At 38.2% G+C, this 144179-nt stretch overlaps 3 protein-coding genes and 1 long non-coding RNA gene across 25 annotated transcripts in view; 2 read left to right on the top strand and 2 right to left on the bottom strand.

Moving 5' to 3' along the window:
- LOC117410673 (syndecan-1-like) overlaps window positions 1-17034 on the bottom strand; it is a 22219-nt gene extending 5185 nt beyond the window's left edge. Inside the window, exon 1 of the mRNA XM_034017395.3 lies at window positions 16802-17034. Coding sequence (XP_033873286.1) covers window positions 16802-16867 — 66 coding nt within the window. The 5' untranslated portion in view covers window positions 16868-17034. The remainder of the gene's footprint in view (window positions 1-16801) is intronic.
- A 15323-nt stretch (window positions 17035-32357) lies between these two features.
- On the bottom strand, window positions 32358-80321 carry LOC117410574 (pumilio homolog 2). 20 transcript variants are annotated; one of them, XM_034017206.3, is made up of 24 exons: window positions 80054-80321; window positions 77391-77778; window positions 69952-70020; window positions 69123-69228; window positions 68554-68741; window positions 66079-66236; window positions 65333-65603; window positions 64943-65036; window positions 62219-62344; window positions 61656-61798; window positions 60877-61009; window positions 60198-60278; window positions 58274-58417; window positions 57176-57547; window positions 55988-56224; window positions 51178-51198; window positions 46563-46830; window positions 46074-46203; window positions 44887-45021; window positions 43361-43498; window positions 39474-39599; window positions 37025-37146; window positions 36375-36582; window positions 32358-35207 (listed from the first exon to the last, which is right to left on the bottom strand). In XM_034017206.3, exons 2-24 carry the CDS (start codon window positions 77763-77765, stop codon window positions 35076-35078), a joined length of 3777 nt encoding a protein of 1258 aa, XP_033873097.3. In that variant the 5' UTR covers window positions 77766-77778; window positions 80054-80321; the 3' UTR covers window positions 32358-35075. The 20 variants fall into 20 exon arrangements, with proteins under 20 accessions (XP_033873097.3, XP_033873103.3, XP_033873102.3 ...); XM_034017212.3 differs by having other exon boundaries at window positions 36390-36582; XM_034017211.3 differs by having other exon boundaries at window positions 44893-45021.
- An 11531-nt stretch (window positions 80322-91852) lies between these two features.
- LOC117410579 (rho-related GTP-binding protein RhoB-like) lies at window positions 91853-93861 on the top strand. The gene has a single exon (XM_034017237.3). The coding sequence runs from the start codon at window positions 92100-92102 to the stop codon at window positions 92688-92690; it is 591 nt and encodes a 196-aa protein (XP_033873128.1). The 5' UTR covers window positions 91853-92099; the 3' UTR covers window positions 92691-93861.
- Window positions 93862-107279: 13418 nt separating this feature from the next.
- Window positions 107280-126869, top strand: LOC117410580 (uncharacterized). 3 transcript variants are annotated; one of them, XR_004663530.2, is made up of 4 exons: window positions 107280-107477; window positions 124416-124533; window positions 124677-124827; window positions 125115-126869. It is a non-coding gene; the product is annotated as an uncharacterized LOC117410580 (long non-coding RNA). The 3 variants fall into 3 exon arrangements; XR_004545707.3 differs by having other exon boundaries at window positions 124416-124523; window positions 124677-126869; XR_004545706.3 differs by having other exon boundaries at window positions 124677-126869.
- The last annotated feature ends 17310 nt before the right edge of the window (window positions 126870-144179 follow it).

The following is a 144179-nucleotide window of genomic DNA, read 5'->3' as shown; positions in this document are numbered from 1 at the left end:
CTAAAATGTCAAATTATCCTGCAGTTTGGCTTTCTTTTGTATTCCGATTATTCCTTTTGCTTAAAATTATAGAAAAAGGAGAGAAAGCTGTTAAATGGGTTCTCCAATGCATACTGTATGTGGTCTACCACAAGTTAGTAGTGGGTTACTAATAGTTGCCTTGTGGTAGCCCACTGGTGGAAAATGAATTATTTGGAACATGAACTAGACAGACACTTGAGTATTATTTGACAATAAATTTAGTGAGCTATAAAACTACCAAAGTAGACCAAAAGTGAATTCCAATAAAAATAAATAAAACACATTTACAAATGACAAATGCAGAGGTGCAAGGTCAGAGCATCCAAATCAGTGCGATTTCATTTTTTTGTGGCAAATACATTTTCTTTATATTTGATAATTGATCATCATTTACCAGTATAAGTGGATTACAACAGCATTTAACTATGCTTGACTTTGGGAATACTTGATTAGCACTTAGAAGTAACCAAACTCAAATGTGGTCTTCCGACCCATCTATTAACAATGTTCAGCTACTGGCAGTGAACCAGTTAACCTAGAAGTTGCTTGAGGCAACAGATCAGTTATTTCATGCTGCTTCGCAATCACGTTCACAGACTCCACATGGCCCAGCTGCACTTCTTATTTAAGGTGTGGTTGAGAACAGGGACTATGGATAAAGCAAACAAATGTGTCAGAAATCAATTTGTCATACAGTGAAAGCACATGCAGGCTCATTCTGTATGTCGCAATCTCTACCTAAGCAAACAGCAATGCAGCTGCGCGCTCAACTTCTAGGTCCTTTAAAATGAGGTGTTTATTCTGCAAAGTTTTTCCATGGATCTGCAAGGCTAAGCTACCCTTGTTGTTTAAAGCTATGATGGTTAAAGATATGCATATTTGCTTTCTAAACTAATCTCTGTGGGATCTCTCAATTAGGGGAGCTTGAGTAACCAGTTGGTCTACGTAATGTGTTTATAATTAATGGCCCTGTCCTTTTCCAGTAGTGTATCAAACAGAATCAATTCGGGCTCAAGTCCACAGAACTTACATACCAACAGTTGGGGAGCAAAACCAAACATGTATACGTGTAAAAACGTCCCAGAAATTGTACTGCCACTAAGTGAATTGATTCCAGGCATTATTAACCCTTTGCGGTCCTATGTCGGACCAGGTCCGACATTACAATTTTTCCTTTCCGGTCCAATGTCTCTGTCCAACATCATCAAAAATACGTAAAGCATAGATCTCTAGTCGTTTTTTCTCCGGAAAAAGCCAAGAAAACCATTCAATGGCCGAGTGAGACCGATAGGAGCCGAGAGAAGCCGAAAAAAAAAGGGCCGGATCTGAGCAATACACATAGCCCCGGCACCACAGAGATAACACGGACATGAACAAACAAGATAGCTGCTTCTGCATCCAGCGCTCAAAGAATATCACAGACATTTGCAAAGCTTTTTAAGATGTTATAGTAATACAATAATGACTTATAAAAACGAGTGATCAGGAGATGATTTATCAGTATGCACGACTATGAAGAGGTATGTGAAAAATACAGCGAACAAGGGGTGGGGCGGGGCTGGAGATGCAGTACTGAGTGTCCTGTTGATATGCAGTGCCTTTTAAAACCTGTTTTACTGTGAAAAAAAAACACTTTTAAAACAGCACGTCTAAAATAAACAGTGCGTGTGAAAATAAAGATGGACCCGACGCGCCTGAGACGCGCTCAATAAATGGACCGCAAAAGGGCTAAAGGCAAATCTGTTTTACCAAATTTGAGTCCATGTTAAATCAAGTTCTACATGTTAAATCTAGAGCCAAAAACAACTGCATGTAAAGTGTTATTCGCTTTCTGCATGGGATGTCAGGATTTACCAAACAGTGCTCATTTTGTGTTTTTTTTGTTTGGCTGAATGTAAAAATGTAATTGTGACAGCCTTAATATACCCCGCCCCAGATTCCGATACACTCAGTAAGCTATAGAAGGTCATCATCAGGTTTCATCACAATTGGAATGGAGATATCCAGATACTCTAATTGTACACCCTCCTCCACTACATAATACAATCTTTTGTAAATATAGGTCTTCTTGTTCCTTTAAAAACACTAGTAAAATGTGGTCCCTAAACACACAGATGATTAATACAGTAACTGAGGCTTAAATAGGTGTCCAGTGCAGTGAAACATGCAGTACTGGCCTGTCTAAATCACCGTTTTGAACACATCATCGCCTATGAAGTTTACGCCAAAATGGGAATCACAGACAGTATTTCTGAGTATCGAGTGCCTTGTTTATTAAATGGAGTGAATCGTTATGGAGGGACTGTAATGCAGGTCATTTCAGAAGCTAGGCAAGATAGTTAGGAAAACAAAAAAAAACATGCAGTGTTCCCTTTATATACAGTTTATAAGGCAAAAGCAACACGTATGGGCTTCCACAAAAGGTCCAGATGGAATTTTACAATTTAAAACAAACAAATGCATAAATAGAGAGAACAATCTTCAGGCAGTTAAGGGTTTAGCTTGCATACAAAGGTATAATACAAGCATCGTAAAAGATCTGCTTAATAACCGACTTGTTGGCACAGCTAAACCAGTGATTAACTAATTTGCTTTAGATAAGTGACTGAATTATGTTCATTCTGTACTTCACACTTCATTCGTGGTGGGTGTGGTTTCCTATCAATATGCCCCAACAAGACCCCTTCAGTAGTGACACCAAGTTGCTGTGAGAAAACCCACATTCATCAGGAATGTAATCCTTTTAATATCAAATAGCATGCGCCATCACTTTCACTAACCTTCTATAATACCATGCAACCAATGGTAACCAAGCTTTCCTCTTCCAACAAGTGATCAATCCACCTAACTGAAAATGATACAGCAGCTGGATAGGACACTGGCCACATCACTCCTTACTGTTCTTCTGACAAAGACCATATTAGTACAGACATTAAATAATACAAGTTACCTTAACTAATGTATCTGTGTTCATGATTAGATTCACTTATATGGTTACACTACTCAAAAATCCAGGATTCATAGTAGCATATGCTAACTTCTACAATGGTTTTCAGAACATTAGTATTGTATTCAATGTTAGACAGTACACACTGTGTAAGGTTGTAAGAAATATTGTTATCTACAGTACAAGGTTTCTGATGACCTTTTGCAGGAAACAAAATAAAACAAACAATGCTATCTCCAACATGAATCACGCCATTGCAAATCCTTTTTTCAGGATAAAGTTATTAATTAAGCCTGAAATCAATTGTATATTGTGTAAAGAGTTTTACATTTCAAACTCCAACAAAACTCCAACTACTTTCATTTTTGAAATTATACTGTAAATTATTTGTGCTGTTAAGGGAATCTGTGAAATGATAAACATATTATTCAATCTAAATGTGTGCTTCATTTGTTTTATATTAAAGCCATGTTCAGGCCCGATGACTCTTTCACAGCAACATGTGACAATTCGACAGTAACTGACAGAAAACCAAGAGCAAAACTCAACACACAGGATTTTTCTGAAAAAAGGGAACACGGTCACTGATTTTACTGGATAAGGGCATCTGCTAAGAAATAAGTAATTTACACTTGACAGAACATATTTGATTGATTTCAAATCCATTTGAATGAATCTATGAAACGTACTTAGAAAGTGTTACTATTTAACAAACTGATACAGCTATTAATGATACATTGTTAAAGTAATAATAGGGTTAATAGAGAGCTTACAAGCGTTTGAAGTAATTTCAGCACACAACTAATTACATGAGGAGCGTAATTAAATTACTTTGTTATAACAGGGAGTAGTTTGAAATGATAGAGAAAAGCTTCCATGTTTGCAATTACTGGTGAGGAGTTTCAGTATATGTTCAAATGCATTTGTCAAAATAATCTATCAAATGCATTTGTATTTAAATGAAACTGAGGTGCACGCATTTGTAAGATTTAAGAATATTTGCATTTGAATGCAGATGTACTCAACCCTGCTCCACATCCAACATTACCAGGACCCATTACTGTAGGCACTGTACCGCACTGCTAGAATGCTACCGATTTCCTCTTTGGGTCGTCTTGTTTATAGTTTTGTTGCTCTTTCTCTCGCATTTGCTGTTGCAACATACATACAGAATTTGAGATTTTATACAAAGTCTTAGAACACAAAACACAAGCTGTAGAAAACAGGTTGTTTCAAGGTCCTCTCGTATTATATTGTTTCAAGGTCAAAATATTATTTTCTTAGCAAATGTCATCTACTCTTAGAATGGCAGGATATCAAAATGCAAAAACACCTTCAAATCATCACCTTTCTAGCACACTGGCAATGCAAGGATGTACACCCAACACGATTTAGTTTCATATTTTAACAACATGAATGCAGGCCAATGACGCTTTCATAAAACAATGGCTTTAAATAATACATTAAGATAATATTAAGAAAACAGGTACAGTATGACTTTTTGGTATGAACACATAGTAAGATATTCAAACCCAGATAGGTTCATTCCATATTTCATCTGTGCTAGGCTAGAGTTCTTTTTGCTATGGCAATTTCAAAGAGACAAGCCTTATAGCCTACCCTGTTCAGCAGTGTCTGATATCTAGGCACATAACTATTCCGTCGGCTGTATCACTGATGGTAACGTCCATACTTCGTTATTGCATTGGGTTTTAAGTTTCATGATGTTTCACAAAAAACAGACACCAGGGCCATTCAATCTGAAGGTCAACAGGACTTACATCTGAAAAGCATGTGTGGGGAAGACATGAATTCACCTTCACTATTGGCCTTGTGAGATTGCTTGTAGGTGGGTGTCCATGTTATTTAGTAACATGTTATCTGTCTGTAGTCATAACAGTGTAAGCAAGGATATAGGAACATCTTACCAACCAATCAATGAGGGGGTAAATAATGCCTCCTACCTAATCCTTTAAATCTGTCTGGACGATTTAGACATAAGCAGCTGAATTCTACATTACAATAAAACTGAAGAATATAGTTGTCGTCAGATCCTGTTATTGTTTAAGTTACAGATTAATTCTGAACATGTGAGAGAAAAAAAAGAAAAAAAAAAAAAATCATGAGTCATCTGCAGCACAGAGATACAAGATTATGACTTTTTGCTTCCAAAGATTCATCAACGTCAATTGTCATGTCAAGACCTGAAAATAACTAGTCATGTAGTTCTGACTAACCTCAACGCTTAGCAATGACACAACGAAGCCCCACCTCAGCCGAGGGGGTTAGTTACTGAATGATCATGGAATCGTTTATACAATTCCAGTGGCGGGTTATTAATATGGAGTTAATCTCAAGTTCTGTATTAGTACTGCATTAAAAAGAATAAAGTTGCACATTGAAAGACTTTAAGTAGACCTTGAAAATGGATGATTTAATATACAAAAAAAAGCAAAAAAAAAACACACCACCACACATACTGTAACTGCACGGAACAAGTAAACTTACAAAAAGACTACAGGCATCTAATGCTACAAGTGCACACATGTCCTCCATTTTACTGAAGTTTGTTAATCATAAGAAATAAATTCTGCTGTAGTGTTCTAAGCACAGGGTAACTGATCTGTACACAAAAAAATATATATATTCTTTTTTTTAAACAAAAAACAGGAAGATTAACTTATTTGACTGAATAATTATACCAATATGTACATATCCACCTGTGTGTTCATGGACCACTATTTAGATTATTGGACACTATGTACAGGTTCAAGTTCAATCCCAGCTCAGCCACTGACTCACTGTGTTGTGACCCTGAGCAGGAGCGCCCCCAGAAATCTTTCACATGGTACGCACAACTGAACCACATCAACATCAACATCCCTTCTCATGCCCATAATGACTCTGCATCACCATGCTGTAAAGTGTTTCAGCCAATTAGTCTGCATTTTTTCTTTCCTAGGTTTCACAGCACTATACTAATCACATTAGAAAACTGCAATCAAATTGCATCACCATTTCCCTTTCTAAAAACGAATAAAAAACACTGCCAAAAGAGCCAGGACTATAGTGACAGCCAAATAGTCCACAACAATAAAAGCTAGAAATAAACCTATTTGAAATACAGACTTAAAACTAGGGGAAAAACTAGCTCACAAATCTTATATGCTGGTTGCATTTCTAATCATTTTACTTCCACAATCACTACAACTAATCATTACTCATCCCCTAAGCACCTTGTTTTATGTTACACGTGACAAAACAAGCAGGCCTAGGGCGGCAAAATTCAGAGGGTGGCAAAATGGAGAGTTTTTTTCAAAGTCAGGATGACGTTAAAGATAACGTACGGTATGTAGTAATGTGGGTGAAAACGTATCAAAGATACAGCTTAGATGCTTCTGTTTTAAAAGGATCCTGCAAAATGGTTGAAAGTGGACTGTAAATTTAGACAACTGTTTGTGCAAAAAGAGCCGGAACAAGTGAAAACGTTTAAATGTTCCTAAAGATGGTAGCAACAGAAGATGCACTGCTACACATTACATGAGTGTATTGGCAAATGGAGAAGCAAGAGGCTTTGGCTGGTTTACTCAATGAGCAAAAATGCAGCATTTTGCTTTTGCTGCAAAATCTTCCTGTAATGCAAAATTTGCTCTTGCATCAGATGGTATGCAAGATTGGAAAAATGTGTATAAATTTTAAAACAAGCATGAAAAAAAGTCACCCGATCACCTGGAATCATTCCTAAAATGGAAAGAACTGGAGACAAGACTAAATACCAACACACCTATTGATGATGAAAAACAATGGATTACTAAAGCAGAAGCGCAGCACTGGCTAAATGTTTTGGAAAGGCTAATTGTCTTAATAAGAGTATTGGACACTCAAAACATAGCACTGTGTAGGAGTTCAGATCAACTGCTCAAATGGGGATGTTTAATGGTGTGATGAAAGAACATCTCAGAAGAATTACATCACGAGATCCATGACCATTACTTTGGTACAAATATGCAAAATTAGATCATCCAGTTATTGGCAACAAAGATTAAAAGAAATTGTACTGTCAATGCTCAAAATGCTACTCTGATTTTGGATTGCACACTTGACAAGTAAAAAATAAATAAATAAATAAATAAATAAATAAATAAATAAATCGAACAAATGATAGTTAGATTTGTGTCAGTGATCGAAACTTGAGGTAATGTGGCTGGACGTGTAAACATCCAAGAGCATTTTTTGGAATTTCTGGAATTAAATTCAAGTGGGGCCGGAATTAGTTACTTCTGCAGAAACTTGGAGTGCTGGGACTTGACATTGCAGATATGAGCAGGACAGGGCTATGACAACGGGGCCAACATGAAAGGTAAACAGCAAAGGTACACAGTACAAAAAAAGGATACGGAACTTGAATCCACAAGCTTTTTTTCTTCAGTACAATCCCATTCACTTAACTTTGTGCTAAATGATGCAGCCAGTTGTTGTGCTGTTGAGTTTTTCAGCCTGATTCAAAACATTTCTCAGCTTCCACACCTCATTGGGATGTTTTAAAAGAACACAAACGTCTTACAGTGAAACCACTCAGTGAAACGAGAATTGAAAGTTGAGTTGAAGCAGTGAAGGCGATCTGGTATCAGCTTGGGGAAGTGTACAATGCCCTGCTCTCAATTGCAGAGGATAGTACCCTCACTAGAAGCAGCTAACTTCAATCTAGCTCAAGAAATTGAGCAGCTGGAGACAACGAAAATGTATCTCCAGAATTATCAAACAGATAAGGGCTTTGGAGAGGCACTGACAAATGCTAAGGAGTTGGCAGAGGAACTTCATATTGAGCTACAAAGCTACAAATTCCATCTCGTCAGAAAAAGAAACACTTCCACTACGAGGCAGAAGATCAGCCTATCAACAACCCAAACAGAGATTCAAAGTTAACCTTTTTAACCAGGTACTGGACTGTACAAATCGGTCAAAGAATATTTTTCACAGCTTCAGGAACACAGCGGCATATTTAAAATTCTGTACAACATCCCCGAACTCGCTGAACTGAGAACAAACTATTTACTCCACCAGTGCTACGTTATTGCAATGTCTCTTACACACAGAGATTCAAATGACATTGACGAGCTAAAAGCTTGTCTATAAGAATGGACTTGGGATCCAAACCTAAGGATGTATTGGAATATATTTGCAAAAACAATATGCAGATTGCAGGAGCAGTGCTCTTGTAGGTACATGTGATAGGGGAGAGATCTGTGCTGACTCTGCTGGCGTGTTCACAGTGCTGCAGGAGGGGGGCGGCAGTCATCCAACAACTGCCTGTCAGTCATGGCCGTGACACGGGGAGGTGGGAGAGTGGGTGTGTGGACTTTCCCTCTCTCTGAATGGCTGGGAGGTGGGTCTTGGGGAGATTGTTGGCCCTATAAGATAATGCTCTGCTGTTTCCTCAGCTCTGCCTTTTTAGACGCGCTGGATGTGCGGAAAGTGCTGGTCGGGAGCGAGGATCAGCGGAGAGAAAGGAGCCTCCTGATTAGAGAGAAATAGGGAGAGCGGGGAACCTTTGGGCAGAACCCCAAGTATTGAATAGGCAAGCATAGCGAGCCGGGAGAGTAGGACGGAGATCCGGGTCGTGCGGGTAGCGGCGACCGGGATATCGTTGCCAAGGGCAGCACCTTTTTCTTTGTAGGTTTATTACTGTGTTATTTTCTCTTTTTCTTTTGCCTTTTGTTTTCATTGTTTTTGTTTGAAGCACCTGCGAGTGCTACTGCCCGATAACTGGTTTACCAGACTTCTGGTATTCTCCGTGGTTCTGTTTACCATCGCTGGTAAGCAGACCACGGACACACAGCGCCATCTGCGGGCTAAAGAAAACAAATACCTCCTCAAAACGAAAATAAAACTGGGCACCTGTGTGGTGACTCCAAATACACCTGTCTGTCTCTGAGTCAGTGAATTACCCACCACCCTTCCACAGTACATTTTTATAATTTCTAGTTACCGCTGTTCATAATACACTCATGATAAAGCTAGACTGTCTGAATCACATAGATAATTATCCTGGGACTAGTTCAGAATCACATGAATGGGAGAATTTTCTGCCACTGAAAAGGTACAATGTTTAATTCCTGCTTACCATCAACAGCTTGTTTTTCTACACAGATCTCTTCCACGGCTCTGTATTAGAATTCCAACGCTCAGTTTTTGTTTATAGTACAAACTTGGCAAGGTGGCGAGGACCATTATAGTACCCGCAGCAGGTGCTATAATGGCCAGTATTTGCCTGGGAATACGAGTCACATAATTGGCCTTGCGATACATTCCTTTACAAATCTGCACACGAATCGATCTTTTATTCCCTCTGCCCACATCTACCCCCAGATATTTTGAAAGTTGTTTGCAGACAGTATTCTGGCTATTGTTTGTGTTTAAAGGAATGATCTGCAGAAACAAGAGAGTACATTGAATCTCCTCCTCTGGCACCCAAGGAATGTGCTCTCATCAAGACTGGAATTATTCTATATTGATCCTGATGACAGAAGACAAGCCCTCTGTCATCACAGGTGAAGTTAGCTTGCTGGACCTCAAGCCATGCTCTGGGCAGTCTGGAAGGCAATTAAGCAACTTCCTGCAAAATTCTAACAACAGCCTCATAGGAACCGACAAGGAAATGGGAATCAGACAAAGAATGAGCTGCCTTCAGAGTAAATTTCATATACATGAGTATTTTTATCTCCTAATGGCATACAACACATTTCATTGTTAAGTCTTGGAGCACAAAAGTTAATAAAAAAAATATATATATATACACAGTACTGTGCAAAAGTTTTAGGCAGGTGTGAAAAAATGCTGTAAAGTAAGAATGCTTTCAAAAATAGACATGTTAATAGTTTATATTTATCAATTAACAAAATGCAAAGTGAATGAACAGAAGAAAAATCTAAATCAAATCAATATTTGGTGTGACCACCCTTTGCCTTCAAAACAGCATCAATTCTTCTAGGTATACTTGCACACAGTTTTTGAAGGAACTTGGCAGGTAGGTTGGCCCAAACATCTTGGAGAACTAACCACAGTTCTTCTGTGGATTTAGGCAGCCTCAGTTGCTTCTCTCTCTTCATGTAATTCCAGACAGACTCGATGTTGAGATCAGGGCTCTGTGGGGGCCATTCCATCACTTCCAGGACTCCTTGTTCTTCTTTACGCTGAAGATAGTTCTTAATGACTTTCGCTGTATGTTTGGGGTCGTTGTCATGCTGCAGAATAAATTTGGGGCCAATCAGATGCCTCCCTGATGGTATTGCATGATGGAGAAGTATCTGCCTGTACTTCTCAGCATTGAGGAGACCATTAATTCTGACCAAATCCCCAACTCCATTTGCAGAAATGCAGCCCCAAACTTGCAAGGAACCTCCACCATGCTTCACTGTTGCCTGCAGACACTCATTCGTGTACCGCTCTCCAGCCCTTCGGCGAACAAACTGCCTTCTGCTACAGCCAAATTTTGACTCATCAGTCCAGAGCACCTGCTGCCATTTTTCTGCACCCCAGTTCCTGTGTTTTCGTGCATAGTTGAGTCGCTTGGCCTTGTTTCCACGTCGGAGGTATGGCTTTTTGGCCGCAAGTCTTCCATGAAGGCCACTTCTGACCAGACTTCTCCGGACAGTAGATGGGTGTACCAGGGTCCCACTGTTTTCTGCCAATTCTGAGCTGACGGCACTGCTGGACATCTTCCGATTGCGAAGGGAAGTAAGCATGATGTGTCTTTCATCTGCTGCAGTAAGTTTCCTTGGCCGACCACTGCGTCTACGGTCCTCAATGTTGCCCGTTTCTTTGTGCTTCTTCAAAAGAGCTTGGACAGCACATCTGGAAACCCCTGTCTGCCTTGAAATTTCTGCCTGGGAGAGACCTTGCTGATGCAGTATAACTACCTTGTGTCTTGTTGCTGTGCTCAGTCTTGCCATGGTGTATGACTTTTGGTAAACTGTCTTCAGCAACCTCACCTTGTTAGCTGAGTTTGGCTGTTCCTCACCCAGTTTTATTCCTCCTACACAGCTGTTTCTGTTTCAGTTAATGATTATGTTTCAACCTACATTTTGAATTGATGATCATTAGCACCTGTTTGGTATAATTGTTTAATCATACACCTGACTATATGCCTACAAAATCCCTGACTTTGTGCAAGTGTACCTAGAAGAATTGACGTTGTTTTGAAGGCAAAGGGTGGTCACACCAAATATGGATTTGATTTAGATTCTTCTTCTGTTCACTCACTTTGCATTTAGTTAATAGATTATAAATATAATCTATTAACATGTCTATTTTTGAAAGCATACTTTACAGCATTTTTTCACACCTGCCTAAAACTTTTGCACAGTACTGTATATTATATATAAAATCAAGCAATAGCTATATGAATTTGTAAATAGTTTTTAAAGAAACGGGTTAGCAACAATCCAATCCTAATCTGCTCTAAATTTAAGCAATACATATTTTACTGGAGAAAAAAAAAAACAAAAAACAATAATCTATAACCGTGCCTGGCTTTATCTCTGTTCTACTTTTCAGTAAGCCAAGCTTATTTTATTAGGTCATTCCCTTTCTGTCCTCGGGCCAGCACCTGTTGAGACCTGATACAACCTACATCGAATTCGATTTTTGTTGGCATTTATTGCAAGGTGTGCGTGCGCACAAGTCATCTGGTGTTATGTCTAACAAATCTTAATTTGTGACATTTCTTAGCAACCTAAGCAAACACAATCAGGGAGAACCAGCTTACTTACATCATTAAGGTTTCTGTAAAATGTGGACAAACACCTGACAGTTGCTTGTTAAATACAGTATCATTTTTGCATCTGGGTCAGAAATGTCAGTTCAAAATCTGCCGTCAATAACCTGGATAATAATCCTCCTATACAAACAGCCAAACAAAATTAGGAACCCTGTTCCTGGGGACAACCATAAATAAATAAATTAATAAATATTATATATATATATATATATATATATATATATATATATATATATATATATATATATATATATATATATATATATATACACATACAGAGAGAGAGAGAGAGAGATAGATAGATAGATATATAGAGAGATTATATATATATATATATATATATATATATATATATAATCGTGGGACAGTTATTTTTTTTCCCTAGTGACATTACATCGGGACGCTATCCCCACTTGTTTGACTCAGAGATCCTGTGCAATAAGGGTGTTAAGAACTTGCCACTGCTAAGTTATCATGAAGCACCATTTAATTACATAGCTTTTTTTTTTTTTTTTTAAATGAATGTCTATGCCATTTCCATTTTTTCTTTCAAAAACACTTAAAAATGTACTTGAAGGGACCATTTGCATACAACAGAATTTGTCTACAAAATCAGTAATGTTTAAAATATAATTTTCAGAATATACATTGCCACAACTGTATGTTACAAAACTATATTTGGATTTCCGTTTTCATTCTTCTCAATACACTGAAGTTCTTAAATCACAGTCTGTTCTCCCAATATCTAGCACCCTTCCTTACCAAAACCATTTCAAATTACTGGTTATATTACCTCTCTCAAAATATAAAATCTCTAAAGATATTAACAAAATAGTGAATTCAGATGAATTTGTGGAATCGGAAGTCCCCACAAGTTGTTTGTTACATGGTGTGTTTAGAAATATTTCACTAAAATATTTCAGATATACATTGTTTAAATTTGACTCAACAGCTGTGATACTGTCCTGGCTTTCTGAAGCTAACTGAGAAAACTTCAAGCTTCAATTTCAGCTGGGGTTCATGATGACACAAACAACACAACTACAGTGCAGTAATCAATAGGTCCTAATTTGAAACAAGTGCACGTCAAATATTGTAATGGTATAAAATTAGCAAGAAAGAACCTAGTACAGGACTGAGAAGTCAAATGACTTCTCTAAAGTAGACATTTCCTGCATAGTCACTGACCAAGTACATCAAAGGAAGCACACTCAAGACTGTGATTAATACACACAGACCTTCTGATTCCTCAGAGTGGAGTGCGAGACAGATTACTAATGCAATTCTAATCCAAGTAAACAGAACAGTAATTAATGGGGTCCACTAAGTATGTTGTAGTTACTGTGATCATGAGATGTATTGTGTAAACTGCCATCATTTCCTATGTAGGTTTATGCTCTAGGGGTTTATCGCAACTACACACTGTCCATGTTCCTGTCTGGGTCACAAAAGCATGATGATTTAATATTAGTCATTCGAACAAATCAACTATCAGAGAGAAACCATCCTTTTTCTATGCAGGAACAACAGTCTGGTCCACTATGGTCTATGTTCAGTATTTTCATTAGCATTAAAAATGGTAATTTTTGTAATTGTAGGTTGCTAGTTACAGGTCCTTTGGGCGAAATCATCTCAGGTGTGTTTTTTTTAAAACTCATAGTAAAACCAAGAATGGATCAAACTGCTATGCAATCTATCACTGTTCTGTTTTTTCTCACATTTATTGACCCATGTATTAGCGTTAACACATACAATAAATACAGTAAAATGAGGTCCTGCAAAAAAAAAAAAGACTGGTTTATAACTTTTTGGGCGGTTTAGATTATTAAAATAGGTCACTCTAGACTAGAAGTGCCGACGTTGCCCAACCCTGGAATTATGAAGATGCAGCCAACAGTTGAAAGGTCACAGTCTCGCATTGCTTTTTAGAAGGAGGAACTCAAAGTGAGGTGTACATTACCATTCTATATTCCTGTAGCTGCTACGCAAACTTCCCCCTTACTACAAAGATAGAATTGCCTTGTTGTCTCAAACTGACAGTTTGTCTGAGAATTCTGAGAATTTAATTATCAAAGTTGAAAAATATAATGTTTTTTTATGATGCCAATAAATAAGACAATAAAAAGAAAGACGCATTAGTCGCATTATTTTGAATAATTTACATGTTAAACTAGATCACATATAAACATTCACTTAAATATCATTTTTTTAGTGTGTGGTGTACCCGACTTTGTTTTATTTTATTTCGCCTCCACAAAAGCAGACTACTTTCTTATCATGACTAGCTACAATTGTGTGTGTGTGTGTTTTTTTTTGTTTTTTTTTTATGTACTCGTGCTGTATTCGTGTCGTTTGCTTCTCCCCCGGTGTGCATAGCCCTTAAGTCTAGGTCAGTGGCGTAGCTGTCATCCATGTGCAAAAATCTTGATCCGTCACCAGCACACACACCTCCACACCTCACCCCCAAAACAAAACATAGTGGTCTAGGTTAAAGTTTTTCATCAATCCCAAGATTTTTCAGCAGGGGTCTCACTGGTATGAACACTTTGAGGTTGACATGTCTGAAAATACCAATTCAGCATATTCACCAGAAGTTTCACTAATAAGATAGATAATCATGCAGCAATGGTCAGAATATTTCACATGCAATTGATCTCTGATTTCAAGCAAGTGTTGCAGCAAAAAAATACATACCTTTTATTAAGCATTTTAATAGGCACTGCTTTTTGAAGCCATATTCTCATCTGTGTGTGTAATTTATATATTATATATATATAATATATATATATATATATATATATATATATATATATATATATATATATATATATATATATATATAAAAATAAAACTTTTAATCCTAACTTGTTGTATCTTATTTTATACTGTATTTTAGTAGTATAATTTGCACTCACTGTAAACTATACTGTATTTTTCATATTGTTTTGCATTGTGACCTGTAACACCTATAAGTCACCTTGGATAAAGGCGTCTGCCAAAAAAATAAATAAATATTGATTACATGCTTGGAAACGTAATAAAACATTAACTACGTGGCTTATCTACAAAATTGAATATAGCTTTATACTGCAGAGAATGTGCGAATAACAGCGTGTCTGAACAGGTTAGTTGTTATATTATACACCAAGATGCTATTATTTTAAAGATTTAACCAGACACCACAATGAAACAGGTATCCTGGCCAGTGTACTGAAGCTGTTTAAAATGAAGCCTTTGTGTAAACACACACACACACAGGGTAGGCACAGTAAACAGCCTGATCAGCCAAAACAAAAGACTTATACCACTTTATACACACAAAATACTAAACTAGACTAGACTATTTTAAACTGGGAAAAATTGGTGTCTGGAATGTCAACTATTAAACAACTTTCTAACTCCAGAAATCTGGAGAGGACAGTTGGTCAGATAGTTGTTTCTGTGGTTGATGCATTCTTACACACTTTGAAATGGGTTACAGCAGGGACGAAAAAAAGGCTCCCATTCCAAAGCAGTTTGATTTCCTTATTTTGCTATGGGCTTAAAAACACACACCTGAGCTTTTTACCTACACACTGTGGCTAATCAAGCTTGTATTAAAAATCTGCCTTGGATGATCTCCTCTGAAATAAGAGTCTTATTTCCAACCCTGAACTCAATATTATTGGGGAGGGAAGTTTGAGGCTAATCCTTCAGATTTCACATCATGTATCTCAAACACTGTTTGTTTGTCTTAGAGCTCTCCCATCTACCAAATACCTCTCACAGCCACACCGTGTGCCTTGTTTGAGACCCTAGAATTAATAGACTTAAGGTTAGAAGACTCTATAGCAAACATACTACTGCTACAGTGCAAAAAATACTGAGTGCTATTAGTAAGCCTTTTCCTTGTAATATAACAATGACTACAGTTCTCTCAAGACAGGTTTTAGTTTCACTGAAATCGTGCATGACAGATTACAAACTCAAGACCCTGTCGTTCTTTTAAATCTACCTCTGTCCCTCTTTCCTCCTAGTTTTTCACTATACTGCAAGTTCAACCACCTCATACCCCGTTGCTTGCTCACTGTCAGTATCCTCACACACTAACACGCTCTCTCTCTCTCTCTCTCTCTCTCTCTCTTTCTATATATATATATATATATATATATATATATATATATAGATATATAGATAGATAGTTCATTTAACACACAACTGCGATTCATAAATGAGGGCAGTCGTCATGAAAAGTGCTATGGAAATCAAGGAACTTATTTACTTATTTTTGTTAGTTTCCCAGTCTACTTGTGGCACAACTGGGCAGTTTCGCTGTTACCTATATTTAGCTATTTATTTATATAGAAAGCATTCCGATACTTTCTGCCAAACTCACATCACGATCAACACAGCTGCAGTCATGATAACGTTGTTATTTTCTTCTGTACTGTATATCGTCATGTAAATATAGGCTACCACCTGCGCTATCTTAAAGTAAAGAGCGGTAATGTCTATCAGGCGGCAGTGATGAAAGCAATATTTATTTGCTATAGCGACTGACATCATAATCATAATACACAATAAATACACAAAGCATGTATGTTTGTAAAAGGTGTTGTTTTGACATGCTCAAACTTTTGTCATTTTAAAACTCTCACGACTGTTTCCAATGCCTTAACGATTTAATTGTCTTGGTAAATTAAAAATGTTTAGATTTTTTTTCTTTTTTTTTTTTTTAGTGCTGTACTGTGCAGGTTTTATTTACGTTTACTCCATCTTTACTAAAAGGTTACTTTTATTTCTTAAACCTGCTGCGTATATATTCCACCACAGCGAGTATTTCAGTATTCAATCACACTACTAAATCCACTTTAACCCCTCTGTGATAAAGAACAAAAGTAAACGTGATTTTGCCCATTGTTGAAAACACGTGAGCTTCAAATCTGGTCTTTATTTTAAACTATTTTCTGGTTTACACGCAACCAAAAATATAGGCGCGCTATATATATATATATATATATATATATATATATATATCACAGTTCGGCAAAGACATAAAACAAGTCAAAACTCACCGAAAGAGCAAGAGAAATCCACAAGGCAATACAGTAAAATAGTATTGTGGTACGTGACATCCTCATTTTGCTTTCTTTGTTTAAGTTTTATTTTCTCGACGTGGAAATTTAATTTGTGTTCTTTTCTGAAACAGTAGCAACCAGACAGATACGTTTCCCCTTCTTACCAACCTAGTTAACAAGCTTCATGTGGAGACAGGGGCTATCTTGCCGTCACTAAAAATTACCTCAGTGGACTCCGCCTCTTTAAGGGTGCCCACACCCGATTGCCTAAAGTAAGTTTAAGATAAATATCCACCTAAGACTAAATATGGGTACATCCGCTTTAACTGGGAACTACTGAGAAACAGATTCGGAACTACTTAACATAACAGTAATATACCAAATATACTTAAATAAAACATTTTTGTTTTGTTTTTTAAACTTTTTTTTTTTTTCAGAGTAATCATACAATTTTAGCAAGCCATACATTAACTTAAAATACCAGTACGGGTGGGGTACAGATGTGTTTTTAGCCGCTACTAAGGATACTTGACATTCTATACATTTCTATTATCGGTGTGACTTACATTTTTGCTGCTTCATCAAAATTTGCTACCGGTGTAGTGATATTTTCAGGTACGCGCTAAAAATGTTTTTTTTTTTTCATCACAGAATCTTTTAAAAGGCAAGAAGTGAATGTCAGACCAGCAGCATCCTCGACAACAGGTTTAACTATTTACACCACTGTAATGGTCAGAGAATATTGGTCTGCTTTCTCTGGTCTTTTCAATGTGAAAAAATTCATATGTAAAGCAGTTTCACGTTGATTTCAGAAAGAATCATTTGCAATTTTATTCTGCAGAACATTTTTGATCTCTTAATGTCATCTGTATTATTGTGCAATGGGGGGTTCTGCTGTAATCTTCAAACCAGTCTTTGATCCTAGTAGGTGGATACTAAATCTTTAAACTCATTTAAAAATGTCCTTAGTAAAGGCACTATTGCTTGGAGTGTGGAAAGAGTTATGTGATTAAAGATCCATATCCTGGTGTTGGATGACAGTCCGTACACAGAGCTGCACTTACCTTTGTGCACCTGCCAGCCAGAGAGGAAAAGCAGCTGGGGTTGGTTTGCCTCTGAAGCCACATCAACTTGTACTGGTTAGACCAGCTGAGGGTACAGTGAAGCTGAACTCTCCTGGCAGCATCTATTGCTTTGGTAATAAGAGACTATTGGCTATCAAGCTGAGGTTGTTCATATTTGTTCACCTGAGTTGGTACATCATGGGTCGCAGCGGTGAGGTGACATCAAATTAGGCCTTAGGAAAATGTGCCTAAAAATTGAGCAGCCAAAACTAATAAACAAAATGCTAATCTCTAATAACTTAGATTAGTAATTATATCAGTAATGTAAATTCTCATTAAAATATGATATATGTGTACTGTAGGACTTTGGGCAATACCAAGTCCTACAAAGTTTTTACTTTAAATTCCTAAAACAGACTTTTCTGAAAAGAAAAAAAAAAAAAACTAATAGGTCCTACCAAACTTTTTGGCTGATGCACAACAACACTGGCAAAAGACATACCGGTAAGCCAACATATTTACTGCTGAAATAATAACTGAATACATAAATGTAACTTATGCCCCTATGGATATTGATGCACTACTTTGTTTTATTATATTATTATTATGATTTATGTGTATATAACGACGAGAAGCCAGTATTGGTATTTTATTATTCTACGGCAGGACATGCAAGGTGTCGTCCGTCATGTTAGTGTGTGGTATTGTTTTATTTTAGAATTACATCACGGGAATGCATGACTGATCAGCTGCTGACTATTTAATTAGCTGACAGTCACGGATCATTATTAAACCCGTGCAAAATGTGACCGAGGGATAATAATATAATTGTTAGCCAGTTAGTCTCCTGGTCACGACTATAAAGATCTGCAGTTTAGCTGCACATGAGGAGGGTGTTCGAGAGTGAAGAACGAGTGTGCAGTTAGCAGTTAGCAGGTAAAAAGATTCTAAAAAGAAATAGCAATTGCTACGCATGCTAGCTTATAAACCAGCACCATGCTTGTTATTATTTATTGTTCTTTTGTTTGGCCAACGCCCCGTTTGTTTTTGTGTTTTGTTCATCTTTTTACTTTTTGTTATTTAATAAAGTACTGAACGCTGTAGCGTTTCAGTTGAGCCCACCTTTACTTTTTTGTGGTCTCTGTTTCTGGTCGGACGTCACCCCTACATCCAGCCTGATCACAAACTTGTTTTATTAGGTTGAATGTGCAATCTCTACAGTTTACAGACAACTCTAAGGATTTTTAAACTCTTGCCTATGTATTGCCCTGGCCTTGTAGGGAGTGACTGGCTTTTCATAACTCAGAGTGCAGCTGTGAGCTTGAAGGGATGATAAAACCTTTGTTTCTGCTTAATAAGGTGTTTTGAGCCTATATACAAACCAATTAAAACTGGTTCTAAAACCATTTACTTTTGTTAAAAGTGACATGCCATAATGTTAGGCAAGTGTCACGGAATGCATAATAACACACTATACAGTTGGAACCCTGTGGCGAAGTGCCCCGCCCCTGTGTGCATTTGTGTGTTCTATGTTGTATGTATGCGTGCGTATGTTAATGTTGGTGTATAGATTGGTACACGGGATATAAACAGGTCTGTGTTTCACGTGTGTTTAAATTGTATATTTGTATTTAGGCACGGGATTGCACATCACGCACGTGCATTTAAAATATAATATGCGAGCACGGGGTTGCACAGAATTAATTCACGTGCTGGGATTCAAGTGAATAATTCATTAGTAATTGAATCCCAGCACAACAGTATATATAGATGCACATTTTCATTCAGTCGGGGTTGGGTGTTCGGAAGAGGAGAACGGGTGAGAGAGAGAGGAATAAGTAGTAGTGAAAGATCGTAAAGATAAGTGTTTGTTCTCACCGTGTTTGTTTGTCTCCGTGCACCGTTTGTTTAGTGTTAGTCCGTTTTGTCTGTCTCTTTATTTTGGCTATAGTGCCGTGTCCTGTTTTGTATTCCATTGTTCAAACCTTTTATTTGTTAATAAACGCTGAGTGCAGCCATTGCACTCAGCTCATCATCACCACCGTCTGTGTTTGAATTCCTTTCTGGTCTGACGCAACCCACTCTGGCCGTCTTTGTGACAAACCCGTAAGCTCTTTCTGATAAACTCTCATTTTGTGTGGGGCAGTGTACACATTGTTCCAGTTAATTGGCACAAGCTCTTAATGTTTCATCAGCCGTTTCTTTTCATTATGCAACCCATTACTTATGCTTCCCATTTAAATGGAGAAGGAAGTGAGAAATCATTGGAACTGTCTGTAAACATGTGTGATTTTCCTGTGTTTAATGTAAGTTCTGTATCAACGCAGGGTTAATGAACTCTTAAAATTAAGCTGTACATAGCTGGTGCACATAAGTAGTTTGCAATCACCAGTCTTGTCGTTCAATCTTGTGATGCAAGGGTATAGCGCTTTGCTGCCTGTGAGAATTGAGCAAAACTCATATTGTTCTTAAATGTAACTTCTTGTTATCTGGGTTTTTGCTGACATTGGTAAAGTGAAGAAGAAACTCAAATGTTACCTTTTAATGTGCTTTGTCTCGCACCATGCATCGTGCTAGGAAAATAAGACCAAATTTGGTCAAGGAAATTACACAAGCTAGCTGTATATCTGTGCTGTTCGACATCATTTCTTCGCTCAGCTCAGAAACATCTACACTGATGCAGGTTCAGAAAAAATTCAACATAACTGATGCCATGAAAGCTCAGCTAGGCTGAGAAGTAAATAACTTTTTCGAACTGAAAAAAGAAACAAGGACCAGCGGTCACATGTGGAGATTAGATAAAGGGGCATTCAGAACAGAAAATAGGAGGCACTTTTTACACAGAAAATCGTGGGAGTCTGGAACCAACTCCCCAGTAATGTTGTTGAAGCTGACACTCTGGGATCCTACAAGAAGCTGCTTGATGAGATTCTGGGATCAATAAGCTACTAACAAAGAAATGAGCAAGATGGGCCGAATGGCCTCCTCTCGTTTGTAAACTTTCTTATGTATCCAGTTAGCCTATAAATTGACCATGTCGAAAACAAATGGAAATCTGGACTGATAAGAAAGCAGTGTCTTATTAACACCTTTTCTATGGAAGTAACTAGTACCAATTCTACCTTAAAATGCGTTTCATACAGAAATAGTTGAAATGATAAAACAGAAAGTCTGGGGGTGCTCATAAATTAGTCACATACATATTTGCTGCTCTGGCAATGTTACCAGATCAGAGGTTTTCCCTCCAGATCTAGCCTTAAATGGCTATGCAGTTTGCAAAAAATAACTATATATATATATATATATATATATATATATATATATATATACATAACATGTACAATAAAAAAATGCTTACTTGTTCCATTACTTGAATGACAAATGTGTACTGTAATGATATATTTTAAGATGCAACATCTATGAGTAAGAACATTTCGAGTTTTTGTACAACCTAAATGGTGAAACGTCAAACAGCTTGCGCTCTTAGCAACAACAGTGTTGTCGCTCCTGTTCTATCAGATTAGTCAACCCAGCACTGGTATTGTTCAGACTTGAAGAGTATGTTAATTAAACATGGCTAGGCAAAGGTGGGCATGCAGCTACCAACACCAGCAAAAAGGCACGAAACTCTGATCCACAAGCAGATGAGAGCATGAAGCATATGTGAAAGCTACTTTAAATCAAGGTCAGTCTAAAAACAAAAATGCTATGCCTCTTCCTTCATGAAAAGATCCGGTTAGTTTTTATTTACAAATTAACCCGATTTAAGAGCTCTTGCATGAACCATAGTAATTATTAACTAGTTCTGTTTCATTAGATAATTTTTTCCATAGAATAAGTTAGAACTGGGGTAAATCCAGTTATACCTTGGTATCACAACATTCTTTATTCGTCCTACTTTTCAATTTTGTGAAACATCACTTCTCTTGTTTGTTTAGGTCTGCTCTACATCCGGTGACTCACTGATACTACACAGTCATACTGTCCAGACTCTGTATGATGAGACATCACAGCATTCCACATAGTGACCTCCTTTATCTCACATGGACTCCGACAATATTTTGTTAAGAGGTGGGCAGATTTCACTCTTCCAATTCATTCCATTGCAGGACATTGTTCTAACCGAGTTCTTCCTTATTTAATTGACTGATGAAGATCAATTCAATATTTAAGGACCAGGCTGAAAGGTTTTGCAATAGAATGGACTGGAAGAGCTACAGTTTGAAAAAAAAACAAAAACTTATACAACTATAAAATGCAATATTTTATTGTGTGATTTTTAATGTTAAATAACATAAAGGGTTGACTTGATCAACCCAGATCCCACTGAGATAATCCTCAACTGGATTTTTAGAGCATTTTACAGCACACGGAATCCCGCTGGATTGCATCCATCCCTAATTTTTTTTTTTTGGGGGGGGGGGGGGGGGTAATCGTGGAATAACAATCAATCAAGGGTGATTCCCCAGTGCTGTGACATGCTCTAAACATCTAGCTGTTGCAGGGAATAGGTTGATCAAATCAACCCCTTAGGTTTTACCTCAGAAATGATGATCAAATAAGTGACATTGTAATAAAATATGAATTTCCTGGATACTATTTTAAGCCTACGTGGTTAACCTGAGACCTTTATTTATTTAAAGGATTGTTATAACCCGTATTCTTCTTTCAGGGAATGTAGATAAAAATCACAATTACAGTATTGTAGATCCCTGTGACCTAATCTATGTATGTGCTGTAAGAATGATGGTTACAGTTAGACCACTGGATTACATCTAAATCAACACTAGAAGTTATTTGGTACCAGATAGTTTGTAGAAAAACAAACAGGAGAACCCCAGCCCAATAGAATATGCCCTATGATAATGTTGTTTAACAGGAGGTAAGAAAACAGATTTTAAAACTGTATTATACTTTTAAGATCATTATTTTTCTGGAGCTAAAGCACAGGAAACCCATTGTGTTAAGCAATTGGCCGATATATACCTCTGAATAAAAAGATTCTTAATTGCAAAGGAACATTTTATCTAATATTATGGGTTATTAATATAGATTACACTATGTAACACAATTTTTGTTCCTGGGTAGTAAGTGTTATTTCCTAATTGCTTATGCCTCAAAAGTATAGAAAATGGCTATTATTCCCCACAAACTTTGCTTTTGTGACCAGGACAGTGATATTTTGAAATGTACCTATTTCCAATGAGAAAACGGGCGAATTTGTGTCTTTTCGTTCACAGTCAGAAAAAAACAACATATGAATCCAAATTAACATGTATTTATACTAAAGTAATACAAAAATTACTACAAAAGATTTAGAAGTGAGTAGTTTTTCGAGATTTACGATTATACTGTAAATCACTTACACGATCTGATCTGATTCAAGCATTCAGAATTATTATTATTATGTATTTCTTAGCAGACACCCTTATCCAGGGCGACTTACAATTGTTACAAGATATCACATTATTTTTACATACAATTACCCATTATACAGTTGGGTTTTTACTGGAGCAATCTAGGTAAAGTACCTTGCTCAAGGGTACAGCAGCAGTGTCCCCTACCAGGGATTGAACCCACGACCCTCCGGTCAAGAGTCCAGAGCCCTAACCATTACTCCACACTGCTGCCCAGAATCCTAAAAGGTATAGACAGTGTCGACACAGGGGACTTTTTTGACCTGAAAAAAGAAACAAGGACCAGGGGTCACAAATGGAGATTAGATAAAGGGGCATTCAGAACAGAAAATAGGAGGCACTATTTTACACAGAGAATTGTGAGGGTCTGGAACCAACTCCCCAGTAATGTTGCTGAAGCTGACACCCTGGGATCATTCAAGAAGCTGCTTGATGAGATTCTGGGATCAATAAGCTACTAACAACCAAACGAGCAAGATGGGCTGAATGGCCTCATCTCGTTTGTAAACTTTCTTATGTTTTGTGTGATTAATAATAAAATCACATTCAGTGTGTTGATATTGTGCTTATTCAGACCTTGCAAGAAAATGAGGTTAATCATGTTGACAAGATGGAGAAAGTTTAGCTGCGTGACTTGTAAGCACAACATAACCATAACCATAACCAGTCGATTTGATAGGCTGTTTGGCTGTGTTCTGATTTTATACTGATTTCCATTACATGAGAGTAGGTGTTAAAACTTCATGCTGATATTGGACTCAGCTCCAGGACTAAACTAAAAAATATTTTAAACTAAAAGGACTGCCCAATCATAACTGGATATGTGCTTGGCTGTTTTTCTTTTTTTTTAAGTGTGTTTAGGCAGGCAGCGTAGCAAACTGCTTACATTGGTTGGGGCGGGGGTTCTACAGTGTCACAGGAGGGGGCTGATATATATTTTTTCTCCCACATCGTTGAATAATGAATTTTGGGGTGGGTTCCCCTAAAACCACCCCCTAGCTACGCCACTGCTCTTGCTGCCTGAAGAGGTTAGATTACTGTAATCTAACAATAACGGCTCATACAGTTAACATTGTATTGTTGGAATTATTTTCTTCATCCATGATATTTGTATATCTGCGTGCAAACGACTTTGTTTCGTGAATAGCTATCTAGGCGACATACAAGAAGGGCCTGGTTTGCAGATTGGACACTGGAGGATAGCACAGAGATAGAGATAGAGCAAGATGGAAAGTGGAAATCAAAGAGAGAAGATGCCGTTTCTTAGGCAGAAAAGGGACTAGATTTGCAGCAGTATTCAGCAATAAAATAGAATCTAGGAATCTGATATTATTGAATCGTTACTGTGTAATGTAATAAATATAGTTGTTGTGTAGAAATGAAATTACAAAGACAAAAATACCGCTACTGAGCCGTCTCACAGACGTGTAAAAAATCATTTAAAATACCCATTCACACAGCATGAAATTGCGCAATCTATGCTTGTGTAATACTGTCATAACCCTTTCACACAGCCAAAGGGATAATCTCAAACCTGTCAATCAACCTATCGTTTTCATGGCAACAGAAACAAAACAAACAAATAAATAAGCAGAATAGCGTGGGTAAGCTACTTAAAAAAAATGGTTTATTTCTTTTTAAATATATATATAATCACATTTCTTATCTTTTAATCAATGGCGCTTGAGAACTGTAGTGTACTGTAAACTTCCCTGTGCTCGCTTTGACCTCTCTATTATATGTACAGACCAGGTAAGTTTTATGAACCGTGGCCTCAGGGCCCTGACAACACGATACTACCGGACCACTGTTCAAAGGATCCCAATGAAACCCGAACCCAACTGTGATAGAAATACAATGAGTTTTGGTTGTAAATCTCCCTCCTGACCTGTGAGGGTGCTAAGCAGCAAAAGGGAAAAGCTTTGGATGGGCTGGCCTGACAGTTCTTTTCCTGGGACGGGAAGTCGGTCAGTCTGGAAGAAGGCGAGACTCTGTTGCAGGAATGTATTGACCCGGAAGGTAAACGATGTAGCAGATGCAGACAGTAAAGACAGCTGGAATCGTTTACCAAGGGGTCATGCGTAATGACATAAAGAGGCCGGAGAATCATAAATCTTTTCCTTCGCTTGGTTTCAGAGCAGATACGAAACTGGAAGGACCGAGAGAGTTCCCCTGTGAATTATTGTGAGCAGTATTCGTGAGTGTTTTGTTTGTTTTTGTCGCTGTTAGTAATTGTTTTTTCTTTTGTAAATTCACTAGACGGCTAACATGTCTCCGGAGCTGTCGCATTGGGCCAGCACTACCCGGAACAACACTGCACTACAGTCACTGTTTACATTGTTATCACCCACCACCAACACTACTCCACGCACCCGGACTGGTGTATTGGATTGTGTTGTGGGGCAGATAACGTGTACTATTATTTGGTTTGCAAAACCAGTTATTATTGTTTCCTGCCGTGCTCTATACATTGGTGTGTATTGCCGGGGAATTATTGTTTGGTCACCAGACCTGGATACAATTAAAAACTGTTCCAAACTGGATTATAACTCTCTGTGTTTAATTACTGCACTGCATCACCCCTGCACCTGCACGTACCACTTATCACTTTGTCACACCAACCCATAATATACACAACCACACACATTAAGTTCCACAATCATATATTTTATTAACACACAGTTTACAATGATAACACGATGCATAAGCAATAATGAGGATGGTTCAGTAACCCATATCAAACCTCCCCCACAAGAAAGTGTCAACACAAAACAGTCTACACAGTGCTCATACTATAATAAATATTGCAATGAGTTCCAGAGCGTATTCCACCTTATCTACCCAGCCCCATAATCAATACAATAATCAACCCAACAGTGAACCCAAAAAATATGTGATTGCCCTGAGACCCTTAACTCTAATCACTGGTCTCACAATATATTTATTTAACCTGGACCAGTAATACCGATACTATACTTTCAGTCCTATATCACCACTTGTATTCACTAATAAATCAGTCTCTGCAATATATAAAGCCAACAGCCTATTTCTTGCTGTTTGAACTTGACCTTGCTCTCTAGTACTGTAATTTACGCAGTATTATCATGGCCAGCGCTAAACGATCGTCAATTTAACAATGACAAAACTGTACCTTATTGGATAAATCTTAAAGGGAAGAAAGCAGTCAGAATTATGTTGTCAAAGAACTCAAGTTTAAAAAGCAGCAGTCGCTGAGGCAGTCGTCTAAGGCCCTGTCCACATTAGAGCAAAAAAATTCGACAATCGAGTTGAAAACCGATTTACCGGCACCCTAGCCCAAGTGTTAGAGTGTCCAGATTGCCATAATAAAACCGGGTTAGTTTAACCCAGCTGTTGTTGAAAAAAAAAACACTTCGCTGGATGACTGTATCCCAGAAACCACTGTAATGTATATACGTTGTTCTTTCTTTTTTCCCCCCTCGTAAATGTTGTTTATTTTCATTGAACACGGAAGCAGAACGGAGGAGCTACGAGAATCCCCTGCAGCCCTCCATGCCAGCCCAGAGGACCTCAGACCTTCCCTGGACCCCCAGCCGCCAGGGACGGGGACCCTCCTCTTCCAAGCCCCCATCAGTAGCAAAGACGACCACGCCAGTCCCTACCTCGCCTGCCCCAACCCCAGCTCCTATGGAGGACCCCACTGATGCCACGGTTACCGCAGTCTGGCACCAGAATTGTGAGGGGCTTTGCCCGGAACAACAGGCCTACCGCCATAGCTTCGCTACCAACCCTGAAGACCTTGGCCGGACACACATGTTCCAGCATTCCATCGACATGGGGGAGGCCCGGCCCATCAAGCTGCGGCCCCGCAGTCAATCACTGGCCTGCCAGGAGGCTACAGAGGTGGCGCTGAAGGAGATGCAGGAGGCCGGAATATTGAGCCCTCAGGCAGGCCCTGGACGTCCCCAGAGGTCATGGTTCCAAAGAAAGATAGCAAGTGGTGTTTCTGTGTCGACTACAAGCGCCTGAATAATGTCATGGAGAAGGACTCCTACCCCCTCCCCTGCATTGATGAGTCCCTGGATCTGGTGTCTGGGTTCTCCTCCCTTGACTTAAGGAGTGGCTACTGGCAGGTGGCCCTGTCCCCAGCTGCCCGAGCCAAGAATGCCTTCTCCACTGGCGGAGGGCTCTGGCAATTCACCGTGACTTTGCAATGACCCCCGCAATGTTCGAGCGGCTCACAGAGTGCCTGGTGTACTTGGACGACCTGCTGGTCCACGGGATGACCTTCTAGGTGGCCCTGGCCTCATTGCGAGAAGTGCTCCGATGAGTAACACAGGCAGGACAGGTCGCCCGCTGGATATAACAACTACAAACATTTAACTATTCCATACAACATTGGGCAGGGGAGAAACAGGCTAATGCGGACGCCCTGTCCCGCCGACCCGGTGCCCAGGAGGGCTGTGCACACTGTGACTGGAGGGAACAGAAGGCGGCCAAGCTATCCTCAGAAAGTACAGAGCAGTGCTGTGTGCTGGTGCCAGTGGTGAGGACAGAGTGGAGGAGGCTGACTCAGAGCTCTGTCCTGTGCTGCAGTGGCTGGAGAACCAGTGGAGACCACCCTGGGAAGAGGTAGCGAGACACTGTACTGCAGCAGTGTGGAGTAGTGGTTAGGGCTCTGGACTCTTGACCGGAGGGTTGTGGGTTCAATCCCCAGTGGGGGACACTGCTGTTGTACCCTTGAGCAAGGTACTTTACCTAGATTGCTCCAGTAAAAAACCCAACTGTATAAATGGGTAATTGTATGTAAAAATATCTTGTAACAATTGTAAGTCACCCTGGATAAGGGCGTCTGCTAAGAAATAAATAATAATAATAATAATAATAATAATAATAATAATAATAATAATACTGCCACACGGCAGCTGTGGTCGCAGTGGACGGGGCTGGGTTTGAAGGATGGTGTCCTCCAACGGCAATGGAAGGAGCCAGCAACAGAGGAGGTGAGATGGCAGGTGGTCGTCCTCCAAGCGTTGCGTCTGGAGATGCTCAAGGCCCACCATGAGACCCCAGGAACCAGCCACTTCGGGGTCACGAAGACGCTCCGGCGGCTCCAACGGTCATTCTACTGGGGGCCAAAGGACCCCCGGGCCGGTCGCATGCCCCCCTCCAGCAGTACCAGGTCGGCAGACCCATGGAGAGGGTCGCTGTGGATGTCTTTCCCCGCTCAGAGTAGGGGAACCGGTTCGTCGTGGTGGCCCTCGACTACTTCACCAAGTAGCCGGAGGCGTACACTCTCCCAGACAAGAGGCAGAGACGGTAACCGAAGCACTGCTGGAGGGGTTTTTCAGCTGGTTTGGGATCCCCCATGAGTTCCACTCAGACTAGGGCCGCAACTTCGAATCCTGGGTCTTTGCGGAGATGTTCCGGCACCTGGGGATCCGGAAGACTCGAACACCTCCCTCCACCCGCAGAGTGATGGATTGGTTGAGCATTTCAACCGCATGCTGACTGTGCAGCTGGCTGTGACCGCCACCAGCCACCAAAAAGACTGGGACACCCACTTGCCTCTTGTGTTGATGGCCTGCCGTTCAGCTGTGCAGGACTCCACTGCCTGCACTCCAGCTCTGCTCGTGCTGGGTCGTGAGCTCCGCACGCCAGCGGAGATGATCTTCGGCCGCCCCTCAGACACCCCCAGTGGACCCCACGGTCCTGAGTACGCCAAGAGGCTGCCGGCTTGAGGTAGCCCACTGCTTCGCCCAGGACCAATTGCAGGCCGCTGGTGTCAAGCAGAAGCGGAACTACGACCTCAGGGCTCGGGGTTGTCATTTCATAACCGGGGAGCTTGTTTGGGTCTTCAGCCCCAAGAGAAAGCGAGGCCGTTGCCCTAAGCTGGACAGCCACTGGCTCGGGCCCTGCCAGGTCCTGGAGTGATTGGGGAGGTAGTGTACCGTGTGCAGCTGCCACCTAGAGGGCGCAAGGTGGTCCTGCACTGGGACTAGCTGGATCCCTACCTGGGATGGGACCCAGCACAGACAGCCCCCAACAGTCCTCACCTTCTACCCGTTCCCATCCACTGTGGCTGACAGGGGACCGACACCTGTGAGGAGACCATGACCGAAATGACATTATCGGCTTCCGGGCCCTTCCCTCGGGGACGAGAGAGTAAAGGGGGTGACAGTGAGAAGAGACTGCAGCGGAAGCGAGAAACATAATAAAAAGGTTTATTATTTTGGTGGTGTGAGTTCCGGCCCCTAACAGGAATTCTGTTTATTATCAATAAACCTTAATCAAGGATTCCACACTGTCTCCCCGAGTCCTGCTTCATAAACCAGACAAAACGTTACAATATGATATTAGGTCAAACATTGCCAAAGTGAAAATAAAGAAAAACCCTAGAGCTTCCCAGTAGCTTGGGAGTTGGAAGTTATTCATGATATTTCCATACTGTCCCAGTTTAAGTACATCAATTCACAGGGTTTCTTTGCTAAAAGACCTGTTTCTGATATAGAAAAAGATTATTTTTGTATTTGTAATTTTATTTGAACATATTTAGGTTGGGGGTTCCCAGACTGCAACAACAAAATGTTGTATAACCGATAAAGAAATGTCTTCACCCTGTCTGACTGCAGTCTCAATATGCTCTTCCTGTGGTTTTCCCTGAATAACGCGTTTTTTGTTTTGTTTTACAGTAAGGTCTATGGGCAATGCCTTAAATTGATACAGCCTGTTGGTGGTAAAATGTAATGCCCAGAGACACTTGGATGGAAGCGTCCGTAACAAGCTGCTTCCGGGGCACTGATACGCACATTGTGTACTTGCGTCTGTCACCCAGGTCAACCCTGCTTTATCAAAAAAAGTGTGAAATCACGTATCCGACCCACATGACACGGATCCTGACCTGGATAGAGCGTGGGTTCCAGTGTGAAAGGGGCTTAAGGTTGTGGCCGCCATATACCCTGTTGAACTTCCTGCACACTATTCAACAGAAGTTCTATTATCATTTTCAGTCACATGGTTACACTTTTGCAAAACATGAACCTAAAATATCCATTACATACAGATTACATTTAATTCTCACAATTTTCTTTACCGCTTTTGTCCTAGGTGTGGTACTTTTGAGCACATTTCAGAAAACATGCCTGCACTTGCCCTTCGATCAAGAATGTCCATTAATTATGTTCGTTCAGGCATATTCCTGTGCATCCCATGCACGCACCACATGATTGTAATATGTTTATTTTATTGTCAAAACTATGATTTTAGAAAAGTCTTGTTATTCCTTTCCTCTGTAACTACAATAACCCTAGATTCTTGAGTATCTATGTCCATTTAATATGTTGTGACAGTTGGGATGTAACCCAGTTTGCTTCTAAACCCAAGGTATATCTTCAGCCAAACAGACTGAGAGGGACCCCTTACCAAATGGAATTGCAGCAGCATTTCAAATCAATTATTTAATATGAATGGGCACAAGGCAAGCTGCACTAGTCTGTGCCATTGGGAGAACAGTGATTCAATTTTCTTATTTGGATAAAATGATGGTATAACATTGGCGTGAACTAAAAAAACACAGTATACACCAGTATTATAAATTATAACCCAAATATGTTTGTCAAACGTTTCTGAAAAGGGAAAATGCTTGGTTTTGTTTCACACACTTAAACTTTAATGTGTATAAGTAATCCATTGTTAAAGGAGCAGGAAAAAAGTAGACTCATTTCAGTTCTGTCAAATAATTAAGTTTTTTAAATTAAGCTGACGGTGAGCATTTTGTAAGGCAGAGTTCAGTACTCCACTTTCTATATGCTCTAATTGTCGTTTTAAATATAACAGTGCCCTCTGTTGGTGTTAGAAAACATCCACTGAATTGCAGATAAATGCAACAGTACTATAACAAGTATAGTTCATTTTATTTCCAGAAGCAAAACACTTCCTTTTTAAGGCATCTAAATAGTAATGATTCTGAAAGTAAGAGTGATGTTGTGCCAAATAGTACATCTGATGAAAAAAGACTACACTTCTAAAATGTTTTTTTAAAACAATGGCAGTCCTCAAGTCAAACTGTAGACATTAAGCCGTCAATACAATGTCTGGCATTCTGTTAACAGCATCACATTCTGACCAAGACCCATACATTTCTTTTTGTTTTAAGGACATTGAGCTTTTATATCTGTGTTTGCAGCAGATGAAAGTGTAACTTTATGAAGATGTTGCTGTTAATTGTCAACGTGTGCACTGCAGGCTATGGGCCAGATTTACAAAGTTTTTGCCCGAGATGCACAATTTACCCAACCTTGATGTAGGTACTATTATAGCTCTTAAATGAACACTTAGTTGAAGGTATATAGTTTTGAAACATTAGCATAGGAGCAAAGTTTGCACCTTTCACAAAACCTTAAAAAAAAAAAAAAAAAAGGGCATCAATAGACCAAATAACCTCGAACACACTCTATATTTTATCATTTAAATTACTTTTAATATAGTTCTTTGGTTATCTGGTTAAGACACCTAACTGATCTATTTTTTTCACCCACCACTTCCATATTGCAAGGCGTGCATGTGCTTTTCTAATGTACACTTTAGTGTACATGAAGTACAGTTCATAGATCACTGTATAGACAATAAATAGCATTAAAGTAAGATTCACATTTGTATATACCAACACTTTATGACAGCATTAATTTTACAGATATCCTTAATACAGCTACCATGTCATCTATCAATGACAGATACCCTTGAAAAGTATTGTTATAAAGTTGTATCTATTTGGACCTGTACAAGTTTATCGATTCAGTGAGTACCCTCACTATTAAGTAGACTGTGGAGAAAGTGTCGGTAATCTTCATGGAGAGTATGTTTGTTTGGGAAGAAACTGATTGATTCCTTGATCTGGGATTAACGGTCAAAGTAATGAGGGTTTAGTATTTACTGAGAATTTGTTTGTTTGAAACAAAATTGTTTGTTTCATAACTTTCCTCCCTGAAACACTGCATGTAGTAAACTATGTTAGGTACCCACAGATGTGTGCAATTTTTGTCTTGTGATTAATATTGTGTGTACTTTTAAAGCAAAAGCCATAATAGGCATTGATCCTACAGAAAACACAAAGACCACGTTTATTTCATACAATGTTATTCACATATTTCTTTTTTTTCCTTTTGTTTATACAGCATATACAAATAATTGAATGACAATACTCCATCAGAACTGCCAAAGAGTCTGGTGGCAGACTTGATCAAACAGAAAAGACAAATAAACTGGTTCATAAACCATCTGTCTCTCAAAGGAAACATCAGCAGAAAGCTTAGTGGTTTTGTCACAATTTAACACAATTATTATCTCCCCCAACCCCCCCCCACCCCCCCCCCCCAAAAAAAAAAAAAAATTCCTGATCAGTACCACCATGACTCCTGTGCTGAAAACCAGAGTGCATTACTCACATAATGACCCCCCTTTAAGAGCAAATAGTTGCCATGGAAACTAGGGCTGTGCTGCTTCAGAAAACAAGAAACAATGCCGAGTACAAAATAGCCAAGAAATTGCAAAATACTGTATTTACTGCATATTGTGTTCTAGGAAGGGGAATACTAACAAAAAATAAAGTCAGAACTATGAAAACAATATCCCGTGTGCTACGGGAAGCTGCATGATCAGCCACACCTGCAGTATATCCAGGACGAAAGGGTTAAAGCTGAATGAGGTTCTAAAATTACATTTAAGGCAAAAGGATTAATAACTACATTTTTACTATTTTCAAAAAACTTTTTTTTTTTTTTTACATTCATAAACTAAATGAATATTATTTTTTTCTGCACAGCACTAATAAAACAACTTTTTACCTTGTCAAGGACATCATATCCAAGGGCTTACAGACCAAAAGACTGATCACATTCAAAAGTTTGCAAGTTTGTCATCTATACAAAAAAAAAAAGCTAACTACCAAAAGTCAGCGAAATACAAAACACTCTTACATCTCTCTCAGAAACTGAATATACAAAGAATGTTTTTAAAATATATCCAGGAGGCATAGATTACAAAGGATTGTTTAATTATACATATCTGGTCACAATTCTGCCTGCAAAAAACAACAAAACAATGCTGTCTGTAAATGTACATAAGGCCGCCTATAAATGTACATCAATGTGTTAGTGTTACAACCTCATATGTTCATATGAATATAACTGACTATCATACATACTTTCACTTGCAAGTTAGCAGACATTTCCAAAATACAGTTCTATTCTGTACAAAGATAAAATCCTGTCGCACAAGATGGAGAGTATTGGTTTCCGTGGTAATTAAATGCCTGTCTAGTCCTTTCAAATTCTAAGCGCAATGTACTGAAAGAAGTATACACTTTGTCAAAATGACCATATTGACAGTACATTTCAACAGCTACAGGTATAAACAAAAACTACTGTTTCTAACAATAGATAAAAAGAATGTCGTTTTGTATTTTTAAAGTCATATAAAGATAGAATTAAAAAAAGAAATCAATCTTGATCCAAAGAAATAAATGTACATTATACAACACTATATGCCAGGGCAAGGTGTAGGGTTGTGAATACACAAAAAAGCAAAGTTTTGGGGTTTTTTTGTTTTGTTTTTTTCCCAAAAGAGTAAAAGACATTACATTTACAGCATCAAGGTTTACAAATATACAACTGTACAACCAAAGTGTCACTACTGAGTTAGCAAGGCTTGTGATTAACATTGAAAAAAGATTTATTATTATAAAATTCAAACTGTAAACTAACATCCATATAGCTAACTAGACTTATACACTACGTATTTATATGAAGCAAAAAACAATATCTATTGGAGTATTCATGCATGCCTTATAATGAGTTATCAAGTTTACCCTTTGAAGGCCCCGTTAAATTATCAACTCTGCCCAACACTACAGTTCATGTTTTAAAGCCAAAAAATAAACCATCAACACCGTCACAAACTTTCTTACAAATCAATAAAGGAAGAAAGAGAAATCGTCAGCTATTTTTCACTACTAAACATACTGGAAAGTTGCTTTAAAAATAAAAATAACCTCCATACTTTTCAGACTTACTTTATGCATGGAAGTACCATCATGATCCATCCCCCCCCCCCCCCCTCCCTCCTCCTCCTCCACCACCCACCTCCACCTTGTGCAACGGTTAAATATATACAATGCTTCTATACATCACTGGATTTGTTTGAGGAAGAAATGCAGGGCAGTGGTCATCTCAAAACATTGAAGATTGAAATTTCATATTAAGCGATGGAAGTTACATTTTTAAAAACTTGCACTAAGTTTCATTAGTTTTGCTTTTTTTTTGTAAAAAGTTACAAAATGTGAACTACCAAAATACAACTTAACCTTTTCTTCTGTATACACAATTTCCATTTTCATTTTACCCACCGGTAATCTCTAAAGGTATTTGCAATAGAGATGCATATAAATTAAGTCCTTTTTTGTTGTGCTGTAATGCCGGCAGAGTTATCAAGTCACGTGCTGGTGTACTATACGAATACTACATTTATTTTTTCTTAAAAACTACCCACATTTTTACAGTTAATTTACAAGGTAAAAATTTACAAAATATGTGACAACTAGTTTGATACAATTACATCATATACACGCATTCTGTGCTTTACCCAGCATAGCAATCTGATAAATCGCTGGAAGTGTAGCTATATATACTGGAACATGACAAGCTTACAATAGGAAGTCAAAGCATTCTTAGGTTAAGTTGGCTTTTTGGTAATTCAACTTAATTTGTTGAAAGCATCAAACATCTGAAGGGGCTGTATCAATTTCTTGTGCATATCCTACATCAGTCCATTAGTTGGTCCTCCAATTGGCCCTAAGTCAGTGCTGTTTTTCATGTAATACTTCTCCAGTTTGGCCAAGATGTGTTTTCCATAGGTGTACTTGCGCAATGTTGCAATGTGAGGACGTATCTGAAAATAAGGGTCATGGTTAGTTTTTTCCCCATAATCAAATATTTTACCACAAATCAAAATAGCATGAGTATTACATCGGTACAAAAAGTGCTCTTGAATGAGAAAATCAGAACACGGTATATCAAATATAAAGCAAAATGAAAATTACATCTGTAACAGTGCCCTGCTAACCTACAATGTAAACTGTAAAAACTGCTGTAAATATTTCTTCAGCTACAACATAAATCAGTCCCAAGAAATTAAAAAAAAACTAAAAACATTTACAGCATAGCAAGAAATCAAGCATGAAAATACTTTCAATATTAATTATGAAAGAAAGGGTTTAACTGTTTATTCCCAAAAGATATTTAAAAACATGAATTGTTCATTGGTTTATTTGGGATGTCTGCAGCATTTAAAACCCTGCTTTGTAATTACTATTTTTAATGAATGACCAAGACCCTTTATTTATGGTGTTTATAATAACAAAAAAAAAACAACTAAAATTTGGGTGGAAATCGCATTTCAGAGTTTTACAAATACATATTGGGCGTAAAACCAGACAGAAAAGCAGCTAAAATGCTTCTAATCTGTGTTTATGCGAACTGATAGTTACCTTGATCTAGGTATACAGTATGTTAGACAGCAGCAACTCAGTATTTTCAGATACTTGAGTGGGTCAAATTCAGAATGAAAAAAAAAAAATGCAACCTACAGCTTAACAAGATTTTTTTTGGGTAAAATCAAAAAATGAAAAGGACCTTGTTAAGGTATTTTCCAGCACTTTATGAAATCTATGCCAGTGCCTAAAATTTGTGATAATATATTACATCCCTCAAAGTAAAACAATTGTAGGTGGTTCCCATAACAAAATTGTTTTAAAATGGTTTATTTTTAAATTAATTTGTAATGTTTCTCATCACATACACATGGAAATATAAAAAAAAAAAAAAAATGTGTTGTATTCAGAAAACACAATAAAATTGAAAACGTGCAGACTCAAATTGTATTTTAGACAACATACTGGTTGCCAAGAACATTGTAACATCTAAAAACTCTGATTTAGTTACAATGTTCTTGCTCCCAGCCAGTGGTTAATGAATGTTCAACCTGCAAATTAATAGTATATTGTATTATTCATTGTAAAAGAAAATAAAAAATAAAGAATAAATAAAAAGTACATACATAATTAATCCCTACCTTGTGCATGATTATCTTGCGCTGGGCCGGCTCTGCCATGTCAATCATTTTCTGCACTACGTAGTTGGCGTATTGGTCCTTCATCATGGTGTACAAGGCACTGTGGGGGCCATCGTTCTGACAGCAAACCTCGTCGATCAGCAGAGCCCTCTCTGAGCGGGACGAGTGGGTCACACACTTCTCCACCACATTGCTGACCAAAGAATTCCCAACCGTTAGGAGCAGTGAAAAAACAAAACTTCTAAATGAATTGCTTTTATTTATTTTATTTTTTTATTTTTGTACTCAGTTATTGGAATGCCAGTTTGGCATCTTTAGGATTTTCCAATCAGCAGGTAGGCAACAACCAACATTTCATTTTTTGCTATGTTAATTCACTGAATAAAAAAACAAAAAGATGGTGTTGCTATGATTTTTATATTCTAGATTCATAATTTCACTGACACCCCCCCTTACAAGGTAAAATTTACTGTAAGGCGATCAATATATCTGGCTAAATGTATTACAGTAGTTATGAACTGTACCTACATCATTTACATAAATAACATATATTTATTCAATAACACCTTACTAAGTATGCATAATGGAACAGAATACATACATTTAGGATGCAAGAAATAATTTTTTTTGTTTACCTGGCAAATTTGTGTTGGCTCAAGGCCAAAACTTTCCCTCTGATCTCAGCAACTATTTTACTTTTATCTTCAGGGCGCCCATGCTCAAGAACATGTTGAATGACATAATTGCCATATTGATCCTGTTGAGTACAAGAGCTTTATGAAAATCAACAAGTAGCAAAAAGAACATGCTATACCTCAATTGAAACTCTTATTTCACACAAAAAATGCATGCACACAAGATACATTAAAAAAACACAATCCTAAGACTAGGCATAAGAAATGGATAATTAACCCTTTGCGGTCCATTTATTAATCGCGCGTCAGGCACGCCAGGTCTAATTAATTTTCACACGCGCAGTTAATTTTAGACGCGCTGTTTAAAAGTTTTTTTTTTCACAGTCAAACGGGTTTAAATGGCCCTGCATATCAACAAAGCACTCACTAGGCATCTCCAGCCCCGCCCCACCCTTTCGTTTGCTATAGCGTTCACCTATGCAAGAAATAAATAATAATAATAATAATAATAATAATAATAATAATAGTCGTGCATACCGATCGATAATCTTCGGATCACTCGTTTTATCACCAAACTCCCCAATAATGCGATCCAAGTCATTATTTTATTACTATAACATCTCAAAAAAGCTCTGCAAATGTCCGTGTTTTCTGTGCGCTGATTCAGTCAGCCAACTTGTTTACTTCAGACCGCCCCCGTTATCTGATACCTGATACCATGTATGACTAATCATGAGATACGCCTTTTTTTTTTTCCCCCCCCGACTTGTCTCGGCTCCTGTCGCTCCCACTCGGCAATTGAATGGTTTTCTCGGCTTTTTCCGGAGAAAAAACGACTAGACACCCGTTTATTGCGTTGCTATAATGATGTCGGACCCAGTCCGACAAAGGACCTGTGAGGAATAATTGCAATGTCGGACCCAGTCCGACAATGGACCGCAAAGGGTTAAATTACTGTCCATTTAATTGATATTAACAGCAACAGAGCTAAATACCGCTATCATTTCAACCACTACCAGGGCAGCTGGCTCTTTGAGCTAAAATTTTATATATAAAGCAAATCCTGCAACACTTAAAATATACTTTACACAATCCAGTTTTAAAAACAAGGGTGTTTTAATACTGTATGTGATGCTCTTTACAGAAAACAGCAGATTAATAGTTCTACCTCTCAGCCAAGGATTAGATTCATTTAGAGAAAAGTTGGAGAACTAATCCTCCATATGTTTAGAGAATATACTTGTTCTGACCTCGTAAAGGGCATCACTTGACATTGTATAAAAAGGTTTGGATGTCGTCTCCAATGAATCTCTTTGATATTTCTAGATAAGATATAAGGTGTTTTTTTTAAAACAAATGTATTTGCCTCTTCATTAAAACACATGAACGTTCCGGCATTATATTTAGGCTTGCTACTATTTGATTTTTATTTTTTTTGCCAAATCGACGATTAATATCGACGTTTATTTTTGAAAGAATTTACCGTTTTTTTTTCGATCTTTATTTTTCAATTCAAGCCATTGAGAAACATCTAATTTAGAGAAACCCCTTATCATATTCAACATGCAACAAAACCATGGTTACCAACAATCTAATTGAAATAACGTTTGGTCACAGCGAAGCTACACCTAGTAAAGCTAAAGTTCCTACACCTTAACCCGCTAATTTCAAAGTAGGCGCTTTGAATGACAGGCGCTGTAGCTGGCAAATGAAAGTGCATAGTCGGTCTGATGATTTAAAGTCATTTAAACGAATGAGAGCATTCTAGCGCTGCTTCAGCCAAAGAAATCTGTCAGTACAGGATGAAATGACTGACGGTGAAACTACACTAGCCCACTAAGGAATCACTGATTTTACTGACAGCGACCCCTAGCCATTTAAAGTGGAACGGAGACGGGACAGACAGCAAGCATAAAAACTACACAGACGAGATGATTTCTTAAATTATTATTTTTGTAAGAAAAAAATAGCAAGTGGTTTTACCGACGTTTATCCTATATAAATTTATTTCAGTCAAACTCATATTTTTGGGGAATTCGACGTTTAACAAACTTTACCGATTACAAATCAAAGTAGCAAGCCTAATTATATTCCATAATAAATCAACATTATAGGGACAATACCAATATTTTTTTACAATTTTACAATACGTTTCCATAAGAGTTAAGCTAGGAAAGGAAAATCTTCAACATAAAGCTCCCTCCTAATGCTGAAGGAACAAATTCAGCAACTGTGTCGACATAGGAGGAATCTTTAGTTTGTACACAGGATACATGATGCTGTGCTAAATTATGCCCTACGGGACTTGAGAAAACATATTGTAAAAAGTTTCTGGTTTTATTTTAGTTGATTTATGACAGTGGTAACGGGTAGCCAATCTGGGAGACCTAAGTGGTAAGTGACCTGACACTTGCATTAGAGGGTTAGTCAGTGAGTGGTTTGGGCTCACCTGCACAAGCTGCTCAGTGTGATGATGGAGCTCCTCCAGGATGGGCATGGTCTGCTCTGGGGTACAGTGTTCCAGGATGCGCTGAATCACTCGGCAGCCATAAGGGTGAGTCGAAAGCACAAACACCTTAAAAGGACAGAGCAAGCAAAACACTTTAAACATATTGCCCTGTAATGTAGCACATAATAACAACCTTAGAAGAGAATGAGAAGAGAATGAGAAGAGAATGGAAAGTTTCATGCAAACTGAATTGTAACCTGATCATTTTAACTACTAGTTCTTACTTTTACATACAATTTCTGAGAGAAGAAACATTTTTACAGTTATTATGTACATCAACATTTGGTTTATACTGCCTATTATAAAGAGCCAACTTCCCAAAGTTTCGATACGTTTAACATACCTTTGTGAAGGGAAAGTGTATTTGAAAACAAACATTGGAGGTATTTATAGGCTTTTGATGCCATGGTAACCACACATTTATTTATCTTTAAATCTTATGTAATTGTGATGTCATTCACTATAGATCAGGGGTGTTGAGGTCTGAAGAGAAGTGTTAAATTGTGTCCAGTTAATCAAATAATTAGACCAATTAAGTAATTGAGAGCTCGGGTGGAACGAAAGCCAGAAGACACTGCGGCCCTCCAGGAACTGAGTTTGACACCCCTGCTATAGCTAATGATGTAATGATCTACTGTTCCATTCGATTTAACCCTTTCCGGTCCATTGTCGGACTGGGTCCGACATTGCAATTATTCCTCACAGGTCCTTTGTCGGACTAGGTCCGACATCATTATAGCAACGCAAAAAACGGGTGTCTAGTCGTTTTTTCTCCGGAAAAAGCCGAGAAAACCATTCAATTGCCGAGTGGGAGCGACAAGAGCCGAGACAAGTCGAAAAAAAAAAAAAAAAGGCGTATCTCATGAATAGTCATACATGGTATCTGGTATCAGATAATGGGGGCGGTCGTAAGTAAACAAGTTGGCTGACTGAATCAGCGCACAGAAAACACGGACATTTGCAGAGCTTTTTTGAGATGTTATAGTAATAAAATAATGACTTGGATCGCATTATTGAGGAGTTTGGTGATAAAACGAGTGATCCGAAGATGATCGATCGGTATGTACGACTATTATTATTTATTTCTTACATAGGTGAACGCTATAGCAAACGAAAGGGTGGGGCGGGGCTGGAGATGCCTAGTGAGTGCTTTGTTGATATGCAGGGCCATTTAAACCCGTTTGACTGTGTAAAAAAATACTTTTAAACAGCGCGTCTAAAATTAACTGCGCGTGTGAAAATTAATTAGACCTGACGTGCCTGACGCGCGATTAATAAATGGACCGCAAAGGGTTAAACCTTCAGGAATCATGTTATCTATTCTATTTATCCATTTATTTTCTTTTATTCTTCTATACTATACATTATCTAATTTTATTTTTTCTAAAACCACAAACTTGCAGGGGTGCCCAATCCTGGTCCTGGAGGGCCGGTGTCCCTCCTGGTTTTTGTACCAACTGTACCCTAAATTACTTCATTGGACCAATTAAGTGCTTATTAGAAGCTTAATTGGTCCAATTAACTAATTTAGGGAAGAGTATTTTTTTTATTCTCTCAGAATTATGAAATATACATAAATGCTTCCAAACTGTTTTTGAAATGTTGGGTAATAATTTAGACTATGTAATTATTAATGGTACTCTAGTCCTCTCTTCCCTTTTCTTATAAATCAAGTAGTTCAGTCATATTGAGTTTGTCAACTTTTCTCAATTCTCTCTCAATAATTTGTTCTTTATATTCTCTTTTCTTAAGATTTATTTTTAATTCCTTTTTTCTGTTTTTTGTAGTCATTTTCATCAGGAGAGTTTTTTATCCTTATACCTAGTCCTTTAAGAATTGCTCTTTAGTATAGATAGGATATGAAGATGACATATGTAGGTACTCACGCATATCAGTAGATTTCAAGTAAAGATCTGTTTTAATAGATCCTTGATCAAGTTTAACCAAGGTGTCTAAGAATTCAAATTTCAGATTTTGTCCACCTTAAATCCACCGAAATGTTAGGGTGGACATAATTTGCTAAATTTAATAAAACTGTACAAGAGATTTTTCTCCATGTGTCCATATTCCAAATATGTCATCTACATATCTTATGTATTCTAATGATTTCTTGTCTAATTTACTCAATAACAGTTCCTCCCAACAAACCGCTCGATATATCAAACAAAAGGGTTGGATCCCAACAGGTTTGTTATAGTGAGGGTGTACTGTGTGTGTGTGTGTATTATATATACACACACACATATATATATACTGGGACAAATATTCGAATCAATATTTTTTGGCATGTATTCCGATACAAAAATCAGATGTTTGTATTTGCTACAAATGACAAATACCTTGCACTTATTTAACGTTTCACCAGAATTTGCGAGACAGTTTCAAATAATGGCAAATGAAAGAGAGCTCTGTGTGATATGTGAGATTAATATTAAAAAAAAACAAAAAAAAACAAAACAAAACAGAATCAACACGGCAGCTCTTGAGCCTCTATTTGAAAGCTTCATACAGCAAAAAGTAGACAAACCAGATTATGCGCATGCACGCTAGTGATCTCTATGGAAAGCCATCTGGGACAAAAATGTGTTTTGTAGTAATTTTTATATAGACTGTATATATTATATATTTAGTTGCGACTTATGTAGAATGTAATAAACGTGAACCAAAACTGCAAGTTTTTTTCCCCTTCACTTTACAACGCCATTTCCACATTTTTTTATTTGAAGTGTTTAACCCTTTGCGGTCCATTTATTTCAGCGTGTCTCAGGCGCGTCAGGTCCTTGTTCGCTGTATTTTTCACATACCTCTTCATAGTCGTGCTTACCGATAAATCATCTTCTGATCACTCGTTTTATCACCAAACTCCTCAATAATGCGATCCAAGTCATTATTTTATTACTATAACATCTCAGAAAGCGCTGCAAATGTCTGTGATATTCTTTGAGCGCTGGATGCAGAAGCAGCTATCTTGTTTGTTTATGTCCGTGTTATCTCTGTGGTGCCGGGGCTATTTGTATTGCTCAGATCCGCCCCTTTTTTTTTCGGCTTCTCTCAGCTCCTAGCGGTCTCACTTGGCCACTGAATGGTTTTCTCGACTTTTTCCGGAGAAAAAATTACTGGAGACCTGTGTTTTACGTCTTTTTGATGATGTCCAACATTGGACCGGAAAGGGTAAATTGTAATGTTGGACCAGGTCCGACATAGGGCCGCAAAGGGTTAAAGTTACATTTCAGTTTTCGTTTGCTTGTTCAGCAACAAAAAGGCACAAGTAAACCTCATGTTATTACTTTATGAAAACGTGTCGATGGCCACTGCTTACTGTGAAGAAACGACAATGGCAAGGAATGAAAAAATAAATAAAAAATAAAATGCAATGTCAACTTTATGTACTATTTATTTTGGGAATAAACAAACATTCAACTTGAACTGCTATCTGACATCCTTTGGTTTGTAGTTAATTCACTGGAGTAAAGTAAGTCCTACACAAAACTTTACTCCTGGGATATTTTTCTATTTTAACGTGTTACATATTGTAAGGTCTTGCTGTAAAATAAAGGCACACACACAGGGGCCACAGCCATGTCCCCTGCTGCTATCTCTGCCTGAGCGAATATCTGAACATGAAAATCCTGCGTTAGAATATTGATGGCTATATATATTGATGGCTATATATATTGATGTATATATATATATATATTATATATATATATATATATATATATATATATATATATATATATATATTGCTATCAATACATGTGAATTACAATGCACTCTTAGTACTCTGCCTCCCCACATGAAACCCATTAAATAAATCACTTCTGTACCTGGCCCTTAAAAGCATCAATGATGAACTGTAGCGCCTGAGGCTGCACACATTCAATACACTTCTGTACCACGTGGTTTCCATTCTGGTCTTTTACACACTTTAGAACATGTCCATCCAGCTCCCTGACCATATCACTCTGGAGGGGAACAAGAAAGCCACAAGGAATTAATGACAAGTAGACAGATACTACAATTTGAGTAGGATTCAAAATGTGACCATCGTAAAAACAAAAGATTTTATATTGAAGTATTAATTTGGCTCCTTTACAACCAGCAGTAGCTGTGATTAATTCCTTACTACCTCACTGCACTAAACAAAGATTATCATTGTTTTGCAATATATAACTAGTTATTTTCCTTTGAGAAAGGGGTGTTTAAAGTAAAAAAAATTAAAAAAAATCTGGGCAGAAAGATACACATCTGTATGGACATACTGTACGTGCAATACAATCTCAGTGTAAATCACAAGTGTATTATACAAATGCAGGGGTGTGCAATTCGTATCGCCCGATGCAAGTTTTGCCATTATACTTTGTCCATTGGACAAGTAGTTTTTATTTATCTACTTGTCCTATGTTCGTTCTGTTGCTAGAAAGACACTACGGGTATATAAAGAGCCACGCAAGCTTCTGAAAACTGAAATGCGGAATTCTAGCACCAAAGCACACACATTTTAAAACGTTTACGTTCCACCCCTATCACTTCAGATTGGCGAGCTGTGGAAGAAGCTTATCTTCCTTTAGTTACAAAGAAACCAAGAAATGGCTGCCAAGAGAGCCTCTGGCAACACAGACTGCTCTTTTAAAATGAAGGTGTTATTTACACTTTTTGTAAATTAGCAAGTAAGTGGTACTGCTTTCTTAATACATGAACCTGACATGTAAATGCTGCACTCTAGTAAAGTAAAAAATAAAACACACAATAGTGGCTAAGGTATTAGTGGATTGCAAAAAATCATGTTGTGGAATTTATAACACTTCATGGTCAATGTACTTGACCTATTATAAATAAATAAATAATTAAAAAAAAACTTAAGTGTTAAGCAGCATTTCAAAACATTTCCTCAAGTATGTTACACCTTTTGTTGAGGTAAGGTGGGGTCACAGGGAACCTTTTGTGTATCTTGAAGAATTTAGTGAGCCAGTCAAGCTACAAGGCTAGATCCGCACGTTAATCACTAATTGATTGATTGATTGTGTTCACTTAAATAAAACCAAAACCCTACAAGTTATATTCTACTTTTTTGTGTGTGTTTTGCGTGACGGGGAGGGAGCAAGTAGATTAAGAAGGACAAGTAGATTTATCTAGCATTTTGTACCTCGGACAACGCCTTATTTTTATTTTTATTTTTTTTAAACTGCATACCCCTGTACAAATGTCATAAATCAGCCCAACAAAAATCTTTGGTAATAAAGGGCTTTAGATGCCCATGATGGTGCCGACTGATGATACTCTAAATTACCAGTTATTGCTATATGAATGGCATGATCAGTAAAATTAAATATAAAAAGTTGCTCTAACTTACAATTACCTGATGGTCTGACGAAATGGATTCCAGAGCTTTCTGAATGACGCGGCAGCCATACATCTGTAGGGCCAATGGGAGGACGTGGCCTCTGATTCTAGTAGCCAGGGCTAGTTTTTGATCCATGCTTCCAAACTACAGCAGATAAAATAAATCACAAGATTAGTAGGTCAATATAGTAACATACCTATCCTTGGAATGGCTACAGATTTATCATTTGAGCTACATGTATTATGAAAAATGTTCCATGTAATACATTTACTATTAAGGAGGGAATTGTTTCTTATGGAGGGAGATCACTGTCAAAATATTTGTATGCGTAAAAATAATCAGAAAATTACAAGTACACATCAAAAATATGAGTACGACCCAAGAAAAGCTACGGGTACAAATCACAAATGTGTAGGTGATATTTTCAGAGCAGGAATATGGCACAAAGTCGCCTAACAGATGGACAGTCTCAGCAAAGATCTTCTATATACAGACACAAAATGGTCAACTACCCCTTTTTAACATACAACTTTTCTCTATAATGTAAAGTCTGCTTCATTTCCGGACAAAATCGGACAGTACTTCAGCGAAGAGCCCTTGTCAGGTCAAGTGAAAACATCGATTGTAGAAATAGTAACACGTATGTGTTAAGGAGGGGTGTCTAAACAATTCTAGGTGAATCTTACTAAAAAATGCAATTGTTTTCAAAGAGAAAGCTTTGAATAGGAAACGAGGCAGACTTTACATTATAGAGATAGGAGAAAAGTCACCACCGGAACTCTTTGGATTCCCATGATGCACCGCATCGGCGGGGATGGAAAAAAGGGGGAGATGGCTATCTTGTGTATATAGATCTTTGCTGAGACTGTCCATTTGAAAATTCCATTGCAAGTACAAATTATTTTTAGGCATACGAATATTTGAGTGATCTCCCTCCACAGTTTCTGCAATCTGTCGATAGTGGAAAATATAGGACTACATGTCTTAAATGTCTTAAGAAAATGGATCAAACAAGGTGAATGTGTTTGATCAGTGTAAGCACTTTGCTTATGTCTTCAGTGGCTGGAGGAAACCAAATCTAGACTAACATCCATGACAGTTATAAAAATAAATAAATCAATTATATATATATATACACACACACACAATATTATAATTATATATATATATATATAATATATATATATAAAAATTACCTCAAAGAACTTCTGTATTACATAGTTTCCAAATACATCAGTCATCAACTGGTATGCGGCTTGAAGGATTTCACTAAAGACCATCTGACGTTCTGCAGGGGTGGCTCGCTCTAACTTCTGCTGGATAAACCTCACACAACCAAACAGGAAAGGAGACAGTTAGAAACTCCTTTTTATAAACTTACCAGAATGAAACAGGAGCAACCGACTACAAGAAAGAACCACCAACTTGTAGCTTTCCTTGTGATTAAAAAAAAGCTGTTTTTGATGGTAACACCATCTAATGTAACGCTACTAGTTTATAAAGTGGAATGCTTTCACCAGTTGTAATATACAAAACAAAGGGTTTGGTGTAATACAATACAAAAATAAACAAACAACCAGCAGAGGGCAAACAGGGGTAAGTTCCGTTCAATTAATGACATATACGGAAATTCTCAGGCTTTCTCGTTCGTATAAGAACAGATTGCCTATAAAATCCAATTTTACCTTGAACCATGCTGGTCTTGAGAAAACTCCACTATATGACCGATTAGATCTCTCAGCTGAAGGTTCGGGAAGCGATTGTTTCTGAAATCTTCCAAGAGCCTGCTACGACCAGAAGGCATGATGTCAGATCTGCTGTAGCGAAGCCGTGATGGAGGGAAGAGCTGGCTGCTGGAGCTGAACAGACTAGATGTACTGGTGGCACTGCGGTACTTCGCTTCTGCCCCAGGCGCTGCCGAGATGTATCGGCCACTGCCGTTTGTCAGTCCCCCTACAGAATATCAAGAAAGGAGTTGGTTTTATTAATGTACAGTATTTAATATGCACAAGTAGAGCCAAAGAGATGATACACAATGTACAGGTCAAGTAGGAATTATAAAGTCATAGCAGCAGTAACTTTGATTATATTTATATGTATGATCTAATAACCAGCTATGCTGCTCCTTAAAGCAGGGTTAGAAATTAACAATTGTGGTACTAGTCCTAAGGAAACTTGCTAGTCCTTGTGTGAAGTGACTGAGTCGAAATCAACAACAGCTGTTGGGGTCCCTAAAATATTTGGCTTATTTATTTTTAGTAAAAAAAAGAACTTCTACATTTTTTTTTTTTATTGTATTAAAACAGATACAATTAACACTAATGCTCATTCCCAGATAGATTGATTGGGTTTCTGCATCTGCTTTCCCCACATTCTGAATCCCAATAAAGTCACTGTTGACACATAATTAGTAATGGAACTATCTGTAAAACCATCAGAATACGGTCTTTGCAAGGACGCGAGCTGTTCTGAAAAGCACTTTTAGTTTTAAAATCAGAGGTGTTTATGGTGTGTAGAAATTGTTACACTTTGATGTGCCTCATTTTGGCAGTCTTTGCCTTCATCAGTTTCACACAGTTACAATGATGACTTGATTTTTCATGTGTTTTAAAATCAAACTTAAAAAGGTAGACTACCTGATCACAAATGTGCCATGCTGGCATTTGTCATACTGGACACAAACCTTGCAGTACATCTTATTTTCTGAAAGTGTAGACTTACTGCAGCCATTCAAGTGTGCTTCCTCTTTTCTGTCATATTCCTTGTGATTGCGAATCATCGCCTTTTTTCTTTTTTGGTGGGGTGGGGGGAGTGGTCGCAACCCAGTATAAATCTCCACATTTTTGTAAAAGATGTAATACGCTATTAATTTATTCATCACGTGGTTTAAATGTAAACTTGTAGTATTATAAACCAAGTCTACTTTTTAGACATCAAAACAGTATAAAAAACACCCAAACACAAAATAGCTCAAATGAATAGCCATTTCCTCACATTAGGTTTCTTTGAAACAGGCCATGTGAAATTGTTATAATATTTTACATTAAATCTTGTAATACGAATATGTTAGTAATAAGACATAGTTAAGCAATCATCCCTTAAATTGATATCGTTTTAAATTAGGGCTGGGACAATGCATTGAATCGTTGGAATAACCATCGATGGATACAATAACCATCAATAGTTGGGGGGAGAAAAAAAAAAACACAACGCATAACAGTTCATTAACGTTTTTTTATTAGGACCCGAAAAATTTAAATCTATACTCTTCCTTGCCTTTCCTTTTGTTCCTTTAAATAATAATAATTAAAAAAAAAAAAAAAAAACTAATCCGGTTGCTGTCAAGACATCTTAAGGTAAGACAATAATATTTAATGTTTTATTAACTTTTTGTGGGGAACCTCGTCGACAGTGTGACTAGACATAAATAATTAGAAATGTGTAGCTTTAAGTTCAACTGGAGAAACGTTTACTTTTCGGGATTAGATTTGATTAAAATATATGTACTTATTTACACGTTTCTTTTGTGTTATAAAAAAAAACGATGCATCGGGTCTTTATGAAAACGATGCCTCGATAGTAAAAAACCACTATCGTCCCAGCCCCATTTTAAATACTTTAATATTTTACACAGATTAAAGATTGGCATACCAAATAAGCTGTTGTGATCAAACAATTGGGCTTTCAAAAAATACATAATTGAAAAATTAAAACGTAATGTGAGGATATGGCCATTTTTATACTGTTTTGTCTAAAAAGTACAACACAAGCCTGTGAACGTGAGAATATATCTGTATACTTTTTGAAAGCACTCGCCAACAGGACTACTAAGACACAGACATCAACTAGTCCTCATCAGTGTTAATTACCCTCAGGCAAACTGGCGAGCATTAGTTTCTAACTCTGTTCAAGGGTTCAATGAATTCACAATTGGGCAATGTAATACGTAGCTCTGTGGAGCTTCAAGGTATTGCGAGAACACTTGTTACAGCAATCTGTGTATGGTAGCCAGAGTTTGAACCAAACAAATACGCAAATAGACATGGATTAACCCATTAAAGTACCAAATAATTTATTCCAAAAAACAAAATCTGAACACAAGCTTTTATTTATGTACCCTAAAAACTGTTGTATAAGGATATAGGGCTGGATAAGGGCGTCTGCTAATAAATAAATAATAATAATAATAATATCGATTCATTTTTTTTTCATTTTTGCAGGGCCCATTGAAAGGGGGAGCGACGTATGCACCGGTGTGTAATATTAAACTACTGTACCAGTGCCACAATGGGATTACTACAGCCACGGTTACTATGGCTCACACAAACTTAACTGTCAACAACCCGATTATTTTTTCAGGATCTACGGCACTCAGGTCACATTGCTAGACAGAAACACAAAACCACTGTTCTAATTAAAAGTTTGAATTTGTTACTCTCGACCCAGACACGTTTACGTGGAGGAAAAAAAAAAACAGTGGTTAAAGTTACCAATATGGAAACGTCATAGCTATACTTCTTCACTGTCAACACAATAGCTGTCAATCTCTGAATTTCCTTATTCACATTTGTCAACACATTCAGACTGAACCCGCCCCTGGGATCCGTAGCAAATAGCTATAGGTTAGAAAGCCGAGTCAACTTATCAAGTCTTCCGTTCGTTGCAACTGCAATGCTATAATAATGCACTCGTCTATCTTTGAGACTGGATAAAGTAGGACAATCAGACATAAAACAAAAATGCTATACAATAGGTTTGAAATTGTGCGTTGCTGAATTTAATGAAATGCATGGCAAATCGCAATGCTGAAAACAGTTTGAGACTGGAGACAAAGCAAAGAAACTGAAATATGGCGAAAGAAAATGAGCTGATTGGAGGAAGAACGTGTTTATGGCCCGATGTAGAAAACATTGTTTGAATGGAATACTTTGAATGACTTCAGTACATACTGTAACTTGTTCTACATTTCAGTGCATCACAGTGGTAGATTTGTAAAGTATGTGTATGGTTATGGTTCTGATTAACAAAACAAAATGAATGTATGTGTACAGCTGGAAATGTAATGCAATTGTACTGCACCGTATGCAACACTAAGATGTTTTGTTTACTGGTTATTAGATGGTGCACGGTTTAGTTTATTTATTTAAGCTTTTTTTAATTGACACAAGCAATACTGTTTAATACTTCTTAAATATGAATACAACAAATATGTAAAAGCCAATGCAGCTGGAACTATTGTCCAAGTATGGTTTTGGAAAGAAATGTTCAGTAAAGCAAAGATGATATGTTCTTGAACTTGTTAAGCTGAAATAAAATAGGTTAAAGGGTACATAAGGACCTTTTTATTTTATTGTGTTATATGTTCCCATGTGTTGCTACAACTGTTTACGTAAGGTGTGTGTATTGTATTAATTATTTTTTTTTAACATTTTGACCACTTTTTTTTTTTTTTAATTACATTCCCTGTCTCAAGATGGCTTCCCATGTACCCGCATGGACCTCTCAGAACTACATTTCCCATCATCCTCCTGCTCACAGTTAAATCCATCTCAGTTACATGTGAGCAGGAGGATGATGGGAAATGTAGTTCTGAGAGGTCCATGAACACATGGGAACATGTAACACAATAAAAAGGTCCTTATGTGCCCTTTAATACAGATGCGATGTATAACTAGATGTTACACTCTTAATCATTACTTTTTAAATCCATTCAGTACCACTTGTCAGTGGTTTACACTGTTACTACTGGAATTCAATACTGTATTAGTAGGCTATCTATATTTTGATATATTTTTACATTACATTTGACAAATGTACTTGAAACAATTTTGAAATTTTGAAAAACTAGCAGTTTAAAAATGAAAAATACGTTAACTTTATTAATGTAATAAAATGTTGTAAACAAGGGTTATTTCGAAACTAAACCTGTGTATCTATTTATTGGTGTTAAGCATGTAGGAAAAATCAATTGTAAAAAGCATTTGAAACAAAAAAGTTCCTAAAACTGAAGTCTCAAAAAGGGGGGAGCGACTTTTACACCAGTGCGACCTAGACAACGATTTTTACAGTACTTTGATTCATTACATTTAGACAACTTTTGCAGTTTACAAAGTAAGAGTAAGTTATCATATTATAGTTAAAGACAATTAAAAATAACAGGTAGATGCCAGTTAAATATGCTCCGTAAAACTACAAAAGTAGCCCGGTCATCAAATAAGACAATGGCATTTTGTGTTACAACAAAAAAAACGAAGGATGCTTAGTGGATGGAATGCAACTGGATGTCATTGGATACATTACCTGAGCTGGAGTTGCTGAAAACTATGGGTTGAAAGTAAACAGAGACTGATTAACGATATCTATAAGTAGAGCTAATGGACTTGTGTTAAACTGTAGCAAAACTGCCCTGTGGATAACCTATTAACCTAGAAATAACTGATATTTGCCATGGTCAGTTGTTAAACAAAACAAGGCTTTGTAGTTAACAAGAACAGTGTTCACAAAAAAAAATAAATAAATAATTGCAGTGTGAAAATCTAGTTACTTCACTTTTTTATTGGTCTTAAGTGTCCTATAACAAATGATTACGATCTCATTAAGACCACAATCACTGTTAAAAACTACAAGCATTATTCTGGAGACATTGGATACAACTGAGCAAAGTTGAAGAGGATAGCAACAGTTAAATTCAATGTAATGTTTTAAAAGTACAAAATAAGCAATACGAATGGCACACATTGCAATAAGGCTACAAAAAACCAAATGGCAGTGCATATATATATATATATATATATAAAAAATATAAATATATATATATATATATATATATATATATATTTATATTTATATTTATATATATATATATATATATACACACACACACATACACACACACACACATATATATATATATATATATATATATATATATATATATATATATATATATATACACACACACACACACACAGTACTGTGCAAAAGTTTTAGGCAGGTGCGAAAAAATGCTGTAAAGTAAGAATGCTTTCAAAAATAGACATGTTAACAGTTTATATTTATCAATTAACAAAATGCAAAGTGAGTGAACAGAAGAAAAATCTACAACAAATCAATATTTGGTGTGACCACCCTTTGCCTTCAAAACAGCATCAATTCTTCTAGGTACACTTGCAGAAAGTCAGGGATTTTGTAGGCATATAGTCAGGTGTATGATTAAACAATTATACCAAACAGGTACTAATGATCAGCAATTCAATATGTAGGTTGAAACACAATCATTAACTGAAACAGAAACAGCTGTGTAGGAGGAATAAAACTGGGTGAGGAACAGACAAACTCAGCTAACAAGGTGAGGTTGCTGAAGACAGTTTACTGTCAAAAGTCATACACCATGGCAAGACTGAGCACAGCAACAAGACACATGGAAGACTTGCGGCCAAAAAGCCATACCTCCGACGTGGAAACAAGGCCAAGCGACTCAACTATGCATGAAAACACAGTAACTGGGGTGCAGAAAAATGGCAGCAGGTGCTCTGGACTGATGAGTCAAAATTTGAAATATTTGGCTGTAGCAGAAGGCAGTTTGTTCGCCGAAGGGCTGGAGAGCGGTACACGAATGAGTGTCTGCAGGCAACAGTGAAGCATGGTGGAGGTTCCTTGCAAGTTTGGGACTGCATTTCTGCAAATGGAGTTGGGGATTTGGTCAGAATTTATGGTCTCCTCAATGCTGAGAAGTACAGGCAGATACTTATCCATCATGCAATACCATCAGGGAGGCATCTGATTGGCCCTAAATTTATTCTGCAGCATGACAACGACCCCAAACGTACAGCGAAAGTCATTAAGAACTATCTTCAGCGTAAAGAAGAACAAGGAGTCCTGGAAGTGATGGTATGGCCCCCACAGAGCCCTGATCTCAACATCATTGAGTCTGTCTGGGATTACATGGAGAGAGAAGCAACTGAGGCTGCCTAAATCCACAGAAGAACTGTGGTTAGTTCTCCAAGATGTTTGGGCCAACCTACCTGCCGAGTTCCTTCAAAAACTGTGTGCAATTGTACCTAGAAGAATTGATGCTGTTTTGAAGGCAAAGGGTGGTCACACCAAATACTGATTTGATGTAGATTTTTCTTCTGTTCACTCACTTTGCATTTTGTTAATTGATAAATAAACTATTAACATGTCTATTTTTGAAAGCATTCTTACTTTACAGCATTTTTTCACACCTGCCTAAAACTTTTGCACAGTACTGTATATATATATATATATATATATATATATATATATATATATATATATATATATATATATATATATATATATATACACACACACACATATCACACAAACAGTAGAGTCAATTATCCAAACTAAATGGGATCAATACTAATTCTCATAATCGATTTGTATGGATAATCTAACAGGTATTAACATTTACTGTACCTTTAATAATGTATAGAATAAAGTTAACACATACGAGTACTTACGGTAGTACATTAGTACCTACTGATGATATATTGCTAGTAACCTATTCTATCACATTAAGCATACAAAATTACAAAGCATTAAATAAATGCAATTCAGTAATATTTTAACACCTACAGTTAAGGTAATAAAATACATACCATATACCAAACTTTGAAAATCAAAGAATACAATTTAGTACAACTTTGACACATTACAGAACTTTCGGAATCATTAAACTTCAAAAATTCAGTAAAATGTTTCTATACTTTGACATTTGCTGTTAAAGCATTGTAATAACATGGAATTGAAATGAATAAAATAGATGTTCTAACTGCTCAATAACAGCCCTTACTGACAAAATAGAAGAAAAATCAAGTGTGAGGGGACTGTTTTTGCTTAACGGCAACCATTTAAAGCAGACAATGCTCCATCTAAGGTTTTGGTGGTCTGTAACTTTCATTTGCCTCAGTCTGCTGGTCCTTTCTTTGGTACCTAAATCTCCGTTTTAGCAGCAGAAGCTGTGTGCGTAATACAGCACACATAATTCATCAAGTGATTACAGGTGCGTTGGGTTGATTAGACAGTGCAGTTCATCAAATATCAGATAATTGACTCTACTCTGTGTGTGTGTGTGTGTATATATACACATTATATATATATATATATATATATATATATATATATATATACACATATATACACACACACACACACAGTGCCTTGCAAAAGTATTCAGACCCCTGACCAATTCTCTCATATTACTGAATTACAAATGGTACAATGAAATTTCGTTCTGTTTGATATTTTATTTTAAAACACTGAAACTCAAAATCAATTATTGTAAGGTGACATTGGTTTTATGTTGGGAAATATTTTTAAGAAAAATAAAAAAACTGAAATATCTTGCAGTGTGGAGTAGTGGCTAGGGCTATGGACTCTTGACCGGAGGGTCGTGGGTTCAATCCCAGATGGGGGACACTGCTGCTGTACCCTTGAGCAAGGTACTTTACCTAGATTGCACCAGTAAAAACCCAACTGTATAAATGGGTAATTGTATGTAAAAATAATGTGATATCTTGTAACAATTGTAAGTCGCCCTGGATAAGGGCATCTGCTAAGAAATAAATAATAATAATAAGTATTCAACCCCTGTGCTGTGGAAGCTCCCAGTTTACACCGATGAAAGAAATTGCCCTAACGAGGACACAATTACCTTACCATTGGCCTCCACCTGTGAACCATTAAAGTTGCTGTCACATTTTCTGGATAAAAACCCCACTGTTGAAGGACCATTGGTCAAGCTGTGAATCTGAAGGAAAATGAAGACCAAAGAGCATTCTACAGAAGTTAGAGATAAAGTAATACAAATGCATAGATTAGGGAAAGGATACAAAATAATATCCAAGTGTTTGGATATCCCAGTGAGCACAGTTGGATCAATAATCAGGAAGTGGAAGCTGCATCACACCACCCAGGCACTGCCAAGAAAAGGCCGTCCCTCAAAACTCAGCGCTCAAACAAGAAGGAGACTTGTGAGAGAAGCCACAGAGAGGCCAACAATCACTTTGAAGGAGCTACAGAGTTCAGTGGCTGGGAGTGGAGTAATGGTGCACCAGTCAACCATATCAAGAGCTCTGCATAACACTGGCCTGTATGGGAGGGTGGCAAGAAAGAAGCCGTTACTCAAAAAGTACCATCTGAAAGCACATCTGGAGTTTGCCAGAAAGCATGAGAGTGACCCAGCTGCGATGTGGGAAAAGGGTTTGTGGCCAGATGAGACCAAGATAGAGCTTTTTGGCCAAAACTCAAAGCGCTATGTGTGGCACAAACCTAACACTGCCCATGCCTCAAGACACACCATCCCTACAGTGAAGTATGGTGGTGGCAGCATCATGCTGTGGGGATGCTTCTCATCAGCAGGGACTGGGCATCTTGTTAAAATTGAAGGAAGAATGGATGGAGCAAAATACAGGAAATACTGCAAGAGAACCTGCTTCAGTCCGCTAAAAAACTGAAGCTTGGGAGGAAATTCACCTTTCAGCAGGACAATGATCCCAAGCACAAGGCCAAAGCAACATTGGAGTGGCTCAAGAACAAAAAGGTGAATGTCCTACAGTGGCCCAGTCAAAGTCCTGATCTCAATCCCATTGAGAATCTGTGGCACTATTTGAAAATTGCGGTCCACAAGCGTCGTCCAACCAACCTACAACAACCTGGAGCAAATCTGCCAAGAAGAATGGGCCAAAATCACTCCGACACTGTGTGCAAAGCTGGTACATACTAACCCCAAAAGACTTAAAGCTGTTATTGCAGCGAAAAGTGGCTCTACCAAATATTAATGTGTGGGTGTTGAATACTTATGCAAGCAAGATATTTCAGTTTTTTATTTCTTAAAAATATTTCCCAACATAAAACCAAATGTCACCTTACAATAATTGATTTTGAGTTTCAGTGTTTTAAAATAAAATATCAAACAGAATTAAATTTCAATGTACCATTTGTAATTCAGTAATATGAGAGAACTGGTCAGGGGTCTGAATACTTTTGCAAGGCACTGTATATATATAACACACAGATGACTAATTCTATTTGACATTTGGTCTGGTAAAAGCATTTGGCCAAACATCAATAACAAAAATCTTACCTAGATGCAAGCTAGATGAAGACCCGTGAGATGAGAGAGATGGTGGTGGTGTCAAGGAGTGTGCTGGAGTCTGAGTGGGCAAAGGCATGCCGATCGGACTTGGAGAGGACGAGAATCCCAAGCTGTTGTAAAACGGCTGCCCTATCGGAGCTAGACTGCTGTTGGATCTCTTGTACAATTCAGAACTGGTAGACAAGGAATCTCTCCTGGAGGCAATGTTATTGGCAGAACTGCCGACTTTCAAAAAAATAAAAAGAATGTTACAATTAGCAAAGACACTTTAATAACTAGAAGCAAGGGGTTTTGAGAAGATAAACAATGTGTAAAAAATAATTACCACTGATACGTTCAGTGAGTAAAACAAAGTGGCGGTCAATGAAACGGTTAATGTTTATTGGACAACCCCTTGAAGAATCATAGAAAATAGATGTATACCAAATACTAAGAGCTTTGTAAAATTTCTGCCAAAAAAGGGTATTTTTTTCTTCTTTGATCAAAAGTTCCCTGGAGAACCATGGAATAAAGCAGTGTACCAATGAAGACAATATCTCAGTGTTAAGTGTTGATCACCCAGAACCTAAAAAGTAACATCACATGACTGCAGTCATGTTAGGTCGCAGGAGACTGATGCGATATAAGCAGTTAAAATAGTTGTAGATAGTACAGACATTACATTTAAGATAATTCAAGAAAACATGTTAAATACAAGCAGTTGGTGAACATTAACTACTAATTAATATGACAAAGACCAAAATACACCATTTCTTGTAGTGTACAAAACAATCTTAATAAAAAACTAAATCATATTTCTGTTGAAGAACATTTTAGCAACACAGCAGATGATGGTCAAGACAAAGGTGTTGGATTCACATTTGATAAAAGGTTAGAAAAAATAAAGAGAATGCACTGTTTAGCATGAATATGCTCCTTCTGCAACACGATATAAAAGTGAACTCAATGTATAAAAAATTATAAAAGACTTTGTTAAAAACTACCAGAAATGTTGTATGTTGGTCTTCCATATGAATTAGTGGCTAATGTTCACTAAACGCTTTTATTTAACACATTTTCTTGAATGAACTTATATCAAGTGTAGGGTACCGATAATTTTGTCTGAGACTCTATGCTCCACTTGCAGGGACGCTTATTAAAATCAACATTGTAGGGGATTTAGGAATTTTAGCACACCTGATGATCCAAAGCCACCCAACGCTGAGCCAATAGCTGCTCCAAGGGAATTGCTACTTCCAAAGCCAAGCGAGGTGTTTCCAGGCTGGCCGGGGCCATGGGAGAAGAGGGAGCTGCTCTGGGAGATGTTGGATAGAGAGTTGTTGCCATAGAATGAGTTGGACTGCATGTTACTGTTGGGCTGTTGCTGTTGCTGTTGCTGTTGCTGCTGTTGTTGTTGGTGGTGGTGGTGTTGTTGTTGTTGTTGTTGTTGTTGGTGCTGCTGCTGCTGCTGCTGCTGCTGCTGCTGCTGCTGAGAGTTGATGGGGCGGAAAAGACCATTGGCAGCTCCTCCAAGATTGTTTGTGGTTCCAGATGCTGAGGCTGCAGCGGCTGCAAGAGGAGAAATATAAATTACAAAAATAGGATTAAAACCTATCCAGGATCTTAAAACAATTACCCATGCATAGTTTCATCATACTGAGGCAAGCGTTTCTGTACATTTCTTAAAAGGTTTAAACTTTATTATTGAACACATTTAAGCTTTAACACATTGGGAAAGTTTGTAACCATCATAAGAAGCCCTCCATTGGGTACTTTTTTTTTTTATAAATCACAATTACAAGAGTATAGCAAAAATACTTAGAAAAACCTTGACAGGTTTTATCACAAATAGATCAACTTGTGTTTTTCAAGAAAAAAAGTCTGTTTTTCATCACAAAATTGAATACAGTGCTCCAAACAATGAAGGGATATTGAGATGTATATTTTAAGCGTTAACAAAATAATGTGTTGAAACAATGCCCAACATCCCCTCTTGTGACATTTAAATGGAAAGTGTGAGGTGTCAAGTGCAGGAAACATCAAAACATTACAGTTTATACTGGGAAAGGGATCCTAATCGTCCATCCTCAACATACTGTTGTGGTGTGTGATCCAAGGACACTAACATAGGCCATAATGCAAATAAATGTGTCAATGAGTGCCTGTGTACAATACACATGCTTAATAAAACACATCTCACAATATCCCTTAATTGTGAGGTAGTGTGGTTTTACTTTAACCTGGACATATATTAAACGTTTCAAAACTACATTGTCCAACTTGTCTATGACTGACCCGCTTGAGCAGCTGCTGGGCTGATTAATACAGGTGTGGAAGCCATCAGTCTAACAGGTCCACTTAATCCAGGCCGTGCTCCAGGGCCAACCACCAAGGCACCCGTCTGATCGTAATAGGCAGCTGGAGCTAACACCTGATAGCCTATGAAAAAAATATTAAAAGTTAAGTGCCAGCACAATGTATTGTATTCTTTATTAAGGAATAGTCTTTCAAACTTAAATGATTCAATTCAAATTTGATGTCTAGAAGTTCCCTTTAAAAAAAAAAAAAAGTGCTTCTTTAAAAAGAAGTTACAAATGTCAGCTTTTAATATACAGCATTAAGTTACTGAGTAGACATGGCCTAAATGGTGCAGAAAGATCATTTATTTAATGTGTGCTAGAGTTCTATTTTATTCATTTATTGCAATCTCATGTTACATGCTTTTGTACTGAATACTTCTAAATTGAAAAAAGTCCATGTTCTGTTATTTTAAAAAGGCAATATTTTTGTTTGTCATTCAAGATAGGGATGCATTTACAAACATTGACAAATAATTGTTGTTTACATCAGAGTTTTATTGAAACAAGCTGTAAAAAAAATAGTTATTTAAAAAATTTCGCTAATGAGCAAGAAGTGACACCACAGAAATAAATGTTTTGCAATGAACAACTGCTGGTATAATAACTGACAAGCAGTAACACTTTGAACAACAAATAAAGGGTTTTTATGGGGAAGTAAATGATACTGTACAGGGATGATAAGACTTCTATTGCATAGAAGTTTCACCAATTCCAGGTTTTACTATGAGCTTGATTATCCCCAGTGTGTGGGTAACAAGTCCAGGTGTGTCTTATTAAACTCACAGTAAGACCAGGAATTGATTAAACTACTATGGAATGGGAGTCTTATTTCCATCGCTGCAGTAGCAGACACCCATTTGAGTGTGTGCAACCACAGAAACATCTATTTGACCAACCGTCCTTTCCAGATCTAGTGAAATTAGTTGTAGTATTTTACTAATACAAACACTGTGCCTAAATGCGTAAGTTTGCTTTCCCCAAATCCTAAATACAGCATTCTCTCAATCACAGAGATTGTACTCTTCTGTTACCACAGATAGGCTGTGTCATGTCTACTAGGCAGGCCTTCCCTGACAATGAAAGAAAATGCAGATAACCACACAATACTTACAAATGCATTGCCTATGGTGGCTGTCTATATTGATGCTACTTTTGTTCACAAAATATTATTAAATGTATTAAAGACGTCTGAATTAGACCGCTCAACTTTATTTAAGCTTTGAAAAAGGTCAAATACATCAACGTAAAGCATAAAAAACTCTGAATTGCACAAATCATCCAATTGGTTTGGCCAAGTCTTATCAATTCACTGTGAAACTAGGGGCATACTTAAATATGTTCTCTTGAAGTGGAGTAACAAGAGGTCTTGATACGAGAAAATAAGTTCTTATTGTTATTCATTTGACAAATAGCAAATATATCAAATGTATTCATCTAAGAAAGTTCCCATTAAATGCAGAATGTTTATGTTGTGCAGTATTAGGTGTGTTACTTGGTTTGGTAGGCATGATGGTGGGTAATGTTTGGTAGTGGGTTCTGTTCATAAAGCTTATTTCCTGGGCAAAATCAGGTTTTAAAATGGCTTCCATTATTTTCGGGCAACAGGCACCCGACCAAGCCCATAAATCGAGTAATGATTTTCAGTACGTTCTTGGCCTATGAAGTTCTACTTATAATATGTAGATATTGCTGTAGTTCTTACAAGTTAAAGTACATATCTGGAAAAATATAACTGAATATTAAGGAAAAAATAAAAACTAAATAAAATCAGTCCATGTGAGATTTGGTGTGATATGCATGGCATCTTAGAAATTTGGTTGCAAATGGTTCCTAAATTAGTAAATGTTTTAGTTAAATACCTTGTTGTTTTCTTAGATTCCAACCTGCTATTTGATAGCCATATACATTTTGTTGCAACATCTGTGGCATCAAGGCTTGGTCTGTGCCAAAGGAATAGAAAGTCAAAGTGCCTTCATTATACAGGTGGGGAACAAGTGGGTTTTACCCTAGGATTTCCCCTAGTGGATTTTAATATTGTTCATACTAGACCTTGCAGGTGAATCTTTATGCGTGCTTGAATTAACCCTTTGCTATGAATGCATTGCATAGATTGATCTGTTTAAGGACTTCCTGCTCTCCTACCATAAGAACATGAATGCCGATTATGCACAGTGAAGACAGAAGTGGATCTCTCACTTTTGCAAAGACTAAAAGACTAAATATGCCAAGACACTCACTTTGTATACCCCACCTCCCCCCCTCCCATGTACTGGTCTACAAATGCTGCCATTACAGTTTATATTAGTGCAAGATATGTTTTTGCAATCCATGAATGCCAACCTTTTTAAAAGAGCTTATATAGTAAATGGTATTTAGATAGTACATCTTTTCATATTGCTGCAATAAAAATAAACAAAAATAAATAACAGTACCAAAAACAGTTTTCTGAATAGCTACGCTTTCATCATACCTGACAACCCCAACATTTATGAAAAAGCTAATCTGTATCAACTCTCCTAAATGCTCTGGACAACAAACCTGGTATCCCTGTGGCCAGTCCTTGGCTGAAGGCTAGTGCTGGGTTTGCTGCTGCTGCCAGTGATTCTGCCTGCTGGTTCTGCTGACCCTGGTTTGGAGTCAGAGGTCGCTGATTGTTTCCTGCACGCATCATCTTAAAAAAAAACAACAGGGAACACGAATCCACAAGGCAAACAATAAAACAATACAGCACATGTCATTCAAGTATTACAGTCATGGTGGTAGCCTAACGAGATTCCCAATAATATATTTCACTTTGGTCCCGGTAGACAGCAGACAATAGAGACATTTAAATAATATATTACATCAATTTAAACTGCATTTTAGTGAATAGAGCTATATTGTTTATATACTCCCATGCCCACTGCTTCTCTTCCCTAACCCTTCTGTGGTGGAGCCAGCTACCGGAGAACTTCAAGACTGCTCCATCTCTCACTGCCTGTCGTCTCAAGACCCACCTGTTTAAACTGCTACAATGCACTGAACTTGTCCGACCTAAGCACCATGTTACTGGATGCTCAGCTGATGCACTATTCTTGCATTATTGTACTACTATTATGTCACTGTAAATACACATTGTTTTAATCTTAAATTGTTACTTATTATTTCATTATATTCTAGTAGTATTTGCACTTACTGTAAACTACACTATTTAAACCTTGTATTGCCCTGCAACACCTGTAATGTCGCCTTGGATAAAGGCGTCTGCCAAGCAAACTAATAACAGTACTACAGGTTTGTGTGTTTAAAATAAACATTTTCAACTAGTTTTATTTTACCTGTTGTCCCTGCCCCTGGTTAGCGGTCTGCTGGTTAGCAGAGTTATTAGCAGCTGCTGCGGCTGCTGCTTGCTGTTGGAACAAATTGGCAGGATACACCCCCCACGGAACACCATAATACTGAGGGGGGACAACAGTAGGACCTGAAATGAAGAAGCAGTATATAGAATAACGCTTGGCTTTCATACCTTTTCTTAATTCCCAGGTTCCATGTATGCAGCAGTGTTATTCTTTGTCAGCATTTTATCCCCCCCCCCCCCCCCCCCCACTAGCAACCATTGGGATACAAGGATTTGTTTTAGCATCAGCATCTTACAAACTATTCATATGCAAGTGGTTGTCATATAAATATTTAAGAAGTCATTTTTTGTACACATAGAAAACACACAGAAAGTGGAATGATTATTCTTGAATTATATAACAAAAAAAACAAAATAAAATAAAAAACACCGTCAAGATGCATGAAAATCACAACAAGGAGAGATTAGTAATGTAGACGAAGCAGCTTTGTAGTTCCCGGGTTGGTTATCTTTGGCAGCTGCAATGCATAACGTAGAGCATACCTGCAAGAGTGGCGGCTGCTGCAAGTCCTGCTGCGGTGTAGGGGTCAGTGCCCGGAGGAGCCGCACTGATTATATATGGGTTTGGCATAAAGGCAGCTGGAGCAAGGCCTGCTGAAAATACACCAGCTGTCAACAAAAAGCAAAGGTTTTACAATATTTACAAATCACTGCAGACAATACCGGAATTAATTTGCACTAGTTATCGTTAACTAAGCAACATTCTGGTGCCATACGTTAGCGACCACAGGTTGCTTCATTCTGGCATACAATAAGGATTAATGTATTCTCAGGACATGTTTCTAACCAATTGACAACTGGGTACATTTGTTTTATTAATTTCAAGTTAAAAAAAAAAAAACAGTGCAGTAGTTTTAACTGTGCAGTTAATGTTTTGGATTACAACATTATCTGATCACTTTCAATAGGGCTGTGGCAGGGTGGAAGCCCTGCTGGTGTAAATATTGTGGGTGGTGTGTTGTTTGCTTATTTGGCAGGAATAGGATTAATTCCATCCCTGACAACTCCTTATGCATAACGAGGCTGGAGCTTAATTGAGGATCAATTACGCCTAGCCACATGCTATAAAAGCAGGGATAAAATCTTTGTTTGGGGATAAGAGTTTGAGAGAATGGTTATACAGTGCCGAGAAAAAGTTTGTGAACACCAATGATAATTATGGAAATTCCATAGTTTTACCATGATAGCCTTCTTAAATCAAAACCAGTCTTTTCTTAAATATCCAATAGGGTTTATATTAAACAATTCCATGTCTTTTGAAACAAAATTATGTATCAATTAGACAAACAATGAGTAATTAAGGTTTTATCAGCTCAATTAAGGGGAGAATTAGAATCAGGTGTTTAAATAATTAGGTAGATCTTCAGGGGTGAGTTTGGGAGGCCCCACCCTATATAAAGATCAGAAACTGAGTTTGGTCTTCACCATACAGGTGTGTGGAAACATGTCATGCCACAATCAAAAGAAATCTGTGAGAACCTCAGAAAAACAATTATTGATCTCATCAGTCTAGAAAGGGTTACAAAACCATTTCTAAGGATTTGGAGCTCCACCAATCCACTGTCACAGATAGTCTACAAATGGAGAAAGTTCAAGACCACAGTCACTCTACCCAGGAGCGGTCGTCCTACCAAAATCTCTCCAAGAACAAAACGGAAAACCATCAAGGAAGTCACAAAGAATCCCAGAGTAACATCCAAGGATCTAAAGGCCACTCTCGCCTTGGCTAATGCGAGTGTTCATGACTCAACTATCAGAAAAAGACTGAACAAGAATGGTGTTCATGGAAGGATAGCCAGGAGGAAACCACTGCTCTCTAAAAAGAACATTGCTGCCTGTCTGAGGTTCGCCAAAGAGCACATAGATGATCCACAAGACTTATGGAACAATGTTCTCTAGACAGACAAGTCAAAGGTAGAACTTTTTGGCCTCAATGAGAAACGTTATGTTTGGCGAAAACCAAACACTGCATTCGAACAGAAGAACCTCATCCCAGCCGTCAAGCATGGTGGTGGGAGCGTGATGGTTTGGGGCTGCTTTGGTGCCTCAGGACCTGGACAACTTGCCATCATTGACACAACCATGAATTCTGCATTTTATCAGAAGATTCTAGAGGAGAATGTCACGCCATCCGTCCGTGAGCTGAAGCTGAACCGAAAGTGGGTCATGCAGCAAGACAATGATCCTAAACATACAAGCAGATCTACAAAAGAATGGCTGCAGAAGAAGAAATTCTGTGTTTTAGAATGGCCTAGTCAAAGTCCGGACCTAAACCCCATCGAAATGAGCAAGCTGTCCATGCAAGGAAGCCCTCAAATGTCACAGAGTTGAATCAGTTCTGCAAGGAGAAATGGGCCAAAATTCCTCAAAACCGATGTGAGAGACTGACCAACAGTTACAGGAAACGCTTAGCTGAAGTCATTGCTGCTCAAGGGGGTGCCACCAATTACTGAATCTAAAGGTTCACATACTTTTTCACACATGGATATTGAATGTTGAATCATTTGTGGATAAATAAATGTTGAAAAAGTATCATGTTTTGTGTCATTTGTTTAATCAGGTTATCTTTATCTATTATTAGAACTTTGATTAAGATCTAAGAACATTTTAGGTTTGAAATATGTGATATGTTAAAATCCTAAGGGGTTCACAAACTTTCTCGGCACTGTACGTGTTTCAGTGAAGGCAGCTGCTAAGCCTCAAACAAGGTGTTTATTTACAGCGTTTTGATGAAAAGTGTTTGTTTAAACCTTTTATTTTGGCCCTTGTTTCTTTGATTACTATGTTTTATGCAAAATAAACGTGCGCAACAGCGCCTTTAAACTGCAACTTCTGACTCTGGGTTTGCTTTCTTGCCGCTAACCATCCATGACCGCTACGCTACCCTGCTACAGGGGCGTTTTCACAATAACCTTAATGTAAACAGAACTGGTAATTCCAGGTCAACATTTAAACTAGGGGATAAAGCTGTACTTTATTCCATGTTCTCGATGTTGTCACTAGAATAAAGTGATCCTTAAATCTGGTATTATTTATTTAATGAAAGGTATGTCTCCAACTTGTATATGGAGTTGAATATTATGAAGATGTGCTCTCCATTGCGAATGTGTTACTGTAAAACCTCACTTTTAGACAAGTACATTTTTACAAGGTAATGATCCGACATGAAAAATCTGCCTCTGCTTCACTTTCACACTAACATCTCACCTAGATGTTGCTGCTGAGCTGCTGCCAGTGCATACTGCTGCTGTTGTGCTGCAGTCAACTGCTGAACGGTCAGTGCATTGGGCCGTTGGAAAAGCTTGAAAAAAATTAAACCCATATCAACCATAAACATATGAAACTTTTGCTCAACACATTTTCATGGGTTTTCTGCAGAGTTGTGCAATTCAGATAAGCTGCTGGGTAATTTAATGCAAAGTTCTTACGGCTGCAGTGCTCCACAATCACATTAAGTTGTACATAATTTAGTGTCTTAACAATCGTCATCCATAGTTTAGCATTGATACATTTTATACACCACGTATGGTTATATCATTACAAGCAGTCAATACAGACTGCTGCCAATACAACTTTGAAACTATTTCAAGAACAAACCTGTTGCTGAGAATTGTAGTCAAAAAGCCCTACAGGAGCTCCAGAGGAGTCAATTTGCACTTGGCTGCCTGTGTAATCAAACTGTAAAGACTCAAGTCCGACTTGTTCCATGGAGTCCATGTTTTGTGTCTCTGGGTTCTGGAACTCCTCCAATGGTGGCTTATTGGATGCTGGGTTGGGATGGTGGCCAATCACTTCAGAACTGTTCTGGTTGGGACCCAGGCGCTCTGCTACTTCCGTTGGAGATGCCTGGCGGCTACCAGGAGTCCGGCTGGAAGAAAAATATATCTTACTTGCACATCCACAAAGCAGTGTCAGGTTTCTGCATCTTTGTTACCGGTGGTGGCTAGAAGGTAAAGGTTAGTCAAAATGTGTGGAACAGAGAAGCTTGAATTTCGCTACATGGCTGGTTGCCATCTCTATTAAAATATTTTCCTAAGAAAATACAAAGTTGAATGCAAAAAGCAAAAAGTCCTCCTTGATACTGATCATGTTTGTGGTTCCTCAGTTCTATATAAAAGGCCATTATGACTTGATCTATTGTTTGAGAATCATAACAGTTGCACATCTTTTGCTCGTCACCTGCTACTAAACTTACAAAGCAACCTATCTATCTATTAATCAGTGTGTGTGTGTATATATATATAAAAAAGTGTTTTCCTTGTGATTACCAAAAGCAGGCTCTCCTCACTGGTTTCTTAATTGAAAAACAGATTTTCAACAGGGTAGTCACACCCCCTACTTACTTAAATTCAGTATCCATTCCATTTGGCAGTCCCCGTCCATTTGCTTTAGGAACATCTTCATCTCCTTGTTTCATCTCTCTGCTTTTGTCCTCATAAGGTGATGAATTGCCTTTTTGATCACCCTTCTCATTGCCATCTGTCTCAGCATCTCCAGCTCCCTGACAATTATGTGGGATACAAACCCCACTCAGTCAGCCAGTGTCAATGCAGTCAATTATACAAAAAAACAATATATTGAAAGTTATCACATTACAACTTTGTTTTATTATTTTTCTTAAAGCCATGAAAAATGTGCTTTAAAATGAATTGGTCCAAACATTTAAAGCAAACTTTCAGTGGCCTTTATAGCTAATTAACAAGGTGTCTTCCAAAAGGATGTAAATATGTGGTAAAAATATTATGTTGCATAAGGCAACCCACACGTTAAGGTGGAAAAAGCACTTTGATCTAAATGTTAAAAACATACTATACATATTATACATAAGGCCCTGTGAAAATCACAGAAATTTTCTTTAAAACTCACAGCAGTGTCACAGGTAAAGTATCGTATTTCACGGAATGTGCATGGAAATGTGTTATAAATTGTGTACAGATTTTTTTTTTTTTTTTTTTTTTTTTTTAAAAGGCAAATATACAGATAAATGCACTGAAATCAACCGCAAAGTTATTCAAGCACTTTACAATAGCTTGTGAAACAGTGCTGTAATTAACAGCCTGTAGGTAAAGTGAATCTCCAAGGACAGCTTTCACTTCTAGTACGTCAGATGCATGTTCATCATTTAGGTCTTGAAAAACAAATAAAATGTGTAACCCCTTACTGATCTTGGGCATCAGTTGACTCGTCAGTGACCACTGACAAGCAACCAGACTGTTTTACCAATTCCATAATCTCCTGCTTGTGATACTCAGCAACTTTAGGTAAGCATTCATGTCTCAGCTGGGCTGATGAAGGAATCACTCAAGCATTTGCTACAGTAAGTCTGAAGAATTTACCTAACTTTTGGTTGTCCAATTTTTCAAAAGGGATATTTGTGCAAACAAACACCTCTGTCAAGATCAAAATTTAATGTGTTTTGTGCTTCACAGTTTTAAGTGGACTTTTGGAACATGGAAGTCACCATTTTTTGTTTCTTTGCATGTACAGCAGTCGCCTTTGTAGAGACATCTATTTTCTTGTTTACAGTGTGCAGTATTTTAATTTCAAGCATAGATTGGATATAGTGACATGACAATCACTGCATAGCACTATGTGTGTGGTGAATAGTACACGCAGGCACACAGCAGAGCTATACAGTTTTGCTAATGTGATTTTTTTTTGTATGAAATCCAAATAATTATGAAATAATTTATTTCTTAAATATTGTAAAAATCGCAGTACTGGGCTAATTTCACGATTTCCACGCAGCCCCTGAAATCGTGATTTACACAGGGCCTTGATTATACAGCAAGTTTCTTATATAAGGCCCCATTTACATATCAGAATGACCAGTACAGCAAATAAATTAAATTAACTACAAGCTACTCAAATTGCCCTAAATTCTGATAGGAACAATATTTAGTGAGTAATGATAAATATTGTGAAAAGCACCAATAAAAAGAAATACAACTTAAAAGGAACACACATATTTATCTGTCAATTCTTTCAACCCGGTAAGTGTATGGAGGCGCTCTTTATTCAGGTCACTTTTCTCCAATAACGCTTTGAGGCATCCTCTGAACAGTGACATTCATCCCGATGACGCCTACAGGCATCTGCATGCTAGTGCCGTTATTAACCCTTTGCGGTCCTATGTCGGACCTGGTCCGACATTATTATTTTCCCTTTCCGGTCCAATGTCGGACCCTGTCTGACATCATCAAAAAGACAGGTCTCTAGTCATTTTTTCTCCGGAAAAAGCAGAGAAAACCATTCAATGGCCGAGTGAGACCGATAGGAGCCGAGAGAAGCCGAAAAAAATGCACTACTATGAAGAGGTATGTGAAAAATACAGCGAACAAGGGGTGGGGCGGGGCTGGAGATGCAGTACTGAGTGTCCTGTTGATATGCAGTGCCTTTTAAACCTGTTTTACTGTGAAAAAAATACTTTTAAACAGCGCGCCTAAAATAAACTGCACTTGTGAAAATAAATTGGACCTGATGCGCCTGAGACGCGCTGAATAAATGGACCGCAAAGGGTTAAAAAAAAATAATAATAATAAAATAATGGTATACAATGTTTTACTAACAGTCTGACCAATAGGCGAGAGTTTAACATGAGTCAGGACTATGCAGTTGGAATGTTTCTTTAGATATGTTGCGGTAAAAAGGATGTGTTCTGCATTGCATTACACATTAGAATTTTTAACTGGAACACCCATTGAAATGGTATTGGCAGCAACGTTACCATTCTAAATCCACGTTGCCGGGCTGAATGAGTTAAGTCAAAATTACAAATTTTGCAGTACCAGTACAAAAGCTGTCGGTTGGTGACTTACAAACGGCCCTTTCCTGTAGCGGGGATCCAGTTTGTCCCCTGGTGAGGAGCTAAGGACGTATTCCACCATGCTGATTCCGAGGCCTCCACTTTCGGACCGAGGAGAAAGGACAGAGTTCACTTCACTGTTGACATGGAATCCCTGGCCAGGCCGCCTCTGCACCATGATGGGCTGTGATACGGAATGATCTGTTTCCAAGAGACACAAACATCTGCATAAAGGTGGTCTTTACCAAATTTCTCCAAAACAGATTATAAATACAGAGGTTTTGGCAGATAACATCCTCTGCTACAGGCGTCCTTATATTTTCTAATTTACCTAATCTGTTAAATGCTCCCCACCTTTTATTTGTATTATTGGGCCATTCCATGAAAAATGTAATGTTGGTTACACTGCATATGTCGTCAATACCACAAACTTCTGTATAGTAGGATAGACCCATCACAGCAAATATCAATGAATTAATTATCAGTAATTGCCCAAATGTTACAAGCAAACTTGATTCATTCACATTTAAAAAAATCATATGGGGTAGAAAGTAAACAAGCAAGCAAAAAACACACACTTACGTGATGCTCCCCATGCATTCTCTCGCCATTCATCTCCCAAGAACATCCCTTTTTGTCCCTCTTTAGCAGACTCGTCAGATTCCCAGAACTTTTTAGCAGGCAAGAGCTAGAGAGAATTTGAGCATTAAAAAAATAAATAAATAAATGATACACACATACACAATATACGTTTACATCAGTTAATTTGTGCAATGCTAAAAACAAGATATTACTGTTCTACACTACTTCATACCCTCATCATTTTTGAGAATACAGTATTCTCATTATCATCGCTACCTTTTGTTCTCAATAAAATGAGTGGATTAATCAGGTCTTGCAGTATATTGTAATCTGATTTGTGTGCGCTGCTGAGCAAGAAACCAATTTGTTTTCAGTGCTTCTCTTTAGTAAGTATCCATTTTCAATGTTTTAACAAGTCTTTTCTATCAAAAAGGTGATAGATTGTATCTACTATCTCCCTGTGAATGAGTAAGTATTATTTACGTTAACAGTTTTACCCCCTAGTACTTTTTTCCCTAGATCTTATCCTAGATCTTTTTTTCCTAGATCTTATCCTATATCTTTTTTTCCTAGATCTTAAGAGCCAGTGAACATTAAAGCCAGAACCATGAAGTTCTGTAATATTGCAAATATTTCATTACAAACTCTGTTGCTTTGTAGTGAAATTGATACTGCGCATTCTTTTGATATCCATTTGGGAACCTATAGAATATATCTTTTTTGGCATATATTCTACCCAGTACAGGGGTTGCAGGAGGAGAACTACTGATCTTTACTAATCTGAAATAAAACTAAAGTAAATGCTGAAAGCAATAATGTTGTAACATACCTCTCCCATTCCTCTAGATTCCAGTGCAAGAGCTTGAAAGTCATGATTCATTTCATCCACAGGTCGAACCTGTACAAAACACAAACCGGTAATTAGAACGGATGCATTACAATGACTGAGTAGAACCGTCTGTGATTCTGGCTGCTAGCTCAAACCAATCCAAGAGAGACTTCTTATAGAGGAATTTACATTTCTATTGTGATTTTATCTGTAGTCTCAAGGATACTTGAATGAAATCTCACATGCTGTGATTGGCTGCCAGCAACAAAATATTAACAGCACAACCATCTGACTGGAACCTTGATACCACTATTATTATTAATATTATTATTTGTTTATTTAGCAGACACCTTTATCCAAGGCGACTTACAGAGACTAGGGTGTGTGAACTATGCATCAGCTGCAGAGTCACTTACAACTACGTCTCACCCGAAAGACCGAGCACAAGGAGGTTAAGCGACTTGCTCAGGGTCACACAATGAGTCATTGGCTGATGTGGGATTTGAACCGGGGACCTCCTGGTTACAAGCCCTTTTCTTTAAATCACTGGACCACACAGCCTCCTTATTCCCTATAGGCTGAAAAAAATCAACTTTGAAATGCAATTATCTTATTGTAATAAGGCTACCCCCACTCCACCCTCTCCAATGCAAGGGGACTGTGTGGACCAGTGGTTAAAGAAATGGGCATGTAACCAGGAGGTTCCTGGTTCCAATTCCACCTCAGCCACTGACTCATTGTGTGACCCTGAGCAAGTTACTTAACCTCCTTGTGCTCCGTCTTTCGGGTGAGACGTAGTTGTAAGTGACTCTGCAGCTGATGCATAGTTCACACACCCGAGTCTGTGTGTCACCTTGGATAAAGGTGTCTGCTAAATAAACAAATAATAATAATAATAATAATAATAATAATAATAATAATAATAATATTCTTTACACAGTGATTGGAAACTTGGGGCGAGGCTGCTAGAGTACATACTAATGCATTGTATTCTCAATGTAGACACTAAAACTAAATCTATACTGTTTGCATATCCCTTGTTTTTTGCATGAAGCCCACATTTAAAAAAAGTATAGTTTATTAATACAGGGGTCACTGTATAAATAATCGTATCTGTCAAGAAAAATATCATAGTTCACTGTGCAAATCGATGAATCAGCACACCCCTACTAGTATTTAATTTAATTTATTTAATCACCAAAATTCTACAACCTAGCATATTCGGTCTCTACACCCTGGAGCTTGAGTAACAATCCCTCCCTGTTTTCCCTCCCTAACCAACAGGAGCTCCAGAGCCAATGCAAGCCTCTCCAGGACCATCTCACCAAGATTAATCATGGAAATCATTTCCCAAAAATCAGACCTCCGCTGCATTTTCATTTTTGGCAAGCCAGTGGATCTTTGACACCCACCATCTTTTGAAATGATAGTATATCAGTGTATCCGATTCAAATCCGTGACACTTTCCAGCGTAACCATTCAAATAAATTTAACAAAAACACTTTCCTTCCTCATCTCCAAATACAATTCTAACCCACAGCACACATGTTTACTGAAGCTAGTTTAGTTTTAGCAGAGTAAACTGTACACAGTATACTGCTCTCTACAGTGAGCCTACTAAAAACAAGCAGACCAGTAACCTAATATAATGTGTATACAGTCTCAGTCAATTTTTTATTTTTATTTTCCAGTATAAGACAATTAAGCTAATACATTATTAAATCATAGATCAGTCATTCAGCAAGTTACTTGATGGTGAATAAGTTTCCCTTCCAGTATTTAACAATTCTATCATTCAATACACAAGGACACAACAGTTTACCAAACCGGTTTGCGACGGTCCAATAAAGTCTAGTCCCTGACCAATTGTATCAACAAAAAAAGCAAAAAACAAAAAAAATGACGGAGTGGGTACTGGTATTTCCTGGAAACACCGGAGTAGATCAAATTTTATTAGGAGGCTCTTTCTTGTCGAACTGCATGTTCAATAAAATACATTCAGTATGTCAGGTGCTCAACAGGCATAAATCACACCATGATGTTACGAACTAGGCCAATATCTTTAACTCATCTCCTTACAGAAATTTGTAAATTCACTTAGCCTGGGGCACACCACATTAAAGGGTCATGTACATCCAAAGAGAATGAACAAGCTGAAAGAAAATGCTAGCTGTAATTACAGCAACAGAATTGATAGTATTCTTCAAGTGGAATGATCCACAAAAAAAATTAACTTTAAAAATCTGTAACCTATTTCAGTATCCAAATGTTAATATTTGATCAGCAATTTTTTCCTTTCATATAAATTAGATAAACAAAACGGTATTAAATTGAGAATAAAACCCATTCTGCTTTTTCAAGATTATATAAACAGTCCGATTGGCTCCAACACTGCACACACGCTAGGCCAGTGGTGCGCAAACTATTTATATGCTGTCCCCCTTACTTAAACATTTTGGTTAAATCTAGGAAAAAAACACTTAAAATATTAGTGGTTTTTTTTTTTTTTTTTTTTTTTTTTTTTTTACACTTGGCACCCCCTACATGAAAGCCGCCATTTCGGCTCTGTCCACAGCAGTTTCACGACACTCACCACTTCAAACATCATTTCTCTGGTTCTACAGAAATAACTTTTGGGCTATTGTGATACCGTGATAAAGCAGTCCACTTGTAACAATGTACTGTAGGTCAGTCAACAAATAAAGGTGTTGATTATTGTTTTTTTCAGGTACTTTTCACTTTTTTGTATATACAAAATTAATCCACATAATAGAACTCACAAAACAACTCGACTCACACAGCACACAGGCAGCGCCACAACAGAGACAGACAGTCCATCAGCGTAATGCCCACAAAACCACCTATTTTCTCGTCATCCAATGATCCAAATAAACATACAAACACGTTTTATACTTCTAGGTAGTGTAGTTTTCAAAGCAATCCATTATTTTTTATAGAACAGCAGTAAAAGAACTTGCATGTTTTTTTTTTTTGTTTTTTTTAATATAAATGTGCAGTTACAAAGCAGAATTCCATTCCTAAAATGCCAATTCCGCGATCGTGGAAAATCAGTAGCGCTATAAAATGTTCTATCCTTTAAAAAAAAAAAAAAAAAAATTACATTTACATTTTTACATAACTACCTCTTTAGTCATAGTCGTGCCCCCCTTACTGACTTTCCACACCCCACACTTTGCACACCACTGCGCTAGGCCACCTACAAGCTGAAACAACTCGATCATGAATTACACAGTAAAAACTAAGGATGCAACTCTTTCAGCTGTTTTTCAATAAAACCGGAATTCAAGTTTATAACCGGAAAACCAGACTGAACGGCACATACCATTATTACACATACCATTATTTTGTTTGTTTGTTTATAAACTTTGACAAATAAGCTGAACACAGTGTTTTTGCATCACTCATACTAACATATTATACAATTAGACAAAGTAGAAAGAATAAAATAATGCATTTATTATTTTCCTGGTATCCTCCATTGTTGCTGCAGTCAGCTGTAATTGGCAAAGCATGTGCAAATCACGTCTGACTAAAACTGAAGCTCATGGCTTTCTAAATTGAAACTATTTAATGAACATGTTGGCTTCAAAGCAGCTGAGGTTTTTAAATAGTTTCTGATTTGAATTTAAAATATAATCTAGATTTATGTCAGCAAAAAACTAAAACTGGAACTCAGCCCCTCCCCTGCTAGCCCCCCAAAAAACAGACACAAAATTCTAGTTTTAGTATGCTGGTATATTATAGGCTGTTACATACATGACCCTTACACTTGTATTCAATCGATAGGGTGAATGCAGCCATAAAGTAAATCAGACAAATGAAACTAATTGCAATGCATACACATTAAATGAAGCAATCTTAAAAAATAAACTGACCTGCTCACAGAAGCATCTAATTTAAAGCAGCTTCCAGATATTTTGCACTAAGACTACAAGCAGTAGGCTACTGCCCCTTTGAATCCAGGTGCTTGTTTTTCTAATTATGGAACCGGGTAGTGAGCACAGTCCTCAAATTACTATCAAGTTGGTCCATGCCCGCAGTATCCCTTTCGTTTTGCAGCTTCGCCCAGTTTCTGCTTATTCCAGTTTCACAATGGTTCGGGACCCCAACTAACATTTTATTCTCTTCCGGTACTTTGACTGTTTTAGTTTCTTTAGCATCATTCTAAAAAATGTTATTAGAGCAATTGGTCTACACAAAGTAATTTAACAGTAACAACAGAAATCCTTTCATCAACAAACCATTTAAGGAAACTAAACAGAAAACAGCCCTAGACACCTGAACACCCAGACTATGTATGAGGCCGCAGTTAAGCCTACTGAGCAACATCAGAATCAATCAGGTCTTGTCATAACTTTTGAATTGTTACTATTGGGTCATTCCATGCCATCTCAACCAGAAAAGAGGGGAATTTTGCTAGAATAAAATCACCTGGGGATTTTCGGGCCGCTGAGTTCAGAACTGCTAATCATATATAGTTTATTTTTTTATTTTTAATTTCCCCTTCGAGCTGTGACCTGGCAAAGGTTAACCTAAAGAGAAAAAATGACCCTGACCAGAAAAAAAAAATTCACTCTGGGCTCAACTTAGACGCTAACATCATGTGTAGCACCTCATTTGACTCGTAATGAATAAGGCTTGAGAGAAAAAAATACCAGAAGCGCCTAGTTGCCAGACGAGGGGTAAGTGACGAGTTTTATTAGAGATTCAGCCCAACCCTTTACCCTGTAGGGGATGCAGGTCCTAAAATGTTAGTATTGCTGTAAGAACCTTAGGGACCATTTCAAATGTTGTGAAACACTTTTGGTTTCAAGTCCCCCCACTGGTCATTAACCCTCTCCGAAATTTGAATTTTTGGTATTTCTACCAAGTTTACCTACGTGTAAAGCAATAACAGCAAGGCTGTGTGCTGCAGCTGTTCATACAAAACTTTCAAAGGTTTAATAACCAGCGACTCGTGGACCCCATTCCCCAATCTTCCCATAGGTGGATGGCGCTTTTTTCACTCAAAATTGTTCTTTATGATTTTGTACAGAACAGCTGTTTATGTTTAGTACAAATTTTGTTTGTATATTGGAAGTACTGCACTAAAGTAAAAGACTTCCTAGACACACTTCAAACAGGTAGGCCAGGCATTTCTTTTTAACAATTTAATGTAAAGCCTGAGTGAATACGTGAATTTGAATATGTTATGTTATTTATTAATACTTGACCATATACAAGGAACTGAACGGCAAACATTATATTAATTACTTAATATACTTGATTGTGTGTTAGATTGGCATTTAAAAATAGGACTTGTTGCAATGTTTGTGTTTATGTACACTAGTACTCTACTCGGTACTCGGAAATTGTAATGCTCAAGTACTCAAGCAATATATTTCTCGAAAATCCAGCCCCTACTATCAAAGACCGCAAACTTTTTAATTTCTAAGGCAGACCTTTTAATCAGTCACAGTACTTTATCCCTGGTAACTCCCTTTTCCAGAAGTGAAAGTATTTAATTTCTATAACATTTGTTGAATATGTATATAGTTCTGACAACTTTAAATTACAACCATTGTTTGAAGAGGACATTTAAATATAAAAATGTCAATATATACTTTGGTGAGTACGTGCTTTTTTTTTTTTTTTTTTTTTTTTTTTTTACTTTGTATTTAAGTCTTTGCAACAGGGTTCATACACTTTTTATCCACATAGGCGGGCAGCTGCAGAGCATTATATCTTTTTGATCCAGAGCAGAAATTGCACTTGGTTTTCTAAAAGTATTTGTCAGAATCTGGAGGTGCATATCTAGCAAGACACAATGCAGGTGTGCAAAAGAGAAGTAAGACACAATCTAAGAAATGCCCAATATTTGAGAACTATGTTGCATTATTTACAAAGAGAATATAAAAAGTTGTAGACTGCAAGTATACTTGTGCCAAAATAGGATAGTATAATGGTACCAAAGGTATACTAAAACCAGACAATTTTGGCACAAGTATACTTGCAGTATACTACTTTTTTGTAAGGCATGATATTGGATTCTGATCCAAACTTCTTTATACCCTCTGTTAAATGTTGAACACTGTGGGAGGAGACATAACAAAAATGACATAACAAATGTGCACGCATTATATATATTAAAATGTTCAAGTGTCGTATATTAAACATACAAGTCAAATACTAAATACAGTACACCCTCACTATAACAACCCTGTTTGGGTGCAAAGCCTTTTGTTCGCTATAGTATTTTATTCTTTGATTTTCTTTATTATTCAGTATATTTTGGCTGTCGTAGTGTTGATTTTGCCCTTCGTTTCACTGGAGCAGACAGGGTCATGTGACATATACCAGTGTGCTGACTGGATAGGATTGCTTGAGTTGTCAGGACGTTGTCAGGGGTGATACACGGGGCAATCCTCGCGCAATTTGGTCGCAAGCAATATAGTTGCTACTACTAGCAAATTTGCCTAGGACAGTTGTCGCTAGAGCTGCTGACCCTCTTTCGAAATCAATTATTAATAATTAAAAATAAATAAATAAAAAAACGCAGAATTATTTTCATTCTCCTGTGATACTAGTAAAATTCCAGACTTTTTCAAGACTTTCATAACGGAGACATGTTTTTTCAAGCATTTTCAAGCCCTGGAAATCAATTTGGCATTTTTCCATACTTTTTCCAGACTTCCAGACTAGCGTACGAACCCTGTTGCAATGTTAAAACATTATTTGCTTATTTAGGGTTTCTTTGCTCAGAAAATACTAAGCAGGTCTGTCAGTATACATCAGAATGAGTATGGGTGTATGCAGATATAGTTTAAACATTCATAAACAAATTACCAAAATGCACATCCCTAAAAAACACTATAATTGGTAACTCGGTTATAATAACTTTTTTTTTTTTTTTTTTTTTTTAAGTCAACTCTTTCAGCTGTTTTTTTTTTCTTTTTACATCCAGCTGGTTTTCAATAAAACCGGAATTAAAACCAGAAAACTGGTTACTGGCTCATATTTAACAAATATAAACATTTCACAGGGTGCCTTTGAACTACATTAAATCCAATGTTTATGCCTTGTGGGGTTTTATTAATCAATTAGAACTCCTGTGACCAAAATACTGGGAAGGCATTTCCTCCATTTGTGATTAATTACCATAAAACAAGTGTGAGGGAGAAATCAGTTGCAAGATAGATAAGTGCATGAAAAAGACCTTGGCAACTCATGTCCAACACAGACATGTCTGAAGTTTATAAAAATTCTCCATGTGGGCTAGACTGAGACAAATAACAGTACTACCAAATATCATTTTACGGGGTTGAGCAACTCCCCTTGCACCACCTGAGCTGGAATCACCCAAAAATGTTTTGTGTGATCAAGTGAAGACAACACAACAGTACCGTGAAGGAGACCTCCACATCATTTATTCTGCTTACCTGGTCTATGTGGATGCTGTCTCCCGTGGGCCAGCGGTGCTTGCTGGAATAGCTTCCAAGCTGCTCCCCTGCTTGCCGCTGAAAAAAGTAGCCAACTGCAGCATCGTCCTGTGAGCGTCCACTGAGAGGTGGCTGAGCACCAGGTGCACCTGTTACTGCAGTTTGGAGGACGTGTGGATTGGAGCCACCACCAAGTGCTTGTGGAGGGGGACCCACCAGACCTGGTCCTCCCCCGGCACCAACAGGAGTCCCCACTATAGGGACCCCAAGTCCGACTACACCGGAATCCTGAGCACCATTTGCGTGCATCATTGCTCCGCGGGTCTCCTGCCAAGCCACTTCATTCATGCCTAGGGCAACACATGGAATGCTCATTCCACGTAAAAACCTGCAGAACGAGAGGAGACAACAAATTGAAATACAGTTCATTTTTTCCAAACATGGGGCCCTTCATTTAACCCTGCATTCATGCATTTGATAAAGTAGTTTCCCCACTGAAAACTACTGTTACTAAACATCCATGCTCTTGTATCCATACTACTTGCAAAAGTATGAGTTTAAATAAAAATATGTAAAAAAAGCTTTAAACACTGTGTAGTTTAACTGGTAAGTTTAAGTAAATATATTCCTGGGATAAAAATAATATACCAATATATCAATGCTGTAATAGTGCTTAGATTAGAACCCATACAGCGTTGAATGTCTGCATTTTGTGATACATATCATATCACAAAATTGGTGGACTATATCATTACATCCCTACAGAGCGGGGTGTCTGCATCGGGAAGATTAAGGACGATGGTTACTCACGTCTTCAAGGAGTGGCAAACCTCTAACTGCTGAGCAACTAGTATGCAGTTAAAGCGGCTATTAAGTGACTTTGGTAAACAAAATGTGCAGCAACTTGACAGGTGTCCAACACTACAGATATGAATAATTCCACCAATGATAATAATATGCAACCCTTATACAGCAGTACAGTACTAACAGGATTTGGCGGGCCGAATATTCACAGTCAACCAAGTACTCTAGGTTGTTCTAGATCACCAACACCCCCCATTAACTTCTAATGTGCAATTGAATGTATTACAATTTAAACAGTTTACTAGATTAAAAAAAAAAAAACATCCACAATCCACAATTCTGGATAGGCGGTACTTCTATTCAAAACACCAAAGTATATACACCCCCAGCTGGGGCAAATGAAAGCTATTACCTTTTGCAGCTATTTACACAAAGATCTGTCCAGATAAACCTCTCTATCACCCAGTATCATTCAAGAGGGTAAAGCAAGTCTTAATCCCATGACCTTTTAATATTTTTTTCAATTATTTGCACCACTGCAAAACAATGTTTAAAAACAGGTGATAAGGCTAGTCGTGCAAAACATCTTTTTTTTTTTTAACATTTTACATTTACTTAGATGGTGAATCTGGAATTCCCATTTAAACATTGCAATACACTGGAATATATACAACAGTAGTATGACAAATACAAGACATCATTTTAATTACTATAAACAACTACTGAGAAATAAATATAAATTAATCAGGCCTACAGTTGCCACGACGTAATGCATGAGATGATAAGTCATAGAAGAAGAAATTCCCTTTTACCAATCCGACTGGTATTTTAACACGTACGTACCCCAACACAACACTGACCAGGACCGTTTGCAAACAAATCTGAAATCCCCGATTCTGGAAATGCCACAAATTAGCGTCCTTGAGTAAAAATGACACTTAAATTATTAAGGAAGTGCTATTTCGCCACACTACTCATTAACACTGCTTGGTTGAGTTAGTAAACAAGTGAAGTTGTTACAAATCAGCCATAATCAATATAACCGCCTACGGCCTAGCTACCTCGCACGAATAGTTTTATTTGTATAACTACACCTCAAAAGAAAAATAGAAGAAAACACAGCAAACGCTATTTCCACAAAACGGAAAATTACGACAATCACTGGTGGGGGAAAAAAATGTCTACCGCATAAACTACAGAACTAGTACTGTCGGTAGCCCAGAATGTTATTTCCAAAAAAAATAAAAAATACCCAATGTATATTAGTATCGTCACTTCAGGTACTTATTTGCCTATACAGATCATCTCACCTTTACTAAAACACAACAATCCACAAAAGCAAAATAGCAAACGCTCCTAAACGTAAGTAACAGGCATGCAGCGTAAAACATGTATTTGTCACAAGTTCCAAATAACAAAGAAAAGGACTGAAAACAATATTTACACATCAGGCCTCTTACCTTCAGTTCAATACCGTATTTAAGAACAAAATAAAATGTAATAAAAAGCACCAATAAAAAAATTAGAAAAAAAATGTATATTACTATTGCTTGCTTTATTTTTCTTAAAAATCTATAAAATAAAAACACAGCTTTAGCTTTCAATATAATCCGCTGAGAAGCGCTGACAAAAACACAAACTCATTAAAAGCATCGGAGCCAGCCATTGCTGCTGGGTAACTACACTAACAACATGGCCCCCCTCCTGGTTCTAAACAGAGGGCCTTACCCGCCAAACAAAAGGAAATAAAAAATAAAATAATAAAATGTTCTTAACTCTCGGTCCCTGGCAATAACCGCGGGTTTGAATCCCTGAAGGTGTGTATTTTATCAAAGCCGGGGCATGGATGGGATACTCACAGGCCGTGCTGTCGGATGGCGATGGATTACTATTATATATACTGTATATATAATTTTTGTAGTTGTTTTGTTTTGTGGAGGTCGGTGTTTTAATGGTTTTGGTTTGTACGTGGTATGTAGAGTAGAAATATCTCCCTACCCCCCTCCCCTCTCGAACTGAACAAGAGCGAGAGAAGTCCCAAGAACATGGCGATAGCTGGAGGAGGAGGAGCCAACAGCAACTCAGCATCTCCTCCCCCAACCTGCGTGTTATCACGGTCAGACTGCGACTTTCCCCTTCATACAATACAGATACTTATTTTCTTGATACTCTCAACGTTGTAATTTATTACCGGCACTTTCTCGTGGTCGTGGTGCACAAACACGAAAGCACGTGTAAGGCTGGTGTTTTCATTTATTTTGTGTTTGAGCGAATATATATCCCGTTATCGTTTTGGAGCAGACATTTTGGATACATTGTTGAAACCATTCAGGCGACGACGTAGTGTCGCATGTATTTTACATCAGAGTAATGTGATATTTTAGCAGAGGGGGGCATTGTTCATTATTTAATGTCTTCAGAAATGGGAGTCTTTAAGGGACTAGGTTGCTAAGACAGGTCATAGAAGGTTATATTGTCAGGGTTTAGGGATTGTCAGCTCTGTGCCTGTGTTTAAAGCAGTCTACAATTAATTACTGTAGTATCACCACAGCCCTGGTTGTAAAAGGGAAAAGTTTAAATACCATGTCACCACACACACTTTTTATAGTAATTAATTGGAAATTAATTTATGTTGTACTGTGTTTCACGAGCAATTCTGCATCTCCTCCAACCTGCGTGCTGCAGCTTGCACACACAGACTGATGTTCTTCCTCTCACAATATATACATATATAGATTTTGTCCTTATTACTCAACTCTGACAGTTATCACCGGTACACCCAGTTTAATGTGACTTAATTATAAACATTTTTTTAAATATCTCTTTCTTTGGCACAGCTTTTTGGTGTGCAAGGTGAGTCTTTGGAGCACAGTCTGAACCCCACTGCCAACAAAGTGGTCGTTCTTGTGAGCAGTGCAATAGTTGTAAACTCCCCAGACTTGTCATTAATGTTCTGATGCTTAATAACATCCATAACTCTGGTACAGATAAAATAGGCAATTGCCTTGACAGCATGGAAAGAGTTACTTGTTGATCGTCAGTTCTCCTGAATGGTGATTGGGTAAAAAAGTGTGTGGGTGGGTGGGGGGAGGTTGGGGGGCACTGTGAAAAATATATTAAAAAAATAGGACATTTGTAAAAATGATATAGCTGCGTAATCTTGGGATATATTGAGGCTGCTGGCTGGCTGCTGGCTGTCACACTTACATTTTAATGTGTATCTAGATAACCGCTTGTCCAATTGTGGTGAAACTTGCTAAGGGCTCTCTTAAAGTATGTTAATAACACACTAACAGTGGTTCTTCTTGCTGCTCTGGGCAAGCTGCCTCCTAATGCCTGTACAGCAGGCAAAAGAAACCCCACACTGCGTCTTCCCGAGCCAATCTGTGCTGGCTCCGCCTCCCAATGGTCCTGCTAGATACGGACAACAATGTCCGCCATGGTGTTCTGGGCCACCATCAGTCCAGTGTACTGGTATTGTATTGACTTCTGCTGGACCTCTGGGGGCAGGCAGACAAAATCCAGGAGGATCTCCTGCTGGTGGTCTCCAGGTGTTTTCTCCCCTCTGTCTCCAGCCACCAGAGGGTCCTGAGGTCGAAGATCCAGCTCTCCGTGATCTCCATGCTGTTGGTCTCTCTGGAAGACTCGTCTCCTTTTCAGCGGATCCCTGAACTGCCACCAAGTTTAACAGGAAGTGTGATGGGGTTTGGGTAGTTCGCTGACAGACAGGAAGGAGACATGGATGTTGTAGTTGACACACCAGATTTATACACAGTAAACAAAATCCTGTGATGCTGCCAGCAACAGTAGCACACAGGGAAATTAAAATAAACAAAAATGTAAAAAACAAAACACAAAAAAACATAGCTAAGAAACAAAATTTGCCATAAACACAGCTGTGTACTACTCCTTCTACCACAGAAGGTCCTGCTTACATACCCTCTCATACGCTCATTAAAAATCCCAAAATGAATCCCTGTCCTTTTCTAGACAAAATAATGAAACACACTCCGACCCTGGTTAGACACGAGGTAGACCAGAGTTAGAACTAGAACTTATTTTTTCTCGCGTCTACACAGAAGCCATGCTCAACAGCGCCCCCACACTTCAGAACTAGAACTTCTTGGCTGCTCACCACACAGAAATGTATGTTATTCTTACTGTTCGTAAGGACTCCTTTGGGCTAGTACCGTGAGGTGTATTCGGGAGCTCTTTTTTATAGGGAGATGCCCTGCCAGGATGGGACTGGCTACCTGGTGTGTTTGGCTGCGGGAAAACAAAATACAAATCAAACTATATACACATGTGCAGGGCCTCAGCTCTGCCACAACATAACAGATATATTTATATATATTTAATATATTTTTAGATCTTTTTTCGTAACAAAAAAGTCATAAGAAACAAAAATTCTATGGACTAATGCAATGCATGTTTTAGGCTAAAATGAAAACAGACACGATACAGTAATAATACTTGTACTGTCTGGAAAGTAATCATCGGACAATGCTTGTTTAATATACGTCTGTAATGCATTTAAATGTGTCTTGTTCATTGATATGTATTATGAGGCAAACGTGTCCTGTTGCTAATTTACATTTATTTAAATCTGTATAACAGTTACACTGCAGGCATACAGTGACTATGAATAGATGCTCTTCAAAGATTTACATACATTTGGTATTTAAAATTTGCCATCAATTTAAATTGCTTTTACTTGCCTGATCCAGGTACTTCATGCTGTGAAACTGGGAGATCAAGAATGTGACAGGAGATATCTGTGACTCTCCACATTTGGAGCATTCAGTAATTTCCCAAACAATAAACTGTCTGTAACTGTAAGTAACTGTCTCATAACTGCAGTGGTACCCCAAATAATATTAACTTCCTGAGGGCAAGGAAAAGGCACACTGGAGCAACTGACCACCGTTGGGAATTAATGTTACTGAAATACTTGTTATCATAAACTTCATGCTGCGCAGAATCGATTTCAGGTACTCATTTCTAAATTATTTCGCAAGAATACATCTTTTAAGAGCTGCATTTGTATACTGCCCTGCATATAGAGTAGTGGTGCTACTTTAAAGAAACCAGGTTGGGGAGAACTGACTGTAATATGTAGCTTCTGAAAATGCTGAGTAGATTGCGCACACAGCTGATGCACTGTGATGTTCCACAGGCATCCCTGCCACTCTGCCTAGACTCAAATTAAATATAACCGCTTAAATATACAAGATACTGTTGTTTTATTTTTCTCTACTAATTTTGATAATGTTAAATAAATGATTATATATATATATATATATATATATATATATATATATATATATATATATATATATATATATATATACAGTATTTATTTTTATTACTATTTATAGTAATTTTTCTTTTCTCCCTAAAACAAAAAACAAACAAACAACCTCCCCCCCCCAAAAAAAAAAATTTAAATAAAGTTCAAATCAAATATTGGAAAGTGCCTTTTTTGTCTGTATGTTTTTAAGTTAGTAGCTGAAAGATGACACTTCTAAAGACTTATGTCAACTGAAATGAATAATTAATGTGTAAATATAATTTAGATAATGGTAATGTAACATTCATAATGAGCTCCACATTATGGCTATCTGCTTTAAGGTCTTCAAACATTAGAGAACATGTTGGCAGTGGAAATTAATGAACAAGGTCAATGCTTTGTCTTTTACATTTACATGGTACATGCAGTTAAGTGGTTCTTTCACTGAGCTGCTCTGAGTGGCCTATTTACTTAATACACCCTATCTGATTATAGTGTAAATATATTTTTTATGTTTTCTTCCAGGTGAACTTGCCTAGAGCTGTCATGATCGCCATCGCCCTGGTCACCATGTGGTACTTGCTGGTAAACAATAGATACCTGGCAGTCATGACCCCCACAGAACTGAAGTCATCAGGTGCTGTGGCTGTGACGTGGGGGTAGAACAATTCAATGTAGTGCATGTCATTTGTCTAAAGAGGCAATAGAACAAGTGGGGTATATAATCCTGCCGTCTAGGGTAATTACTGTGAATTACTTCTATTTCCTCTTGTTTGAATAGGGGGTGTTAAGAGCAATACTTTAACATTTTCAACCCAGTGTTACTGGGCAAAAGTTTATGTAATAAACCTTGGTTTTAAAATTCATCTTGTGATTCATTAAAACATTGTCACGTGACAGGCTATAGTCTTGACTATAGTTGTACACAACGGTCTGTAGGCATAGCAATGGTACATTGTGTTGATATAGGGCTAGTTTCACAGACCCAAATTAGCACTAATCTTGGACTACCTTACCTAAGGTAACATTAGGTAGTCCAAGATTAGTGCTAATTGTGGTCTGTGAAACCTTAGGATAGTGTCCTCCATATAATCCTCAATATAATCCCCTGTCAGATACTATATCTTCCTTGGGAACAATAGTTTTCCACTATATTCCTCAACACCAGTCCATGTTTCTATACTATTGGGATTTTTTATTCTTATGTTGGACACATTACAGTACATACCTGTACATAGCTGTGTTGAATAAACATATACTGTATATATTTCTGTATCTCAGGCAACTGTGTGGTTGTGATATACCAGTATTAACATACCTAGTTTTATCATATACAGTATTATCGTTCCCTCAACAGGAACAAAGTCCTTGGTAGTTGGTCATGGTTGATGTCAGGCTGCTGCCCTCTCCTCCTTTGTGTCCCTCAATGGTACTTTCTTCAGTGGTGGTTGTGTGTGCTACGTGGCAGCTCAGGAAGGTCACATGGTAAGAATAGAAACAGGTGCCAGGGGTTATCGTTAACACAATTTATGAATACTCTTTTGTTCTACCCTACAGGTAATTTTGGGCTTCCAGGTGACCACCCGGACCTTTGAGGGGGGCTGTGAAATGACTACAGTCGCGCACGTGATGGCTACAGTGCATAGCATCAGGTCTTTTACCAAGTAAACATTGCATTTTGAAACTCTTCTCAGATTAAGAATACTACAGTATTCTACAGTCTTTTTTACTTTGTATTCACATATTTCTAGTCTACTCAGTACAATTCCAGATTTAGATATTTATCTCACTGTTAGATTTTTTTGTAATTTTTTTTATTTCAATGCACGGGTCTCACCTGACCAAAGTAATTTTAAAGTTTAAACTTCCCATCTAGGTTAAATCCAAAATGGTTTGGAGCTATAGTATAAGAACATAAGAACATAAGAAAGGTTACCAATGAGAGGAAGCCATTCGGTCCATCTTGCTCGTTTGGTTGTTAGTAGCTTATTGCTTCCAGAATCTCATCAAGCAGCTTCTTGAAGGATCCCAGGGTGTCAGCTTCAACGACATTACTGGGGAGTTGGTTCCAGACTTCCACAATTCTCTATAATTGCTATAGCATCTGTTAAATAAATGTAATTAATTATGATTCCAATAGTTCCAAAGTTCCTGTTTAATTCACCTAATACACTTTTACAGAAAAAGTCTGGGTGATCTGATATCTTTTCTGTGCCAAGTACTACTGTTTTGTAAGTGCTTGCTATACCTTCCGGAAGCTTTGATTGTCTGTTAATGAGGTGCAAACGCTGGAGTTAAGATGCAGAGCTGCTGAGCTAATGGAGGGCTGCCTGCCCTGTTTGGGCCGAGCTAATGGAGGGCTGCCTGGCCTGCCTATTTCTCCTTGAGCAACATTAATGTGATGTTCCTCTGCAGTGCCTACTTTATTAGACCTACTGCAAGTCCATATTTCAGTAATAAGACATAGGTTGTCAGTAATTCTGTTAATCTGTGATGTGAGTGTGTGTGTATTATTGCAATTATATCACATCCTTAGAGTTATAGCACCCCCCAGTCTTAGAGGCAGGCTGCTGGTCTGATAACAGCAATATACAGCACCCCACAGAGCAAGCCTGAAGCATTTATCTTACAGCAGGTTCTCTACCAAAATAACGAGCTTGCTCTATCTCAGAAGCAATTATCTCTATTCAGCCAGATATTCTGTCCATGGCTCATGTTTGACGCCTCACTCCATCCCCTGCTTTGATATTAGCCACAGCAATATCATTACTGATCTTAATACCAGGGAACTTCAAGTCCATCATCAACTTTTTCAGGTACCTATTTAAGAAATTGCAGGGTTACAAAAAGCAATATACTGATTTTGTTGCTGTTTTCTCTGTTTTGTTAGTAAAATTAGTGAGACTTGGATATGTTCCTCAAAGACAGTGGGAGTGGTGAGCAGATAAATTGCACCAGGGATGTCTCGTTTAGATTCTGTGAACTCTCATTGGTCTGTAACCCACCATTTAAACAGAAATAAATTATTTATACATCTTTGTTGTAGATTATATGGATATGAATAAAACAAAATCCATGTTCAATATCCATCCCCTACACCTTCCATATTGCCTGTACACAATAATGCTCTCCCACAAAAACTCTACCCTGCCCCTTTTCAATCCTGCAGTGAGTATAAAAAGTCTGCCATATAAATATCAATAGTATCATTTAGTATGGTTAAGGTCACATTTGATACAATATTGAAAATGTAGTCACTAACAATTTGTGTGGCAATTCAATGGCTTTCTATGGCTTGGAATCCCTTTCTGGCAATCGTTCTCTGTCCCTCTGCAATCATTCAATCAGGTCTCAGTGGAAATATGGACTAATGCATAGGATTCATAAGAGGAAGAAATACATTGCAGGTTGCCAGCATCTACCTTACTCATCACCTCCTATACAAAAGTTTTTACCTTGTCAAGCACAGAATATACCTTCAAAGCAAGTATATCTACACTAGATATGAGGCTGTTTTGAAACCGGCAGCCACAAGCAAACTCTTAACCACAGCTCTATTGCACAGGTAGTTACTGAGCTTGTAACCTCCTCTCGTCTGTTGGCGTTAGAATCTGTAACAGTATTGCGTCACATACAGAAGTAATCAGACAGAGACTTCTGTGGTTTTTATTTTCAGCTGCTGGCTAGGACAAGCATAGAATGCAGGTGTAATGTGAGTGTTACTCAGGGGGATATGAGACACCATTATGTCTTTTGTACCACTTATGCTGTCATTCCTCTGATTGTGCAGTTAGCATGTATCTTCTCAGATGTTTCAATCAGCTTCAATCCATTATAGCTTTAATTTTATGTTATGAGAAATACTTCACCCAAATGCTGATAGCAAGTAAAGAACACATTTGTTGGTCTGAAAATTACAGCAGTAGACTTGTCCTTAGTGACTAGTGTGTCATTATTAAGAATGATTTCCAACATATATTTTGTGTATTAAAATACTGACTGTGATTACAGTGTTAAATGGTCTGTGAGAAACAGGATGTGGCTAAGACAGCTTGTATGAAGAGAGATTAATACATCTGAATTAGCACGTACGGGTACTTTGTTATGTGCATCGTTATAAAATAACATAATTTGCCTTTTTTTTACAGAGATGTTGAACCATGTGCTGTGTTATTTGCTCAGCTCTGCTTTGCTGTTTGTTAGTTGCGTAGAAGAAAATATCTAACAGTGTTAAAATGATCAAGAGTGCCCGACCAGTCAGAGAATCTTTATTTGCAACTGCAACTAGGAAGCCAACAATCACTTTGCTGAGCCTCTTTATGGCAAATGTTCCAGAAGAAACAACTGCAGAAGATTGTGACACAATCTAAACATTGAATGCAAAAACAGCATTCATTTTATATACCATAAAGTGGGGGCCACATTCTCTCTTTTATGCATTATTTTATTTTATTATTTAGCAGACACCTTTATCCAAGGCAGCTTACAGAGACTAGGGGTGTGTGAACTATGCATCAGCTGCAGAGTCACTTACAATCAACGTCTCACCCAAAGGGCAGAGCACAAGGAGGTTAAGTGACTTGTTGAAGGTCACACAGTGAGTCAGTGAGTGAGCTGGGTTTTGAACTGGGGACTTCCTGGTTATAAGGCCCTTTCTTTAACCACCGGACCACACAGCCTCCTGTTCAAGTAATATGGGCTTGATATTTTGGTTAAAGATTCAGTACCACCACAGAGAGTAGTTATTTTAGGACTAGCTATGCCCCTCCTCCCACTCCAAAAATACATTTTGAGGAAAATTAGCTCAATCCCCAAATGGCTAAAATATTATATATTTCCTACAAAGTACCATTTATAAACTCTTGATTTTCATTGGAGCAATGTATACTGAAACAGTGCTCCCTCTATTTTTCACCATTTGATAATTTCAAAAAATAAAGAAAACAATATTTTTTGTTTAATAAATGCACTATAATTCCAAAATGTTGTAATTCGTTTTTAGGCCATGTTGAAAGCAAATTATAAAAATCCTATATCTTCCTGTAAGGGCCATTCACTAATTCACTATTTTCAATACTTTTTTTCAAAGAGGTAGCACTGTAATGATAAAGTAGAGCGCTGACATCCCTGCAATTTAATTTCATGATATTTTGCTTTGTTGTTTTTGTTGTTTAATGCACCATGTTTGCACACCAAAATAGATAAGTTGATTTGTGCATGTATTAAATGCAAATGTCTTTGAGTCCTTAATAATGTGTTTGTTTCCAGTTTCAGCTTCACTGCATGGTTCTTTTATGCTATTACACTATCTGGCTTGCTGTATTTGAAGCTTAAGAAACGGCATCTTCCTCGACCTTATGAGGTGAGATACAGTATGATAGCATTCTTTCAATGTTGAATTCCATGTCACTCATCTTAACAATACATATAAAAAATAAATGACCGAAACCAACACCATTTCAAATTTATGGTGGAGGTTTATTTGATCTATTGCAGAAAAACAACTAAACCACTGCTGGTTAGATATTAATTTTACCACACGGGGGCACCATACACAACAGTATCCAATACTGCATTATAATAAAAACAGCAGCAGTTCATAGTGTCCATATGACTTTACATTTACACTAACTAATTGAAAAATATTGTAAAACACCATTAACTTTAAAAAAGCTGTTAAAATAGCAAACTTGTATTTTATAGCTCTGATTAATATAGAAGAACCTCCGCTGAGCAGGTGCCTCACGGTAACACTGAATAAATAATACAGCTCTTCTGTTTGATGGTGTGGGCTGCATTGTTTTATTGCATTATAACAGGATTTGGAGTACCAGTGAAAGTCAGAGAGATTCACTTGGACACACACACACACACACATATATATATATATATATATATATATATATATATATATATATATATATATATATACAGTCTATATATAAACTTGATTTCCCCATTGAAGTTGCAGTCTGTTATACAATAATTATTATTATTATTAATTTCTTAGCAGACGCCCTTATCCAGGGCGACTTACAATTGTTATAAGGTATCACATTATTTATTTTTTATTTACATACAATTATCCATTTATGCAGTTGGGTTTTTACTGGAGCAATCTAGGTAAAGTACCTTGCTCAAGGGTACAGCAGCAGTGTCGCCTACCAAGGATTGAACCCACGACCCTCCGGTCAAGAGTCCAGAGCCCTAACCACTACTCCACACTGCTGCCTGAATTGTCAAGAACCCACTACCCAGTCTCTAACCACTACTCCACACTGCTGCTTGAATTGTCAAGAACCCACTACCCAGTCTCTCTCAAAATCCAGTTTAGATGCAATAAACTAAACAAGGTAAAATTGAGACACATCCTGATAGACAAGGGAACTGTTTTCTCAGATTAGCAGCGAGCTGTACTATCTTTTCTGATTTATTGTTTGTTATTGCACCAGCAATGTTTGTGCACATTCCAAAAAAACGTGCTATTAGAATACAGGTGGAATGCATAGTGCCCATGTTCCCTTTTAAAGCACATTCCATACAGGTGCGCTGACCATGTTTTACCTGGACCTTTAACAAGATAACCTCGCCACCTTAACAGAAACCATTTAGGAAACTATGACAGCTATACATACCAATGAAACGTGTTGCTAAGTTACTGTATTAACAGTAAACAAATTCATAGAGAAGGCTTATTTTACATTTTTTGTACAAAACCAGAACCAGCATAAACACTTTTTAGGTAATTGCCTGCATTTTTTTGATTTGATATCCTTATTTTACATTATTTTACATTTATATTGAAACCAGTTAGTATGCCCCAGAAACGGAAAATAAAGTTCACGAATCACTCTGTTTATTTACTCAGTCCCGACTGTTTGCACATTGCAATATTCCAACATAAGGACTATCTTAATGACTTTTACAGAGAACAAACTTAGTGTCTGTATCAGTCAAAACATATATATTTACGAACTTGAATATAAACAAATGAAAACTGAGTATAACATCTCAGAATGCTTGTTAAACTTGGTACACTGTGAGACCCTGTTCCTAACATGTGGAAGTCAGGAAAAGAAGAGAGCCTGTCCCATCAAAACATTGTGTTTTCTACTTTGTTTCCAGGGGTCCCCCATGCAACTCTAACTGAAGGCTCTCCCTTTTCTTTGAATACAGCAGTAGTGGTGTATTTGTTTATTAATTTACTAATGGTATGGGACTCAGGCCAGTTTCTTTGATGAAGCACATTATTTATTTATTTCTCTTAAAGATTTAAATCACCTTGCTACATACAGAAACTCTGACAAAAACACAGTATATGCGAATTTAGGGCCAATACATTTTAAAATTAAAAATATACCCAAAGAGTACAAAGTGCACAAGTGTATTCATGTATATGTGCTACAAGGCAATTCTCTAATTCTCCTGCTGTACATTATTGTTAAAATTGCTTATGTGTGTGTGTGTGTGTGTGTGCTTTGAGTTCAGAAACTGCTCTTCAGTAGCACTGGGAAAATCAGCCAAAACTTACTTTTTTTTCTTCTTTTAGTGAACACCTACTCTGTATTGCCAGCAGTACAAAAGGAAACAGTAGGTGTTCATCAGATGATGCTTACAAAAAACACTTTGTAAAACATCAGAAATATGTTAAAAAATAAAAAAGAGAAAATGTAATTTGATGTCACTTGCTCTAATGCAATTTGTATTTTTACCATAAGGTGTCACTGTTATCCATGTTAGAGATTAAAAAAAAATTACTATATAGGCATAGGTCGAGTTCATCAGGTACCTGCTTTAAGCAATTTTGTATGCAGTCGCCTGCGTTATTATTATTATTATTATTATTATTATTATTATTACTTCTCTGATAGATTAATGTTATTGATAAAATCTTTCTTTACTTGAAAATTTGATAAAATTAGCAGTTTATACTGAAAAATGTATGATAAGCCCAGACACAATAGCACTTTAAAAGAACATAAAGGCATCGGGAATTTTCGAAAACACGAACAACACCGGCTACAAATTGTATCGGTTGACCAACTTTTTTGACACAAAATAATAAAATTAAATGCTATGAGCATGTACTACTATTTTAAAAATCTAACAGTTTAAATGATGTGTTCTAACTCATTAGATACAAATGTTTGATGAATCCCTATTTTACTGCAATTCCCAGAATTCCACTCAAAGCTGCTACCCAAGGTTTGACTCATCATCCCAGGATGTGTGTGCATCCTCGTGGTGAGCAATACAGCGCCGCCCTTCTTGTCTGTAGCAAGCATGCAGAGCCAATCAGCTTGCAAAATAGTGATCTCACCCAGCTCTTTCCGATTGGATAACTATATTAAGAAAGTGATCCGGATCTTTAAAAAGAGGGCGAACATTCATTTTCCTTCAGAAATAGTGGCTTAAACGGAGAGCGAAGGGACAAAGCAAGACAAGGAGTTGTATAACTATTTAATTGTACAGTTGCTTTGTCTACTCTACTTTTTTTTGCTTTGTTTAGAGACTACACAATATTAGGTTTAAACTACTAAATCGTGTTTTATTACACGGACTGTAGGTCATATTCCTGTGTTTATTTCTGCACAAATATTCCGCAGCAAAATATAATGGCTGCTATCAGGAAGAAGCTGGTGGTGGTCGGAGATGGTGCTTGTGGTAAAACGTGCCTGCTTATCGTCTTCAGCAAAGACGAGTTCCCCGAGGTGTATGTGCCAACAGTGTTTGAGAACTATGTCGCCGACATTGAGGTGGACGTCAAACAAGTTGAGCTGGCTCTTTGGGATACCGCTGGGCAGGAAGACTACGACCGCCTGCGCCCTCTCTCCTACCCGGACACCGATGTCATCCTGATGTGCTTCTCCGTGGACAGTCCCGATTCGCTGGAGAACATCCCGGAGAAGTGGGTCCCCGAAGTGAAGCACTTCTGCCCAAACGTGCCCATCATTTTAGTCGCCAACAAGAAGGACTTGAGGAACGACGAAAACGTCCGCAACGAACTGGCCAGGATGAAGCAAGAGCCGGTGAAAACTGAGGACGGCCGGGCCATGGCAGTGCGAATCGGAGCATACGATTACTTGGAGTGCTCGGCCAAAACCAAAGATGGAGTGCGGGAGGTTTTTGAGACTGCAACGAGAGCTGCACTCCAGAAGAGATCCAGGCCGTCGGGTGGTTGTGGGAACTGCTGCAGACTGTTATGATTTACTGATCATGAACCGAGACGCTTACTCTAAGCAAAGACCACGAGAAGAGACCCTCTCCGGCAATCGGTGCCAAGATACAAACTACCAAAAATTGTGACTTGTGTGTTTTATTTCTTGTGTGGAGAAAAGATGTGAGAGGCGACTGTGCCCTCTCTCTAGAAATATCACATGAAATAAATAAGACTATTTGCAGATTGGCCGGGTGGATTTGGGATAACGAGCTATCGTCAAAACGTAAAGCAAGGGGGTACATCCTAGGGCTGAAATGTTAATTCGGGAATATGAAAAGTTGTGTTGCTGTTTTTTAGAGACGAACTAATATGGTCCGGCGAAGCAGATGGGATTGATAGGCCACCTTGCTCAAAATGGACATGTTAGTTCCTGACTGGCGTGTGTGGCGGAGGGGGTGGATATTACCACTGAAGTGATGAGACCAGCTGGATGGACTGCTTTTATAAAGGCGTTTTAAACCAGGGGCATGCAGCGATCCAAGATTAAAACATGTTTAAATTTGTGTTGAAGGGAGGGGGCACTGCGGGGCTTTATGCAGTCATCATGTAAACATCATTTTGCTTTCACAAAGACTTTGCCATCACAGATAAGGTGCCTGCTTTTCAGTCAAGAATGACTGATGCTGTATTTTAGTGGGTGTATTGAAAACCAAGTGTCGGGCGTTCTTTTGAAACCGTCTTTTTTCTGATTTGATTGCACAATTGGGTTTTATGCCAAACATTGCATTTTTTTGTTTTGTTTTACCTTCAGTATATCGGCTTCATTTTGTTAAGTTGGGTATTGTGAATGGGGAAAGCCACTAATATTTGCCTTGAACCTTTTGTGGCGTCACTGAACTGGGTGGAATTTGTAACAGTAATTTTATTATGACGGCTTTAGGCAAATGTGTTTTATTTAAAAACAAAAAAAAAAAGTTATGTTTTCGGTGGCAACATTTGTGAGGGGAGGATGTAATTTGGGTTTCTGCCTGTTTTATTGTATAAAATGTAATATTTTTATACGTCTTAGCTTGTGGTACAGAGGATATTGTCTTGTTTAAAACTGACAGAATTATGAAGTTATAAGACGTATAATATGATGTTTACAAGAACCGTATATAAGCTGTGTGAAAAGAACAGTTTTTTTTTACAAAAGTAATAAACACAAACAAATAACACTTGCTTGTTTTTGGCTTTTAAAAAAAATATATTATTAAACAAATGGGTTTGGTTTCCTACACCTATTTCCTGTTAGGCCTATAATTGATAAGAGAAATGCTGTGTGTCTGTAGAATTGATTAATCTTACCATCTTGATTAACATACTTTCTTAAGATCCATTGAAGTTATAGGTGTAAGCATGGGCGTTGCTGGTTACAATTTTTTTATTTTTATTTAAATGGCAGTACACAAATGAGTCCTTGTGGTGTTAATTCAGTACATACTCGTCTTGTTCAATAGAAGCTAAAGGGGTACTGAAAGTCCTTTGTGTGGCAGGGTGGGGTCAATCCTGCACAGCCTTCTCTGGGTCCTAGTGTCACCTAGGTTCAGGCACATTGAGAAGATGAATGGGCCTTGGTGCAACAGACATTATTATTATTTTTTTTAATTATCTAATGGCATTCTGTGGCAGCCACACATTATAGGGATTACTGCACACCAACAGTACCATAACAAAAATAAATTGATACTTACATATACCCTTTCCTCAATTATATTCTTAAATACAAACAAAGAAAAAATACAAGGTCCAGGCATCTAAAGATGTCTAGAGGAATCTTTATATTCTACCAGGTTCGAAGTACACTTTTCTTGAATGTGCCACTGTCACTCATTTTATATTTATTGTGGGACTGGAGCTAATCTTAAAGTGCTAGTTCATTTTATTTATTTTTTAGCCAGCGCCCTTAGCCAGGGCGACTTACAATTGTTACAAGATATCACATTATTTTTACATACAATTACCCATTTATACAGTTGGGTTTTTACTGGAGCAATCTAGGTAAAGTACCTTGCTCAAGGGTACAGCAGCAGTGTCCTCCACCTGGGATTGAACCCACGACTCTCCGGTCAAGAGTCCAGAGCCCTAACCACTACTCCACACTGCATTTTACACTGTTTATTGACAGGTGTTTTGACTAAACAAACCAGCAACTAATTGATACCCTTTCCTAGATATGAATTCAAAGCCAGTATTACAGACTAACCAGTCAGACATAACTTGATGTAATAACTTGTGCTAAAGAGTTTATGGCAGTAAACATGCCCTTTAACCTTGAACTCACATGTACACTTATTTGGATATTGCATGTAAACTGTACGTGCACTATGTTTTTGTCTATATTAAACCATTTAAAGTACATGTTACTTAAATTTAAACCTATCATGTTGTTAATAATGGTGTACACTACTGTGTGACAGGTTTCATGATTTATTTGTGTGTTTTCATGATTTATTTGTCAGTAGCAAAAGCAAAAAAGACTATATTCAGTATTCATTTGCTGCTGCTTTACACTTCGGAAATAAAGTATGTATCACAAAACCATCTCAATTTAACACTTAATGTTTGTAATAAGGTCAGAAATTCTTATTTCAGGCATGAGATAATATAACTACATGAGAGAGTCTGAAAATTCACAGCCGTTTACTGAAATAAGTATTCTGAACAGCTATTATGTATTCTACATTTTTATTTGCTGTATAACAGGACTATCATATGTGTGGTTCTTTTCCAGCTAATGATACAATCAGAGGAGAGTTGCCTATCACATCAAGCGCGCCTGTCGCCACTGGTGTGAAAGGTAGTGTCGCAGTGAAAGTACCATTTTATCGCAGGACAAATCACATCGCGTCTGGTGTGTAGAGACCTTAATGTAGCTGCACTGGAGCGTGACACCCTGAGACTTTTTTTTTTTTTGCTTTTCATTTAGTCACAGTGGACTGCTTTGTGGAAAATACAAATTAGCTCTGGAACGGTTCCAGTCAGAAGGGGTTTAGCTGGAAAAAAAATGTTTCCCATGAACTTCTCTCTAAATGTCTGTTACAGTTGGGAAATGCATTTGCAAGCATCCTCCATGGAATATTACTGTTTTATTATTTGAGCGCTAGTAATTGGAAACCAATGCTGAGACTGTGCTAGCTGGCATTTTTTAAAGTTGTTGTTCTGGTGGAGCTACCCAAATGTTCACTCGTCAAGTTTAAAAAAAAAAAAAAAAACTTGAAAGCCACAGGAAATTCTGCTAGATAATTAAAATCTAACATTTCAGTGGCACTTTTACAGATAAAGCATATCATTCTCCACTCCGTTTCTAAGCTCCACATATACCTGACACTTTGAAACTCCCCTATCTGTCACAAACTGGCTACAGACGTTAAGTTGTTTCCAGAGGTGTTCATTAACAGAGTTGTGCATTTTAATATTTGTTTGAATACAAGGTGGGAGTTAAATTTGGACTTTCTAACAAAAGACCCCTCTGAAAAATGAACTACATACATACATAGTTGTTCTTTAGAATGTCTGCAGACAGGAAATGATGCTGCCCTGTTTTCACCCTGCACAGTCCAAATGATGCACCTTCTACTAAGTAATTATTTACAGCTCAGGTGTCAGTCAATCAGTGTGATTCTTAAACAGGAGCTACTGCCTCCTAGTGCTTAATCCTACTATAGATCAAACTGCTGATTTGTGTACTGAACTAATGTAAGCATTACTCTGTTATACAAATCCCTGTGGCAATACCATGGGAAAATATAGCAGTGTACTAAAATATAGGTAAAACATGGTAAAGCTCTTCTGAGCATGGAAGCAAAAGGCAGTACCCTGCCCCCTACAGTAGCTTTCCCTTGGAGTTGCAACTGCTTGATTATATACACTGAAGACAGGCCTATTGCTTTATAGTGCTTGGCAATCGATATTAGCTTAATTACAGAACAAAAAAAGCAGTATCCTGAACACGTTAAGCTCTGGAGGCAAACTGCAGGAAGCCTACAGCATAATGCAGGAGCAATAGGCATGTCAGTTTTACAATCTATATGCTAAAAAGCATGATTCAATGAATGGCTTTGTGTAGAGGCCTTGGGATTGGGCGAGTGTAGGTTTGATTCCTGCTTGGTCGGAGCTCACCCAGCTGAATGTTAAAGTCAAAGAAAGACAGCATGAAATGTTGCTGTGCCACTGCACTAATGATTAGCTTGGGAACAAAGAAGGAGGAAACACTCTTAATTTCTATTGCTCTTTATCAGTTGGAGGTTGAATAATGTCAGGGGATATATAGTGCTATATACAGATGTGCTCAAATTTGTTGGTACCCTTACAGCTCATTGAAATAATGCTCCTGAAAAGTGATGAAATTAAAAGCTATTTTATCATGTATATTTGCATGCCTTTGGTATATCATAGAATAAAGCAAAGAAGCTGTGAAAAGAGATGAATTATTGCTTATTCTACAAAAATATTCTAAAATGGCCTGGACACATTTGTTGGTACCCCTTAGAAAAGATAATAAATAATTGGATTATAGTGATATTTCAAACTAATTAGTTTCTTTAATTAGTATCACACATGTCTCCAATCTTGTAATCAGTCATTCAGCCTATTTAAATGGAGAAAAGTAGTCACTGTGCTGTTTGGTATCATTGTGTGCACCACACTGAACATGGGCCAGAGAAAGCAAAGGAGAGAGTTGTCTGAGGAGATCAGAAAGAAAATAATAGACAAGCATGGTAAAGGTAAAGGCTACAAGACCATCTCCAAGCAGCTTGATGTTCCTGTGACAACAGTTGCAAATATTATTAAGAAGTTTAAGGTCCATGGAACTGTAGCCAACCTCCCTGGGCGCGGCCGCAAGAGGAAAATCGACCCCAGATTGAACAGAAGGATAGTGCAAATGGTAGAAAAAGAACCAAGGATAACTGCGAAAGAGATACAAGCTGAACTCCAAGGTGAAGGTACGTCAGTTTCTGATCGCACCATCCGTCGCTTTTTGAGCGAAAGTGGGCTCCATGGAAGAAGACCCAGGAGGACTCCACTTTTGAAAGAAAAACATAAAAAAGCCAGACTGGAATTTGCTAAAATGCATATTGACAAGCCACAATCCTTCTGGGAGAATGTCCTTTGGACAGATGAGTCAAAACTGGAGCTTTTTGGCAAGTCACATCAGCTCTATGTTCACAGACGAAAAAATGAAGCTTTCAAAGAAAATAACACCATACCTACAGTGAAACATGGAGGAGGCTCGGTTATATTTTGGGGCTGCTTTGCTGCGCCTGGCGCAGGGTGCCTTGAATCTGTGCAGGGCACAATGAAATCTCAAGACTATCAAGGCATTCTGGAGCGAAACGTACTGCCCAGTGTCAGAAAGCTCTGTCTCAGTCACAGCTCATGGGTCCTCCAACAGGATAATGACCCAAAACACAGCTAAAAGCACCCAAGAATGGATAAGAACAAAACATTGGACTATTCTGAAGTGGCCTTCTATGAGTCCTGATCTGAATCCTATCGAACATCTACGGAAAGAGCTGAAACGTGCAGTCTGGAGAAGGCACCCATCAAACCTGAGACAGCTGGAGCAGTTTGCTCAGGAAGAGTGGGCCAAACTACCTGTTAACAGGTGCAGAAGTCTCATTGAGAGCTACAGAAAACGTTTGATTGCAGTGATTGCCTCTAAAGGTTGTGCAACAAAATATTAGGTTAGCGGTCCCATCATTTTTGTCCATGCCATTTTCATTTGTTTTATTATTTACAATATTATGTTGAATAAAAAATCAAAAGCAAAGTCTGATTTCTATTAAATATGGAATAAACAATGGTGGATGCCAATTACTTTTGTCAGTTTCAAGTTATTTCAGAGAAAATTGTGCATTCTTCGTTTTTTGTGGAGGGGTACCAACAAATTTGAGCACGTCTGTATATATATATATATATATATATATATATATATATATATATATATATATACTGTATATATATTGTAGGAAAGTAACATAGATTATATGATTGAGCAGTACTTAGCAGAAAGAAGATATGACTGCTAATGAAAAGCACCTGGTAAATGAAACTGGTATGAAGATATTTTCTGCTTTAGTTTTTTGGGGTTTACGTGCTCTATGTTTAAGGTGTAGAGATAGTGGGCTGGTTTTACTAATTCAGCGGTTTCTAACTTGTGGTGTCCATTCTTTACATTTGTTTTTATCCAGGTCCTGTTGTGGCAACTCAAGGGGGTTTCCCTGTTTTACTGTTTATTGTTCATGTGGAGCTGTACTGTGCCTGGCAATCTTATCCCCTGTTATCAAGCTTACAAATAAGGCACAGATAGGCCAAAAAAATGAATATGTATGCATTTTTTCCAACAAAGTTGCTCGGCAACAAAAGAAAATAGCATACTATAGCCTTGAAGCTACTTTTTCTCCTGAAACAATAGTAGTACCGGTAATTCAGGAGGGGATGACATTTTAAATTTTGCCTTTTTCAGGTAGTCAGATATCCCATGGCTAAAAAATATATTGTTACTATCCTGCTAATACCTTATATTTCAAATGTAACTGGTATGTTCACTTTTAATTATATCAGCCTACTGGATATGTTAGTTGATGCATATCACAGGCCACTTGCTGTTTCACTTGCTGTAATTAAGCATTGTTTAGCATCTAGTACTGCTGTTGTTGGCATGCAGTCCTATGGTTCAGACCATAACACTTCACAGTGGTTGCATGAACGTTACCAATTTCTTACTGTAACTTTGTTTTGTAAATGTTGTCATTGCAAAGCCTAATTGGTTGAAAAAGCTCAAAATCACTTCTGGTCTTATTTCAAGGTTAGAGTCAGCAGATTAAGAACATAGTCTTTTCAAATAACAAAGACAGAATAACTAAAACAGAGGTCAGAGAACCATTGGCAAACTCAGATCACAACATAGTCTCATTTGAAGTGCTTCTTAAAAACCCAAAAGTGATGACTAAAGCTAAGGTTTACAATTTTAAAAAGGCAAACTATGAAGGAATGAAACAGAGACTAACAGAAGTAGATTGGAGTAAAATAGAGTAAACATCCACAGAAAAAGGATGGCTATTTTTAAAAAATGTAGTACTAGAGGAGCTAAAGGTTTTCCAATATTATAACAGCAAAAGAACATTCAAGGAGGAAGTAAAATGTCTAAGAGATACAAATAGCAACATCATAGATGATGAGAAAAAGCAAATATATTAAATGATTATTTTTCACAAGTTTTTACAAAGGAAGACACATATGAGAGGTGAAAGTAACAAAAAATAAATAATATAATGCAAACTCATCTATTAACAAAAAAATAATCTATTAACAACAAATCAGCATAACTTAAATTTAAATTCAATTTACTCAAGGACAAAAAATAGCATTCCTTAAATTGAAATTCAATTTACCCTAGGTGCGGAAGTTATTTATTTGAGCTGTGTACAAAAATAAGCTTCCCTGGGGGCTCCCGAGTGGCGCATCCAGTGCAGGATGATCTCTATAGCCTGGACGTCGTCGGTTCGAGTCCAGGCTATTCCACAGCCGACCGTGGATGGGAGCTCCCAGGGGGTGGCGCTCAATTGGCCGAGCGTCGCCCGGGGGGAGGGAGGGTTTAGGTCGGCCAGGGTGTCCTCGGCTCACCGCGCAGCAGCGACCCCTGTAGTCTGGCCGGGCGCCTGCGGGCTTGCCTGTAAACTGCCCAGAGCTGCGTTGTCCTCCGATGCTGTAGCTCTGAGGCGGCTGCACGGTGAGTTCGCAGTGTGTAAAGAAGCGGGCGGCTGACGGCACACACTTCGGAGGACAACGTGTGTTCATCTTTGCCCCTCCCAAGTCAGCGCAGGGGTGGTAGCGGTGAGCTGAGCCCAAAAAATAATTGGGCATTTCAAATTGGGAAGAAAATAATAAAAACTAATTGGCAACGACTAAATTATTAAAAAAAAAAATAATAATAAGCTTCCCTTAAATTGAAATTCGATTTAGGCTAGGGTGCGCAACATCTTTATTTGAGCTGTGTACTTTTGCTTCACAGTTTATTTAAATATGTTTTATTTGAACTGTTCAAGCACAAAGTGTGAAACATTCCCCTCAGCCTCGCCCACTTCCATCGAGGAAATCGGGGCTTGCTCTTGCTGTCTGCCGACACGTTCACCGAATAACAGCTAACTTTAATTGGAACCCAAAACTGACACTCAACAGAGGAGTTCTGGATGGGGGCTCCAAGCTTTACAGAAGGACTGGGATGAAGTTAGTTACTTATTCCCGATTCGAGGGCTGAAGTTATTTCCGATTCGAGGGCTGAAGTTAGTTACTTATTCCCGATTCGAGACTGAAGTTAGTTACTTATTCGCACAGTTACATATTGAATATTAGCTCACATTCTAATGGGGCAATCACTTAGATAGTCTGAATGTGCCACCTCAAGTAGGGTATAACTTTAAAGCTTGAGCATTTCTCTTCAAAATAAAGTAGATTGTAGAGTGGCACAAGTAGGCATATACACACACCCCCTTCATTTCCTGCATATGAGCGCACATTGTGAGGGCTTTGCCACCTCAAGCTGGGTGTGATGTTGAAGGTTAAGCAATTGTCTTGCGAATAGAATAAGGTGCATAGTGGCATGTACAGTACTATTAAGTGCTATTTACTATACCCCCAACATAAACAAATCCCTTGGGCCAGATGAGATCCTCCCAATAGAAGTTATTTACAAACCACTAACCAAGATCATGCAACAGTCTCTTGAGACTAACTAACCTGCTTGATTTTTTTGAGGATGCAACATCGACAATGGATAATTGCAAAGCATATGACTTGGTATATTTAGATTTCCAGAAAGCTTTTGACAACATCCTGCATAAAAGATTAATCCTCAAACTGAGTGCAGTAGGGATTCAAGGAAATGGATGCACATGGATTAGGGAGTGGTTAACAAGTAGAAAACAGAAAGTACTAATTAGAGGAGAAACCTCAAAATGGAGCGAGGTAACCAGGTAACGAGGTAACCCACAGGGATCAGTATTAGGTCCTCTGCTCTTCTTAATCTACATTAATGACTTAGATTCTGGCATAGTAAGCAAACTTGTTAAATATGCAGATGACACAAAAATAGGAGAAGTAACAAACACCATTGCAGCAGCAAAGGTCATTCAAAATTATCTAGACAGCATTCAGAACTGGGCAGACACATGGCAAATTACATTTAATATAGAAAGATGTAAGGTACTGCACGCAGGCAATAAAAATGTGCATTATGAAAACCATATAGGGGATACTGAAATTGAAGAAGGAATCTATGAAAAAGATCTAGGAGTTTATGTTGACCCAGAAATGTCTTCATCTAGACAATGTGGGGAAGCTATAAAAAAAGGCTAACAAGATGTTCGGATATATAGAAAAAAGTCTTGAATTTAAATCAAGGGAAGTAATGTTAAAATTTTACAATGCATTAGTAAGACCTCATCTAGAATACTGTGTTCTGGTCACCTCGCTACAAAAAGGATGTTGCTGCTGTAGAAAGAGTGCAAAGAAGAGCGACCAGAATGATCAGATGCAGACAGGCTAAAATAATTGAATCTATTCAGTCTTGAACAAAGAAGACTACGTGGTGATCTGATTCAAGCTTTCAAAATTCTAAAAGGTATTGACAATGTCGACCCAGGGGACTTTTTCGACCTGAAAAAAGAAACAAGGACCAGGGGTCACAAATGGAGATTAGATAAAGGGGCATTTACAACAGAAAATAGGAGGCACTTTTTTACACAGAGAATTGTGGGAGTCTACAGCCAACTCCCCAGTAATGTTGTTGAAGCTGACACCCTGGGATCCTTCAAGGAGCTGCTTGATGAGATTCTGGGATCAATAAGCTACTAACAACCAAACGAGCAAGATGGGCCGAATGGCCTCCTCTCGTTTGTAACTTTTCTTATGTTCTTATATATTATTTTATTCTTGGTCTTGGACTGTTGGTTATCTTAATGAAGATTTTGAACATTTTGGATGTGAAACCTAATTATCAGAACAGTTTAAGTCCCTTGACAAATGCTGTACAGTTTTCAATTCATTTTATTGGGTTACTAAAAACAATGACCCCAAAATATACTGTATAATCCAGTTCTCAAAAACAGTAAATGTTAAGTGGACATTTTTCTATGCATAAAATATGTTGTACTAAATCATAAAATACAATAAAAAAACAAAAAAAATGAACAAGTAAGTACAACCATTCCATGAACATAACAATTCTGCGCACAAAAGGGTAAAATGTAATCACAGTTCATACTGTGTAATTAAAGACTAAACTCCATATTCACTGAAGTAATAGGTTAAGTGCATGACACTGCTGGGAATATGTGCAGTTTATTTTACATAACTCCAGTGATTGACTCAGTGTGTATACTTTCCAACTCAAAAAACATCATCCCGGGACCATGAACTTATTTAACATGAAAACAATTACAATACTCACTCACACAATGTAAGGACTTCTTTTGAAGGCATACAGTATATTACTGATTAATGAAGATTAATGAAGACCAGCTAAGCAGGAGGCTTTCTTTTCTTATCAGAATTTCACCATAAAGGTTCAGCTTTTTGCTTTGTAATAAGGGTTTTGGAGAACATTCAATCTCATTTGTCATTAGCTGTGACACATGCAATACGGGTAGGCAAGAATGGTACAAATCAACAAGGAACCTGTCTGATCTAGCCTCATTTTAGTAATGTTACTATCAGATTTCCTGTTTTTGGTGTGGTTTCACTGTAGGAAGGCTTGCTGTCTGCAATCCTTATTATTCTCTGTATCTCGACTATGCTGGCAGGAGAGTCTTCTCTGTCACACCCCCGGTGGCTGGCTGTGTTAGATAGATGGACAGTACACTGAGGAACAGTGCCACATTCTTCAATGCTGATTTACTGTAAGACAATTCTGCAGTTACTAAATGCAAAATGCTTTTGTGATGCAGCGGTTGCCTCTTTTTTCTTCTTTTTTTAGATGGACTCACTGAATTAGCCTTACCTACCTCATACCAAACAAAAGATGACAGATAAAAGACCTTACATCTATAAAGTTAAACTGTTCTGCCATGAAAGGATCTGCTTCCCCCTGGGCATTAAACCATCCTCAATTAACTGAGGTTTGCTTGCTGTCTTATCTTTTGGGGACAGAATCCTGTAAATAAGAGAGATAATGAGAGTCAGAAAAAGGGTGTTCATTCCTGTTGGCAATTACCATGGAAACAGATGTAGGACAAAAATTATAAAATTATATAATAATGCTAATATTAATATATGCCGATCTCCTGTCACTCCATTTAAGTAGGCCGGTAGTTCTTCATTATTGACAGCACTGTTACATAGAGACACAAAATCATACCTTCCAGTGTATATATATATATATATATATATATATATATATATATATATATGTGTGTGTGTGTGTGTGTGTGTATATAATAGATTACTTTCCATTATGTGTAATCGTTTGCATTTTCTTTCCTTCCTCTGTGTCTGTTAGTTAAATGTCTTGACTGCCTTTTCATTCAATTTCTACCTCACTGTCATATAGTATTTTCTTCAAATAACAAACTTCAATAATAATAATAATAATAATAATAATAATAATAATAATAATAATAATAATAATAATAAACTTTATTTTATATAGCGCCTTTAAAAGCAACATCTCAAAGCGCTTTACAAACAAACAAAACAGAAAATAAAAACAGTCATAAAAATGCCTTTCTATAAAAGTAGGTCTTTAAGCCAGATTTAAAGCGTGGCAGAATCCCTGTTCTCTTTAGGAATGGTGTTCCAAAGTTTTGGGGCATAACAACAAAAAGCCCTGTCGGCCATAGAACATAGGTGAGCAGAGGGAACACATAACAATCCAAGATCAGTTGAGTGAAGGGGTGTAGACTGATAAGAGATCAGATACATACTGTGGAGCCAAACCATGTAAAGCCTTAAAAGTAAGAAGTAAAATTTTAAAATCAACATGAAACCTGACAGGCAACCAGTACAGGGACTCTAGAACAGGAGTGATATGATCCTTTGCACGTGACCTTGTCAGGATACGAGCTGCTGAGTTCTGAACATGTTGTAATTCGGACAGTGTGCGCGTGGAGACAACTGCAAGCAGAACGTTACAATAATCAATCCTCGAAAAAACAAATACATGAACCAGCTTTTCAGCTACAGAAGCAGAAAGCATAGGTCGCACCCTAACGATGTATTTTTGTTTACGACTGTAAGTCGCCTTGGATAAGGGCGTCTGCTAAGAAATAAATAATATTATATAATAATAATAACAATGTTTCTAAGGTGGAAAAATTATGCTTTAAAAGTATTCTGCACATAAGGTTCAAAAGTTAATCCTGGATAAAAAATAACTCCGAAATTTCTCATTTTAGATCTAAACTCAAGCATAGTACCATCAACTGACAAGTTTACAGCATTAGTTTTACGTAACTGGTGAGCAGTGCCTAGCAACATAACCTCTGCCTTGTCACAGTTAAGATGCAGAAAGTTTTGTGACATCCAATTCTTAATATCAGAAATGCAATCAGCAAGCACAGAGGCAGCAACGTCAACATCAGTTTTAGTATGCGCATACATTTGGACATAAAATCACTGATACCCCAAATCTTCTGGGATAAAATGACTTAAGTAACTTGTAATAACCTGTATATAAAGTATAAATAAATATATGCAAAAGCGGAATATAAAGCAATGGCCCTATAAATGTCTAGATATTGGTAATGTTGTCCAAAAGCCTTCTTGTTTCAGGTCATTTAGATACACAAGTGCAGGAGTGGAGTGGAGTTGTGGTGCACAGCTTCCACCAAATCCCTTACTCACATGACTGTGCCACAAAACAACTGCTCACCAGTGCAAGCATTCCCACCTCTGCAGTCACATTCTCACCATTATCTCACTGCAATGCCAGCTGACTTGACCCTTGATCTCATTCTATGCTTACTGTGCTTCATTCCCACAGCGAGCAGCTCTGCTGGAGGCCACATAAAGGTCCTCCTCAGCTTGAGCCAAATGAAAGGCAGCATAAAGACTCAGCACTGAGGGAATTACCAGGGATTACAGTCCAGTTTAGAAGCCAAGGACCGATATGAATTTACACTAGAACTACCGTAGTTAAACTCATTCCTAGAACTACCATGAGTGGTCAATTTGACCGCTGTATTAAAAAATATTAAAATAAAAGGACAATCTATTCGATATAAGTCGTAGTTTTATTCAGGCACATCATATAAAACATCCGCACAACCGAAACATTGTAGCTAAATGAACATTTAAACAGAAATGGGTTTATATACAGATATAGTATATGTAGCACAACTGCAAAAAATAATAACAAATTAAAAAAAAAAAAACATTTGAAAAGAAATACTGTAAGTATATATACAGGTATATTATTTATATATGAAACTATACAAACAAAACAATGTAAATGAGTAACAAAAAATTGAAAATAAATGGGTTTATATACAGACATAACATAGCAAATACACAACCAAAACTATGTAAATCAAAAATAAACATTTTGACGTGAATGGGTTTTATATACAATTGCAACAGCAGAATATGTTATCAAAGATCACATGCGTTTCTCTGCATATCCAGTGCACTTTCCACACACTGCCTTTGCGCATTGGGCAAAGCTATCAAGAGTCTTGTTACCATTGCATTTGGCAACCTGGCACTGTCGTCGCTTACAGCTGGCACCGGGGTCGCTACTTTGAGCTACGGGTACCTGTTTTACACTCTTCTTATGTTCAAAATGTTTCTGGCAGTTCTTCAGCTAGCTACATTAGCTGAAACCTTTACCTCACTGGTCATCAGTAAGTATAATCTAAACTGTTCTTTGTAAAAATGGCACAAGACCCAGAAAACTACTGATGGGCTTTTGTGTGTTTGGAAGCAACTGATGCCCAATAGAGCATTCAAACCTAAAAGGGGATAATCAATATGTGCAATGAACCATACACTAAATTTAAGACAGAATTTGAATTGTATCCCACATAAAAATATAGTACCCTGCAGCAGTGGCTAACAATATACAGTACATAAATACCATTAAATACCATACAGGAGGCTGTGTGGTCCAGTGGTTAAAGAAAAGGGCTTGTAACCAGGAGGTCCCTGGTTCAAATCCCACCTCAGCCACTGACTCATTGTGTGATCCTAAGCAAGTCACTTAACTTCCTTGTGCTCTGTCTTTCGGGTGAGATGCACTTGTAAGTGACTCTGCAGCTGCTGCATAGTTCACACACCCTAGTCTCTGTAAGTCGCCTTGGATAAAGGCGTCTAAAATAAAAGGTAGCAAATGATGCCAACACTGAGATGTATAGATTGAGACCATACTATTGTAAACTTGCCACTGAAATCAGACTAGTGTTTTTTTTTACACCATTCAAACCCAGAGTTACATTTTCTTTCTCATATTTATGTGAAATCTGGAACATTGCAATGGCAGTCTGAAAATTGCAGCCAGTGTATGACTCAGCTTTGACAAACGGGCTATTGATAAATCATTACAGCTGTCTCAGCCACATGTGTGGTTACAGGCACCCCCAGCTGCAGGGAGGAAGGAACTCCTAGTTCTGTTTATGTCATTCAGGAGGCAAAGCTCCTTCCAAACATCTAGAAACTGATCTCAATGCCTAGTGAAGAAAAACCTGAAGAAAGTATGGTGCAACAAATAGATGGAAAAAAAACCCCACATCTCAAGACTGATGTGTCCAGTGATCTAAAATGTGAGAAACAGCTGAGGATTTTCATTAAACTGAAGGAGGTTAGTCTAAATCTGTATAATAATAATGTAAAGATATTCCGATAAGCCAGGCACTATTTAAAAAGTTTTGCTTCTACAATAAAACAAGTAACGACTAACAGCTCTAGGCCTTATAAACAATATGGTTATAAAATAAGCATAATGCGCTATTTGTAACATTAAAAGCAAACCAAAAGAACAGCTACAGCAGCTTAACAGGATGTAGAAAAAAAAGATTTATTTAATTTCATGCCTCTTCATCATCACTATGGAAATGGAAAACAAAACAAGTGGAATGTAAACACATTATCAGCCAACTCCTGCAGTATTTAATCAGCGTGAGGAATGTTAATCTATTTAAGTATGACTGCTGCATCCTTGGGTTGTTTTATACAGCTACAAAAATTCAAAACAGATATTTTCAGGAGTATGATACCCATAATTATGTTATTAAACAAAAAATATGTATTAACTTATTTACTCTGTTTACCAAAATGTTTTCCAGGTGTGGCTTTGCACAATAATCCACAATAATGTATGTTACCAAATTGCGTGCCTTCAGAAATCCCAAGATTATATGACAAGTGGAATCTATCTGCCATTCAGTTTTATTTGAGTTCCAAATACCATGAAAACAAGGCATGGTCGTTTGGATAAATAAATGCCACAAAGACTTCCTTAGATTCACAGCACATCACAGCACAGCTTGCCACATTGATTCAGTTAAAATCAGCAGATGCGGCACTTAGATTAAATTAAATCCAGGACCTTAAAGAAGGAAATTGGAAAGCCCTTGTCACATAAGAGCTATAATTGGAGAAGATATGGAGTGTTATTGGTGACAACTGTCTCCGTCATTATTATAAAACCTGAGACGGAGTCGAGGAAGACTGTTATCTCCTCATAAATTTGATGCATCCTGTAGTTATCACTTCATTACATGTATCCATTGGCCTACAAACCAATACAAAATGAAATATATTTTTGCCATTCGAAATGAAAATGCTGGGGGTCACCAAGTGGCTCACCTGGTAAAGACATGACAATGTGGTGTGCATGGTGAGTCATACCGTCACAGAAGAGCAGATTCACGTCCTGGCAATGTCAAGTTGCTGGGGATTCCTTAGGGAATCTTACATTGGCTCTGATATTCCTGTGGGTTAGGGAGGAAAAATTGCCAGGAACTGTTTCTCTTCACCACGATACAGTACAGCAGACTGTACAGGTCAACTGGCCGGCAAGCTCAGTGGACCTCTACACAGCTGGTCTTTGTCCTCCAAGAGCTGGTTCCTGGATGTTAAGATGCCATTGGCTTGGTCGTGGGATTGGAGGACACCCTACTGACCTTACGTTGTCCTGAGCTGTTGTGGGGAATTGGTGCACTAAGGGAATATTAGATTAAATTGGATAAAATTTGGTAAAAACAATAAATAAAAATAAATAAAAAAGAATGCATAGAGAAGAGAAAAATAGAAATGATCTTGAATAAATGTCCAATTAATGCAAAATAACACATTTATAATACAACATTTGAATCAAAACCAAATTTGTTGACAATATTAATAAAAATAATGCACTATTAATTAAAAAAAAAAAAAATTATATTCAAATTTGTTGTGGGACAGCCATCTCGTAAACCTGGAGAATGTTTAGGAACTCCAGAGAACCCCAGGAATCCTTGCTTTCCTTGCTAGAAAGACCAGCCTGAAGAACTGCAGACTCCCTTTTGATCCCAATCACTCATGTCTGTGTTTAATTGACAGTTAACTGTGCGGTAGACAGTGACGATTGCCTAGTACTGTCTCATATTTGTGTCTCTCGAAGACTGCCCTGTCACTTTGTCACTGAACGGAATGTCATTAACCCCTCCTCTGGTTCACACCACCAGGATTCATCACCTACTATGGGTTTTTTTTCTAGAGTCTGCCTCCACGCAGACTGGCTTCACACAACACCCCCTATGGAAAAGGGTATTGGACATTTAGTAGAATTAATCCTCCCAAACTTCCCCAGGTATTATTTATTACTGTACAACTGCTGAATCAGTTGTGTGCTATGGTGTAAAACCGAGGATAAATACTCTCATATAAACCTCTGAGCTTTTGTTCAAGATGGAACACACATTTCCTAAATCTGTATAAAAAACTTTACTCTAACCCTATCTGTTTCTCATCCAAAACCAATCAAAACTATGTAACACTTAAGCATGAGATGCATAGAAGTACTAAAAATGTCTTTAGCAATGTCTTAATTTGTGAACTTTCATCCACTACTTAATAGTCCAAAATTATTGCTAATCGTGATTTGTGAAATGAAGTAAAGAACTTTACTTATAATGCTGAGATATATATGGAGTTTATTACTCATTCATTAGTCTGTTAAAGCATAGCAAGGTCCAGTAAAGCATTTCAACAAAGGCTAAAAATGAACCTCAGATCCATAGAGCAGAGTCTCCAAGCTTTTCCAATGTTTAAATAAATAGACTTGGTGGAAAACTTGTATATAGACCCGCAGCTATTTATATTATTAAAATAGACCCTGGTGTGTTATTTGTGACTCGTCATCTTGACATGTTCCATGCACTTCATCTTCTATGTGTCCATTCCTGTTAAAAGAGTAGCCTAAGGTATTAGATGTACCATCAGATAAAATACCAAGAAGGAGCACTTAGCTCCAGTACTGATCCCGTAGTTATGATGTGCTAACAATCAGATAACATAGATGTTTAATTAATAGATCATTCATAGCCTGTTCACTTCAAAAACAAATCAGGGTTTTGTGCAAAATAAACACATTTAGTATAACAGAGACAAGCAACTGTTACTCCTATTGAACACAACATTAAGAATCTATATTTTGGTTAAAACCCAGAGAAGCATGTTAAAGATGAGAAAGAGAATCACTTAGCTGTACAAGCAGATGCAAGCCTACCCGTGACCAAACAGTTTCCTACCAATGTCCTTTAATCCATGTTTGTGTTTATTTGATAGATTATGATTTGCAGATTTCCCCAGAAGTAAAACATGAATGGGTGGTTTGAGTTTACTACTACAAGTATATTTATCTATATTCTACTGCATGCACATGCACAAGCCTTTGCAAAAAAGGCTTATTGTATTATATTAACATCCCTGTCTGTTATAATTCATTATAATACCAAACAAACTGCAGTCGAGAAAAGTTTCATGAGCACTAGTCATATTACACTTTCATTGAAAATTGTGATGACCAACATCGGCAGATAAAATTTGGCATAATCAAATAAAGGGAAATATTTTATAATGTGCCATATTTTTATACCAGCTTGTCTTTTTTTAACTGTCGTTCGATTCTTTAGTATTCCACTTACTACTCTCCATGCTTGCGTTGATTCATGGAACAAGGCTGTTGTGGTATCGATTAGTCATGAATAAATTCCTCTCTGAAGAACAGTCTATTGCTGGCTGGTTTAAAGTGGAGACTTGCTGTGCAATATTTATTGTACATGTGTGACAAGTTTACTTGAGCTATCTTTAATCCTGACAGTAGTTTTAATGGACAATCATTATTAAAAAGACCTTCCTTGAAAATGTTCATGCATTGCACATTTTGTATTACAGCAGTAAACTTTTATATATGTAATGACTATTTTTTTGCAGAATAACACATCTATTAAGACTGCATTGCATCATTAGCCACTTGTTTACAAATGTTGTTATTTTGTTCAGCACAGCAATACGGGCAGCAGTGTGGAGTAGTGGTTAGGGCTCTGGACTCTTGACTGGAGGGTCATGGGTTCAATCCCAGATGGGGGAAACTGCGGCTGTACTCTTGAGCAAGGTTCTTTACCTAGATTGCTCCAGTAAAAACCCAACTGTATAAATGGTTACTTGTATGTAAAAAATAATGTGTTATCTTGTAACAATTGTAAGCCACCCTGGATAAGGGTGTCTGCTAAGAAATAAATAATAACATGAATAGCCCTCACTTATTTGCTCCAAAATCCAACATTTTATTAAAAAGGTAATTTATTAAGTTTGCCTTGATTGACATCATAGAAACAAACAGACAAAACAAGATAAACAAATGACTGGTACTATATTAATGATATACAGTACTGTATAATGATAATCTTATCTCTTGCACTTTGCCTGGTAAAGGTACAACTGTCAGAATATTTCACTATGTAGTTCTCTTTTCACAGAACTTCCTCTTTATATACTGAACCTGAAACGTATTGTAAATCTGTTATAAATCATGAAACATAGTTCAGCAAACCGTACTTACAAATCATTTTATCAACACTGTTCTTACCTGCATCCAGTCGAGTCATATTTTCCAAACATGACATAATCTAAATCAAACTGGAAAAATAAAAGGACATGGAGGTGAATTTGTATCTTGGTTTCGACTGGAATATTTTAATAGAAGGATATTGGAAAATGAATATATTTTATTGCATCATGGTGATTTATTATATACAGAAGGATATAGATGGCAGCCAGTGCATTATTATGTTGTCATTAACTAAGATACCTAATGGAGCATTTTAATTTTGTTATTTTTTACAGTAGCCTGATCAGACCCCTAGACGGAATCACTTGTTAAACTTCCTGTTAGGATGCGTTTTCATAAAGTTTCTGAAGTGATAACGCTTCAGTATGTCCAGGATAAATAGTGTCATTACTTGCATGTTATTGTCATGTGATCCCCGTCATAAAAAGTACTTTGTGTTAGGTGGTTTTATTTTTTTGGTAATTAGCATTCTAAGTTACTGCATTACATGTATGTCAGCCAATCACAGCAATTATAGCAACTCCACATTTCAGTACAGTATGAATGTTTTATTATTCATTTGAAATGTTTGTGATTATTTCTAGCACTGGATTTAGCAGTACTGGAGAATATAGTATGTGAGCTTCCCCACAATGCCACGCTCTTGCCTCAAGGCTGTCATGGAGGGACCACTCTCTTAGGAGTGAAAAAACAATTCTGTCTCCATGACCATCCAATCTTTGTCCGCTTAAGTTTAGACTGCTAGAAATAATGTTTGATAAGATAAAGAGGAACTTACCTACTCGTGATCATAAACATGCAATGCTTTCATGCGACCAGGTGTTCTTTCCCCATACCTATCCCCATGTCTGGTCAAATGGTCAGAAACATGCAATGCTTTCATGCGACCAGGTGTTCTTTCCCCATACCTATCCTTGTGTCTGGTCACATGATCATAAACATACAATGCATTCATGCGACCAGGTGTTCTTTCCCCATACCTATCCCCATGCACTGTAGGGGAAGGGCAGAGAGGGCCTGTAAAAGTGTAACACAACATCCAAATTGTTATTGCATACTTTGGATATAAATACATTTAACAAAGAGCGGACATGGCTGTGCTTGGCTAATTGTACAAATGTCTGCACTTGTGCCAACAAAGGAAATCTCTGCTCTTTATCAGAGAGGAAGTCTGGATCTGCAAAACAGGAAGGATACAGAAACTAAATTCAATAAAAATGTGTGTGTGTGTATATATATATATATATATATATATATATATATATATATATATATATATATATATATATATATATATACAGATTACCGGCTGGGTTGATATTTATGGAAATTGAATGTTTTGAATAGAACCAGTGACATTGTTTTCTTTGGACACAAGGCAGGGCAAATACAGACACCATAATATGTCTATATTTATATATATATTTTATGTAGGAACATTGTGTCTGGGTCATCTGTATATACCAGAATAAAGAAATGATAAGTTACCATGGTTGCAATAACTGTTAGCCATTGGGTATGGACTGATGCTAAAACATTTGAGTCATTAGATGGTGTGAAAGGTGTACAGGGGAAGAACATTGATGAGCTGGACTGTCTCTTCCTGTCTTCTTATCTTTTAATCCATATATTTGCAAAGTTTTCCAAATGAAGAGCACTTTAAATGCAAACTAGGCTTTACACATAAATAGCTTGCAGGTTGGTTGCTTGAAACCTTACTGTCATTTGTACTTCTGCTTGGTTCCCTTGCGGTTCCCTCACTAAATGCATGATCTGAGGCTCAGTGCTGCATAAGGTTTCCACAGTTACTGCCTTTACATTAACCAATCACAGTGGCAACTCCATTAGGTTTCAATAAGAATGTTTTGAAGCAAATAACAATTGCAAATTAAATCTCTCTGGGTATTTTGTTAGTGTGAAATGGGCCCACTTAAATGTGCATAGGGATAGTGCAAGGGTAAAACTATTGTTCTTTGTTGTTATGATGCAAAACAGAGGTGTAACTACTCTGTCTGGTGCTCCCCAAGCAAGTTTTTTTGATATTACAAAAAAACAGGTGATTCAAGAATCATTCTTTTTGATAAATATGTGTGGCAATTACAGCTATGGAAAAAGTTTTGCAGCACCCTACAGAATTAACCAGTTTTGCTTCATAAGGTCGAATGAAACATGCTTAATAAATGTTATGTTAACATATTGAATTACATAACATACTGCTTTGTAGGTTTCCATATACTTAACGAAAAACTATTTAAAAAAATTGAAAAATGTGACACATGAGATACTGTACTACTATTATGGTTTATGATAGACTTTTGTGATATCATTTTGCAGTTTCATTGATTAAATGGTGTTAAAATATCTAAATTATGTTCATATAGTTTCTTTTTTTAAAATTATGTCTCAATCTTAAAATTCTAGTTGATGCAAAACTTTTGGCCATAGCTGTAGATATGTGTCATTAAGTTTTAAATAAGTGCCTCGTCCGGGTACAGATGTGCTGCTTTGACCACGTAAATACCACCATATGACTGAAAAAAAGTACGCGCTAGCTCATAAAATGAGTTCGGAAAGTATTTCCATTGCATTTGTGTACATCATTTATCGTACCCCTATCGAATGTATTTTTTTTTTGTTCGTTCACATAAATTAATTGAATTTTGCCTGTTTCCATCACAGTTGTCAAAAAAAAAAGTTTGATGGAAACATAGCTACTGATAGATACAAGTCAGGCACTGGGAAAGGTACTTTTTTTGGTAGTAGTAGCTTTTTTAGAAAGGGAAATGGGAAAGGGGTGAAGTCAACTTGAATTGAGTAATCATTTACAGTGTTTTTACAGTGTTTATTGGCTATACACCATTTTCATTATTTATTTATTTTTATCAGGTGTGTTTTATTGGTTTTTATTGGTTAAAACCGAAAATCAGAAGCCCTAATTATACCTTTCACAATACCAAAATGTTAAAAGCGGAAATAGTGAGGGGGGACAATATAACAATTCAAATAAAAGACCAAGAAAGAAAGAAAGAAAGAAAGAAAGAAAGAAAGAAAGAAAGAAAGAAAGAAAGAAAGATGACATGACTGAAATTGTCATATACCCTGGTGTGTTTAAAAATGCCATTCTGAACTTAGAACAAAAGGAAAAACATCCCTGTGCCTCAGGAAGGATCCACAGCAGTGCACTGGAGATGATTGCTGTCTCCCACATGAGTTAGTCTGGCAGTCAGCACTGTGTTACAGGGACCATTTCACTTCAAAAGTGCTAACGAGAACTAGGTCAGTCAAATAATTCATGATGTCAAGATAATTCATGGTGGCACCTCCTGCTCAAACCCATCGCTGGTGAATGCTGCACCCTGAAGTGACACTCAACGTCAGACAGCCAGAGAAGCAGCTTCATGAATCATTTGCAGATGGTCCATCAAGAGGGCTGTTTTGCCCTCTTTCTCTCCTGACCCTGAGGAACACATTCATATGTATGTGAGAAGTGTTTTTTGTTTGGGGGGGGGGGGGGGGGGAGTAACTTGGATGGATAAGATTGTCCTGCTTCTCCAGGGTCAATGGGGCAAAAAGAAAGGTTTCCTGCTGTGAGAGTCTTTTCCCCGCAAATAGCCTGGTAATTGTTTTATGGAGGGAGGGAGATGTGTGTGTGTGTGATTGTGTGTGTGTGTGTCTGTGTGGGGACAATAAGAATCTCTTTAATCCAAGAGGATTGGTCAGGCTGCAATAAAAGCTCACCCAGGGCTTTGAACAATGGAATCCTTCTGCATGGTTGGACTCCGTTGGCTGTTCAATGAAAAGCACCATTTCCACGCCTACAATAGCTGATTGTGGTGCTGTCAGCTGGACAAAGATACCAAACTAACAGGGCTATCACATCAGGAACACTTTGTCTTTTCACTTTTTACTGCTGATGGTGGTTCATTTGTTAAAAATAAATCAATAAATGACTATTAATGGCAACCAATAGCCCAGGGGGTGTGATCTTTGCTATAACAAGCTGAATAAAGGGCTCACTGCATTTATTGATATGGATGTGTCTGACTGGTTATCCTGTAACAGCTTTGGAAAGAAAGCCACTGGGCCATATTATCGAGGGGGTTTACTTAGTACTGGGAGTTGTCAATAATACACAAGCCTATGCTTACGATCAGAAGTATAAATAATTTGGTGGTTTAAAACAGTTGTCCACAATATAAAACAACCCCACAATTTTCGCACAATGAATAAGCATCAGTAATTTCTGCTTGGAGGAAGCGCATCATTCAATTGAGTCCAGATGGTTTGGCTGCTGGCTCCCCAAGGCTACACTGTATTTGCCTGATTCAGCAGGGGACACTATGAGCTGTGCCATACTTCTACTGCACCTGCAAACAAATTCTATTTTTTTTTTGCTTTTTGAGGATTATATATTTTTTCTCTTTATTTCACCCGTTTCGTCGCTTTCTGGGACTGCAAGTTTGACCCACACATTAACCCAAACTTCGGCTGAAACATCGATAGAAAATTGACCTTATACTTTTGCAGTAATTGACATGTCATGTATGGCAGTGTATGTCATGTTGCTGTTGGGCATTTATTGGCAAATCAAGATAAAGCTTGGCAATCACAGCGTTTCATATGTAGAACAATTGCTTATGTACATTTACCTGTTACGAGGCAACTGTAGGTGGGACATTCATTAAACAATAGACACAGGGAGTGTCTGCTTTAGCTTGGTTGATTATCAGAATTTCTCCTTTTTAAATACAGATTGTATCTATGTTTCTCAACTTAATACAGGCAAGTGTGAATTCCCTAGACTGTACAACAATAACATTATTTGTTAGCTAGAATAAGCAGAATGCAGAATGATGAAAGCGATGATTACAATAACATTAACACATATATAGGAGGAGAATCTGGACTGAAATCTAAAACTTGCTGCAAAGTGGCACACCGAATAGGCCTTTCTGATAAGAACACTCCCCATTGTAAATTCAGCATCCACTGAAGCAATGGCACTTGGTACTGAAAAGCAATGAGAAGGTAAGCTCAGCTGGAGCAAGAGAGCCCTGCTCGGGAATGATTTGTTCTAAGTGAAGCGCTCTTCATTTTACAGTTTTTGTCTGTCAACATGTAATGACTGATTAGTAGACCTGTATACCCAAACATGCATTATTGCACTGCAAACAAAGGGTTTCCTTGCAAACCGCAGCAGAATTCAATTTTTTGGGAAATTTGGGTAGAAATGGTTACTTTTTATGATTAATATAAACAGGCATGGATTATAATAGAATGTGCAATTCCACTATGCATTTTAACATGAAATTCAATTGTCAAGTTATTTATCTAAAAAAAAAAAAAATCACCTTTTTATGGTCAGTAACAGTAGAAATGGTTAAAACCAATTGCAATGGCTTATAACCTGTAGAAAATTGCATTTTGTCATTGGGAGTTTTCATGTGAATTTTATTTTTTTATTACAAGCTGCTATGTTTCAGCTTTAATACATCTGCAATATAAGCCTAATGATTCTTCTGTTCTGAGAAATTGCAGTTATTCCTTTCTAGAGTTTTGAAAAAAGTAAATGAGAACAAGACCTGGACCCTTCTGCACAAAATACAGTTTAACCTGGTAATTTTCCATTCTGTTTTTCCATTCTTTTCGACCGACCCTTATGTTTCCAGTGCAGATTGCTTATGTAAAAAACAAAGTCCAAAGTAATAGTTGTATGGGAGTTTCCTTTAGCTCTGATCTAAAGAACATGGTAAACTGCCCTAATTTGAATCTCATGAATTACCTGCTTGTAGTCCCATATACTCCACATGCTATATCATATGGAATAACATGCAGTTGTTTACAAAGCCCTGCTGCTGCTAGCATTTAATGCTTTTATCTGGGTTATTTTAGGGTGGGGTTAAGGGGGCCCAGGAAAAAAATGTAAACCCACAGTAAATTTCTGAGATGTGTAAGTAAAACATGACACTGATTGCTAATCTTAGTTGCAAACTGATTACTGTCTGGTATTGATATAGATGATATATTGCTGCATATCTTCTTTCAGAGTTAGCTTTGAAACGTAATAAAAGTTGCTAATATTTAGTTAAAACACAAATACGTTAAGAAGTAAAATGTAAGTCGACGTTATACCAGCTAAACTTAAGAAAATAGATAGATAACAAATTCACAGCATTGAGAACCACTGCAGTAGAGACAGAGATGTGAAATAGATAAGGAAAAGGATTTTAGAATGTTTAGGAATATATTCTCAACAATGCTCTTTTTTCAACTTCAGACCCAGCAGGCTGAAAATCTCAAATGAAAATGCAAACTACATTTCTGACTGCCCTGCTGTGCCTTCTGGTTGACAGTCTAGTGAGCTTTTTAAAGCTGTCAAATCTACTGCAATCAATGGCTTTCCCCTTGGCTGTCTTATTACTAAATGCAAAAATTAATTTACTGGAAAAAGGTAGGTAGTTGTTTTCAAATATGTATGCTTTTTTGTGCATTTTATATTTATCAGCCTCCTGTTTACAAAGCTTCTGAGACAAGACATCTTCATAGGAGCATAGTTCCATCTCCCACACTTGATATATTCCAGACCCGAGCTCATAATGAAATACAAGCAATCTGGCAGTAGACCTGTCAGAACTAATGGGAAATAACTCCGCAGTTTTTTTTCACATTTACTCTCTCAACATTAATCTTAAGAACTCAGAGAATTTTCAGTTTTCTTCTCCCCTGGCAAAGCACTGCAGATAACAAGGGGATTTTTACAGTTTTTTTTTCCAATTTAAAATCTGCATATTACTAAAAGACCACTTGGAACCCTCTAATCTTATGCAAACCAATTGCTGTCTGCACTACCTGCTGTGAATAACTTATTAAGATCATCTTTGACAGTCGATCTGTTTTGGAACCTTTTTAGTGTGTGCCTACATTTGTGTGTGTATTTGTGTGAATGCTAGTATTGCATTTTTTAATGGTAAAGTTTAAACTTGCAAACAGACATGCGGGGGGGGGGGGGGGGTGGGGGTGGTGGGGAGACATTGGAGGGACCCAAAAACAATGGCTAAACAACAATAACAGTGAAGTAATCACCAAATTAGCAATTTGTATTTGTATTCCTGAACTAGATATAGGATACCAAGTACTATGCATATTACAATAATCCTGTACTTCAGAATACTGTAATCGGCCAAGTGTTTAACCTGTAGTATTTTGTATTTAATCATATCCCGATGTAACTATCACTATTTAATCATATCCTGATGTAACTATCACTATTACCTGCTGTATTATTGAGTTGTGGTTTGTCACACTTGTACTTTGCTTGAACAAAAGTTATTGTATGTCTTGCTCTTATTGTATTACTTGTATTGTAACACTTGAAATGTATTTGCTTACGATTGTAAGTCGCCCTGGATAAGGGCGTCTGCTAAGAAATAAATAATAATAATAATAATAATACAATAGCAGTGTATTAAAAAAATGAAAATGTTATACTGTATATATTTACAAGTATACTGTATATACTTAGTATAAGTAGTTTTGACCAGTACTGTTTTTTAAACATGTTTGTGAACATTTAAAGAAAGATATACATAGTTTACATCAGCCAGGTTTTCTTGAAAAGTGGCCATATCCCACAACGGCAATTGCTATGAGGTAATTTGAAATGAAAAACAACTTACAAAAATAAGTTTAAAGAGAACCGTGGCGATCTCCTGAAAAATCGCCACACTTATGACGTCACACAGACAATTGAAATGAATAGGAGAACGATCGTTGCCATTGTATAATGTGGCTTATGACATTAGGCCTACCCTCCCATACAGTCCTTACACAAACACAGTGAGAACACTGTAATGTAATGTGTGGCGGCTTACTGTCAGTTAATGTTGGGGTAGCCATAAAGACTTTCTAGTAGTTCCCAAATGAAATTACTTTGCATTAACGTTCACCCTAATATAGCATAGCTTTGTTGGTCTACATGATGCTTAATCTGTAAATTCCTGGAACACGCAGCTGAATTGTTCTTGGTTCCTGTGGGGAGATGAACTGCATCTGACCTCTGACTGCCCTGCTGTGTCTTAACTGGTTGAAAAAGTTGTCAAATCTAGTTATTAAACCCGTAAAAAAGCTGCTTATTTTTCATGCTTTTATAAGTTTTTTTTTTGTTTTTTTTTTAGCTAAGTAGCTGCCTCTCAAGCTGTAGAATCTGGACAGAAAAATAAACCAATCAGAGGATTTGTGGCATAGTTATGGAGTAATTATTAACTTGGTAATATCCATTGTTTCATGTAAAAAGTATAACAGATAATACAGATTGTACAGCTTTATTTTATGCTTTAATCTTTTCCAAAGTAAAACAGCTGAGCTGGTATAAAAAGGATATAAAAACACATATTAAAAACAGATAAACAAGCACTTGGTTCGTTTTTAGATCCACAATGTTATGCACAAACTGTTTTTTCCTCCCAATTAAATTACTGTATGTTAATCATGAAATATGTACATTTTAGTGAAGGGCTACTGGTACATATATCCGTGCAGGAGTGTTATATACAATGTTTTTTTTATTATTATTATTACTTGAAAAGCTTTTTGTGTATTAGAAAAGTTTTTTTTTTTTTTTTTTGCTTTTAAATGTAATACTTTTAGGAAATTAACTGAATCTATGACGGGTGGCCTTGCAAATACAAGCTGACATGGCATATTGCTTAAGAGATCTCCCTTAGCTCATCCAGCACAGGCGCTGCCACACCAGTGCAGAGTCACAACCAGGAGCTCGCTGGTTTGAATCCTGGATGTGCTGAGTTGCTGATCTTGGTTGGGGGCAACTGGCTTTTGATCTTCAGTCCTTGTGATCTATAAATGGGGTGCAGAGGTGAGGCAATAATTTAAACTAATCTGGGGTAAAATGAATAAAGAATTGTAAAAAAATAACAAAAAACGTTAACATCTTTGCTTGTTCATTAAAAGGCATAATATGCAATCAAAAATTAATATGTGGTTAAAAAAAAAATATTATTAAAATGACACAATGGCTACATTTCTAATTGCCTGTAGGCCTATCCAATGGTTCATAACAATCTTAAAACATGGACAATTTGCTTTTGTTACACATTTCATTCTATGAATTTATATAATACATATTTAAATTCTAGGGATTTGGGAGATATTTGGAAAGAATTGTGAATAGTAGTATCTAAAGAGTTAATAGTTGTGAAAAGTAGTATCTAAACAACATGAAACATAATATATACATGTATCCGCTTTACAGCACAGAAGGGAACGTGTGTTTTTCCAGAAACCACATTCTGGAAAGGATCGGTCTCAACCAGAGTGTAAAGTGCTATACAGTTCATGAAAATTCTTACTATGTTTGCGTTAACATTAACAGCAAATCCAATATTTCTCTTTGCTGTAGGTTTGCAAGGCTTGCCAGCGTGCACTGAAATGATGGCTGTGGAGTAATTACTCTTGACAGTGCTGTAAATTAGCCAGAGATCCTGTAGAACGACTGTGAGTAAATACAGTACTCACTGAAAGCCAGCAGAAACCAGTAGGATTGTTTTGTGATACTCATCCACTTAACCCCTGCACTTAACGTACTGTTACTTGTACTATTCCTTTAAGGTCTGGAAAAACATACCGTACAATGTGCAAGGAATTAATCTGATTTGATTCAAGATTGAAATAGATGTCAATCTGTCAGTTCAAGTATTGCTTCCTTTTCCCTCATGTGAACAGAGATTTGGAATATAAACACTGCAAGGCTAATCAGTAACAAGAGGCTCTGATGGCACAAGATCAATTAAAATAATATCAAACAGAATCTCATCACCGATCCGAATAAATATAACTACTCATATTTTTATCCACCAAATTATATAAAGTAAAATCCTGATTATTCAGTTAGTCTGTCAGTTCAGTTTGGAAGTAAAAAAGATAGCGATCACAGAGTTAAGGATGTGATAACTGTCATTTGAAGGCAGCGAAGCACACCATTGCAATTCAATGCATGTGCATTAAACAAATGATATCACAGAAGAAAAACTAATGATAAAAAAACTGTACTACAATGAGATGGCCACCAGGAAGGCACTTTTTTCAGAACTAAAGTTACATACAGGTTAAATACATAGCTCAAAAACAAATCTGAGGATATTATTTTAATCCATCTCATTCCAGACTGGTCTCGCATTGGAAAGCCCTGCCCCACACTGAGAATGACTTGCATTCATGAAGTGATACAGCTGAATGCCTTGCACAATCAACAGTCACTTTACAAGTTAATTCTTAGGTGCCTCAATTAATTGCATTTTAAAGGAGAATATAACTTTTATTTTTAAATTCCGTAGCAGCAAAGTAGTTAATCTGGACAGACTTGATGTAATGAGACCTGTATGATGGGAGTTTCAAAATGTACAGCCTTACCTCCATTGTCACAAAGTCTTTTGTAAAATAGGCATAATATTTTATCAAGATAAACATTAAAATAGAGTTTATTAAATGAGCCCTGGAGCCCACATTGGTACACATTGGGAATCTGTCGGAACAAGATGATAAACCGTTTATTTAACCAATAAATCATATTCCTCAACATGGAAATGTTCTGTTTCCTGAGGGAAACCAGTCTTTGAAGCTGAACAGGCCTAACACCTTGACATCAGGTTATCTTGTAGATTATTATTCTGTTTGGTTTTTAATATAGATTGAGCAAGTGCCTTCTTGGGGATGTAGTAATGCTAACATCCTTCAGTAAGGTGCATCTCGCAGACACCTGTTGTATGTTTACATCCTGATAAGGAGCTGACAAAGAATGTTACAACTACATTTTGCCCTTCTTAACCTTCATATTATGTTGGTTAGATTTCAATGGCTTTTTAAAATATGAATTAGGTGCATTGACTTATAGAAAAAATTATATATGCTGCCAGTTACAATTACCATTAATCTGTGTTCATTGTCTGTGTGTAGTATCTCAGAAGCAGTGTATCCTGTGCTCCTTTGTGCCACCACTGCTGGCGATCCCTACAGCTATGATGGTGGTTTCCCATCTCTACAGAAAAATGGCACTTACACACTGACATCTTGTTAGCTTTTACAGGGCAAAAGTCCAAGGAAATAGGAAAAGATGTGCCAAGAAAAACGAGGCTAAACTGGATTAGTCAAGATCTAATTTGAAGTAGTCTTCCTTCTGGGATTTTTCATTACAATAGAGGAATTTTCAAGCTTCTTCTCAGCAGAATATAAACAATCTTGATGTCAGAAGCCCACTTGACTGGAGGAGCAGAGGCAGGCAGTGGGGATTGCTCTGTGGCTGATTTACAGCGTTCAGAGTTTAAACCTCTGCAATGTTAATATTTTATAATGAACATTTGCTAAGGTTATGGATTGTGATGCACCATAGTGGAGTGGAATAAATCACATACTGAACTAAGCAACAATACAATAAACGCAAGCCATTAGCCTATAAACCTGAAAAAACAAACAGTCCTTTCAGAGGTCCTCAGTGAATTATATTATAGCACTAAAGATTTTCTCTGTACCAGTTAGAAGCCTAGGCTGAGATTTGGGGGACGGATTATGAGTGCTTGCACCCTCCTTCTATCACTGCCCCCTTGTGGCAAATTGGCTTGCAGTGTGCAGGTGTAGAGGTGATGTAATGCGTAACAGCAGACAACAAAGTTCACGGCCCAAACAGATCTTTATTTTGTTTGTGATCTGGGTCGTGCGACCGTAAATAATAATCCCAGGCAATACACAGCAATGTGTATGTCACTGTTTTAAACAACGGGTTACAGTCCCGAAATAATAAACACAATATAAACACACACAAATACGCACACACAATCACAAGTCCAGAGTGAGTGCTAATGTGCAAGTGGTGAAATACAATTTATTAATGTACAGTTGTGAAGTGTTGTCCGGGTTGGTACTGGACTTAAGCGACAGCTCCCAGTATGTGTAAGCCGTCTAATAACAACAAACGAGTATAATTAGACACAACAAAACAAACAAACACTAAACACTCATAGTACGTTTTTGGTTCTCCTTTAGCGGTTCGCTCGCAACCTCTGGTGTGATAACTTGGTGTGCCATGGCTCTGCCCCCTTTCTAGATGGCTGACTTCCACCTTTCTCTGGAATGAATTGTCAGACCATCCAGTCCGGGGCACACTGTTCCCTTTACACAGTGCCCTCACAGGTCGGGAGGGAGATTTATAACAAAGAATCATTCTTTCTCTATCACACCCCTATGTTTTTTTAAACCTCAGGTAAATTCACCTGACTGTTGCAACCCTATCCTCCACCTCCATCCTCCTGTTTGGCTAATTTATTTCATGAAATCCATTTGTGTCATGATGTGTTTGCAAAAAATCTTAGAAAAAATGTTAAAGAAACATCAGTGGTAATCAGTTTGAGTAAATTATTATTGATTGTACACTGTGTTCTAAATACACTGCTGTTAACACACTGTTAACTGCATTATTGTATTTTACTTAGGTGTTCTACTATTTTTATCCTTTCAGAATGATGATGATAATGCTTCCAAGTTATGAAAAGGGAATCACTATATGAGTTTACAATTTTCTGATATTAAGCATAGCTTTATGTTTGTATATGCCAATGTAAATTATGTGTATTTATTTTTAGTATTTGTATCCGTGTTTGTCTTACTGTTATGGTACAGCTGAAGACCAGGATAGCTAAACTGGAAAAAGAAAACCAGCAGCTCTGGAAGAAAAACAAGACGTTGCAGGAAATGCTTGAGAATCAGTGAAGCGGCCTACTGAACGAAGTAAGAAAAGGTTCGCTAAAGATTTTAAAAATACAATTTTGTTTTTTAGTTGACATTTCTTCAAAGACAGAATATTAGTGAAGAAGTTTGTGCTTTTAGTCTGAAATGTACTGTGAATATTTTAATCTGTATATAAATTATCATTACTTTCAGATATACCAGATTTACTAGAAGTAATTAAGGAACTGAAGTCAAGCTCTGCTCCTGGTGTGCCAGCTTGTTCAACTCCCCAAGTGAGCAACGTCAGACTACAAGCTCACCCATAACCACCATTCATGATAATGAACAACAGACAGTAAATATGGTATGGTTGTTTAAGCATTACTCTATATATCATGCCACTTAATGTGCACATGGGAAGTCCAGAATCTGATGTCTTTTGGTCCCCAGCAGCACATGGAAATTAAGTACTGCTTATATAAATGACAATTGATAAGACTCTGGTGACTGAAAACTAATTTACTGTGATTTGTAATGGAGTTTCTGACCAGAATACTTTGTTCTGTCTTGAACGCTAATACATAAACTAACTGGCCAATACAGGCCTTCAGATAAAATGTCACTTTCAAGCTGATCTTTCAGTTTTTCTAGGGAACACTCTGGCCTGGCACTACAATAACTGAAGCCCAGAAACGCTCCATGTTGCCAGATGTTCACTATATCACCAGTGAGTATTTTATGTAATGTATCTGTCACGCGGTGGCATTGGTCTCCTTGTAAAGCCCCAGTTGAGCACTGTTATTATTTTTTGCACATTATAAATAAGTATGTGTGTGTTTACTTTTTGCACTTTTGTATATTTTCTTTATTCCTTTATTGAGCACGTTTTATAAAAGTATTATAGTTTTAGAACTCACCTTATATTTTGACACAGAGCACTTATTAGGATTGTTTGTGTATGGAGCACGGGCTGTGAGAGGGGAGGCCATAGGAAATGGAGGAGCGCGGAGTAAAGGCTGTACATTGGTGGGGAGGTCTGAGGGGAGGAGTTATCCTCTTTTATAAGCAGGTATGCAACAACAGCAAAAGAGAAGACAGGAGGGAAGACAAGAGAGCAGACAAGAGAAGGAGAGAAGCAACCGCGAGATAGAAGAAGTACGGATTGGAAGCAGAGAGCAGGAGGAAGCAGTGTGGGAAATCCTTTTTCTGGACTTGGACTTGGCTGGAGACGCAAGAGACACTGGAACTAGATAAAGAGAAAATCTGCGGTTTATAAAGGGAAGTGTCCATCGTGTGCATGCACAGCCATTTTATTCCCAGTTGTATTTTTGCACTTTCTTTTTATGCTAGTTTAGCCTGTTTTATCCTGACTGTTTTATTAGTATTTTAACAGTTTTTTAGTGTCTAGAGAGAGAGAACGCTTTTATTGGGATTTTAGCACAGGTTTTAAACAAGGCATTTTAATTGAGTCTGTTTTAGACGGCCATTTTAGTGTCAATTTGGCAAACAGGGAAGAAGAGGTGGCAAGGGATTTATCGTTTCTAAAGCTTTTTACCAGCGTTGTTGTTTCTCTGCCCCTCCCTGATAGGTGCAGTGGAGGAGCCTCAGGGACTGCTGGACCCCACCACTGCACTGACACTATGCACCCAGGAGGATTGGCATAGTCGGACTACATATATATTTTCACTGCCTTGCCATTAACTTGTATCATGACATACCCCACCTGTTAAACTTGTCTGTTTTTCTCTTTCTATTCAGCTAAAGTTGCTTGTGACTACAGTGGTTATGAAAACAACCTACAGATTGTTGGCAACTCAGAAAAATTTGATTTCAGGCAGGAGTCCAATGTAAAGGCCTGTATAACCCAACTTCTTAATACTGAAGGAAAACGGGTGAAGGACACCACCATGGCTTAACAATCAGCTTTCATTCTGAATTTGATGATTTGTTTAAAGCTGTTATTTGCATAGCTGAATTTAAAAAAATGTACAATTTTGGTTCCCCAGAGTTCTCTGAAGCCACAGTCTTTTAATTTACAAGCCAGTTTTCCAGCGTTGTACCGTAGTGTAAGTCATATTTCATGTTAAAGTTATTTAATGTTCATATTTCATGTTCTGTTTCAATGTGCTGTATTGAAATACATTTTTTTTTTTTTTTGACTGACACATTTATGATGCGTTTTTGTCTACAGACCTAGGATTCTGTAGATAGTACCTATGGAATTCTGTAGGGTTCTGTAGAACTATAGGATTCCATAGATATTCCTATAGGAGTGTACTGTAAAACAAGAACATTTCGTTCGCAAGAAATGTTTGCTAATTTTGTGTTTTATTAAATATCCGCAAAATGAATGTGCCGTGAAATATATTATTCATACACGTGCCGTACATTAAAAGAAAAAGAAGCGCCAACATTTATTGCAGCAAAAATTGACTTTGAAGGCCATTAGTGAAATTAAGTTGCCACAAAAAAATCCTGTTTTACAGTATAGATATTCCTATAGGTTTCTGTGGATATTCCTATGGGATTTTATAGATATTCCTATAGGAATCTATAGATATTGCTATAGGATCCTATGGATATTCCTATAGGATTCCGTAGATATTCCTATAGGTGTTTATAGATATTCCTATAGGATTCCGTAGATATACCTGTAGGATTCTATAGAACAAATGTCCCAATTCTCTATAGAAACCTATAGGTTATCTGTAGGTTTACTTATAGTCATTTCCATAGAATAGCCTATATTATTATTATTATTATTATTATTATTATTATTATTATTATTATTATTATTATTATTATTTATTTCTTAGCAGACGCCCTTATCCAGGGCGATTTACAGTCGTAAACAAAAATACATTTCAAGAATCACGGTACAAATATTAATACAATTAAGAGCAAGATAAAATACAATGACTTCGGTTCTAGCAAGTACAAGTATATGACAAAATACGATTCAATAACGGAGCAGATAACAGTGTCAGTGATAGTTACATCAGGATATAATTAAATACAAAATACTACAGATTAAATAACACTTGTGACAGATTACAGTACAGGATTAAATGCAGTAAAATAGGGAGCAGATAAGAGCAAGTAAATAGGTCTTCTATAGAATTGTAATAGACTTGCCTATAGGTATTCTATAGGTAACCTATAGGTTATTTTCATAAGGGTTACAGGTAGCTGTCAATTAAAAAAATTATACTGCTAGAACTGTCTTTTGTTCAGTACAGAAAATGCAATATGGAATAGCACTGGCTACAGCAATCTAAGGAGATCTAACAAAGTCAGCACAAAATATGAGTGTTCCCAAAGTCACTTGCAAACCACTGTTACACTCAAAACTTTTGTACAACCCCGGATTTATGTTCAAATGGACAAATGGACACTGATACTTTCTATGACAGCATGTTAAGCAATAACTTGTCAACAATAGCCACAGTATTCTCGGGTACCTGTAACTAGAATTCAGAACGACTTAATCTCTTCGGTGTCTCAGGTTTTGCTAGATGCAATAAAAAGGAGAAGTACAGGAAGCCGAGTACGTAGCTGTAATGGGAAACGCAGCTCAGCTGTCTTGTGTATTCTAAGTGGCTAAGTATGTGACTGACAGTGGCCTGAATGAACAGTTGTTCTGTGAAAATATGTTACATTTACTAAAATAAAAAAAATAAAAAAATTAAAAGGCTTTTAAAAAGACTAAATTCCCATCTGGCTTTTTTTTTTTTTATATATATATAGAAGTATTACTATGCAGGACAGCCGCTATAATATCGTTACCTTTATTAAAAATGTGGACGGGTTAATCTACCAATTTAATCAGCTACTGCCCATAGCATTAATTAATTAATATATATATATATATATATATATATATATATATATATATATATATATATATATATATATATATATATATATATATATATATTATTATTATTATTATTATTATTATTATTATTATTATTATTTATTTCTTAGCAGACGCCCTTATCCAGGGCGACTTACAATCGCAAGCAAATACAAATACATTCAAGTGTTACAATACAAGTAATACAATAAGAGCAAGAAATACAATAATTTTTGTTCAAGTGTGACAAACCACAATTCAGTAATACAGCAGATAATAGTGATAGTTACATCAGGATATGATTAAATAGTGATAGTTACATCAGGATATGATTAAGTACAAAATACTACAGGTTAAACACTTGGCAGATTACAATATTCTGAAGTACAGGATTAAATGCAGTAAAATAGGGGGCAGATAAGAGCGAAATAAAGCACATTTAAATGAAGGGTGATAGTGTCCCAGGATACAACAGAGGAGTTCTACAGGTGCTGTTTGAAGAGGTGAGTCTTAAGGAGGCGCCGGAATGTGGTCAGGGACTGGGCAGTCCTGACATCTGTAGGAAGGTCATTCCACCACTGCGGAGCAAGGGTGGAGAAGGAGCGGGCTCGGGAGGCAGGGGAGCGTAGCGGAGGTAGAGCCAGTTTTCTAGTGCAGGCGGAGCGGAGAGGTCGAGTGGGGGTGTAGGGAGAGATGAGGGTCTGGAGGTAGCTGGGTGCAGTCTGGTCAAGGCATCTGTAGGCTAGTACAAGAGTCTTGAACTGGATGCGAGCGGTGATCGGGAGCCAGTGGAGTGAGCGGAGTAGTGGAGTAGCGTGGGCGAAGCGAGGCAGAGAGAACACCAGGCGGGCAGCAGAGTTCTGGATGAGCTGGAGCGGACGGGTGGCGGACGCAGGGAGGGCAGCCAGGAGAGAGTTGCTGTAGTCTAGGCGGGAGAGTACCAGGGCCTGGACCAGAAGCTGGGTAGCATAGTTGGTGAGGAAGGGTCGGATAAATGAATGCTTCCCTGTTTGGGGAGAGAAGGTGGAGGAGAGAAAGTGGACGAAAGATACCCATTCATACTGTATAAAGCTAAGAAGAAAAGCGCCTGTTAAAACTAGAAATACATACTGTATTTAGGCCTGTCTTTTTAAATACAGTTGAATATTATTGTTAAATTATTGTTTTGCAAATTTTGTAAGCTTTTTTTTTTTTTTTTTTTTTTACATTTGGAAAAGTTATTTACTGTCATGATTGCCCAGTTAAGAGCCTTGTCATCACTGCATGGCATGTAGTATCTTCGATTCAGATTTCAACTTCCATGACCTACAGCTAGAGATTTTCCAGGAGATCTCCCTCCAGAACAGAATGGATTAGGGGCTCACAGAGAGCAAAGAGCATCCTGGGGAATTTATTTACATTCCCTGCTGGGAGGAAGCAAACTACTAAATTTACAAGACCCCCTGCGAGGCAAATTTAGGAGATTATTTCCAAACTGTGCCCCTACTGGGTTGAAACAACATCGATTGGTTTGTTCAAAATGTTCAGAAAAAGATGGAGGGAAAACTTGAAAGTCATGTTTGCCACACAAAAGCAATGCACCTGGACACCCTGTTATATTAAGCCTCAACCAAAACACAAAATAATGATTTATTCATTTCAAATTGAGTCATTTCAGATAACGATGGTCTTTTTTTTTAATGCACATACTTCCAAAACAACATTTTTCACTACTGTCATGAAAATCAATGATAAAAGATTACATTTCATTACTAAATCAAATGTAGTCTTATACAGACAGTAACATTAGTAATGATCTATCATAAGAGGTATGATACTTATTTATTTATTGCATTTATATAGCACCTTTTATACAAAAGTATCGCAAAGCACAGTACATAGGAGAAAAAAAGAACAAACCAATACATTTGTATAGCATGTCACACATACAACTGCCATAATCAGACCATTTAAAAACATATTTAAATAACAGTATGCACATAATACAAAAGCAGCAATTTTAAAGTTACATTAAAACCCACTTGGATAAGAAAGCCGTTTTATAAAAGTGCGTTTTCAGTATTGACTTGAAAACTGTAATGGTTCCAGCTTCCCTGACAGATGAAGGCACAGCACTCCATAAATTAGGATTTAGAAAAAAGAAAAAAGCCCTACCTCCTGTGTTGCTTTTGTTGACCCTAACTCTAACTGAACTCGAATACCTCTTGCATGGCTAAGCTAAGATGTGAGACCAAAGAGAGTGTGGTCTCACTATGGAAAATATATTATACATTGCAGGCATCCGAGGGGGTGATGAAAAAAATTGTTACATTTGTGTAATATACCACACATTGCAAAATATCGATGTGTTCATTTTGAAATAAAGATGACCTTTGAGAAACATTTTGTTCACAAAAACACCACGGAAGACACACCGATACAGCATCTTGTGTAAACACTTGAATAAACAGGTCAAACTGTTTGATTTATTGTAAACACAACTGCTTCTGCTGCACAGAGCTCACTGGAATGTGTGAGTCCGGATCCCCCAGTGCATCGTCCTTTCTACTAGCAGTTTCTAATCAAAACTCTTGCTCTCTGTGCCTGTAAGCTCTCACCAGTCAGATGAAGCTCTGTTTATTAGATATAGCCAGTGAAATGCAACATAAGAAACACACACTCCCCCAACCCTTATAAAAGTTTACCACAGTATGTTTTGCCATGCTTTCCCTTTAGTTATACTGTGCATTTACCATAGTTTACCCTGGTTTGCCATGTTTGGTAATATGCTTTACCATACTTTTCTGGGCTTTACAATACTTACGTATGCTTTGCTATGCTTTCACTAGGCTTTATTACACTTTGTTATGCTTCTACTAGGGGAAACTTTTTATAAGGGAATTGAACTGACCTAAAAATATAAGAAACTAAGGGATTGATTTGATTAATTTGTATCTGCCAAAAATAAACCACCGCTTTTTTTTTTTTTTTTCCTTTAAAGCACCAGGGAATCTACCTGGATCATCACTAACCACTTACTTTTAGGGGTATAGCGGGATACCACTGACAAGTTGCTGATTGTGATTCTCAATAGCTGTAAGTGGCTAAAGAAATTCAGCTGTGGCTTATCCCAGAAGAGTATAGGTTGAATTGAAAAACTGGCTGGGGGCAATATGCGGAATTTTCTCCTTTAAAAAATGAGGAGCTAATTAAAGAAATGAACATTTTGAAAAGATGGCCCTGAAGTGAACTGAAGAGAAATGAAGGATTCTGCCACAGGTTCTTTAGTGCCCACAAAGCAGACAGGGCCTCAGTCAAAAGTCTCATCCAATGGACTGCACCTCCAACAGCACATGCCCACTAAGGCTTGGATTCATTAAAAAATACAACACATGCTATTTCCCAGTTTACTGGCAACAATCAAACAAAACTTGTTTTAAATTAAGATCTTACAAAAGATCCTCCGATGCTCTTGCCGAAAACAAATTGAGAGCCTCACATTTGAGCTCTGCTGAGAAAACCAGAATTTATGATGTTTTGAGTCGTCTTTGCAGTGCAGCTATCAGAGAATTCTCAAGTCATAAAAAAAAATCTGTGCTTAGGTGAGAAATCTCACAGCAACAGCCAGGCCTTCCTGCTAGAGCGAGATGGTATTTGTGACTGATTTCTTATCTCCAAGCAATTGAAAAATGCATCACATCAATAATGGGGGATTCTCATGGTGTCTGGTCAGATTAGATGGTGCACCGTTATCTCCTCACATTATCTGTGGTAGCAGTTAGTTCCCTGCCTACTGTACATTTACAGTAGCACACAAATGTATTATGTACCCACATGTATAACAGAGCTTTGTGTGCTTGGTTGATCAAGTTTGTGACTGTGTTAATGCATAATTCACACCGTAATTCAGGTTTTATTTAGTTTAAAAAGAGCCCCCGAGAAGCTCAATGGGAATTTACCAGTTCAATGGGAAAGATTGTTGTCTTAATCACCTGGAGTTGCCTCATCTCAACATGTACAGTATTTGCATTTCTAATTTTAAATGCCATTTTCTACATTGTTTGATTGTAAGGTTATTTAGAGATTTGGTTCACATAAATGAGTTCCTGCCTTACAAAAATATGTTTCTTATGTGGTCTCAAATTCATTGCTCTTGATATAAATAATATAAAAGTTGTCTTCCTTGTGTATTTTTTCCAGCTTTTTCACCTCCTTTCAATGTCTGGAAACAAAAGTACAGCTTCACTGGCTTCTCCACAGTAGGGGTCCCTGTGGCAAGGTGAGCAACCCAGATGATTTTTCTAGCATGATGTGAACCAGCAACTTCCTGATCACATGACAATACTCTTCATGCAGCAGTGCCACTCAGGACCCCAGCTGTGCTGTTTCTTAACATGGGTTAACAGACAAATGACCTGCTGTTTTATCTGAAGCAAACCACAGATGTTTAGTGGTTATAGAATACCCTTCTTCAGTAGGTCAAATGAAGGAGTAATGCTACTTTTATTAGAAAAGGGAAGGCTTAAAAGGAAGCAGCTCATTAATTCATCTCTAAACCTAATTTACATAAGTAGCACTTTGAGGCAGCATAATTAAAATGTCACATCAGGCAGATTGTCACAAGAAGCCATTTAAACTGTACATGTGTTAGAATAATTATACAGACTTGCTTCCAGTTTAGATGATTAACATGGGAAGAAACCTTCACCAGGCCACTATTGCATCCCAGTGTTCAAAATGATTCTACACACTAACAGGGTGAATGGAAGGGATTTGCAACAGTAATGCTTAATTTCCATCTGAAACACAATCCAGGAACATTTTCACATTAAGCCATTGGCACAGCCAATCATGATTATTTGGGTGGACCCCAAAGCAACTATGAATAGGGGCATGGGGTATAGGGTATGGGACAGCATTCACTGTCACTGCAGTCTTACCAACTGTTGCTAAATAAATGCTGTATGAAATTTGTGATTTATGTTAGTACTGTATGTGTTTTATAGAAATGGACTTACAGACACCAATGAATTAATTCTCTTCAGAGTGGTGTTAGCCAATATACAACTAAAAGTTGCTTCAATAAATAACCAAAATCTAATTTTCGCCCTAGCTTTCATTTATGTTACTATCTAATCCCGGTTGGGTTGACTCCCTGGTCACAAGCCTAATTCCTTTCATTTTGCATAAATCTGTTCCTCTGTTTATACACTAAGGGAACTAAATGTACTGTACTAAATGTACTGAACTAAATGCACTGTACTAAATGCACTGTACTAAATGTACTGTACTAAATGCACTGTACTAAATGTACTGTACTAAATGCACTGTACTAAATGCACTGTACTAAATGTACTGTACTAAATGTACTGTACTAAATGCACTGTACTAAATGCACTGTACTAAATGTACTGTACTAAATGTACTGTACTAAATGCACTGTACTAAATGTACTGTACTAAATGCACTGTACTAGAGTCAGTACCAGTAGCAACATTTTGCTTGCCAGCAACTATAAATTACAGTCTTTATTAAACTACTGTATAACAAAAATTGAACAGCAAAGTAACGGAATCAGATTAGATGCTATGTGAATGTATGACTTGAATAGCTTAATTGATCTCCTGTATTTATAATAACTTAACATATGGGTCCAATATGCATGTAAGAAGAGTAATTTGGGAGTTCCTCTTGCCAATGTGTGTAATGCTTGCACTGGTTCTCTTCTACACAAAGCAGTGGCAATGTGAATACCTGCAGCATGTACCTGCAGCATGCCCCAAGACTACCCGCAAGCACTGGGGGGAAGGCTCATAATATTGGGTTTGTTATATGGAGACCATCAGACCCATTTGTTTGAGACCTACAGTCTAGCTGTGGGAGTCCAGCAAGGGGAGGCCTGCACTGAGACGCTGCTCCAATAGATCCTAACCTAACGGGGCTCTAGAAGAAGCTCTCTACTAGTCAGGTCTGTACCCTCCACCCTACTGCTCCCACTGTGCCTTTTGTCCTGCTATGACTGTCTCTCACATCCCTGTTCTGTCCTCCCGTCCTCGTCCTCTGCCCTCCCTCCGCTACTGCTCCTCTAACCCCTCTAACCTCATTTCTCTGCCTCTCCCCCCCTCCCGCACACTCTCTGGTGCACTCTGGAACTGTCACTCTTCTGCTAACAAAGCTGATTTCATCTCTGCCTTTGCCTCCCACCTCTCGCTCGATTTCCTTGCTCTCACTGAAACCTGGCTGTCCCCTGATAACACTGTTACTCCTGCTGCCCTGTCCTCTCTCTACGTCCTGTCCCATACCCCGCGTCTCACTGGACGGGGAGGTGGGACGGGTCTTCTCCTCTCTCCCTCCTTACTCTTTTCTGTCCCCTCCGATCTCATCTCACTCTCTGTCAGTACCTTTGAATTTCATGCAGTCCAACTAACCTCTCCCTGTCAACTCCTGCTCATTGTTCTGTATCGCCCCCCTGGGCCTCTCACTCATTTTCTGGATGAACTCGACTATCTACTCTCCTCCCTCCCCTCCCTGTCTACCCCGACTGTCCTGTTGGGTGACTTCAACATCCATCTCTCCAACCCCAGCCACTCTGCTGGATTCCTCCCTCTCCTGCACTCCTTCGACTTCTGTCTCTCTCCGTCCCCTCCTACCCACAAAGCTGGCCGTCAACTGGACCTCACCTTCTCCAGGGCCTGCTGCCCCTCCACCCTCTCTGTCACCCCCCTGGACCTCTCTGATCACTATTTCATCTCTTTTTCTCTGTCTCTCCCCCCTCTCCCTGCTCCTCCCACCCCCACTGTCACCTCTCGCCGTAACCTCCGCTCTCTCTCCCCCTCTGTCCTTGCCTCCACTGCTCTCTCTCACCTCCCTCCTATCGACTCCTTTTCACAACTCTCCGTAGACTCTGCTACCTCCACCCTCTTCTCCTCACTCACCTCCTCCCTCGACTCCCTCTGTCCCCTCACCTCCCGTCCTGCTCGCCCCTCCCCTCCCCATCCCTGGCTCTCCTCTGCGCTCCGCTCGGCAAGAATCGCACTGCGATCTGCTGAAAAGAAATGGAAGAGAACCAAACTCCCTGCTGCCCTAGACCTTTACCGCACTCTCCTCTCCTCCTTCTCCTCTACTCTCTCCTCTGCTAAATGTGCTTATTTCCAATCTGTAATCCAAGCCTCCACTAACAACCCACGTAAACTATTCTCTACCTTCTCCTCCCTCCTTAACCCTCCCCCCCCTCCTCCTCCCTCCTCTATCTCCCCTGATGACTTTGCCTCCTTCTTCTCTTCTAAAATTTCAGATATCCGCAAACTCTTTAACACCTCTCCCTCCCCCGCACCCCCTCCCGCTCCAACTCCTACACCCACTGCAACCCCTACTAACTCACCCTCCTTCTCCACCTTCTTGCCCCTCTCAGACTCTGACCTCTCCTCCCTGCTCCAGGGTCACAAACCCACCACGTGTGCCTTGGACCCCCTACCCACTCACCTCTTTCAAGCTGCTGCTCCTGCTCTACTCCCCTTCATCTCCTCCCTCCTCAACACCTCTCTACTTTCTGGTATCTTCCCCTCTGCCTTCAAAAAAGCCTCGATCACTCCCCTCCTCAAAAAACCTACCCTCGACCCCACCTCCCTCCAGAGCTACCGTCCTGTCTCCCTCCTACCCTTCCTCTCCAAAACCCTCGAGCGGACTGTACACCGCCAGCTCTCTGCTTTCCTGTCCAACCACTCTCTGCTTGACCCTCTCCAATCTGGCTTCCGCTCTGCTCACTCTACTGAAACCGCCCTCCTGTCTGTCACCAACTCACTTAAATGTGCCCGAGCTGCCTCTCTCTCCTCTGTCCTAATTCTCCTCGACCTCTCTGCTGCCTTTGACACTGTTGATCACTCTATTCTACTATCATCTCTTGCTGACCTGGGGATCTCTGGCACTGCTCTGGCCTGGTTCTCCTCCTACCTCTCCAACCGCACTTACCAGGTAACCTGGCGTGGAGCAACCTCCACACCTCACCCTCTCTTAACTGGAGTCACCCAAGGGTCAGTCTTGGGTCCTCTCCTGTTCTCTCTCTACACCCGCTCCCTGGGCCCCCTCATCGCATCCTATGGTTTCTCATACCATTTCTATGCTGATGATGCTCAGATTTTCCTTTCCTTCCCCACCTCTGACTCCACCATCTCCTCCCGTATCTCTACCTGTCTGTCTGCTATTTCCTCCTGGATGCACTCGCATCACCTCAAACTCAACCTCTCTAAATCTGACCTCCTTTTCTTTCCCTCCTCCTCCCCCTCCTCTGATCTCTCCATCTCTGTTCCTCTGGAATCTACCACACTCTCTCCCTCTTCCTCAGCTAAGAACCTTGGAGTCACCCTGGACCCCTGCCTCTCTTATTCCCAGCACATCTCCACTCTGGCACGCACTTGCCGATTCTTCCTGAGCAACATCCGAAGAATCCGACCCTTCCTCACCAACTATGCTACCCAGCTCCTGGTCCAGGCCCTGGTACTCTCCCGCCTAGACTACTGCAACTCCCTCCTGGCTGGCCTCCCTGCGTCCGCCACCCGTCCGCTCCAGCTCATCCAGAACTCTGCTGCCCGCCTAGTGTTCTCTCTGCCTCGCTTCGCCCACGCTACTCCACTACTCCGCTCGCTCCACTGGCTCCCGATCACCGCTCGCATCCAGTTCAAGACTCTTGTACTAGCCTACAGATGCCTTGACCAGTCTGCACCCAGCTACCTCCAGACCCTCATCTCTCCCTACACCCCCACTCGACCTCTCCGCTCCGCCTGCACTAGAAGACTAGCTCTACCACCGCTACGCTCCCCTGCCTCCAAAGCCCGCTCCTTCTCCACCCTTGCTCCGCAGTGGTGGAATGACCTTCCTACAGATGTCAGGACTGCCCAGTCCCTGACCACATTCCGGCGCCTCCTTAAGACTCACCTCTTCAAAGAGCACCTGTAGAACTCCTCTGTTTGTATCCTGGGACACTATCACCCTTCATGTAAATGTGCTTTATTTTGCTCTTATCAGCCCCTATTTTACTGCATTTAATCCTGTACTTCAGAATACTGTAATCTGCCAAGTTTTTAACCTGTAGTACTTTGTATTTAATCACATCCTGATGTAACTATCACTATTTAATCATATCCTGATGTAACTATCACTATTACCTGCTGTATTATTGAATTGTGGTTTGTCAAACTTGTACTTTACTTGTTTTATTGTATTTCTTGCTCTTATTGTATTACTTGTATTGTAACGCTTGAAATGTTTTTGCTTACGATTGTAAGTCGCCCTGGATAAGGGCGTCTGCTAAGAAATAAATAATAATAATAATAATAATGATGCATCCGAGTCATGCTTACCCCTTATGTTTTCTGATGCTTGTTTCCAGTGCTGAAATCCTACTTGCTTTTGACAGAGATTCTTCAATTAAAATTGCCTGCTAAGCAAAAAATGTATAGCATAAAAATTGACTATTGGGATAACATGCATGCAGGCAAAATCTTTTTCGTTCAGCCCTTTATACTCACAGACTTGCCAGCGCTGAACAAACAAATTGCTGAAATGGATTTTAATGAATGGCCAACCAGTGTTGTATAAAAATTCAATGCTACATAAAAGAAAAATATGGTTCTGCAGATAGTACTTTGTAAATTATTTAAAGGGAGATAATTGTCTGATTGCACTTCACTAACCTAAAATGAATCTGTGAAATATGAATGCAGTGTATGCATTCCCTGTGTTAAGTCATATTAAATTGTACCTTTTATTGTATCCAATTATAGGCAGTGTCATTCACTCTCTCTCTCTCACTCTCTCTCTCTCTCTCTCTCTTCTCTCTCTCTCTCTCTCTCTCTATATATATATATATCTTGTTACTTTCTGCCACCTTTCAAAAAAATAATTGTCTCAGCCTTGAAAGATTCTGTCATTGCCCTGTTCCTGCTTATAAACAATAGATTTATTTTAATATTGCGTCTATCAGCCAGTCTGTCCTTTTAATACTATTGTTGTTTTGTATGTTAGTCATGTCCACCTATCTGCCCATCCATCTACAGTATATGTATCTGTCTCAGTATTGGGTCAGTTTAATCCAAGCACAAGAATGATGAAGGTCAGAATCACAGCACACAATCACAATCTCAATTGTTAATGCAACAGTACAACTTTGGAAAATCCAAATAAGCAATTGTTTTCAGTAGATGAGGTCACACACTATTTTAAAGCAGAAATGTTTGAGTCAGAATGTGTTTATATCATCAATCTAGATTTTTTTTTTTAAATCTGTCGGTGTTCAAAGCACAATTTGTTATCTCCTAGAAAAAAAAGTGTTTCTTTTATTTTAAACAAGAGACAGAGGTTGTTGTTTTTGACAGTGGAGGGTAGGGCTTGTCTGTTACCCTTGAAAGTACATCACAACATGTCTGACACTGATCAGAACCGTGAATCTCAACCTTTCAGAGGGTCCTGGACATCTACATGTCGCACTGCTGCAGCACAGAGGAACACATGTCAAGCTGCAGCACAGAGGAACACATGTCAAGCTGCAGCACAGAGGAACACATGTCAAGCTGCAGCACAGAGGAACACATGTCAAGCTGCAGCACAGAGGAACACATGTCAAGCTGCAGCACAGAGGAACACATGTCAAGCTGCAGCACAGAGGAACACATGTCAAGCTGCAGCACAGAGGAACACATGTCAAGCTGCAGTACAGAGGAACACATGTCAAGCTGCAGCACAGAGGAACACATGTCAAGCTGCAGCACAGAGGAACACATGTCAAGCTGCAGCACAGAGGAACACATGTCAAGCTGCAGCACAGAGGAACACATGTCAAGCTGCAGTACAATGAACTGCCTTTGAAAGCTTGTCGGGTAACATTCGTTGACAAGTCTATAAAAAGTTTATTTCAGATAGATAGCCAAAATACTGTCTCTCAGAGTATTGGCATCAAACCAAATCCTTCACCTAGCAACTACGCTATTTGGTAACACCTGGGCAAAACAGAAGGAATTTGATCTTGCATGAAAATCTGAAATGAAAGGCCTTCACATGAACAATTCTGAAAATCCATTTTTGACAGGTTGAATAGTATTTCTTTTAATAAACAATAAGGGCTGTCAGCATTGATTTATACTTGCTTACTTTTTTTTTTTTTTTTACAGGTAAAGCTGCTACCAACTGAAATAAAATCACTTTGCGCTCCATCACAGCACTCAAAAAAAAAAGAATGAGCTCCAGGAATAGTGTTATAGAAGTAAAGTTTTGTATTTGGGTTGACAAGCAGTCCATATGATTCAACAACACATTCTTTTACTGTCACTCTCTATGTGGTCATCGAAACTCTTGACATATTTCCTAATGCAGTGTCATGTTATGCACAGCTGTGTGGAGTAAAGCTGCCCTATCAATGGAGACAGTCACTTACCAGACCTGTCACCTAACAGGCAGCAGAGCTGATGACACAAAACCTGGTCCCCATGCCAGGGGGACTGTTGTGGCACATGCTCTGTAAACAACAGTCAACCACCACACATAATTTGGATGCTGAGGCCCCTGTCTCATCTGTGCTTAATACACTGGACTTAGCACACACTGCAGTGGGCTGACATTTACCCAATGGAGACGTTTCCGTTTAACAAAAGAGTGTGTTCTAATGCTAAACAGTAAAATCTAAATATATCTTCAAGCTATTTCAACTCTTTTTTTTTGTCTCTCCCCGCTACTCCCCCTACCCCCACTGTCACCTCCCACCATAACCTCCACTCCCTCTGCCCCTCTGTCCTTGCCTCCACTGCTCTCTCTCACCTCCCCCTATCTACTCCATCTCCCAACTCTCTGTAGACTCTGCTACCTCTACCCAATTCTCCTCCCTCAACTCCCTCTGTCCCCTCACCTCCCGACCTCCCCCCCCCCCTCCCCAACCCTGCTCTCTTGTGTGCTACGCTCGGCAAGAACCAAATTGCGCTCTGCTGAAAAGCAATGGAAGAGAACCAAACTCCCTGCTGCCCTAGACCTCTACCTCTCCCTCCTCTCCTCCTTCTCTTCTACTCTCACCTCTCCTATTTCCAATCTATTATCCAATCCTCTACTAACAACCTCCGGAAACTATTCTCTACCTTCTCCTCCCGTCTCAACCGTCCCCCTCCCCCTGCTGCCTTTGACACTGTCGATCACTCTATTCTCCTATCCTGTCTTGCTGACCTGGGAATCTCCAGCACTGCTCTGGCCTGGTTCACCTCCTGCCTCTTCGACCACACATACTAGGTAAACTGGCACAGTTCAACCTCCACACCTCACCCTCTCTCAACAGGAGTCCCCCAAGGATCAGTCTTGGGTCCTCTCCTGTTCTCTCTCTACACCCGCTCCCTGGGCCCCCTCATCGCATCCTATGGTTTCTCATACCATTTATATGCTGATGATGCTCAGATCTTCCTCTCCTCCCCCCCCTCTGACCCCACAATCTCCTCCTGTATCTCTACCTGTCTGTCTGCTATCTCCTCCTGGATGCACTCGCATCACCTCAAACTCAACCTCTCTAAATCTGACCTCCTTTTCTTCCCCTCCACATCTTCCCCCTCCTCTGATCTATCTATCTCCATTCCTCTGGAATCTACCATGCTCTCTCCCTCCTCCTCAGTCAAGAACCTCGGCGTAACCCTGGACCCCTGCCTCTCCTACTCTCAGCACATCTCCACTCTAGAACGTACCTGCCGATTCTTCCTGAGCAACATACAAAGAATCTGACCCTTCCTCACCAACTACTCTATGCAAATCCTCGTTGAGGCCCTGGTACTCTCCCGCCCATACTACTGCAACTCCCTCCTGGCCGGCCTCCCTGCGTCCGCCACCCATCCGCTCTGCCCCTCTTCTCACACGCTACTCCACTGCTCCGCCCACTCCACTGGCTCCCGATCACCACTCGCATCCAGTTCAAGACTCTTATACTCGCCTACCGATGCCTTGACCAGACTGCACCCAGATACCTCCAGACCCTCATCTCTCCCTACACCCGACCTCTCCGCTCCGCCTGCACTAGAAGACTGGCTGTACCTCCTCTATGCTCCCCTGCCTCCAGAGCCCATTCCTTCTCCACCCTCGCCCCGCAGTGGTGGAACGACCTTCCTATGGATGTCAGGACTGCCCAGTCCCTGACCACCTTCCGGCGCCTCCTGAAGACACACCTCTTCAGACAACACATGTAAAACTCAACTCTTCCCTTCTGGACAATATAGCACTCTGCCTTTTAATGCACTTTAACTTGCACTTACCTGCTCCCTATTTTACTGTATTTAATCCTGCACTTAATCCAATCTGTAGTGTTTTGTATTTCACTTGCACTCGTATCTAACCCTGATGTAACTATCAACACTGTTATCTGCTCTTAAATTGCCGCAATGTCAAATAGTACTGTGCTTTGTATTTGCTCTTATTAGGACTGAAGTCATTGTATTTTGTATCTTGCTCTTAATTGTACTGTAATTCTTGATATGTATTTTATTCTGTATACAATTGTAAGTCATCCTGGGTAAGGGCATTTTCTAAGAAATAAATAATAATCATTCGAACATACATGGAGGACATGACAACCATGACTACAACAGTAGCCTGCCGGAATCGGTTATTGGGCAAATTAACCAATAACATTGAATGGGCATGAATGCAATTCAAGGAGCATCTCTATAATACCAACAGTGTCTGAGAAGTCAGTGAAAAGTCTTAGGAGATGGTATGACAGGGATCTAAAGGACACAGTTTGTGTGGGAGAAGTTAGACAACAAGCAGTGGAAGGGTTGAAGAGCAAAGACAGCAGCGCTTTACTAGGCAAACTAAAACTCTGGTGCTTTCAGTTTGGTCTACTGCCAAGGCTGCTCTGGACACTGACTGTGTACAAGGTTTCTTGGACAACAGTAGAGAAGCTGGAAGCTTTAATCAGTTCATACATCAGGAAATGGTTGGGAGTTCCACGCTGCCTCAGCAAAGTGGGACTTTATGGTAAAGGAATACTGCAGCTACCAGTCTCCGCTCTAACCATGGCGTTTATGTGCGCCAAGGTCTGACTGGAAATGACATTAGTAGAGTCACGTGACAAATGCGTAAGGGAGGCAGCACCTGTGTTGAAAACTGGAAGAAAGTGGGCGGCAAAGAAAGCCGTGGAAGATGCAAAGGCTGCCCTTCGAATCGGTGATATCATGGGGCAAGTTCAGCATGGAAGAGGGGGTCTTGGTCTCAGTTCAGCTCCTCCTACATGGCACAAGGCAGCCCCAGCTCAAAAGAGGAAAAGCAGGAGGATGAGGTATGTAAAGGCCATTTTCCAGGCCAAGCAGGGAGAATGGATGAGATGGGAGAGTGTGGAACAATGCAAGATCAGCTGGCAAGACCTATGGACAATGGAACAGAGCAGGATCAGTTTCCTCATCAGGTCAACATATGATGTTCTCCCATCACCACAGTACCTAAACCTCTGGGTAGGAGTTCCCTCATGTCCTTTGTGTTCATCACCTGCAACATTAAGGCATATTTTGACAGGATGTAAGGTGGGTCTTAGCCAAGGACAGTTTACTTGGTGCCATGACCAGGTGCTCCGATGTTTGGCCTTAGCATTGGAAGACAAGCGTAACATGACCAATAAAGTTGCCACCAGTTCCATCAAAACATTACACACAAAAGACAACATTCCTCCACCCAGGATAGCAAGAAAAGGTGTTAAAACCAAGCCTCGCCCAGGACAACTGGAAGCTGCCAGATACTGGAAAATGCTGGCAGATGTTGGTCAATGGCTTATTTTTCCACCTGAAATCGCCATCACTAACCTTTGACCAGATATTGTTTTGTGATCTGGATCAGCACGCCTTGTTCACCTGGTAGAGTTAACAGTGCCATGGGAGGATGCTGTAGATGAGGCGTATGAGAGGAAAAAACTGCGGTATGCTCAACTAGCTGCTGAAGCGGAACAGCACACTCTATAACCCAGTTTCTCAGAGACATCACATTCAGTGGTCAAGAGTTGCGTCGCACAGCAAAAAACTTATCTGAAGCAGCACAGAAGAGCAGCAACTAGCTGTGGTTAAGACGGAAAGATTTTGGTTGGGGATCTCAAGCACAATAGAAAGAAAGAAAAGCTGATATACAGGTAAGTAAGCTGGGTTGAGTTGTGTGGGGAACGGAGGAAGGTGATGCTGGGACGCCAGAATCACCGTCGAGCCTTCTTGAGGTGTCGTGGGCTAGTCATCAAAACACCGAGGACGGAAGGTGGCCACTTGAAGACCTCAGAGATGTACCCTACTTAGCTCAATCCAGACGATTGTCATGCTGATGCGCTGGGGAGACCGCACTGTGGACTGAAGCACTGAATAATTAAATGATTTCTTTATTTCTTTATTTATACTTAAACAGGCACTTAAAAAAAACCAAGTATTTTTGCTAGTTTGTCCCAGTAAAATAAATGCAAGTTTAAATAGGTCATACATTCATAGGTTTATAACACCTCTGCGTTTTTTTTTTTTTGTTTTTTTTTTTTAATCAACACACAGTAGGTTCATTTTAATGATCTAAACAGTGGTGTATCTTACTATTCTAAAATGAGTTTTCACAAACCTCATCCCAGTCCTCAGATCTATGTTTTTTATTTCTGTTTTATTGTCTTAGTAATGTCAATGAGTGAGTCAATAAGTCACCCTTTGGGTAAATCCCAGCTGGAATAATAGAGAAATCAAGTGTTGTAGTATTTCGATAAAGCCATTTTTAGATCATTAATTAACCTGTATCACTAATATCTGTATGTTATCAGTGTCATTTTGTGCATGACTTGTTTTTCTAGAAATACATTTTTGTGCACCAGCTTTGTTTCTTCAACATCTATGAACAAAGTGTGATCCATATTT

This window comes from Acipenser ruthenus, chromosome 6 (assembly GCF_902713425.1).
Source record: "Acipenser ruthenus chromosome 6, fAciRut3.2 maternal haplotype, whole genome shotgun sequence".
Lineage (NCBI taxonomy): Eukaryota > Metazoa > Chordata > Actinopteri > Acipenseriformes > Acipenseridae > Acipenser > Acipenser ruthenus.
This window is presented reverse-complemented; position numbering and strand designations above follow the sequence as displayed.

What these genes read in the sequence shown, in the direction of transcription:
- LOC117410574 (XM_034017206.3), bottom strand. Translation starts at nt 77,765, where the DNA reads ATGAGCATTCCATGTGTTGCCCTAGGCATGAATGAAGTGGCTTGGCAG. An exon ending in GGGTGGCTTTGGATCATCAG is followed by an intron (nt 56,225 to 57,175) that starts GTGTGCTAAAAT and finishes TTTTTTTGAAAG; the next exon opens with TCGGCAGTTCTGCCAATAAC. An exon ending in CGTCAGACCATCAGGTAATT is followed by an intron (nt 43,499 to 44,886) that starts GTAAGTTAGAGC and finishes GTTCCCCTCCAG; the next exon opens with AGTGATATGGTCAGGGAGCT.
- LOC117410579 (XM_034017237.3), top strand. Translation starts at nt 92,100, where the DNA reads ATGGCTGCTATCAGGAAGAAGCTGGTGGTGGTCGGAGATGGTGCTTGT.